Source organism: Patiria miniata, unplaced genomic scaffold, assembly GCF_015706575.1.
Source record: "Patiria miniata isolate m_02_andy unplaced genomic scaffold, ASM1570657v1 HiC_scaffold_16, whole genome shotgun sequence".
Classification (NCBI taxonomy): Eukaryota; Metazoa; Echinodermata; class Asteroidea; order Valvatida; family Asterinidae; genus Patiria; species Patiria miniata.
The window spans coordinates 3141930-3253293 of record NW_024037054.1 but is presented as its reverse complement, the minus strand read 5'-3'; the positions used below and the strand labels follow the sequence as shown (position 1 = coordinate 3253293).

The window sequence follows — 111364 nt, the reverse complement described above, 5'->3', positions numbered from 1 at the left end:
GAGCGCCACCAAATTATTTCATAAATTGTCATCTTTGTACGAGTGCTCCGAGATCCACTAGTCCACGTGTATTTTAGATTTTCGGAAGCGAGTGGTCAATTTTTGGCACGATATTTGTCTTTCACGTCATGATTTTTCAGTCTCCATCAATTGAGATGCTCGTAAAAAAATTTCAAATGCCATTTCCGAGGGTGATTTTCTTAAGAAATCAACGTGCCAAAATTAATTTGTAAAAACTCCGAGTTTTACACGCTCATTTTCCTGTTCCAGGGGTCCGGAAGCGCGCCACCAGGGGTAAACTTTCAAGCTCTATTATCTTGGACAAAGACTGGTATGAGCGCACAACATATCGCTTCATTTCACACACAAGAATCTGATGTAGTCAGCCGATATTTTGGTCGAGAGTTTGCTGATGTAACCACTAAAAAGTGAATGACCTACAACGTGAAAACATGTCCAGCATCCGGTAGACTTTAATGGATTATCTATCTATTTGCCGCTAGACGGATAAGACTGATCTGTCTGTGATGATGCAAATATCAGGTGTTTCTAAATTTTCTTCATGTCCATTTAGTTTACCCTCCCCCCCCCCCCCCCAAAATCTTGGGCTTTGTACGGTTAGTCACCTCTTGGTCAAGCCAACTGCTTGTTCTCATGTTCACGCGTGTCCAAGCAGGCTTGTCTTGGCCAATTGCCTGTGGAAAATGAGTCGGTCGATTTTTTTTCCTTCAAAAGTATATAAATGTATTCATTATACAAGTCATTCAAATATGATTTTAAAACGCCGCCAGTATTTCCCGGGAATAAACAGCAGACATATCACATTGAGGCATATATTGTCAAATTTCAGTCCAAACAAATAACTTTTATAATTTTTTTTTTTTTTTTACTACTGAGCAAGATGTAAAGTTACGCCAGTAAGCTGGAATTGACGCCTGTTTGTGTCCTCAATGGGGCTGGGGTCGTATACAGCACCCGCCTTCGCCTTTAGCGCGAATGAAAATAGGCCAAATAGCGCGGAGGGGTAATTCAAGCCAAAGCCCCCCCCCCCCCGGCCCCCGCCCCCTCCTGCTCTTCGGCTAGCGCTGAAAATGTTCCCCTTATTTCAGTGAACGTCATATTATCCAGAGACTTAATTGGAACGATGCGGCAAGCTGTGAAAAAAACCCTTGAAGTCTTCAAATCTGATCTCTGGATCCGTCCCTAAGTTGTAACTATATAGTTGCAGCTTGCCCAGTAATTTGAGTTGGAAGGTGGCACCCTGATGTCACTCAGTGATTGCCTTTTCAACATCAGATATGCTGGAACCCTGGAGATTTACACCTCTGTGGGCGCTGCATGTACTACGACACCAATTTCTTGATACTAACACGAAAAAAGTTCTGTTTATTTAGACAGTTTAACATCTTCACACGCATATAAACATTTAAGATGGTAAAAACATTAGTGTAGGCCTATATACCTTTAGCAAAATCTTGATAATCAAACCTCTGGGGAACAGGTTCAAAATTTGACTTAAGCAGAGTTAGTTTTGAGGTAAGCAGGGTTGTACAGGCGCGGTTCTACGGGGGGGCTAGGGGGGCTGTAGCCCCCCCAAAATTTTGTCTAGCCCCCCCAAAATAAATTCCGTAAAAAAAAAATTGCATTAGCAAAAAGAAGGATTGTGATGTACATGCGAACGGTCTCCCCCTAAAGAAGAAATAGCCGTGACAAGGGTGCATTAGTTAATATAGTGCAAGGGCGGATCCAGGAGGGGGGGGGGCAAAGGGGGCAATGCCCCCCCCCCCAAAAAAAAAACGAAACCAATTTTTTTTTATGTGACATCGCAATAAAGGCAGGCAATGAGTACACCACCATCTTTTCTTAAAAAACAATTGGTTAAACTGGTCAGAAATTGCCTCAGATCGCACCACAGAGCATCTAGAATCCAAAAATTGTTCGGGGCCCTTAAGCGGGCCCCGAACCCCACGCCGTAATTTTTGGGACCCACTTTTTTGGGGGACCACAATTTGTTTGGCCCCCCCCCCCCCAAAAAATTGTGTTCTGGATCCGCCCTTGCTATAGTGTGAATGATTTTAGGATTTTATTGGCGCTCCCCATTCATATGGCATGAGTCCTCCCCCCCCCCCTCCCCCCCCCCCCCCCCCACCACCTATTGATTTTCGGAGGCCTAAGTGTCTGGAAAAAATAACCGGTCTACATTTCAGCACGCCTCCTTGAAAAAAATTCTGGATCCACCGTGCTAGCCCCCCAAAAATATTGGTTCTAGAACCGCGCCTGGGGTTGTATATCATTGTTATACTACTGAAGGGAATGGATTCTATGTTTGACTTAACAGTTGTTTTGAGTTATCAGAGTTTGACTTCTCGAGACTTCACTGCATATGAACTTATGCCAATTTTTATGCGTGTCTGTTTAGAAAAACAAAACAGCGCCCTCACTCGGGAATAATGCCTATTGGAATTACCGATTGATAATCGAACATTTTTCATCCCACAGTAAACTTTTACACCTGTTAGTTTAAAAGTGATATCGCCCATAGGCCCTAATTGTAAAAGTGTACTTATAAAAAAAGTGCTTCTGATTTTCAATTCATTCAAACAGAGAGCGAATCGCGACAGAAAAGGGTATATATATTAACGAAATGTGGTTTGTAAGACCAGAAGCCTGCATCTAATCCTCCTACAGCTTGTTCTCCATCGTTTTCACCCTCAAATAATGGCAGACGAAAGTATTTGGTTCAAGCTAGCTTCTTTCAACGTCCGACGCAATTCTCAACCTATCAATATTTAATCACTTCCACGGAACACAACAAAGAAAACACCCTAAAATACGTGCGTAAACACTCGTCACCTACGAGACCTTACGCTGACACATTACTGTCCGCAAGCCCCGGCGTCATTTACGCTCGTTCGCGTCCATCATTTTGACAGTTTGCGTCCGGTTTTTGGTCCCGCGTTAAATCTGCCGCGGCGCCGCGCCGCGCAGTGACGTGCCCTGGCCTTACGGCAGGTCTGTTTTTTTCCCTTGGACCGGGACCAGGTGGGCTTCGCGCAGTGCGATTGTTCAAGAATCGGAAGTCAGGCCGGTTTATAAAGGAACAGGAGTTCGTGGCTCTGCCTCATAATACGTTCCTGTGCATCCCTGGTTGTTTGTTTCCGAACTTTACTGAGCAAGCATTTTGTTCTCACCGCCCTCGTGTTTCGGAAGCTGGTCTAGGCGCCATCTGCAAGTGGAGAGTTAAAGTTTTCACAAGGTAAGTGAATTATAATTGCTCTGATCGAAACTCGTTATACTACGACAGAGGTTTTGGACTATAAATATCTGCAAGTATTTATGGCCTTAAAGCGCTCGGTAAGATGTACATAGTGAGTCCCCTAACGTGGCGCACTTCGACGTTTCCCACGACTTTCCTCATGCAGTGTTGCCAAACCTCTTTGATGATAAACTTCAAATTCACTCAGCTAAATACTGGTACTTTTATACCTTAATAATGCTTGCTGGTGAATCTTTGTGAACAGTTTCAGTGTCATGAAATTTAGTCTTTGTGAACAGTTTCAGTGTCATGAAATTTAGTCCGAAATTCAACAAGTGCGAGTGCACACAATAAGCGCTGGCCATGTTGCAAGAAGTCTTGCATGAAAGTCTTGCATGATATGGATCAAAATGATCCCTGCCAGAGCTGAAAAATGCGACACCGAAAAATGAGACGTCGATGGCATATATGGTACACCACACTTTCGATTAATTTCCGGGGACAGACAGACAGACCGACCATCCGACCGACCGACCGACCGGCCACAAGATGACATGTAAAATCACATGCCATAGAGCTAAAAACTTTGTGTCCGGAAATTGGGCACAAATCGGCCGAGACATGTGCCCTGACGTGGCGCACTTGAACAAAATCTCGGGAAAATTCCAAGTTAGCAGTTAATTTTTTTTTAGTGGACAAATTATGATGAACCATTCTTATCTCCACTCAAATATCCAACTACAAGTTTGTCCGAAAAGTATTTTCTTATTTTGGGGCGCATTTTAACTTGAAAGGTTCATTGTGCACTTGAAAACAGAACATTACGCCGAAATTTAATTTCTGCTAACTTTATAATGGGTAGGCCTAGGTGAACTTATAAGATTTGTGAACGGGAATGTTTGGAGATTGATGAAATTTCACTTACTGTGAAAATTCAGGTAAAACTTTTGCTCTAGCAAGGAACTAGAGGCGAAAAAAATCCAAGTGCGCCACGTTAGGGGACATCAACACTTCGGTTACACGAGGGATTCCATGCTGATACCAGAGTGGATTGTCGCGTACACACCACGGCTTCTGAAGCTTAGCCTACCGAATTGTGTTTACCAATATTTGCTCCGTCGATGTGTTCTAGTGCAACATTTGTGGTCTAAGTAGCGTTTGCCCTAAATGAACACGTGCTCGAGAGAAAATCATTCAGTACGTTAAAACCCTCCGAGGTATCGGCCCGAACGTTTCCGAACGTTTCCGAACGTTTCCGAACATTTCTAAACCACTTTTGTGTTTGATGCCTGTCTGCGAAAGCACTTCGATAACAACATTTTCGTCCCATATCAACTGTTGACTCCTTTTCAATCACAAAAAAAATGAATGCGACGTACATGTAATTGCATTTTATCAAGATTTCTTATACGTTAAAAAATAATGGTCATAATTATGAATAGCATACTAATGCCACTCGTTAGATATTTTCTGGATTTTTGATTTTAAATATTAAACCATTTTGACACGAAGGAGACTTTCATAGCATGATAAGTCACATTGGTTATTAACGTGACGAAAAAGGTAAGATAGACTACTGGAACAGAAAGAAATTGAGAAAATCCTCATAATATTAACAAGAATCACGCCATTATCAGAGGCAAATCCCCGTATTTTAGAAATAGTGCGGGTTCAACATTAACATTTTGGATGGCTGTATCTGCATTATGGTGATTGTAAATCAAATTAGTATCATCTGCAAATAAACAGAAAGACATGACATCCGAAGATCTACAAATATCATTGATATAAATAATAAATAGTAATGGACCTAATACACTGCCTTGAGGGACTGCACAAGTGATGGACTGTTCTAAAGAGTGACGAAGATTATAAGAAACATACTGCCTTCTATTTGATACATAACTCCTGAACCAGTCCAAGGCCAACCCTCGGACACCAAAATGCTCTAATTTATTTAAAAGGATGTCATGGTTAATTGATAGTGTCAAAGGCCTTGGACGAGCCCAGGGAAATACCGACAGAAAACTGCTTGTTCTCAAAGTCATCAATGATTTTACTTAACACATCAAGTATAGCCAACTCTGTAGAGCGGTATTTGCTCTAAAGCCGTATCGAGGTTGAGAGAAGAGGCCATACTTATTAATAAATGCAATCATGCGACTGAACACAATTTTTTCAAATAATTTGGAGAAAAAAACCCAGGTAAAATAGTAATAGGTCTGTAATTAATGAAATTATGTCTACTACCGCCTTTGTGTATGGGAATCACTTTACCCATTTTCAATTCGTCAGGAAAGGCTCCCTCAGAAATTGACTGATTAAAAGAGAAGAGCAAGTGGTATAGCGAGAGCACTCCTGGCCTTTTTAACAACAAAGGAACTCAAACTATCCCAGCCTGGGGCTTTACCAAATAGGGAATTTGTTAATCACACTCACGATTTCTGCTTGCGTAACAGGATTCAAAAATAAAGAATGAGAACACCTCTCTCCAAGAGAGGAATGATAAGAACGATCAGACAATGGAAGGTTGCTGGCTGTCCTGTTTCCAGTGTTTACAAAGTAATCGTTAAAATGGTTAGCAATACCATTATGCACAAAATAAGATGAATTAGTATTGGACTTAGATTTATTCAATAAAGAATTAATAAGTTTTCAGTGCCTTTGATATTATTCCTTTCACTATTAAATTTGTGGTGCAAATAATTCTTCTTACTAGCACGAATATCAAACCAGTAAAGAATATTGTTTATACTGGGTGTACACATGCCTACGTCACATTCGATATCCGATTCGGGCGTCGCGTGTTTGATACATGTATGAGCAGGGAGTCGTGGGCTCGAATTCTCTCTCGAGAAAAAGCCCGTTCATGGTCGGCAAGAAAAACGAACGATGACGTCACGGCGAATGTTCAAGCTTTGAAGCCGCAAAAGTTAACGCACACATTTGAACTCCAGCAAACTTCGCTGCCAAGGTTTCGTGACGTCAACTTCACTTTGCATTCGCATTCGCGTGACGCATGAACAAGCTGATGATTCAGTTGTTCCTGACTGACTGACTGACTGACTGACTGACTGTCTCCCCTTGTGACGTAAGACACTCCGGGCAATGCTATCGTATTGGATTACCCCAAACGACATTGAATGGGCCTTATTCACGAGTCGGCCATATTTAATAGAAAGTTAGGTAAAATCTTAATGTTTTGAACTTGTGAAGAGAAATGAAAGCAACTTAATTTATAATAAATTCTAGTCTGCTTCAATGAATAATTTGAAATTTGTAATTAAACATTCCCTTTATGTTAAAAGTCATATTAAAAAAAAACCCAGTAAAATAAGGCTGCATTGTACCTGCATAAATAGTCTGGCGCCATCCCATTCAGCACTTAACAATTAATGAAATACATTCAGGGAACTCGACAAAAATGGCCAACTCGTGAATAAGGCTAAATCCGACTACTTAAATAGGTGTACTTACCAGATTCATGAAAAAGCATTCCAGTGGACACCGGGTAGCAATTTTGAATCAATTCAATGCAATTTCGTGCACTCTGGGACCGGCTTTCTAGGCTCGCATTGTCTTTATTTTTTGGCATGCTCTCGGATTGCAATAAAGGCAAAATCCGCCATTAAAATTCACTTCTCCCCTACGCAAATTTCATCATATGCGAGTCGGGTTTCAACGCATACTGCCGCTGTACTACTGGGCTATACCAGTTTCATTCGTATGAGATGACTTGCACATGCGAAGAAACATTGCTTTTGGTTCGTTCCAAAATTGAAAAAAGAAAATCAGATTAAACTCATTGGCTGTTTGATATGAAGTCAATGTCCGCCATATCATCTCGCCGGTAACAAAGAAATTGTAAAAACGGTTACATAATATTTGTATATAAATTGTTCAGAAAGCACTGCCATACTTTAACGTAGAAGTGCAGGCATCAAGACAGGTGTGTTCTTACTTCAGTGACGTAAACGCGTACTAACTTCGATGACGTAACGCGCGTAACGCATACGCGCGCTTGATTTGAAATAAGGTAAAGATGCTACTTGTATTCTATATTTTGTCATTCTGCTGATGAGTGCCTTATGGTACGAAACAGTCTGTCCAGAAGATAATAATCTTAATCAATATCTGTAAACTCAATATAAAAAAAACCAAAACTTGAAAATGAATCAATCAAATATTATTGTGCTTCATACGATGGGAGTCAGGTAGTGTTCTGGTTCCCACTCCATATTCGAATGGAGAAACCGGGAACCAGCGAAGAACTTCAATAGTTTGTATAGTACGCAATGGTCATCGAGCAATGCATGTTTTCACATGGAGAGCAGTGAAAAAGTTCCCAATTTTTTTTTTTTTTAAGGAAAAATGCATGCGCGTTATCTAACTACATACAAGGTCGTCATAAGCTGCTTTCTCTAGCCAATGACGTACAGAGGTGAATGTTTGCACGGGCTGCGGGTAGAAGCGAAAAAGCCGACACTTCAAACCCAAAGCTATTTTTCCAGCTCACTGCAAAATTCACACGCATGACGAAAATAGGGCGGCAATATCCCTTGGTGTAAAATAGAACAGTTCACACAATTCAAGATGTCTGCCTGATAATTATTCGCGCGCGTAAATTATGAAAAGGTGGAAAGATTATTCGGCCCGTTGCGGCTTCGAGGTTAAAATGAAATTATAAGACCTTGACAACATACACTTTGGAATTTGAAACATTTCTACAAGGAAAACCTAGTAAATTTGGTCCCCACGGCAAAACCATGAGCATCAAATTACAAAATGTGTATGTATTTGTGGTTTTTCTTATGGTGCGCCCCTCCGCTGGTATTGTGCCCCCACCCGAAATTTTGCTATTTTCCCCAAACCACTTTTACGGCAAGAGGAAGGATCCAAAATTAATATTTTATTTAAAAAAATCGGAAATGTGGACCTTCTCTCGGATTCAAACGAGGGATGCCTTCCTTGCCCCCCCCCCCCCCCCAGTTTCGCTGCGTATGCTTCCTTTTCTTTCAATGCAACCGTCAACAAACCGTCTTTTCCCCATTTTGATCGGTGATGTGCCATGCGTACGCTGACAATGCAGCTGGCCGTTTCCGGGAAGTGTCCGCTACCGTGTTTGATCATCCTGAGACCGCCGCTCAACCGGTAACTTGCCTGTGGGGAAAGGAACTCGTACACTGCAAATGCTATCAATCCTGCATATGAAAGCACAAAACAGATGGTGATCAGTGTCACCGATGTTTAATTACATTATTAACGAGGGCGATTTGGCGAAAACAGTGTTTTCGTTGTTTGTAGACCCCGTGCGCAAAGCGCCCTCGCCGAGGATACAGACACCAATTGGTCTTGTAGTTTGTTAATATTGGGAATTCAGTTTTTAAACACCCTGTTAAAGACCGATTGAAGTCTGGATTACCCGAGCCGAAGAAAAGCTATATCATGGTATGTCCATCTCGCGAGTGTCGTAAACAACGTCTTATACGGAGATTGTCGCGCGCGTCGCGCGTACAGCGCGCCGATGATGTGGCGCACAACGCAGCTGTGCCGGTGTATTGTCAATTTAGGTCTATATTCATCTGACTCACTCATTGCGCTTGCATGCCTACGTGAGGATTGTGAACGTTCAACTAATAAAACGGTGAAAGGCACCGGATTTCATAGGAGTCCAAATTTAATGTGACACTGGGAAAGTGTTTAAGACCGGTCAGCCGGTCTTTATCAATAGTTTAAGACCGGCCACGTGACGTGCTCTTAGCCAATATGAATGGGTAAACTGTCTTAAGCCGTGATTAGCGCGTTCGTTCCACTGATCTCCATGTAGAAAATCATGAGCTGTAAAAAAAACCCCAAAAACAAAAACAAAAAACTGAAGCTACGCAATGGTTACCGATCCTTCCATAATTACTGTGGGGAGGGAACCAGCCTCAACCACTCCCACACAACACTATATACAAATTGTTTCTAAACATAAATTGTCTAGGCTTCATATATAAAACCTATTTCTTGTCATTTGAAAAAAAAATTGAAAACAAAAAATAATAATTCGTTGAGCAAAAGTGTTAATTAAATTAGGTATCATTCTTTACAAATCAATTGTTCTCATGGAGTGGTAATAATGGCGGACGGTGACTTTACTTCTAACAGCCAGTGGGCTATATCCAGATTTAAATGATAGAGAAGTGGTTCAACAAACCCCCTTATTTTAATGAAAGGGAACAGCTGATGAAAGAGTTTTAATAGTGCAACCACTCTAGATTTTGTTTCGAAAATGCCATGTTTTCACGGTCGACATTTTGCACCGTTATCCTTCAATTCTTAACCTCTTCTTCATTGTTGAGAAGACAATGAAGTTGTAAGCCTACTGGCCTAGTATATACAGTCTTCGCTAGAGAAAGTTAATGAAATCACATGTGACTAAGTAAAAAAAAACACGGCAAAAAAACAATTTGTATGGGGGTGTCGACCAAATTCTGAAAAACGGCCATTCTACCAATTAACTTGTTTGCCTCAGAGTTGTAATGACTTGAGTCGATGACTCGACTCGAGTCCAACTCGAGTCACATTTTTGGGTGATTCGACTCGACTCCAGTCCAAATGGGTAACAGACACGACCCGACTCGAGTCACTGCGAGCAAATGACTCGACTTGTAGTCCCTCATCAGACGACTCAACTCAACTCGACTAGAAGGCTATTACACTCGGGTCTCCAAACTGTACGAAAATGTTGTGATGACTTGCGGTACATATAGGTATGCTTTCACGTGTACTTCGCGTTACCGTCAAGTTGTGGCCGCTTATCACGTACAAACTCATAATCAGAAACTGTTTCGTATTTGAGTGGTCGGGCACAACCCGACCACTGTCTGGAATTGTTCTCATAAATCTTCTTTGTTTGGGTCTTTGAGTGGTCGGGCACAACCCGACCACTCTCTGTTTTTGTTCTGATAAATCTTTATTTTTTTTCCCAGACAATACTTCTCCGCGGCTTTTCTCCTAAACGGTTCATGATATGAACTTGGAACTTTCAATATATATCGACCCTCATCCCTAGTGGTGCATATTACTCTGACGTCATGATGACGTCATCGGGTGTCAAATTACAAGCGATTTTAGCTGAAAAAATGATCAATTACTTTCACCTAGAACTCTTGAACAAAATAACCAATGATGTTTGTATTCCGTAATCAGATAGACCATGAATTGATAAACATTTTTTGTCGTGTACGTGAACTCGTTTGACCTTTACTTCCGGGTCTACCGGAAGGTCAAAGTTAGGTGAATTTAAAATGAAGACTTTAGCCTGAAATCAAAACAAAGCAGAATTTCTTCCAAACCGTTCACGGTATGACCCAGAAACCTATTGTGAACTTGTACCATGCTATGAAGATGCTATAGATTTTGTTACGTCATCATGACGTCATCAGGGATCAAATTACAAGTGATTTCAGGGACAATTTTGACAAAATAGTGTGCGTTATATCTTTTGAACTAAAAGGAGTATCGTGTTTGTTTTTTCGTGAGGTTGTAGACTATGCTATAAGAAACAATTCTTGTCCCCGGACGCAAAACCGCTTGACCTTTACTTCCGGTGTTACCGGAAGTGCAATAAAATCCGAGCATAACTCAAAAGGGGAAGCATTTTACTACACACATATATATTATGAAAGTGTTTATTGAGGAATGCCAGACACAAAACAGTGTGATGACGTCATCTTTCGAAAGGGCGCCCCCTAGCGGCATATTAAATAGGGTTTGCTTTCTTTCATTTGAAAACCATCCGTTAAAATTTCACAAAATCGACCCTTGATATTCTTTGATTAACCACAGATAATTTGGCAAGGTTTCAAATTTATGTCGTCATGAGACCGGAAGTTACTTCTATGAGAATATGGAAACGATAATATTTTAAATTTAATTCTATCATTTGATTCATGTCGTATATCTTCGTAGCCCAAATAACGATATCCCTTACAATGTTCACCTTTTGCTTCCGAATACTGTGACGTCATCAAACCGGAGTTAGGTGTTATGAATACATACAGTTATATTTTCCATATTTTCATACGTTGTTTAACTTCACAACGAACATTTATCCACTCCGAACTAAATCAGTATTCACTTCCCGTTTTTGAATAATGACGTCATTAAGCGAAAAAATAACTTGTATGTGTACATATAATGATTACTAAAATTTACCACACCGTTAAAGATGCATTTTTTAAACAAAATCATTGATTGTACTGGAAAGGATTTAATTTGTGATCCTTGTTCTTACAAAAACATATTCATAACTCAACTCGGCAGTGTTTAATTAACAAATTGCGTGCCCGACCACACTGCGTTTGTAACAACAAACGCGAACCTTTCTTTCTTCCTTTTTTTTCCCCGGACAATACTTCTCCGCAGGTTTTCTCCTAAACCGTATATGGTATGAACTTGTTACTTTCAATATATATCGACCCTCATCCGAAGTGGTGCATATTACTCTGACGTCATGATGACGTCATCTGGTGTCAAATTACAAGCGATTTTAGGTGAAAAAGGGTCCAATTACTTTCACTTATAACTCTTGAACAGCATAATCAGTGATGTTTATATTTTGTAATCAAATAGACCATGAATTGATAAACATTTCTTTTCGTAAAGGTGAACTCACTTGACCCTTTCTTCCGGGTCAACCGGAAGGTTAAACTTAGGTGAATTCAAAATGAAGACTTTAGCCTAAAATCAAAACAAAGCAAAACTTCTTCCATACGGTTTACGGTATGATCATAAAACCCAGTGTAAACTTGTACCACGTTACGAAGATACTAAATATTTTGTTACGTCATCATTACGTCACCCTTGTGCTATTTGTTAGAACACGCGTAAAAACATGTTTTTAGAACTTGCAAAATTGTAATTTTTACCCTATTTTTGTCCCTTAAAAAGTCAACTTGCCAGGATTCTCAGAATATTTTCCTTCTGGATTTGATCAGAGCCAACATTGGTCTTTCAATATCTGGTGAGAAGAGTTTTTGGGAATCGTCCCTCGCTAGTTTTCCTCTCATACCTTCAATGCAGACAATTACTCTTTCGTGCCATTCTTTCGTTAGCTCGGAGCAGAATTTTATTAGCCGATGCAAAGACAAAGAAAAACATTAAAAATGAATTCATTTATAGATGTTAAGCGTATGTTGCATAAAACTCCAAACTCCATACTGAAGTCTACCGATACGGTTTCTATTTTTGAGCTGCCATATTTTTTTATGTGCAGCTCCAGACATGCGCTTCAAAAACTAGACCATGTCTTCCGTGTTTTATGTAGGCCTATGTCTGCCGAGTCAGCAACAAAGTTCATATAGTCTAAGAGTAAACAGCGATCAAACTTTTTAGCTGTTCCCAATTTCAATTGGGAACAGCTCTTGTTTTCGTTAAAGTTTTTTTTTTTCCTTTTTTTTTTTTTTTTTTTTTTTTTTCTTTTTCCACTTTTCCCATAGGTTTTGTACACGTTTTTATTCTACAAGCCACTTTGGCAATTATTTTAAATCTGATCAACTTTAAACTCAGCATAGTTATTAAGCATCATCTGAAGATGTATGCCGAAACTTTTCGTCATGCTGACGTCATCACGTGATTTATTATAGAATTTTGAATATTTAATTTTTCCCATAGACTTTGTACACAGAATTTTTTTTAAAAATGTCGAATTTCAGAGGGAATTTTCGACTCTTTGCCAGTAATTCATTTACACCAATCTTTGTCCAAGCAAAGACCCTGATTCAAACAACGTTGTGTAATGATGACGTCATGATGTCGTCATCCGGTGTTTATTTATAGGCAATTGAATAGTAACACTTTTAATATTAAAAATGCATAAGAAATCAACCGTACGCGTCCGCAGCATTCTGTTGCCGGCAAGTGGTAGAGTAGGTTCAAGTCTTTATTTCATTCAGTGTGCGTGAAATCACGTGACCCTTGCTTCCGGTCGAAAAAGGCCAAAACCGGAAGTGGCTTATTATTTAAAAGTGGTAATAGATATGAACTTGCTTTCAACGGTGTTAGTCTCTTGGCTGATAGTATTCTTCAAATCATTTACCGATGACGTCATGCAATCTTCGAGCGCCCTCTAGCGACAGGTTGAAAATTTTTAAAAATGTATTTCGAATAGATGTCTGTGGCGAAGTTTGTCGGAATCACCTAAATATTGGTGTGTATGATGACCTTGACCCACTTAAGACTTGTGCGAAGTTTAAGGTGTATGACGTCATCAGACCGGAAGTTATAATGAAAAGACCCTTTTTCCTTAGAAAATTCCTGAAAAATCAACCATGGCAGTTTTTATATTAGTTTTTACTTTAATTGTCGATTGAAGGGTAGGTCTAAAACATTTGAAAGCTCTGAGGCAATAAGCAAACTCGGACATGCCCTGCGCACGCTTAAAACTTCGGATTGACAATACCTCTGCTTTGAAATATGCACAGGACGTCCACAATGTACAGTACATGTACATGTACATGCACGTACGTTGTACATATCGTATGTCAGTCAGCCTGCGCACAGCGCACGTGTCGCTTAGGTCAAATCCTGTCCACAGTGACCGTTTTAGCCGATTTCCGGCTAACTTTGACAGATTTTATGTTCATGCATAGTCAGGGACGTATTATTGATAAAAACAAATCATAATGCGGAAAAGCCCTATCTTCTGTTGCAAACAGACATAGATTTCTACTTTTTGTCTATGGGTCCAACAGATAATCAATATTGGGAACAGCTCTGTGGTTGTTCACAACCACAATTTCTAGTTTTTTATTGCTTTTTATAAGTTGGTTGGCTGTCAAGAGTACAAAGCAGGAAGACAATTCCTTTAAGGCATTTTCAGCAAAGATGTGATAAAGTTTCAGTCTGTCGTCCTGTGTGGAGAATATATATATATGTTATTTAGTTGTATTCAATAGAAAAAGCCAACGAACTGAACCTTTTGTGATATGTGCTCAACAACTCATTCCTCAGACTTCAATTTTTGTTGTTGTTGAGTGATCGGGCCGATCTCGATCCCCTTTTGTTTCTGTAAGATATATTTTTTGTTCATGGTGTAATTGGGTGATCAAGCACAACCCGATCACCGTTTAGTAAACTAAATCACAGCGCTTACATTATTATTACCCCTGATCATTGGGCCTGTTAGGCGCAAGGAAGCTAATTCAAACACAATAACCATCCATGCTCTGACAGGTAGCCATTTACTCCTGGGTGGAGAGAAGCAATGAGTGACAAAGTGCCTTGCCCAAGGGCACACGCACCATAACCCCAGGCGGGACTCGAACCCAGGACCTGCCGAATCACCCGCAGACCACGAATTCAATACTCCAGACCACGAGGACGGCCACGGCATTCAACAGATATCAAACTAACCACCGGTTATGTGTTATTTTGCAGCGTGTTTTTATTACTACAATGTAGTACTATTTGCCCTAAATAACTGTTCTTTTGTTCAGCCTTCGGCCGACATTGCATCTTTTGGACAAAAAACAACAAAGAAAACAGCCCCCAAAACGGCATGCCATTCACATATTGAACTATGAAGAAATTCAGACATGACGACTTTTGCTCGCACGATACCACGATCAGTGGTGTATGGCCCCGCAAAGGAGTTGTCAATCCCCCTCCCCCGTGTGCGTATCGCGGACAGACCATCTACAAGACAAGCTTCAACAGTATTCTCAAACTTAAACTTGTGTCTTAACTGAGCTGTCTAGGAACAATAAAAAAAAAATTAACAGGTAAACGCTTGCTGAACTCCTAACATTCCGTTAACGACGTAAATGGAAAGTTTACAATTTGTTTTCCTGAAAATCGAATCGTAGCGAGGATTGTACAACAATTTGTGATATCAACGACATTTGTTGATCAGACAAAGTATTACAAATTTTCATTCTAGTTCATTTTTTGTTTGTTTTTGGGAATCGTCCCTCAATAGTTATCCTCTCATACCTTCAATGCAGACAATGAATCTTTCGTGCCATTCTTTCGTTAGCTCGGAGCAGAATTTTATTAGCCGATGCAAAGACAAAGAAAAACATGAAAAATAAATTTATTTTTTAGATGTTAAGCGTATGTTGCATAAAACTCCAAACTCCATACTGAAGTCTACCGATACGATTTCTATTTTTGAGCTGCCATATTTTTTTTATGTGCAGCTCCAGACATGCGCTTCAAAAACTAGACCATGTCTTCCGTGTTTTATGTAGGCCTATGTCTGCCGAGTCAGCAACAAAGTTCATATAGTCTAAGAGTAAACAGCGATCAAACTTTTTTTTTATTGCTTTTTATAAGTTGGTTGGCTGTCAAGAGTACAAAGCAGGAAGACAATTCCTTTAAGGCATTTTCAGCAAAGATGTGATAAAGTTTCAGTCTGTCGTCCTGTGTGGAGAATATATATATATGTTATTTAGTTGTATTCAATAGAAAAAGCCAACGAACTGAACCTTTTGTGATATGTGCTCAACAACTCATTCCTCAGACTTCAATTTTTGTTGTTGTTGAGTGATCGGGCCGATCTCGATCCCCTTTTGTTTCTGTAAGATATATTTTTTGTTCATGGTGTAATTGGGTGATCAAGCACAACCCGATCACCGTTTAGTAAACTAAATCACAGCGCTTACATTATTATTACCCCTGATCATTGGGCCTGTTAGGCGCAAGGAAGCTAATTCAAACACAATAACCATCCCTGCTCTGACAGGTAGCCATTTACTCCTGGGTGGAGAGAAGCAATGAGTGACAAAGTGCCTTGCCCAAGGGCACACGCACCATAACCCCAGGCGGGACTCGAACCCACAACCTGCCGAATTACCCGCAGACCACGAATTCAATACTCCAGACCACGAGGACGGCCACGGCATTCAACAGATATCAAACTAACCACCGGTTATGTGTTATTTTGCAGTGTGTTTTTATTACTACAATGTAGTACTATTTGCCCTAAATAAATGTTCTTTTGTTCAGCCTTCGGCCGACATTGCATCTTTTGGACAAAAAAACCCAAAGAAAACAGCCCCCAAAACGGCATGCCATTCACATATTGAACTATGAAGAAATTCAGACATGACGGCTTTTGCTCGCACGATACCACGATCAGTGGTGTATGGCCCCGCAAAGGAGTTGTCAATCCCCCTCCCCCGTGTGCTTATCGCGGACAGACCATCTACAAGACAAGCTTCAACAGTATTCTCAAACTTAAACTTGTGTCTTAACTGAGCTGTCTAGGAACAATAAAAAAAAAATTAACAGGTAAACGCTTGCTGAACTCCTAACATTCCGTTAACGACGTAAATGGAAAGTTTACAATTTGTTTTCCTGAAAATCGAATCGTAGCGAGGATTGTACAACAATTTGTGATATCAACGACATTTGTTGATCAGACAAAGTATTACAAATTTTCATTCTAGTTCATTTTTTGTTTGTTTTTGGGAATCGTCCCTCAATAGTTATCCTCTCATACCTTCAATGCAGACAATGAATCTTTCGTGCCATTCTTTCGTTAGCTCGGAGCAGAATTTTATTAGCCGATGCAAAGACAAAGAAAAACATGAAAAATAAATTTATTTTTTAGATGTTAAGCGTATGTTGCATAAAACTCCAAACTCCATACTGAAGTCTACCGATACGATTTCTATTTTTGAGCTGCCATATTTTTTTTATGTGCAGCTCCAGACATGCGCTTCAAAAACTAGACCATGTCTTCCGTGTTTTATGTAGGCCTATGTCTGCCGAGTCAGCAACAAAGTTCATATAGTCTAAGAGTAAACAGCGATCAAACTTTTTAGCTGTTCCCAATTTCAATTGGGAACAGCTCTTGTTTTCGTTAAAGTTTTTTTTTTTCCTTTTTTTTTTTTTTTTTTTTTTTTTTTTTTTTTTTTTCTTTTTCCACTTTTCCCATAGGTTTTGTACACGTTTTTATTCTACAAGCCACTTTGGCAATTATTTTAAATCTGATCAACTTTAAACTCAGCATAGTTATTAAGCATCATCTGAAGATGTATGCCGAAACTTTTCGTCATGCTGACGTCATCACGTGATTTATTATAGAATTTTGAATATTTAATTTTTCCCATAGACTTTGTACACAGAATTTTTTTTTAAAATGTCGAATTTCAGAGGGAATTTTCGACTCTTTGCCAGTAATTCATTTACACCAATCTTTGTCCAAGCAAAGACCCTGATTCAAACAACGTTGTGTAATGATGACGTCATGATGTCGTCATCCGGTGTTTATTTATAGGCAATTGAATAGTAACACTTTTAATATTAAAAATGCATAAGAAATCAACCGTACGCGTCCGCAGCATTCTGTTGCCGGCAAGTGGTAGAGTAGGTTCAAGTCTTTATTTCATTCAGTGTGCGTGAAATCACGTGACCCTTGCTTCCGGTCGAAAAAGGCCAAAACCGGAAGTGGCTTATTATTTAAAAGTGGTAATAGATATGAACTTGCTTTCAACGGTGTTAGTCTCTTGGCTGATAGTATTCTTCAAATCATTTACCGATGACGTCATGCAATCTTCGAGCGCCCTCTAGCGACAGGTTGAAAATTTTTAAAAATGTATTTCGAATAGATGTCTGTGGCGAAGTTTGTCGGAATCACCTAAATATTGGTGTGTATGATGACCTTGACCCACTTAAGACTTGTGCGAAGTTTAAGGTGTATGACGTCATCAGACCGGAAGTTATAATGAAAAGACCCTTTTTCCTTAGAAAATTCCTGAAAAATCAACCATGGCAGTTTTTATATTAGTTTTTACTTTAATTGTCGATTGAAGGGTAGGTCTAAAACATTTGAAAGCTCTGAGGCAATAAGCAAACTCGGACATGCCCTGCGCACGCTTAAAACTTCGGATTGACAATACCTCTGCTTTGAAATATGCACAGGACGTCCACAATGTACAGTACATGTACATGTACATGCACGTACGTTGTACATATCGTAAGTCAGTCAGCCTGCGCACAGCGCACGTGTCGCTTAGGTCAAATCCTGTCCACAGTGACCGTTTTAGCCGATTTCCGGCTAACTTTGACAGATTTTATGTTCATGCATAGTCAGGGACGTATTATTGATAAAAACAAATCATAATGCGGAAAAGCCCTATCTTCTGTTGCAAACAGACATAGATTTCTACTTTTTGTCTATGGGTCCAACAGATAATCAATATTGGGAACAGCTCTGTGGTTGTTCACAACCACAATTTCTAGTTTTTTATTGCTTTTTATAAGTTGGTTGGCTGTCAAGAGTACAAAGCAGGAAGACAATTCCTTTAAGGCATTTTCAGCAAAGATGTGATAAAGTTTCAGTCTGTCGTCCTGTGTGGAGAATATATATATATGTTATTTAGTTGTATTCAATAGAAAAAGCCAACGAACTGAACCTTTTGTGATATGTGCTCAACAACTCATTCCTCAGACTTCAATTTTTGTTGTTGTTGAGTGATCGGGCCGATCTCGATCCCCTTTTGTTTCTGTAAGATATATTTTTTGTTCATGGTGTAATTGGGTGATCAAGCACAACCCGATCACCGTTTAGTAAACTAAATCACAGCGCTTACATTATTATTACCCCTGATCATTGGGCCTGTTAGGCGCAAGGAAGCTAATTCAAACACAATAACCATCCATGCTCTGACAGGTAGCCATTTACTCCTGGGTGGAGAGAAGCAATGAGTGACAAAGTGCCTTGCCCAAGGGCACACGCACCATAACCCCAGGCGGGACTCGAACCCAGGACCTGCCGAATCACCCGCAGACCACGAATTCAATACTCCAGACCACGAGGACGGCCACGGCATTCAACAGATATCAAACTAACCACCGGTTATGTGTTATTTTGCAGCGTGTTTTTATTACTACAATGTAGTACTATTTGCCCTAAATAACTGTTCTTTTGTTCAGCCTTCGGCCGACATTGCATCTTTTGGACAAAAAACAACAAAGAAAACAGCCCCCAAAACGGCATGCCATTCACATATTGAACTATGAAGAAATTCAGACATGACGACTTTTGCTCGCACGATACCACGATCAGTGGTGTATGGCCCCGCAAAGGAGTTGTCAATCCCCCTCCCCCGTGTGCGTATCGCGGACAGACCATCTACAAGACAAGCTTCAACAGTATTCTCAAACTTAAACTTGTGTCTTAACTGAGCTGTCTAGGAACAATAAAAAAAAAATTAACAGGTAAACGCTTGCTGAACTCCTAACATTCCGTTAACGACGTAAATGGAAAGTTTACAATTTGTTTTCCTGAAAATCGAATCGTAGCGAGGATTGTACAACAATTTGTGATATCAACGACATTTGTTGATCAGACAAAGTATTACAAATTTTCATTCTAGTTCATTTTTTGTTTGTTTTTGGGAATCGTCCCTCAATAGTTATCCTCTCATACCTTCAATGCAGACAATGAATCTTTCGTGCCATTCTTTCGTTAGCTCGGAGCAGAATTTTATTAGCCGATGCAAAGACAAAGAAAAACATGAAAAATAAATTTATTTTTTAGATGTTAAGCGTATGTTGCATAAAACTCCAAACTCCATACTGAAGTCTACCGATACGATTTCTATTTTTGAGCTGCCATATTTTTTTTATGTGCAGCTCCAGACATGCGCTTCAAAAACTAGACCATGTCTTCCGTGTTTTATGTAGGCCTATGTCTGCCGAGTCAGCAACAAAGTTCATATAGTCTAAGAGTAAACAGCGATCAAACTTTTTTTTTATTGCTTTTTATAAGTTGGTTGGCTGTCAAGAGTACAAAGCAGGAAGACAATTCCTTTAAGGCATTTTCAGCAAAGATGTGATAAAGTTTCAGTCTGTCGTCCTGTGTGGAGAATATATATATATGTTATTTAGTTGTATTCAATAGAAAAAGCCAACGAACTGAACCTTTTGTGATATGTGCTCAACAACTCATTCCTCAGACTTCAATTTTTGTTGTTGTTGAGTGATCGGGCCGATCTCGATCCCCTTTTGTTTCTGTAAGATATATTTTTTGTTCATGGTGTAATTGGGTGATCAAGCACAACCCGATCACCGTTTAGTAAACTAAATCACAGCGCTTACATTATTATTACCCCTGATCATTGGGCCTGTTAGGCGCAAGGAAGCTAATTCAAACACAATAACCATCCCTGCTCTGACAGGTAGCCATTTACTCCTGGGTGGAGAGAAGCAATGAGTGACAAAGTGCCTTGCCCAAGGGCACACGCACCATAACCCCAGGCGGGACTCGAACCCACAACCTGCCGAATTACCCGCAGACCACGAATTCAATACTCCAGACCACGAGGACGGCCACGGCATTCAACAGATATCAAACTAACCACCGGTTATGTGTTATTTTGCAGTGTGTTTTTATTACTACAATGTAGTACTATTTGCCCTAAATAAATGTTCTTTTGTTCAGCCTTCGGCCGACATTGCATCTTTTGGACAAAAAAACCCAAAGAAAACAGCCCCCAAAACGGCATGCCATTCACATATTGAACTATGAAGAAATTCAGACATGACGGCTTTTGCTCGCACGATACCACGATCAGTGGTGTATGGCCCCGCAAAGGAGTTGTCAATCCCCCTCCCCCGTGTGCTTATCGCGGACAGACCATCTACAAGACAAGCTTCAACAGTATTCTCAAACTTAAACTTGTGTCTTAACTGAGCTGTCTAGGAACAATAAAAAAAAAATTAACAGGTAAACGCTTGCTGAACTCCTAACATTCCGTTAACGACGTAAATGGAAAGTTTACAATTTGTTTTCCTGAAAATCGAATCGTAGCGAGGATTGTACAACAATTTGTGATATCAACGACATTTGTTGATCAGACAAAGTATTACAAATTTTCATTCTAGTTCATTTTTTGTTTGTTTTTGGGAATCGTCCCTCAATAGTTATCCTCTCATACCTTCAATGCAGACAATGAATCTTTCGTGCCATTCTTTCGTTAGCTCGGAGCAGAATTTTATTAGCCGATGCAAAGACAAAGAAAAACATGAAAAATAAATTTATTTTTTAGATGTTAAGCGTATGTTGCATAAAACTCCAAACTCCATACTGAAGTCTACCGATACGATTTCTATTTTTGAGCTGCCATATTTTTTTTATGTGCAGCTCCAGACATGCGCTTCAAAAACTAGACCATGTCTTCCGTGTTTTATGTAGGCCTATGTCTGCCGAGTCAGCAACAAAGTTCATATAGTCTAAGAGTAAACAGCGATCAAACTTTTTAGCTGTTCCCAATTTCAATTGGGAACAGCTCTTGTTTTCGTTAAAGTTTTTTTTTTTCCTTTTTTTTTTTTTTTTTTTTTTTTTTTTTTTTTTTTTCTTTTTCCACTTTTCCCATAGGTTTTGTACACGTTTTTATTCTACAAGCCACTTTGGCAATTATTTTAAATCTGATCAACTTTAAACTCAGCATAGTTATTAAGCATCATCTGAAGATGTATGCCGAAACTTTTCGTCATGCTGACGTCATCACGTGATTTATTATAGAATTTTGAATATTTAATTTTTCCCATAGACTTTGTACACAGAATTTTTTTTAAAAATGTCGAATTTCAGAGGGAATTTTCGACTCTTTGCCAGTAATTCATTTACACCAATCTTTGTCCAAGCAAAGACCCTGATTCAAACAACGTTGTGTAATGATGACGTCATGATGTCGTCATCCGGTGTTTATTTATAGGCAATTGAATAGTAACACTTTTAATATTAAAAATGCATAAGAAATCAACCGTACGCGTCCGCAGCATTCTGTTGCCGGCAAGTGGTAGAGTAGGTTCAAGTCTTTATTTCATTCAGTGTGCGTGAAATCACGTGACCCTTGCTTCCGGTCGAAAAAGGCCAAAACCGGAAGTGGCTTATTATTTAAAAGTGGTAATAGATATGAACTTGCTTTCAACGGTGTTAGTCTCTTGGCTGATAGTATTCTTCAAATCATTTACCGATGACGTCATGCAATCTTCGAGCGCCCTCTAGCGACAGGTTGAAAATTTTTAAAAATGTATTTCGAATAGATGTCTGTGGCGAAGTTTGTCGGAATCACCTAAATATTGGTGTGTATGATGACCTTGACCCACTTAAGACTTGTGCGAAGTTTAAGGTGTATGACGTCATCAGACCGGAAGTTATAATGAAAAGACCCTTTTTCCTTAGAAAATTCCTGAAAAATCAACCATGGCAGTTTTTATATTAGTTTTTACTTTAATTGTCGATTGAAGGGTAGGTCTAAAACATTTGAAAGCTCTGAGGCAATAAGCAAACTCGGACATGCCCTGCGCACGCTTAAAACTTCGGATTGACAATACCTCTGCTTTGAAATATGCACAGGACGTCCACAATGTACAGTACATGTACATGTACATGCACGTACGTTGTACATATCGTATGTCAGTCAGCCTGCGCACAGCGCACGTGTCGCTTAGGTCAAATCCTGTCCACAGTGACCGTTTTAGCCGATTTCCGGCTAACTTTGACAGATTTTATGTTCATGCATAGTCAGGGACGTATTATTGATAAAAACAAATCATAATGCGGAAAAGCCCTATCTTCTGTTGCAAACAGACATAGATTTCTACTTTTTGTCTATGGGTCCAACAGATAATCAATATTGGGAACAGCTCTGTGGTTGTTCACAACCACAATTTCTAGTTTTTTATTGCTTTTTATAAGTTGGTTGGCTGTCAAGAGTACAAAGCAGGAAGACAATTCCTTTAAGGCATTTTCAGCAAAGATGTGATAAAGTTTCAGTCTGTCGTCCTGTGTGGAGAATATATATATATGTTATTTAGTTGTATTCAATAGAAAAAGCCAACGAACTGAACCTTTTGTGATATGTGCTCAACAACTCATTCCTCAGACTTCAATTTTTGTTGTTGTTGAGTGATCGGGCCGATCTCGATCCCCTTTTGTTTCTGTAAGATATATTTTTTGTTCATGGTGTAATTGGGTGATCAAGCACAACCCGATCACCGTTTAGTAAACTAAATCACAGCGCTTACATTATTATTACCCCTGATCATTGGGCCTGTTAGGCGCAAGGAAGCTAATTCAAACACAATAACCATCCATGCTCTGACAGGTAGCCATTTACTCCTGGGTGGAGAGAAGCAATGAGTGACAAAGTGCCTTGCCCAAGGGCACACGCACCATAACCCCAGGCGGGACTCGAACCCAGGACCTGCCGAATCACCCGCAGACCACGAATTCAATACTCCAGACCACGAGGACGGCCACGGCATTCAACAGATATCAAACTAACCACCGGTTATGTGTTATTTTGCAGCGTGTTTTTATTACTACAATGTAGTACTATTTGCCCTAAATAACTGTTCTTTTGTTCAGCCTTCGGCCGACATTGCATCTTTTGGACAAAAAACAACAAAGAAAACAGCCCCCAAAACGGCATGCCATTCACATATTGAACTATGAAGAAATTCAGACATGACGACTTTTGCTCGCACGATACCACGATCAGTGGTGTATGGCCCCGCAAAGGAGTTGTCAATCCCCCTCCCCCGTGTGCGTATCGCGGACAGACCATCTACAAGACAAGCTTCAATAGTATTCTCAAACTTAAACTTGTGTCTTAACTGAGCTGTCTAGGAACAATAAAAAAAAATTAACAGGTAAACGCTTACTGAACTCCTATACATTCCGTTAACGACGTAAATGGAAAGTTTACAATTTGTTTTCCTGAAAATCGAATCGTAGCGAGGATTGTACAACAATTTGTGATATCAACGACATTTGTTGATCAGACAAAGTATTACAAATTTTCATTCTAGTTCATTTTGTTTTTGTTTTTGGCAATCGTCCCTCAATAGTTATCCTCTCATACCTTAAATGCAGACAATGAATCTTTCGTGCCACTCTTTCGTTAGCTCGGAGCAGAATTTTATTAGCCCATGCAAAGACAAAGAAAAACATTAAAAATATATTTATTTTTAGATGTTAAGCGTATGTTGCATAAAACTCCAAACTCCATATGAAGTCTACCGATACGGTTTCTATTTTTGAGCTGCCATATTTTTTTATGTGCAGCTCCAGACATGCGCTTCAAAAACTAGACCATGTCTTCCGTGTTTTATGTAGGCCTATGTCTGCCGAGTCAGCAACAAAATTCATATAGTCTAAGAGTAAACAGCGATCAAACTCTTTTTTTATTGCTTTTTATAAGTTGGTTGGCTGTCAAGAGTACAAAGCAGGAAGACAATTCCTTTAAGGCATTTTCAACAAAGATGTGTTAAAGTTTCAGTCTGTCGTCCTGTGTGGAGAATATATATATATATATTTCTTTTCTTTTTTTCCGGACAATAATTCTTCGCGGGTTTTCTCCTAGACGGTTTATGGTATGAACTGAATTATGGCAACAAAAACTGAATAAAACTCAAAAGCGGAAGCATTTTACTACAGACACATATATTATGAAAGTGTTTAGTGAGGAATGCCAGACACAAAAACAGTGTGATGACGTCATCATCCGAAAGGGCGCCCCTAGCGGCACATAAAATATTGTTTCTTTTCTTGACTTTTAAAACCATTGATTAATATTTTACCAAATCGACCCTTGATATTCTTTGATTAACCACAGATAACTTGGCAAATTCATGACGTCATCAGACCGGAAGTTACTTCTATGAGAATTTGAAACGATCATGTTTTAAATTTAATTTTATCATTTGATCCATGTCGTATATCTTGGCCCAAATAACGATACCATTAAAATGTTCACCTTTTGCTCCCAAAAACTGTGACGTCATCAAACCGGAAGTTCGGTGTTACGAATACATACATTTATATTTTCCAAATTTTCATACGTTATTTAACTTCACAATGAACATCCACTCCGAACTAAATAAGTATTCACTTTCCGTTTTTGACTAATGACGTTATCAAGCCAGAAATAACTTGTATGTACATTTAATTAATTGTCCTGGAAAGGATTTAATTTCCTGATACTCATTTTTTTTCTTACATGGAAATATTCATAACTTAACTGGACAGTGTTTCATAAAATAGTTGTCTACCCGACCACTCTGCGTTTGTAACAACAAACGCTAATCTCTGGTTGGTTTTGACGTTGCCAGCGTCAAAATTATTCCAGACCCTAAGCCATACCAGAGACAAAATCGAAATTTCACTTCGTGCTAACTGTTACGTAGATTTTGCTTGTAGAAATGTCCAGCAGAAACTGTCTATTGGGTACCATGCAGCATATTTTAAGTCTTTTTATATTCATAATAAACTGGTGCCTTGTGTTCCTTCTGCCATTATGTAATTTATTAATATATAGATGGTGTTCAAATATATTGGTGACTCGAATCGACTCGAGCATAGTTTGACTCGACTCGACCTTTTCACCTAATGACTCGACTCGAGTATGACTCGACTCGACTCGAGTCACAAAATTGAGTGACTCATTAACTTTGTCTTAAGAGCTCCTGAGAACCACTTCGTGGTTGAAATTTTAATATGAAAATGTCTGATATGCACCTTTTCTATTTAGCCACATCATTACATCGCTGCTCCAAACCTTAGAGTTCTCGCTGTCGTAAATTATTCTGACACCTTGACTGTTGTTGCACATATGTCACCATCTTCCACATTGTATAAAGAGGTGACGACTTTTCCATGTCACACTTGGATCGGCAACCTCACTTTTGTTGACGACGCACGTAACCTTGGAATCCAAGAAAGCAATTTCCAGGGATTTCCGCTTCAGCGGCGATCGACTGCCTGCGTCAGTGGGTCTCAGAGCTGCTGCAGACGGTCTGAATTTGGCCCGAGCCACCGGTGGATGGGGGCGCGCGGCGTTCAGAAGTAAATATAGGTCTATTATGGTGGTAATCGGTGCATTTTTTTTAATCAGTCACAACACCTGCAGTTGTACGCTTTAAACCGATGCTGTTTACAATCCTTTCAAGTAACTTGGCTCATTATTTAGAAATTAATGATTTTGACTGTCACCAAAACCTCTTTATGGAGTAGTAACTTTCAATCCAAACTTCAAAGTGTCTGTTGTCCTGACATTGTGTTGTTGGAGCATTGAGTTAAAAAATAAAAGACTGTAATATAATTATGTGAGTCCCAAATCATTGTGTTGGAAAATTGCATATAATTTAAAAAATATTTAAAAGAAAAAAAAATTACACCTTTGGAAAACTGCTTTATTTCGGGTACTTGCTAAATAAGTAGTTTGTATATTCCAGATTATGTGCATCAAGATTTATCGGTTTACAAACCAAAACAAACGTAGCAGATTAATAGGCCTAAGATATAGGCCTACCCCCTATCCGCTCCGTTCACAAGTACCCCCTCACCGGCGAAGAAAGTACAGTTGGGGATGACCGACCGACGCCATCTTGCCTGACTGCAATTTTGCCGCAACGCGCGGCCGTTTCACGTGCGTTTCACGTGCGTCACACACAAGGAACGGTGCGCGTGAACCAGCTAAATGTCCCACCCATAGGACGTCGTTGCTAGGTAAAAGGGCGCCCTCTTTGTTACCGCACGGAGCCCATACACCAGAAACTAAAATCTACTATACTTTTTTATCATCAAAAAGGAGACAGAAATATTGTTCGATGAAGTAAATCATTGTGCAGTCATCTTTACTTCACAACAAGCACTTTATTTTCAATACGTTTATCTTGCCCAATATCAAGCCCAGTTTAATAGCTTGACAACAATTCTCCTATATACAGGCAAAATGACAAGCAACAACCGCCATCTCTTCCAGGCAACTTGCCTAGTTCTCCTCCTTCTACACGCTGCCTTCCACGGTGGAGCCCTCGGTGAGAAGTACTGCGATGACGATTTCCACATGGCGGTGTTCCGGACGTGCGCGGTCAGCAAGCGGAGCCAGCCGGGGATGAGCCTTAGCGACGTGTTGACCATGAACCGCTTTCGAGGTGTGTAATAGGTGCTGATCGTGCTTCAATAGATCGATTGCTTTTCAGAAACCATATTTGAGGGTGTGTTTTGATGGCTACAGTTCAAACGATTGAAGCTAGTCTGGTCCCCCGCCATAAAATATGGGGACCGGTAGCTAGCTCCCATTTAAAGCCATTGATTGGGTCACCTCTCCGCGTGCGCAGTATGATTGATCATTTTTGAAACGACATTCACTGCGGCTTCGTGCATGGATGACACATAGTAAATACGAAAACAACTGACTCTTAGTCTTACCTCAAGCAGTAGTACAAGTACCCTCTCACCGGCAAAGGAAGTAGGCCTACAGTTAGGGGTGACTGACTGACGCCATCTTGCCTGACTGCAATTCAGGCCAAGTTCGGGCAAGGACCATTAGTCGACTAGTGGTTGATTTGTGACGTACCTTACGCCTGCGCACTAATAGCAAAGTGCGAACGTCTCTAGTCGAACGCTGGTCAAAATGTCATTGCAAAACGTCTGGATCCTGGCTCCCTGCTGTACGTTATGAACGCGCGTGGCTATGGTTACCAGCGAAGCAACCAACCCCAGTAGGTTGGTTCCAAATAGTCGACTAGCGTAGTTAACCATCGTCGACTAGACAGAGTTCGGGCAAGCGTTAGTCGACCAATGGTTAACTATAGTCCTTGCGCGAACTTGCCCTATGCCGCGAAGCGCGGCCAGTGCGTGTATATAGTGCAAATCCCCTGGTGTACGTGCGTCACTCACATTGAACGGTGCGCGTCATCCAGCGAAATGTCCCGCCCATGGGACGTCGTTGCTAGGTAAAAGGGCGCCCTCTTTCGTTGGCGCACGGAGCCCATAGGTTTCATATACTGAAAAGTAGTGCCCCTCTCTTTATTGAAAGTTGCGCAAATTAGAGTGCGAGTTCGTTTAGCTCACCCGGGTGGACACGGGTCAGCCCTGTGCCGTTCGATTAGCTCTGACGTCATTCTCGGGGCTCACCCGGGTCAGCCACCACAGACTCTGCTCGTGGAGCAGAGTCACTGGTGGAAGTACGTCATGCATGCGTTGTTCATTACCTAGAAACAGACAAATATGGCGGCCGGACAGCGCGGGAAATCTCAGGTGGACTCAAAAGTTGAATTTATTTGAAGCCTTAAAAGGTAATCATTAATTGAGTTCATTGCGACTTTTGAGGCCATATTTTCTGCCCAACTTTTTTTGAGTTTTAAAATTGACTAACAAGCAGTACTCTCAAACTAAGACTCAATCCGAAACGAGCATTTTGTCAGTGGCTACGGCCACGGCTAAGGGCGTCACGAATGGCTCGCGGTTGAGCGTTCGATTAGCCCGGCTCTCGTGGCTGACCCGTCTGCCTTTACCCGTCGACCCGGGTGAGCTAAACGAACGCACCCTTAGATAGTTTGAATTCAGCGAAGCTCATCACCACAAAAACTGCACAGAGACCAGTCTAATTATAAAGCCCCCTCTGTACAGAGCGCCCCCAAGGACCGTTTCTATAATGAACAGTATTAATGGCCTTCAATTTAAACGTTTGTTTTATTAAGTCTTTTGTATTATTGTTGCTGTATCTTTTGCTATTATTTGAACGCTCATGACATGAAAAAAAACACCTATGGGGCTTGGTATTTTGATAACAAAACGTCAGTCATTTTGAAGATGGGCACTACTTCACAGGTTATATTCGGTGTCATTTAAAGTTCCCTTAATGTGCTTTATACAGGTCACAACATTAAACGAAGCATCGACAGCACACTTGAAGACAACGCCTTTTTCATGAGCGGTTTGGAGAAGAGATCTGAATACACTGGCATCGCCTCGTACTGTTGCCTTCACGGATGCACGCCCAGTGAATTATCCGTCGTCTGCTAAAAACGCGGGTAAAATGCACACCAGCCCCCCCAAAACATCATCATATGAAAATCGTGGAAGGCTGAACTTTCCTGCCACAGTGGAACGACTGGGAAATGAGTTTATAACCGGCTAACGAATTAGAAATTGAACCTTAAGGGTTATCATGGGTTTTTGTTAAATGGATTTTATCTATGAGGCTTAGTTTACCACTTGATATAAACAGACAAAATTCAACCTGACAACGGCTATTTTAGTGTTACACTGTATGGAGTGACGGTGGCGTGTAAGAGCCACATATTTTGCGAGTTTTGTGACGGCCGACGACTGAACTGAATGTAAAACAACCTGTGATTTTTGTTTATGGCTTTGCATAATGAAAAATCGGTTAAGGGTCTGTGTTATCCAAAACGACGCCCTTTAAGCTAACTTATACTGAGGCACTTAGTTCTGAATTCGGATCTAGTACATTAGTGACTTTGTTCAAAACTGGATCTGGAATGTGAGGTCCACCTGCCCTTGATAGCGCCCTCTACCGTCGCGGCAGGGATCGGGACCAGCAGTAAAAGGGGAACAAAGTTCAAATCCTGTCTTGCTATCTTGGCCCAAGTTCTGGCAACAGAAATTGAAGCTTTATTATTGAATTCAACAGTACTGATAGAAAGCTGTTATCAAACAAGCGTCCGCAATGTACAATTATTATTCAAGTTTACTCCATTTATTTGGAATGCGACTCAGTTTCTTCATTTAATGTAAGACCAAATCGAAATGAAAGAATTTTGTGACAGCAATTTCTTGCCAATAGTCTTGCCTTCTTTGACATGAACTAGGCCTACATACTTGCTTCATGAAAACAGTTTTATGAACGGATACGACGTACTTGTTTCATTATTTGAAATAATTGATTTTGTGGGTCCGTCTCCGTACGCAGACTTTGTATCCGTCAAAATGGACGAGTGCAAAATAATGAGAATAGAATTATTTTAATGACGGTAATATTGAGCATATACATGTAATTATGTTAATGACAGTTTGTTCCATTACAGTGTACCGACTTAACTTTATTTCTTAGACGAATGGCAGTACCAACATTCATTTACACAAGTTCTAACTGGTCATGAATTTTGTAATGTTCCTTTTGTGCAATACTTTCTTTGTACATTGTAAGTTAGATGATTATAGTGTAAAACTTAAAGTATCGCTGAAGTCTAGAGGGCGCTATTATGTTTATGTGTATATCAATCAACCTATTCTCTCTGTGACTGTTTCATGTTCGGCCAAATTCTAGTAAGTTCGACCATAAAACAAGGGAAAAGACAATGCCTCGGACATAAGGCAGTACGAAAACCTGACCATGTGCGCGCATGTTTGGTCTGAAATGGAACAAGTGCATGCACACTGTGGTTTGGTCTTTTCTTTATAGGTAACTAACAAATCAACGTGTTCATATCAACGCATGTTTAGTTTGATATTATTGAATGTGTTGTAATTTGTAATAATTTTAAGTAATTTTAAAGGGCCTATGAAATGTAATTTTTTTTATGTAATCCTTGAAAATGCACCTTTGTGTTCCTTTAACCTTATTTTTAATTTTCATTTTGCCATTTTCAAGGGTATTTTGGTGCCTTTTTGGTTTTTATGCTAATGCGAATTTCCATATTCACGAGCAAAAGTCATATCAGGCAGAAACCTCAATGTTGCAATATAGTTTATGCACAAAAAGTTGCCAAAATTTTGGATATTTCACTTTCGTAAACTTTCTTTTCTTTAATGATTCGTTGTTGCATCAGTTCATGGCAGTAAGCCAATGAACAAACTTTTATCACAAATGTTTTCAATGAGCAATTTTTTGGGTTCACTAGTTCAACAGAAAAACACCTAATATGAACAGTGTCCTAAACAATGACATCACGACAACAGCGCCCTCAGTTGTCCGGAAAAGCATGGACAATTTTAAATATTTAAAGAAGTGCACTTTTCAACAAAATTATCCAAAAAGGAATATCAATTAGTTTCCATACACTTAAGAGGGTTAGAAAGTAGCACACAATATGTTCCTAAGAAATATTCACTTCGTATCATGAACCCTTTATAGCAAAACGAGGTAGTATAGTGGATGTATTACAAATGGGGAATTGTTAAGTTCAATAAAAACAGCGAACTGATATGAAGACGAAAAACGAACGTTTGAGTTAGTTTGAATGGCCCTCTATAAACTGGATCTACGCACCTACCTTCTATACATGTACAAATAAAACACGTTCCACCCCAATTTACTGAGTGTGTAGACAGACAATTTAATTCACATTAATTCCCATCAACATTCACTGATTCATTTTATTTATAAATCAAACGTTTTTAAAAGAATTACTTAGAAGTGAAATAACAAAAGTATGAACCAAAAAAAGTCTAGTACCCTGAATCCTGAGCAAAGTAGGCTTAAAACGAGCTTTGTATCGACGTCCGGTTCTACAGAGTTTGTATTTCGATAACAACATGGAGCAAGTTCGGGCAAGTGCTAATAGTCGACTTTGGTTGACTTGTGTTGTAACTTACGCCTGCGCTCTAAAGTCAACGACCGAACGCCTCTCTCAAGTGTCACTTTACGTCATCAGAGAACTTCTCGGTCCTGGCTCCCTGTTGCGTTTCATGATGCTCGCAGGTATTGGTAACCAGCGATCCGGTTCCAAATAATTGGCTAGACTGCTGTCCATCCTTCGTTCGAGCGAAGTTAGTCGAAATACATGTATATATGATTTACTACAGCTCGCGCACAAACTTGCTCATAGTCGTATGGTTTACTCATTTTCAAATGTGACAATGAATGATCAAACCTGTTAGCAAAAACCGAGTGTATTGATATATATATATTACTATTATGGAAGTGTTACCATAATAAAGGATGAAAACTTGTGAAGTTGCAAAACCTAGAACATCACCTGACAGACCAAAACGGTTTAAAAGGCTGTTGAGGATCTTTCAATAACCACACTATCTCAGGTCATCCTTTAAGAAACATATTTGACACACTTGATGTACATACTTGATGTACATACTTGATCTGATATTTGAGCATCTTTACATGTAAACGAATGTCTGGCGGTATCTTTTGCCGTTTGGGATAGAAGTGGCAATGCGGATTTGGTGCAAATTCACGAACTATAAACAAACGTAAACAAAGAAGAAATTGCGACTGTTTCGAAACAACTTCAATATTAAACACCCACAAGACCTTTAACTTAAACTAAAAAGAAAACACTCGGGAATGACATTAATTACGAGGAACGACAGTAACAAAAATATAATATATTACAAAATAACGTAAATGATATTAACTTCATCCTAAAACATCCCAAATTCCCTAAGGACATTAATAATGGCTACCAAGTTACCAGATTTTGACTTAAAATATTGATGCAATAAAGGCAATCTTTACGAAGACTCCAGTAACTAAGTAACTCTGTAAGCAATTTAGTTTTGCTGTGAACAATGAAATAGACTTTATACACGGGTCGGCCATATTGAACTGAAAGCGAGGTAAAATTGTCACTTTTGGAACTTGCGAGTAAAAATGAAAGCAACGAAATAAACTTCATTACAAATTAATACCAGTCTGCTCTGGTGAGTAATTTAAAATTTGTGATTTAACATACCACAAGGTTTCAAGCCACATACATTAAAAACAAAATTGAAAGTGAGGCTTGGAACGCACCCTAATAATAGTCTGGCACCATCCCATTCAACAGTTTAAAATTTATAAAATAGAGTCAGGGAACACGATCGAAAATGGCTTCCTTATGAATAAGATCCACTGCGCTTTACATTGTGGATACACTATCGAATTTTAGAACGGGAATAGCCTTACAGAACAATATTCCTGGGATTTCGGCCGCCATTTTTAAAAGACACTTTACTTAATTTGCACAATGCCACGGACAAAACCCTGTTTTGTTTGTTATGCAAAACATATCCACCAAAAATGTGATGACCGCCGGTTCCTTTCAAACACATGCAAAGATAGTTATAACGACAAGGAAACCTTAACCATAATAACAACGAAACCCACAAATTCAAAATTATATTAAAAAAATACACACGTTAAGTTTATGGCAAACTAAATGACTTTCATCAATCGAGTATACTGAAGTTCAAGTTTATGTATGTACAGAGTCAGCTGATAAGATATTTCCTCTTAAATAACAGAGTAGGATTTTTTTCACAAAAAGTCTAAGGAAATTAAGGCTAGCAATACATTTGTTTTAAATCAGAGAATATCGCAAGGGGTAGCAACTATTTGTTTTCTTGTTTACATCCCAACAGACGATAACCGAATATGTATAGTTGTATCACACTGCTTGGAAATGTAGCCAACAATACAGAAGTGTATAATTTCATGTTTCCGCGCGTTCACTATCATGGCATGTCAATTTGCAACCTGTTTTTTTTGCTCTTTCAAATATCGCTATTATGTGCTATACTGACAAATGTTGTAACTGCTCTGTCCTGGCTCCCCTGCTGTGCATTACTACGCGCGAGGCTATTGGTAACCAACGATGCAAACAACCTCGTTAAGCTGATGTCATAAAATGCAACCAGTAGAGTGCATTCGATGAAGGTGAGTTGAACTTCGATTTAAGCACAACAATAATATCGAAATCTCTCACTTTTTTGGAGCCAGAGAAGGGCACAGCGCATGCGCAAAGTATTTCATGCTTGCATTGGTTAACGAGCGCGTTTAGCATGGAGTGCATGCGTTCGTGCTTGGAAGAGTACCAATAAGGAAACAGTAATATCCCTGATACAAACGTAGTGTGAACAAGTCGTTGATAAAACAACGATGTTTCAATATTTGCTGGCTGCTGAAATTCAAGACTATTAAAAGGAAAACGCCGTCGCTATTTTTAAAGAGAGAGGTTCGACAATGGGTATCAAAATCTGGATACAAACTAGTTGGCGTGCGCGATGACACATCTTACTCATGATGTGTGCTCACCGTATACACTGAATTAGTCTTAGTCATTGAATGCACAAACTCAAAAGTATGGGCAAAACACGGTTCACTGCTTTACAAATATGGGGAAAAAAGCTGATTCACTGCTTTACAGCAGATGTGTACTCAAATGCACGTGTCACTGCTAATTAATGTACCGCTGACTTCAGTTTGACGTCACGGCTAAAAGACGATGAATAAGTTTACCGATGAATGGTGCATGCTATTCTGCGTCCAAAGTTGAGACGCCAGTTGTTCCATCTCTCTCACATTATGAGGGCACTCCACATTATATTCGAACAGTCTTTATGCTAACCAATATTTACAAGTATATAAGATCAACACTTTGCATATTAAAGACAAGTACATGTACGTGCATAAAAACCGACCACAGCTGTTTATATAAACTCACGTTAAAAATATTCATGTTTACAAAACGCTGCACACTCATCGACCACTTATGCATGTGTACTAGGTTTGCATTGCTGTCATTTCAGTCATACACTGTACTATATAAAACACAGAAATGAGTCAAAGCTATACACCAACTTTTGCCAAAGGCGCCTTCTGTTTACCAGGAACTATACACGCATATTTGGCTCGAATTTACACTGCATTTCATGTTGGCCATGAGAAATCATTTGAAACGTTTTACAGAGAGAGTATCCTTTGCTGTCCTGTTGTATATCCTTTTGAAAATTGAATCCCAACCCCAATCTACCAGAAAGAATCGGCAACAGTAGTTTCCGGTAAACAGAAGTTTGCTTTTAGCATCAATTTTATTTTTTTACTTTACGCTTAAAAGTACACTTAAGGCGTAGTGAACTATACTAATCGGTGAGATTTTCGGTAACATCAAAGTCATCTTTTTATTTTTTATTTGTTAAAGCATCTACTCTAGTTTTCCAAACGTACTACGGTACATGTACTTGAAAATTATATTTTTTATAGGACGCAAACAGCATCTTTTACGAAGCAGTGAATGTCAGGCATAGGGTAGTTCATCAAACGGCTATGATATCTTCAGTAGATAGACACACACAATTTCGCTTCATTTCAATTGACTGACTAAGGTACATTTTTGTTATTCACTCTGACCCACAAAAATAACATAAACGTCTATGTTCTTGCCCTGTTACCGAGAAAAAAGTTCGATCTATTGTCAAACCGAATGGGCGGCTTTTAGAATGTAAAAGGAGGTAGAAAATATAACTAAGAATACCATATTGTAAACAAGGTTTTCACTCCGTAATGTTAAGGGCCCGTTTTTGGAAGGGAAGCTTTTGGAATATCTATTTCATGTAAACCTAATTTTGTATGGTTTCGAGACCATTGGGGAACTTTTTTTATTCAATAATTTTTTTTTAATATACAACTAAAATAATTGAAAGTGTTAATATAGTACTGCCTTAAATAAAAGCTTCGTGTAATTATTTGATGGCTTATTAAAACTTGCTATGCTTGTAAAATCAGCAATGGAAGTACAGCTTTTTAAGCTAAAAAGGATACCAGTCACCATTCATATGTGTGCATGCATTTAATAACTTGGATTGCATCGGTTTTTCCTGAGGCTTGACGGCGGTCCGAGGCTGACTGTGTGTTCTCCGACGTCTCGCTTCAGTAGTTGGCATTGTAACAACCCGGGCACCTTGCTATTATTTGCCTTCGTCGTAAAACCCGAACACCAGTAGACTTTATGTGGCATCCAAGTCGTCCCGGGGAAGTGTAAGCTTTCGTTCTTCCATCTCCCAATCTTGATAGGCATTGCAAATAAACACGTTTAAGCCTCTGAGTACTCGCTAAATATTAAGGCATCATCTGAACTGCGTTTCGCGGTAACCAGCAAGAAATCGTGACACCAACGGAGCATCAGTCATATCTAGCTGAAACCGGTTTTCACAGGATGAAACTGCCATAAACTTTGAACAGGAGGGAGAAGGTTTGTATGTACAATATTGCTGGCTCTCACCAGTCTCATAATTACCGGTATAAACCGGATGCCGTTCCAAATGGAGAAACATTCAACTGCTTCCAATTGGAAAAACTCGGCACACACTGGTTAAATCCGGTTGAAACCGGATCGAACCAGAACCAGTTGGAACCGTCTTCCATCAGAGCCGTCTTCTATGGCTTGTAGGTCTCGACGTGCATGTCTACGTTTCGCGCATATCGATACTGGTTTGCGTATTTCCTGACCACCATGTCGTAGAACAGCATCCCCATACCGAAGATGCAGACCATGCCGCCCACGAAGCCGGCCCACAGCGCCGCTCGCTGGTCGGATGTCAATCCACCTGAACAGGAAAGGAAAACGTAATTAAGTACATGTATTAGGCAAATCGACGTGTTCAGTAACTATTGGTTATCATATCTCATTTCGTAGCTAATCATTGATCAACTGTTTCCTTAGACTTGAGGTCGGTGCCCCCAGCTTCAGTCTCCATTTTTCAGTATTAATTTGCAAATTGAGATTTTACATCGGTCTTATCTATACTGTATAAGTTTTAAATCGAAATTTTCCCTCTTAAGGTGTTTTTATGACTTAGACAGATGTATTATTTATTTTTAAAAATCCATAAAACCCAGATCTTAGAAGGCAATATTCTGTTATCTTTTTGACGTCAAGAACTAGCTTCAAGAAAAGTCCGTTGTTTTCTCCATTAAAAAAGCACTGTACAGGGAAAGATCCATATTTATTACCAAAACCTAATTTCCTTCAATTGCCCAGGTAGGTATATTTTCGACGGAACACATCACAACTGCAGACAATATTTTTGTTTTTCAAGCGATATACTCATCACACACGTACCTTCACTCGGCGACTCTGGTGGCGGCGCTGGTGACGTGGCGGGCTCGGCGGTCGTTTGTTGCTCACTTTGGCCGCAGACAAGGGCCACGAAAAGCCCAACCAGCAGGGGTATCCTCATACAAGTGTTCCAAATCATTCTGTGGACGTACAAAAATTGCTTTAAAGAAAAAAATTCAAATGCTGGAAACAACTGTTTGTATAGATATCAATATTTGAACCTGTTCAGTTAAACCGGTGAACTCAACCTCGAGTCCATGGCGTCGAGCAGTACGCTCCCACAGGCTGCTCTCTCTAATGTTGTCTCAAAGTTGAACGTATACCCCTGAGGACGGGGTTGACGATTTGCAAACATCAGAACCATATTTGCAAACATCAGCACACAGAACCATATGCGCGGATGACAGATTTTTTGTTTGCTTTTTTGACACAGTTGAACCTTGCCAAATACCAGATGATTTTCAGCTTAAAATCTGTTCGGAATTGCTGACCTTGTAAAACGCTATGGAAGCCTCGGAGGGGCCTTAAAATCTTTAAAGTCGCACTCATGAATCCACAGGGCCTACATTGGACCAAGTGCTTGGAGTTATGGCAATTATTACTGTTAATTGGGGGAATAATATATTGGTATAAACGAGTGAATCAAAATGTTATTACAGTGGTAATAACAAGGTCTCAAATCGCTTCATAATTAATATCCCTGTTCATCAGGCAATGAGCCCTGTTTTTGCAGCAGCTCGAGATCAGTACATTCGGGTCTCTACCTTCATAGGTACCCATTCAAACTCCTGGGTGGAGAGAGGCAATCGTAGTTAAGTGTCTTGCCAAAGAACACAAGCACCGTTTTCCCTGTCAGGATTCGAACCCACGTACTATGGCACATGAGTCGAACACCGTAACCATTGGGCCACAGCCTAAAGCACGAAAATAATCCACTTGTAAAGTTTACCCCAATTGAAAAAAAAATTCGTATGGGGAAGGATCCAATAGCGAAACCAAAACGTCCTTGGACAACGATTTTGTGGGGTTTTTTTTCAGAGGAAAATGCGCTGCAGGTGTCTCAGAGGGTGTTTTATCATTTTAATTTGTAATAATGAATAAACAAAATGTTAATTCGTGCCTATTCAAACAATACAAACTAAATGTACTGTATTGTCATCTATAACTCCGCCTTAACGAGTAATGTCTATTGCAAAAGCATAATTTACATGCAGAACTGGAATGAAAATGTAAACAGGTTAATATTTATTGTGGTAATTGTGTGTACTCTTGGACCAGCTTTAATAGGCCTGCATTGTTTAGAAACCTTTTTTCAAACAATGAAGTTTAACAAAATTGTGTAGGAATTATCTTTAAATTAATCTAGAAATGTTGGTGTGTGCAATATGTGAGGCGTTCTGGCAAAATGAGACGGAACCGGGCACGGGCCGTAGTGGAGAAACAGGCCCAAAGAACCCCAAAACTAAGGGGCAATTCCCCCCCCCCCGATTTTCGGGTTGATTAATATTTGTAATCTTTGATATGTCTACTAGGCCTAATAGTGCAAAAGTCGTGGAATAAATGTGTTTTTGAGGAAAATTAATTGACATCTTTCATTTTCACGAATACAAACCTGGTAACTTTAAAGGTCTTTTTCTCAGTATTTTACTTTTTTGGACTGGTCGATATAAATGCTAACTTTAAACAGCCATAACTTGTCAAATGTCCAATTTGAAGTGCAATAAATAGTATTGTAAAAGTAATTGTATTCTCTTCCTAATACCCGCAATCCCTCATTTCGACCTCTGCCCAGTTCTTTCTCATTTTGCCACAACACCTCACACATAACATCTGTTGACGGGTGTCACGCTGTATGCCTCTAGAGGAGTGAAGTCAGGTATGGTTGCTTGCCAGCTAGCTTACGAACAAACAACAATCATTCAATCTCAACGTCATGAATCATTTGTCTGCATTCAACAATGATCCCCGCCATAAATTCCTGTCGGCACACTGCCACATACTGCACGCTACTGTGACTACATAGGATCATTGCTCTGTGTGTATGCATATTTTTCGTTTGAAGCAACAAAACTGTTCAAAAATCTTAAGATGGCCGCTCAACATTTTTAACCTACTGAATTTTCATCTCAGTGGATTATTGTACAGGACGAGTCAAAAAGAAAGTGACCTGATTTTGTTTTCTTAGAAAGTTTCAAGAAAACCTGATTTTGTTTTCTTGTGGGCACGTGTGGTCTAGCGGTAGAGCGCAGGATTCATGATCGTGAGGTTGTGGGTTCGAGCCCCGCCGTGGCATGCGTGTTGTGCCCTTGAGTAAGGCGTTTTACCTGAATTACTAGACTCAACCCAGGTGTTAAATGGGTACCGGCATTATTCAATGCTGGGAAGGTAACAGATTCGCTGTGGAGGAGGTGTGGCGACCCCCCCTCCCCCACAGCAGCATGAGTCTGGCCCAATCGCTAAAGAAAGAGAGACGGGCACTCCGTCCCTGTGAACATAGGTTCGTCCTCTTTACCCCCCCCCCCCTTACCTTTAAAAAGCAATTAAAGTTTAACACACGAATGAAGTATGAAGTTCAACCATCGTCGACTAGACAGAGTTCGGGCTAACTTAGTCGAACTATGGTTAACAATACTTCTTCAACTTCTCGTGCGAACTTGGCCCATGACTGTCACTTGTGGTTTAGACTGAGTACCTATCTCACTGACAGACTGTCACTTGTTATTTACACTGGTCTGTTAGCATTAGTTTGGCGCCGGTATTTTCTTGTACCTTTACGATACATTGTGTTGGCAGTAAGTCAAGGCTTCATGCGAATGGGGCAAAAGTGGATTTTTCATCTTCACCACGTTACTGCTACAGCTTTCTACGAAATTGTAGCCATTATGAATCAAGTTTGCGCGATCTGGGACCACCGTCACTAAGCTTGCCAGCTGGCTTGTAATTATATCCAGTTATATTAACTGTCTTTATAGAGCAGTTAGTTCTTGGGCTATAGTCGCTATACCCCCATATTAACTGGAATTTCCCATAAATTCACGTGGCGCGTGAATAAACAATTTAATGGTGCAGATATAACTCAAAAACATGTTAATGGTCGACATTTTATGGAAGGTTCGCACATTACATGTACGCAACAACATATGTATGCTGTTTGCCAAATAACATTATCATTGTTAGGCCTTAAAAAAAGGTCTCCAGTTTCTGGTATGCGCGCGCGTCGCCATAGCCATGCGCGTCGGCAAAAAGATTATTTTTTTTCAATGAAAGATGATGTCTCAAAACCGCCAAACTCACTGGTTTGACTGAAATCCTGCTGCTGCACAATTTTAACGTGTTTTTAGATTGGGTTATGGTCGAGAATAAGCTTTATGTGGCCTCTCTGGACTCCCATATATTTGCACTAAGTTTAGTCGGGCACCATTTGCAGTCATCAGCCGACATTTGAAGCAACAAAATCAGGTAAAAAAAAAAAAAAAAAGCCGCGTCACCGCACCACTTTTTGGGCAAGCTCCATACCAGAAACCGGAGATTTTTTTTTTTGGCCTTATGTAGGTACCAACATGAAATATCTGCTTAACTTCATATTGTTCCTCCATATATCATACTTTCGTGTTATAATACAGCCTCTACAGGGTAGTTAAATCATGGAGGAATTTGTAGAAAATAAAATCCCCTTTTGTGTTGCTACTAGTACAAATAACTGCCGTTCGCCCGCAAGCGAATCTGCATGCATATTTGCACATACATTGCAAATGAGGAATGTGATGAATAACATTCTTGAACGGCTGGCAAAACTACACATTACATTTGTATAAATCAATAAAACAAACACACCTTTTCACAAAATAGAAATACTAGCTGATGAGTCACAAGAACACAGTCGGTAACCGCGACGCCTGCCGATGTAAAACAGTTTAATAATATTGGATTTCTATTGAAAGTATTAAACTGCATTTCACAGATTATCGTTATAATTTTGTGACAAACTTCAACTTCCCGACTTACATGGTCTAAACATTTCCAAAATGTTATGTATCCTCGAAATGACATCATGGAAGGGCAAGATCCAGTCATTGTGCTTTTAAAAATGGATAAAATATAAAACAATACTTACGCAATATTTTACTGAAAATTCTTTCTTGCATGAATTGCGTTCATTAGGTTTTTTTCTGAAAAGCTCCAACAAAACAATATCAGCCTATAGTACATGTACATTAAACACACTCTATTATGGTGTCCATACTAACTGTGCATACTTGTATATGACCTTCCCATTGCATATGATAATGAAGTGCAGTGGAAATTTACCGGCGCGTGATTCCAACTTCTGGCAGATCGACAAGATCAACCAGCAGAATCACATGCAGACAGTATTCATACACAAACGACATGTCCAATCCACTGACTTAAAGCAACTGTATAAAATACAATTTAATGATGTGATGCAATTGCGATTACTATTGCGAAATAAGATTCGACACGTGGCTCAATTATGTAAACTAACTAAATTTGTTAATGCATGCATTTATCATAATTTAGTTATCGACATGTCACACAGACAATCAATTTCAAATCACTGCTAAATTTTGAACCCAATTTAAGGCATCAATTCCATGGATCAGATGAGCATATCAGAGACATGCTAAGCACGAAAAGAAGGTGGTTTGCCTAGAAATACAGGTTACCAGTGCAGCCAAAACGCCATGTGTTGAATATTACGTGTGGTTCCAAGCTGATGGGTTTTGTTAAGCTCATTGCTTAGCACACATAATTATTGAGCTAGCAATAGTTTCTGCTTACAGCTTTAAAAACATTTGGTCATGGTCGACAAATTGTGTCTCTACGAGAACGCACTGCTTATTGTGCAACTTAAGGTGAAAAAAAAAACATGTTTATCGTCAGCGCCCGCTTCATTTTTTTTTCAACCGAACGAATGATACATTTTCAACAGTGACATCATTTTGGCTTCTTTATCCGTTGCATAAAGCTGTTATATCATTTCCTGAGTCCAATGGAGGCCATTTAAAGAAAAAAAATGGCGGCCATCTTGAAAAATAGACGCCTCCCTCGTCCTTTTTTTTTTTCAAAAAGGGAGGACGCTAAACATGTTTTTTTTTTCATTTCGCCTAAACTTAAGCGTTTATGAAGTGAATGTTACAATAAAAAACAGTTTGAGCAAATAATCTCTGGCCTGTATAAAAAATAAAAAAACACCAAATGCTGTGTTGGTATCTCTTCAGAGCCCCTACTTAAGTTAAGAGTTAAATTTGTCCATGCTGGTTCTAAAAAAACTATTCAGGCACTGTTGCTGTGACGTCACTTTAGTTTAGGCTCACATTCTACAGTTTTAGGATGTTAGCATACAACATATTATGAACCCTAAATGTTGCTCATCGAGCATTTTATGGAATGCTTGCTAAATAACTGTCACCAGCTTAATAAACAATGCTATACAATGAAACACCAAAAGCAGGAAAATGCTGGCAACATTTTGATGCAGAAGAAGCTGTATACACTGCAGGCTCTGCCCTGAATGACATCACGGTTTGCTCATGAATATGTAAATTCGTTTCATCCAACAAACCAAAAATGCCCTCCCCCGCAAAAAAAACCCCTTGAAATAGGAAAGACAAACATTTAAAATGGAGTTCAATTGAACACAAGGATGCGTTTCAAGGCTGGGCAAATAACTATATTTTATGGACCCTGTGTGGCTATTCCTTTCCTATACAGGGTGAGTAAAAAAAACGAAACCCAAATGTCGGGACCATTGTTTTGATAAAGTTCTGCATGTAGCACTTTCCAAATCTGGAATATGAAAGCCCAATTCATAAGCTTTCTTTTAGTACAAGAATCATTCAAATCACTCATGTGCTTTTCAATTTACGAAATAATTTAAACACAATCACTGTTGTAAAGGTCTGTGTGGGATGTGTGTGTGTGAATTGTTTTCGTTTTGCTATAAAAAGAATGCACACCTTTTTTTTGTGATCCGTGGACAGAACTTTAAAACGGTGGTTGTTTTAAAAACCTCTTAAAAAGTACATGAGTGATTTGAATGATTCTTGTTCTAAAAGAAAGTTTATGAATTGGGCTTTCATATCCTTGATTTTTGAAAGTGCTACATGCAGAATTTCACTTAAACAATGGTCCCGACATTTGGGTTTCGTTTTTTTTACTCACCCTGTACATGGAAAGTCGTAGTACTGACCATCAAACAAAATGTCAAGCAGTTTGAGTCCACAACTACTGCTATGTGTACAGCAGAAATTTTATAAGAAGAAGTTGTACCTACGATAGCTTTAATGCAAACTTGTTGGACATTATAAGTGCAGCCTTACTTCCCCATGTATTTCATTATAACAATATACTCCTCACGGTAGTTAATGTGGAAGAAATACACTTTCAATCCCTTTCATTTCATGAACTTATACTTAAAGGGAATATACATCATTTGCTTTTGCTGTAATTTTCAGAAATGGATGGAATTGGGGGGTTGGAAATATATAGCAAATATAGTTATAATGACTTTTTTGAGGTTTTAATGCTATAAAAACCAAGAAAAACAATCATTTTCCTGTAGTCTGGTTCCCTGAATCCATATAAGAAGAAACAGAGCAGTTTACATACATTGGGGAATTGTAAGGTCAGGGAACCAGTCTAGCTGGCTTGTACCCGTTCATAGGTTTGTAATCGATTGCAAACAAGTGCGATGGTCAATTGGGGCCAGTATTAGAAAAAAAGCCAGTTTTTTTCCAACGCTGATCGGCCGATCAGCGTTGGAAATTGATACAAAAATACCACTTCTCTTGAAAATGACAGTATACCAGGTGCCATGATTTTACAGGATGCTTTACACTGTCATTCACTAACAGTCCAGCAAGGTATTTCAAAATGATTCGGTAGTTTTATTTTTTGATGTTTGCAAATGTTGTATTTTCCCTTTAAATACAAGAAACGATTAAATGAAAATATACATGTAAAAGTATATTGTGCTCTTTACGGTTCAGATTTTTCAATCAGCGATGGATGAATTGGCGTCGGGACTCGAGTGTTTTATTCAATCAAACGATTATGTCGATATTAACACACCATATTGTGAGCCCGTTAAATATGTAGACATATAAATGCAGCTGTTTCTTTGAATCAAGAAGAAATACCATATATTGATTGTAAGGTTAGTTTAATTGTACGCATTTTATTAGATTTTGTCCACACAAACGGCCAGCGATTCCAATTTCGAAAAGGAAATGGTGGCACACTATTATGTGTACACATGTACATGAACAGAGACAGTAACCGAAAGTACACGTGCATGAGAGAGATGGCAGTCTATTCACATTCAGAGTGGAATTTTCCATTCTGTGGTACGCATTGCTCAACGATTGAACCAGAGCCTGGAGGCTTTACATGGTTCAATCAATAATGGGAGGGGGTCCCCTACAATGATTGTAGTTGGCCCCGTCTGAATTGGGGATAGGGGAGGGGTGGGGATGACCCCGGTGTGGGTACTGGTGGTGTAGCTAGGGTCCAATTTGCAGGGGGGGGGGATTGGGGGTCCTAATTTTTTGGGTAGGGGAAGGGGTCTGAATAATAGTTTGAAACAAAACACAACTTTAGACCCCCACCCCAAATTGTTGGGGGCACGTCTTGAGCAGGCCGGGAAGGGGTTGTGGGCAGGGGTTCCCTTTCAATGTGCTCACGGGTGCAATTACGCTTAGGCACAAGGGTCCGGATATACAATGTGGCCTGCATGGGAATTTTGATTAGAGGCAGTTTTTCAAACTGCGTTTCTGTTCAAGCATTGAAGATGAACTGCAAACGCGTTTCATACGACATTCACTTTTGTTGTCCCTGAACTCAAAAGTTAATTGAGGAATTTTAATTTCCATGTGCGTCCATTTGTCCATGGTACACGGCGATGTCGAGAAGTGCTGAAGAACACGCTTTAAAGGTCACATTACCCCTCACATGACAAAAGTCTGTTAAGTTAGAGTTTAAGTTATCTTTTTAAACAGTTCAACCAGTAAAGCCAACAACGGACTCCAAAATGAAGTTCAGTTTGCTTCTTACAAATCCTCACTTTTGATGGCGGTGCTGCAGCGACAAGTTGAGGATGATTTAAAAAAAAAAAAATCCTGTCACTGTGTCAGCTTTGTAATTATTTTGTCTGCCGTTTGTTCTTTGTCTGACAATTTTTTTCTATTGATAATGGTGATGATTAAAGGTGACGCCGAGGTTCTATAATGAAAAAAGGTGTTTTGCTTGATTGCTGATGAAATAAATTCAATCACGCTTTGTTGTTTTGCATGCGCGATATTTAAAATGTGAAATGTGTTCCTCCAACTCTCCAAAGAGAGTGGCCAATTCTTCACACGGAAATTAACACATGTACAAAACAATCACGAATATAGAGGAGCCTGTTATTTTCTTTAAAAAAAAATATCCCACACCCTGCCTGAACCCTTGCAAATCTCACAAAAAAAATGACAGAATTGGGCTGTAGAGTGACAAGTGGACTTTATTGATAAAAGTTCTACAGAAAAGGTAGGGTTAGGGTACTTTTGTTTGCGAAATTTCTCTTGGAAATATTCCAAAGTTCACCAGGAGAAAAATCTTTGGGGCTTTGGTCGTAAAATGATCATGATTCAAAATAGACCAGCACATCGAACAACTATCGAGCCGGTCCTCCACTATAAAGTTTGTATTAAAAAAACATCTGGTATGCCCGTAGTCCGAGGTCATGACACCAGCCTATATAGACACTGTGATGGTAAATCTTTGAGATTTGTATGGATATCATTTAAGACATACTTTACCAGGGAAGACAAAATGCACACATTTTCCTCCGTCTCCTTCCCACAGCGCTTTGTACTATTGCACAAAATCATTTTAAGGCCTACAAATGTAATATTTTAACATTTGAGTCGAAATCTCAAACATAGTTTTAAAAAATCCTTCCAAGCTTAAACTTAGCTGTTAAAGTACAGTGAAGTGAGAATATTAATATCTTATATATACCCTATGGACATGATGGATATTTATGAAGTTGTAGTAAATATATATATTTGGCTATCGTCTGGGCCTAAGCACTTGGTCTGCTACTCTGCATGCTTCGCACATTGTGCATGCCAGATTTCACCACATTCAAACGTCATCTTTAATCACATCAGCATTTATAGCACTGTCAGTACACAATAACACGTTATTAGAAATGCAAAATATGCAACATGATTTTTTTTTACAGGCTCAATATCTTTGAAGGTGATAAAATTTGATCCGCTTGACACGAGAGAAAGAAACATCCACTGTCGATCACTACATCTTAATTATATTAATAATATACAGGAGGATGATACACCGGGTGTGGTGTGGACAATGACATCTACACAGAACACACGACACGGGATGAGCCGGCCACGTACCGGGCCGTACGGAGGCAGTGAGCCATGCTGCCGCTGCTGCTGACACAAACAAAAATGGCCGTTCAACAACCCACAAACTTACCTTGACAATCTCTGTATATTTATACATAAATACAGTCGTTGTGCTGGCCAGAATGCAGGCAGAAATGGTCCAGTACAAGTGCAAGTTAGGTTGACTCCTCAAATACTGATTAATAATCCACTATCTGATGTTATCTCTTTCGCAAACATGGCTTCGAGGGCAAGGGGAAATACCTTGCGCGCACGCTACTACGTACATGTACTATGTACGTACGTCGAATACTATACATATGCGCAAATGCAATGCGCAGTTTCATTCATGAGGATGTCGCAACTCGCAAAGCGAATAGTGCAAAATCCCACGCCTGAGCGGTTTCATTGAATACATTTTTTGGTTTACAAAACAGTCAAGATACAAATAGGATAAACGGTGGGTCAGACCATAGAGCAAGGAACTTGCTCTGGGGTACCATGGAGCATGCATGAAGCAATATTTTCGTATTCCTCCATGGTCACACCACAGGGGCGTCAATTGCTTCTCAAAAGTGGGGGGGGGGGGGGGGGGGGGGGGGGGGGGGGGGGGGGGGGGGGGGGAGGACAGGGCCCCCTTGATCAGAACTCATGCAAGCGCGAAGAGCGAAGCCCTTACGGCGTGGGGTTCGGGGCCCGCTTAAGGGGCCCGAGACAAATTGGATTCTAGATGTTCTGTGGTGTGATCTGAGGCAATTTCTTACCCGACTTTCCTCCATACTTTAACTAATATTTTCTTGGCAACAGATAATTATTTGAACTTCGTTTTCGAGGTTGGAGTCATTGAATCAGCTACCGGTATTCTGGGCTATAGGCGTGTTGTTCGGAGCCCTGAAACAAAATTCTACATGCTTTGTGGTGCGATCTGAGGCAATTTCTGACCACTTTAACCAATATTTTCTAAGCAAAAAATACATTGTAGTACACATTAATAGGGCCCTGTAATGAGACATGAGTTCAAAAATAGGGGGGGGGGGGACATTTGATATTGTGTCCTCCATCCACCCTTCAAAAGGTGGGGGGGGGGGGGGACATGTCCCCCCAGGATTGACGCCCATGGTCACATATTTTCCTACGATTCACATCATTTGTAGTCTAAACTAACTCGCGGGTTCAAATTGTAAAATCTTGGTTTCCTTACATCCAGTGATCCATGTAATTTACTGAAAATTCTTGTCTGTAGCATTCCTCTTGTTTCAGTCTTTTTTTAGTTGAAACTCAAAGCTCACTTTCTAGAGATGAATGAACTTTCCATTTATAAGGAGAGCAAGCAAGGAATCTATTGGAAAACAATTGGCGAAAACCAAGCCTCCGGCCCATTACAAAATAAAATAATTTTACAAATGTATCATTGCTCCTTATATCGTCGCTTTGCTCACGAAGTGACAATGGCAGAATAAGTAGCCTATGCGATGATGTAGCTCCGCTTAGAAATTTTTACTAGGCAATGGCAAGGGCGGATCCAGAACACAATTTTGGGGGGAGGGGGCCAAAAAAGTGTGTCCAAAAAATTACAGCATGGGGTTCGGGGCCCGCTAAAGGGCCCCAATTTTTTTTGGATTCTAGATGCTCTGTGGTGCGTTCTGATCGAGGCAATTTCTGACCACTTTAACCAATGTTTTTTTTGGAAAAGATGGTGGTTTACTCATTGGCTGCCTTTACTGCGAAGTCATTTTTTTGGGGGGAGGGGTGGCCCCTTTGGCCCCTTGGATTTGCCCTTTGGGCAGTGGATATATATTTTTTTATTTCATACATGTAACAGCCGTTACAGTTTAGTTGGTACACATTCGACCCACTATTGGTAACACATACAAATTGTCGGATACCATCCACACGTGTGCTATACACATAAAATATACACTGTAGAAGCAGTCACGCGCAGCAGCAAGGGAGAGCCAAATGTAAACATCAATGCTACGTAAAATCAAAGTCCACTTTTCTAACAATACTGTGAAAATGGAGATCATGGGGACGGATCCTGAGTTACGAGGCAGACCGAGTAGTTACGATGAATCCCTTGATAGGATCCATCCTGGTCGTAGATCCTCGGAGTCGGACGATGAAGACGCAACACGACCCATCGACTTCACCGGAAGTACTCGGTACAGCATGACAGAGAGTGAACGCGTTGACGTTTGTGGTAAGCGCAGCATACGTACAGTAACAACATTCACTTGATCCCGGCCATCATCATCAGCCCCCCCCCCCCACCCCCCCCCCCCCCCCACCGGCCGAATTTTCCATTGCCTGTCTGATTTTTTTATGGAAAAGAATGTATTGTTACATCCCGACGCCACTGTTTTCATTATATACTATCTCAATGAAGGTCAGTCATTGAAAAAATGTTGAAAAGACTTGAATCTGGTAGGCCTACTGAGAAACATTTCAAATTAAAAAACAAATGCTTAAATACTTTTAAATGCACTCAACTCTCCATAGACTTTGTACACAACCAACGAAGTGGCGTCTGGATACTCAGGGTTGGACCTTAACTTTTGTTCACTGGCCAGCTGGGCTATGCTTAAACAGACTCTTAAACAGACTCTTGAAATTTATGCCCACGCCGGCCACGGGCATAAATTTCACTAGCCCGCATGTTTTTCTTTCAAAAGAGTGTATCATAAACAACAATGTGCATTTACATGTAAAACGTGTATCCTGAGGCAATCTTGTCAGTGTTTTTAATAACAGATCTAATAATTTAACCCTAAACAGTTAATAAAATTGGACAAAATTGATACAGGTTTGCTTTCTGAATTTAATGACCTGTCCTTTCATCTTTGCTGTAACCCAATAATTTTTGAATTGCCAGCCGGGCTACTTCAGGAATAGTTTGACTAGCCTGCCCCTGTTTTGACTAGCATTTGGCCAGCTGGCTTGTGATGATTCAGGAAATAGGCCTTTGCTTTAGTCCTTTCTTGTGTACTTCCTTTCGAAAAGTGCAAACAGGCAGAATGTTGCATCCTGGGGCCACTTTTTTCATTATTATCTCAATGAAGGTCAATCATTGCAAAACTGTTGAAAAGACATGAGCTCAAACAGAGCTACTGGTTAGCAGGAAACCTCAAAGAATGTTCGATCAAATAATCAATGCTGGCCGTTAAAGAACACGAAGAAATTCTGCTTTGAGACTCAGTTCTTGGTTTGTCTTGTGATTTGGTCTTTGTTTCTTTCGTCTCTTTTCTTTGGATCTTTCTTTTCTGTCTTTCTGTCTTTATGCTGCAAGAATACAATACCATTGTACATGCATTAACAATTAAGAAGTAATTAACAACAACATGAATCATTAAATGTGATCATAAACAATTGGGTATGGGTATGGTATGTGAAGAGAGATACGTTCATTGCCCGTGTTACACAAATAATCCCACGGAAAATCCCAGAAATTTCCCCTAAATGTCAACACAGATCACTTATACTTTATCACAAAAGAATCTAAATACATTATCATCTAAATTTATGTTGATCTAATTTACCCAGTCAATGATTAAAGAAAGGGATTAGATCGGATGTAATCTTGGAACATTTATGGTAAAATTGGCACAAGCAGCCATGATAGTACGGATGAACAGCGCCACCAAGTGGCGAGAGAACTTTCTGAAACAACACCATAAACATTGAAGGGTGCCCTCTCTATCTGAAAGAGTCAAATTCAACAGTTATACTCATAGATAGGTCGTGGCCAGAGTTGTAATGACTCGAGTCGATGACTCGACTCGAGTCCGACTCGAGTCACATTTTTTGGCGACTCGACTCGACTCGAGTCCCGACGGGTAAATGACTCGACTCGACTCGAGTCACTGCGAGCAAATGACTCGACTCGACTCGAGTCCCTCATCAGAATGACTCGACTCGACTCGAGGAAGGCTAATAAGACTCGAGTCCCAAAATAAAAGCAAAACTTACTTGCGAAAAATATTTGCACTGACTTACGCTGCGCCGTTCGCGTTGCCAGTTTTTGTTCACGTCACGTTAATGTTCGCGAATAATGTACGTTTATATACAGCGGCAGTCTGTTTCCTTCCTCCATAATGAAACAACAAACATACACTGTGTCGCGGACTCCCACCTTGTGGTTCTATAGCATGTAATGCTAAACCCGGAACCAGACTCAAAACGCATTTCTCAATCCGTGGTTTCATCATTGGTTTCGGGCGATTTTGAAGTTCTTGGTGGAACGCTGGCTAAATTCATGTCCCGATTTCACACACAAAAATGGATACGGACGGGCCCACCTTTAAATAATCAGAAACAGTTTTGTATAATGCAATTAGGTATTAACGTTGTCAGCGATCAGCGAACAACAAAATCTAGACCCGAAGCCAAACCAGTTATAAGACTGAAGTTTCACATCTTATCTGTGACGTGAGCTAGCAATGGAAACTGTTGGTTGGGTACCATACAGCATACTTTATGTCTTTGGATTTCCGTAATAGACTGGTGCCTTGTATTCTTTCTCTCTTGTGTTTGTTGCTTTTTATTGTAATTAAGTGTTCAAATATTTGTGACTCGAATTGACTCGAGCTAAATACTTGACTCGACTCGACTCGACTCGACCACACTCTGTGACTCGACTCGACTCGACTCGACCTTGTTGACCTAATGACTCGACTCGACTCGAGTCACTTCTTTAAAATGACTCGACTCGACTCGAGTCACAAAAATCAGTGACTCGTTACAACTCTGGTCGTGGCTGGTCAGCATTAGTTGGGTGTCGCATCACTGACATGATCGCCTCTTCCTGAAGCCATGCTGTCCATCAGATAAGATGTTATGATGGGTGAGATGGCGAATAACAGCGCAATGAAGGATATGCTCACTCACATAACTTACACATGATTGCAGGCAGCAATATTGGATGGTAGTTTGAGGCCAGTGACCAGCTGCCTTTCTTGAACAAGGCTACAACAAAATGGAACTACTCCCTGATCTATGGTAGCTTGGAACAGAAGTGTAATGGCCGGTGCAATTTCTGCAGCTGTTTTCTTCAGTAAGCATGCAGGAACTCCATCGGGACCAGCGGCTTTGTGTGGTTTTAGGTTCTTCAAAAGCTTGGTTACTCCCAGGGTGACCGTTTTAGCCAATTTTTGGCTAACTTTGACAGATTTTTTGTTGAAATCGAGTTTGACAGAAAATTTAACAGAATGGATTTTTGGGGCAGATTTCTGGTAGAATTCTGTAAAATTGGATATTTGACAGAAAAACATCGCAAATTAAAAAAAAAAAAAAATGGTACTTTTGTTTTTTGGTGCTGAGGTTCACTGGGCCTGGGAACCCGACTTTGTCGTGACGCAACCGCGTTTGGACTGAAATTTACGCAATTTCATAACATCTTTATGCGACTATAGATTGTTATTATTTATTTTGAACCTTAATTAAGGCAATACTTCAACATCTGCATATGTTTTTAATTGTTAATAATGTATTTTGAGTAATTCTGGGGAATTGGCAGATTATTGACGAATCTGACAGATTTTTGAATTGCATTTAGTAGAATTTGGCCATGACCTTACAGTCACCCTGGTTATCCCCAGAGCAGCTGACTTCAATATATTGTCCATAGAAGGGTGAGGGCTGGAGCCCAAGTCTGGCTAGCCTTGGTCAAGGTGCTAAATGTTATTCATCCCGGCCGCGTTGCGCAAACGATATCCTCGCTAGAGCCATGCATTATGCAGTGCATTAAAAATACAGCGCGAACAGCGACCTCATGCGGCCACCATTTCTATGCAAATTAGTTGGACCCAATATCGCACCTTGGTTCAATCGTCGGCAAAAGCTTATGTTTTTCTTTATTTTGCGCTGGATTTCTAGCGCACGACCTCGTATGCGAATACAGATAAGTGTAGGCGGGGCTAATATGTGGAGTGTCCAATCACACCTTGGTAAATCGGGACGTCATCAAATTGTTTGCAGCTAGCTATTCGCCTTTTGCGGACGTGACAGGAACCACAGTTTTTGTGCATTGGTGCCGTGTGCAGAGACACATAACGTGTACGTGTACATGTATGGATTATGTACGATGCCACGTTTTACTAAGCAAGTTTCCCCGCAACGATCGACCAATAAGAAAACGACATTTAAGGTCAGCTAAGGCTATTAACATAATGAGCACCACACCCAAAACCTCACATGGACGATTGAACCAAGGCGCTATATTGGGTCCAACTGATTTGCATAAAATAGTCGCCGTGTGAGGTCGCTGTTTGCGCTGTATTTTTAATGCACTGTACTGCATGCATAGCGCATAGACATTATGACTGCATGCATTACCCCGCTACGGCTGGATAAAAATAAACTAGCGCCTTGACCAAGGCTAAAGTCTGGCAGGTCTGCAGAACCTTCACAGGTGAACACTGAGCAGAATCGCTTGTTCACCAAGCTTCTGGTTACCACCGGGCTCAGAACAAATGATATTTGTGATGTATCGGTTGTAGGCTTTACGACATGTCTGCTGTGACTCCTTCTTTAGGCATCTGAAGCAAAGCCAATCACACTCTTTATTAGTACGCCTGGCTTTCTTGGAAGCATGTGACTCCCTGCTTGACACTCTCTTTGTTGACACTCACTTCTCTTTGCCCCCTCTGCACCCCCTGGATCCACCACTGCACAACGCTTCTAAAGGGACTTCTGCATTTCCTTGAGGACGAGCAAAAATTAACTCTATCAAACATGAACATTAATTAAAACAACTTTGTTAACCCTAACATTCCCATATCCTCCAAAATCCTCTTTGCAAAATGGAGGATTTTGCAGGATTAAGGTTTTATGGCAAAAATGTGTGGCTGATTTTGCAGGATGCACTGTGTCAAGGTCTTGGGCTGGACTTTGTGTTGTTTATGCTCAGCTGGGCATAAAGTTAGGCATAGCCCTACTATGGTAGATTATACTTGAAATCTTGTGCGCTGTTCCAGTATGTCACTGGCTCTGCTGCAACATATTATTGACAGTGATTGCTAGAGGATTTTGCAGGATTGAGGCAGTGGTCACCCCTCCAAGGACCTCATTCAAGAAATAACGAAGCAGTTTGCAGGATTAAGGCCGTATGCAATTTTTACATGGAGGCAGTTGGAGGATTTTGCAGGATTTAGGTTGCATCCGAGCAAAAATACCAATGGGGCTAGGGTTAACCAAGGCCTATCTCATGTATACACCCCTCCCCCCCCCCAATACTTATGTGTCCATTGACCAAGGTGATAATTTGTTTTCTTCCCCAGACTCTACTGCCCTCCTTCAAGCTGTAGTGTTTGTTGAAGATGCTGTCAAGTATCGAAGTATAAACCACAAGACTGACAGGGTGTCCCTGTGGTACTACAGAGTCTACTATTCCCGACTTGTGCAATGGTAACTTTCCAGTCTTGTATTGCCAAAAAATATTATTTGACTTATTAAATTTGATCTCATAATAGTTCCTGTACCGCGGCTGCCTCAAACCGCCCTGCCTGTTACCCCTTGATACTGCCTCAAACCATCCCAGCACTCCATGGTCTGATGGATTCATCCAGGAGTGGGCCTAATAAATTTAGTGTAGGATAATGAAATACAGGTGTTAATGAATTAAAATTACTATACCTCATACATATTCATGATCGAGATCCGAACTCTCACTGGTCAATTCACCATCACGTGCCAGATGTTATTTTTGCTGTATACCAAGCGCGCGCGAGGATTCACGCACAGGGTAAATACGCATGCGTAGTAGACTGTCGCACGGGCTACCCGTGCGACAGTCTACTACGCATGCGCTTTACAAAGCAATCGTGGAACTGTCGCACAGATGTAGTACGCACGCGCAAACATCGCCCAAACGAGCTACACACGTACGAAGAGATGGTTGCACGGCGCATTATTTTCCCGAGCTCAATGATGCCGAACTAGAGAATATTTATGGACAAAAGAGATGCCTCCTGTACAAAAGAATGTTGTACACAAACTACTGTATAAATTTACAGCTGCACTGTATTATAAACGAACTGAACTAGTGAATTTGAGCAATACGATTCTAGTGGTGAACTGGACAAGTTTTTCAAAGAACGCCATACTGCAACGAAAAAACCCACAAATCAGCACTGAATATGTATTAGGTATAGTAAAACAAATATAACATGGTTTATTTCGGGTGGACAGCTGATATTAAGTCCCCTTGGTGTTGGAAGTTGACAAACTAGTTCGCCTCCGGAACTAGTTTGTCAATTTCCAACACCTCGGGGAGCTAATATCGGACTGTCCACCCTCAAACCATGTTATATTTGTATAATGACCTCACGTATCAAATAAACTGACATTTTCCGAATAACACTACTGGAAAAAGAGAAAAAATATTAAACCTATATTTTGGCTGTAGGTGGTAGGCTACCGGTACATATCTGTTAACAACAAAACTGTTTTCATTGTTTCCTGAAAAAAAGTGCCATCTTAGTGGGGGGGGGGGGGGGGGGGGGAAGCGCTCGGCTCCTTTATTTTCCAAAAAGGCCAGACGAGAAACTACTAATTTCTTTTTATTCAGCCTAATAGGAAGTGCGGTTTCAGGCACTACAAGGACTATTAAAGGTGAAAAGCTTTTTTTTAAAGTTCACAGGTGGCAAAAATTAGAAACAGTATTATTTTAGATAAAATAAAACTTACACATTTAAAGTTTAATGGGAGAAAAAAAACGTTTGTTCAAGGTAGAGTAAATCATTTGCAGCCATTGAAAAAGTAACTGATGAAATAAAAAGAAAGCCATTTCAAAAGATGCATCAAGTGATGCATTTTTGGACATATCTATTTGTAATTTGTTTGTTATTCTGAATCCGCGAATGGGTGCGCGCAAGCGTTGACGGTTGCTACACACGTTGACGACACACGTGCTCGGTTGCTAAATTTTGTCGGTTCAGTGCGCGACATCGTGTAGCTGCAATCAGCTGAATGAGAACGTGTCTCGGATGCTGATATCGGGCGCAATTCAAAACGTGATTCGGCAACTTTTGAATTGAAATCGAGATCCTAGAATATTGTTTTCTCGGAATATACAATTTCACCAGGTTAGTTGTCATTCTGATTTTGAGCACTTTTGTTGCTTCAAACAGAAAAAAATGAACAAATGACAAATGATCTTCTCTACCTTTAAAGAACACCGAGGGAACAGATTTTCATATCAAGTTATCTCTCCTCAAGTTTGTTCCCTCCAATTTTAAATAATCCATTTTCTTGAATATTTACTCATGTTGCGTCAACCTCTCAATCTAGGATCCTCAATCTTGCCATCGCCACCATCCTCATCGTGGCGTTCTTTGAATACCCGTCCTCGCTGACGACCGGCAACTCCTCCGACCCGCGGTATCGCGGAGAGCACAGGAATCCCCCATGTGGCGTCACAGAGGCCATTGAGTTCACGTGCTTGCTTATCTTCACGGCGGACCTAGTCATGAAGGTAACGTGCCTCTTTTTAATCCTTACTCTCTGATGGTAGTTTACTGCATGTCAGTTGGTTATCCCAATGCCCTCCAGCTGCAGTTAATTGGAGGATAAACTATCTTGACTGTGAAGGCTCCAATTGGCAGGAGTTGGAGGCCCTGGAGGGTGCCTGATACTGACCAGCTGGGGGCACTCACTTTGTTATCAGAGGACTCTCATTGTTCTCTGTGGCATGTATTGGAGTGCCTGTCCAGTTACCCTTGAAATGACATGGCAGATATTGGAGGGCCATGCAAAAAACATAGGAGATTTTCTTGAGGCACATATTGGCATGCGTTGGAGGGTCTAGTAGGGTAAGGGTTAATGGACCTGCTCGAAAAGAGCACCACAAAATGTCCGCCATGGGATAATATAAGTTTTACAAGACCAAGGCGAAAAGATTAGCATTATTTGACTGGATGCCAATAAAATGCCCTTTCCTCTCTGAGCGATCCCTGTTAGCTATTTCCCAGGTTTGCAGCCTTGCTAATGTTGCTAGCATCGTGATTGGGCGTGGTCCCGGGTTTATAGTTTCTGACTAGCGCCCCTTGAACAAAGACTGGGGAACCGCCAACATAAGGCTGGACAGCTTAGTTGGTGGAGCACCGGTACAGCATTCCGGAGGTTGCAGGTTCAAACGTAGTCTGGGTATCACCCGTTGTCCAATGGAACCCTCTCCGTAACCAACGTCTGATATATGTGAGCAATGCAAATGTTATGCGACCCCGCATGCCAGCCAATCGAACTTGACTTCACTTTACATATTGTGACATCATTTTGATCTGAAATGTGGACTTAACTGTCGATTGGTCAATTTGGCTGCCATGTTTTTGTATCATACAACAATGGGTTATGGAAGACCCGATAGAAGGTGCCTGCTAAATGGCCAGAATTTCAAGGTCAAGACGCAGTCTTGTTTTGCATAATTAATCACCGAATCTGCTCGTATATTATACACCCTTGCTGTGCAAGGGGATATTCCATAGACTACAGTAGTTCAAACCCGACTCCTGACAATTTCTTTGTTCAATTTTATAATAACTGAAAAAAAGAAAGGACAACTAAAACAGGCAACATTACAGGACCAAATCTCTTCACTAAAAAGTTGTACATTGTGGGAAAGCATGGCCATCAGCATCACATTGTGGTCAGGTCAGTTTAACCCCAAATTGAACTACTGATTGTAGTTCTTGTTGACTTTGGTGTTATTTGTTTGTTTTCCAAGGTTGTGAACTTTTTTGGCCTATTGAAGGGCAGCTGATAAATGGCTTTGAGATCTATAATATAACATTAACAAAAAGAAAGCAGTTGTCAATAACCAACTCTTGATACACATTGAGTGTAAAAAATGTTTAAAATGTGGTGTCATAAAATGTGTACTTTTGAATTAATTTGATGTAATATTTTAAATTTTAAATTACCTCTTTTAACTTATGAGCTTTCCAATATATTCATCTTTTAAAGTTGAGAATTAAGTTGAAATTATACATTTTACAGTGTTTATCCATTCACATGAGTTTCAAATATGAAATTCACAAAGAGTAGGGTTTCAACTTTGAAACAGTGACTGTTTGGTTTTCCTTTCTTTGTTTTTCTTTCATTCCTGTTTGTTTTTGTTTTTATGAATCACTGTTCAGTAAAACCTGCCCCAAGACAATGGAAGTTGCTGCCACGTTATATCGATTTAAAACTTAACTGCTGATTATGAGCATACAAATACTGTACATGTACAACATACAGGGTGAGTCAAAAAAAGCGGAACCCAAACCCCAAACAATATATTTCATATTTAAAAAAATATGCAGCACCAAAAATAATAATGACTGGAAAGCCAATTTCAAAAGCTACTTTTAAATGAAAAAATTACTGAAATTGCTTAATCCGTTCAAAGAATATCACCATTTAAATGCAACGACCCTAAAACCTGTCTCGTCCAAAAAAAACAATTTATTGTGTGTTTTGACTGTTTGGAACAACAAAGAAAATGACACAGAATACTTGTTTCAACAACTGTCACAAACTGTAGTACACAATATTTTGATTAACAACCTTGGTTAGGCAAACAATATGATGTATAAAATCTACCTTTTGAAAAGACGGGCCTTTAATAGGACTTTGTTGCATATTCTTAACGTTTAAACTAAATTTCATCGCTGGTGATGTTTGAAGACAATTGTGACGACGATTGTTGAAATTGCATTTTTTGGACGAGACAGGTTTTGGGGTCATTGGGTTTAAATGGTGATATTCTTTGAACGGATTGACCAATTTCAGTAATTTTTCCATCTAAAAGTAGCTTATGAAATTGGCTTTCCAGTCATTATTATTTTTTGTGCTGCATATTTGTTTAAATATGAAATATATTGTTTGGGGTTTGGGTTCCGCTTTTTTTGACTCACCCTGTAGTTTGAGGGTTATTAAAGCAGTATAACTACGCGTATACAAGTCCAAAATTGTGGCAACTTTGACTTTCTCCCAATTAAACGCTGATGAAGGCGAGAAAAATCAAATACTTCCTGCAATTGCCTGATTTCAGTCTTGTTTCAAATTTTATTGGCACCAATCATGAGTGTAGTATCTACGAATCCCAGGCACGTGATCACTGCACACTTATGAGGCCCCCTTCAATGGAAAAACCATTGTGAATGCTGTTGTACAAAGCAGCTGCAGGGTGACAAATTATGTTAACATTAGCTAGAACTGTTAGCTTGCCTGGATTTGTCTAAACCATAGAGCTATATTAAATTACTAGAGCGCTAACTCCTCATTCTGCACGCGAAGACGCTTTGAAGCCGCTCTGGGCACAGACATTTTGAATTTATGTGCGTGTTTGTAGAACACAATCAAAATAGATGGATTGAATTTTAAAAGTGTACTCTAAATGCAACGTGCAAGTAGAAGATACGCAAACAATTTAAGCGCGTCATGACGGTTAAAAAAATGGCACGGCGAAAAGCATCTGCAGCGGAGGGACGCGCACACGTTGCGCTGTTTGCGTAGAGCAAAATGAAACTCTCATTTGCTGATCGTGCGTTTCGGTTTTGGGCGTATCGGCTTCGATGACGCACTGGTATGGAATACAAACGCAGATATGCAAATAGCCGTACAAAAGCCGTACAATATTTCGAGTTCTCCATAGGTTTGTGCACAAACATGGATGCGCCCATCAGGCATTACTTTGTACATCGAGTTAGCGCTCTAGTAATTTAATATAGCTCTATGGTCTAAAACATACATTTCAGACCAAAATGTCAAGAGTCCACGTACATCCCTGCAAAGTCTTGCACTACTTTCCTGAAAGAAACCATGTTGTATTTGGTTTACGTTTTGTATAGGCCTACTTATTTGCCTGAAACTTCAATTATGCAATCAGAAGGTTATAAGACCTCACTGGCTTTTATATAGCCCTTTTTACACTTTCGATTGCAATTTTGACAGGTGTATCTGAAAGGCACCAAGCAGTTCATCCGGTCTCCCTGGCTCATAGCTTACGTGCTTGTTATCGTGACGTCACTGGCAGACTGGATTGTCACTGTCAATGGTTCCTGTGGCACGGTGAGATTTGTTGATAATGGTGGGAAAACTAGGCAATGGTGTCCAGATCTGGTGCAAAATTGGGAAAATTGGAGGCATTCTGGGAAAACGAGACAAAATTGGGCACTGGTATTTTTGTATCAATTTCCAATGCTGGTCAGCCGACCAGTGTTTGGGAAAACTTGCTTTTCTTTAACCCTTACCCTACTAGACCCTCCAACGCATGCCAATATGTGCCTCAAGAAAATCTCCTATGTTTTTTGCATGGCCCTCCAATATCTGCCATGTCATTTCAAGGGTAACTGGACAGGCACTCCAATACATGCCACAGAGAACAATGAGAGTCCTCTGATAACAAAGTGAGTGCCCCCAGCTGGTCAGTATCAGGCACCCTCCAGGGCCTCCAACTCCTGCCAATTGGAGCCTTCACTGTTAAGACAAACTATCTGCCAATAAACTGCAGCTGGAGGGCATTGGCATAACCAACTGACATGCAGTAAACTACCCTCAGAGAGTAAGGGTTAAAACAATTCCTAATTTGTCATATTAGTTATTCCGCATTTTGTTTGCAATTGATTACACACCTGTGACGGGGTAAACGCCAGCTAGACTGATTCTCTGACCTTACAATTCCCCCATGTCTATAAATTGCTCTGTTTCATATTGAGTGGGGTCAGGGAACCAGACTACAAGAACAGGATTGATTTTCTTTCTTTTTCCAGCATCTACAAACCCAAAACGTGAAACAAGTCAGTGTAACAATATTTGCCATAACATACTATTTCTCCAAATCCATTTATTTTTGAAAATTACAGCAAAAGCAAATGTTGTACATTCCCTTCAAGGAAAAACAAGTGGCATCTTTCATTTTCACGAAGACAAAACTGGAAACTTTTAAGGCATTTTTCTCAGTGTTCTCAACAAAGAGACATACCATTGTGTATAAAAATGTGCAGTCATGGCCGTGTAGATGTTGTACATGTGTTAATAAAGGAAACATGTAGTGGAAATTCAGCTCATCTTGTTTTCATGCACATTACTATGTGTTGCAACAATACATAGGCCTACAAGATCTTAATACTAGTTTTCATGGGAGGTGACAAGAAAGTGGTAATTTTTCAATTATTAGCAAATACTTTCATCAGTACATGTAAGAGGGCGCTCTTTTGCTTTTGTCACACAAGGCACTCCTGGCCAAAAGTGCGTATGAACAGTACAAAAATTAGTCCTTCAAAATTACCCACAAAAAAAAGTTGTGAAGTAATATTGGCCACTACCATTGTCCAAACAAGCTGTTTAACATGATGAACAAGTAAAATGTGGAAATTATTCCAAGAAAATGAAGAAATGTTTGATACATATTTGTACCCAAAGGTATAGCTCCGTCCTGCCTTGAATGACATCACTCTTTGGCTCATGAATATGGAAATTTTTATTAGCATAAAAATTAAAATGTTGAAATTTCTTTCTTTTACTGCTACAGAGGTGGTGGGAAAGTCATAGTAAATTGGCAAGAAAGCTATTTTAAATGTATTTAAGTCATAAAAATCCTATTACATGTTTCATTTAAGGCAGAAATTTCTGAAAACTAACGCAGTGCTCTTTTTTGGGATCCACGTTTGTATCCGACAGATGGTTCGGTTTCGTCGCCTGCTGCGTCCGTTCTTCCTTCTCCAGAACTCCACCCTCATGAAGAAAACTGTCAGGAGTATCTTCCGCACTCTCCCCAAGGTTGCTAGGTAAAAAGTCTCACAATCTGAAACCAAAAGCGAAATCCTAAGCATTTATTGTTTCGGTCTCATTTTTTTCACAGCTAATTGGAAGCCTTATTAAAACTGAAAGTGATACTAAGTTTAGCAAAGCAAATAGTTACACTGTTTATTTCAGGGACAACGCTTGCAAGAGTACGGCTCTGCCAATATAAATACCGCAAAAAAAAGAAGAAAAAAAGTCCACACTCATTGGAGGGGTTATAGTTTTGAATCATTTATATAAAGCTTTGTGTAATGTTGTTAGGTACATTTTGATACTCCGTTTGCTACCGAAGACTGTAAATCGGCCAAGATTGACAACGGTTTATGAAAAATGATGCAGTTTGAAAAGTTGCAAACTTAACGATAATGCAAGGAGAAATTGCTAAGTGCAAACACACAGGCCTGTAATTTGTCCCTATCGACTGCACAGTGCCGGAACAAAGCGCTTGTAATTCAATTTTGCGTACTCCCATGTATACAAGCACTGTGCGATCAATATTCCCTGCCGTTTGTTTTGGGCAGTGTAACATTGTCGCGCAGCAATTTCCACTTAAAAAACTTCAGCTCAAAAATTTTAGAGGAAAAAGGCCAGGAATTGCCTCAGATTGCACCAAAGAGCATATAGAATCCAAAATTTTCCGGGGCCCTTAAGCGGGCCCCAGAACCTAAGCCGTTTTTGAATACAAGCCACAATTTTAATACTGTGTGTGTGTTCAAAATTCCATAAATGGAAAAGTACACGCATACTGAAATTTGTATCCTTGTGGAGACATTTCTTTGTTCTCGTGTACTAAAGTTTTTGAGTTTGAAAGTACAGTTTCAAAATTCTCTTATTTTAACCAGAATTAATTTCCATGGCTGATATTCGGACTTAATATCCCTTTTCTAAAACTCTATCATTTGCAACTGATCAACAAACCTTAGAAATTCCTAGTTTTTGAGTAAAATCCATATATCTATTTCGTGAAAACCTTGTGGAGACGTATTCATCTATAGAAATTGCCCTGTGGAGACGTATACAATCTTTTGTTCCCTATTGCATGTCTCCAGAGGGCAGGGTGTATCAGATCATGAGTGATTAGAATGATTCTTTCACTAAAAGAAGGCTAATAAATTGGGCTTTCGCATCCTAGATCTGGAAAGTGCTACATGCAGAACTTCCTTGAAAAATAGGGGGCGCAATTTGGGTTTCCTTTTTTTTTGGACTCACCCTGAAACTAACAACTTCTTTTTCTTCTACAGCGTGCTTTTGCTACTGATGATCCACTTGTATTTCTTCACCATGGTGGGTATGCTGATCTTCCCTCAACCACAGGTAAGTATTTTTACATAGGTAAATCCAGAGGCCTATTTCATGGTACTGCTTAACAGGTTAGCAGAATTTTTTGCTTGAAAACCATATGGGCCCATGCAATGTAATTTTTTTAATGCAATCCTTGAAAACGCACCTGTGTGTCCCATTTAGCCCAACCTCGTCCCCAGGGTGTCGAGCAATACGCGCCCATCACTACCTGCTCTCTCACCCAAGACAACATGCAGTATTTCATATTAATATGAACAAATTGGAAAGGAAATGATTATTTTCGAGAAGGCGTGGACGAATGATCGCGAAAACACGTACTGCACGTTGTGAATAACAACACCAACTACACGATAAAAATCCATCACTAGCCAATTGCGGTATCGAATCAGGATACAGGAAGAAAGTTTCCTATCCAGGGCTTACTATTGGAAACGAGGTTGAAAATAAAGTAAGCACTGGGGACGAGGTTGCATTTAGCCACATTTTCAATTTAAGGTTTTGCTGTTTTCAAGGCTATTGTGATGCTTTTTGGTATTTATGCAAATGCAAATTTCCATATTCATGAGCAAATATGTGATGTCATTTTCAGGCAGAAACCTCAATGTTACAGCTATTTCAGTCCCAAAAGTTGCCTGAAATTTGGATATTTTGCTGTTGTAATTTTCTTTTTTGGGAGGGGGGGTGATTCGTTGTTGTTGTTGTACATGGCAGTAAGCCAGTGAACACATTTTTCTCAATTTTTTTTTTCAATGAACAGTTTTTTGGGTTCACAATTTGAACAGAAAACCCCTGAGCTGAACAGTGTCTTCCTGAAATGACATCACAAAAAGAAAAAAAATCATTAATTCAGGTCATTTTCTTTTTGTATGGTCTCTTATATTATTGGGCTATACCATATACCGTATGTTGTGTCAACTTTTATGACACAGATGAAGGAGCAACACTTATATTTTGATATTGAAATACCAGTGTCCGTATTATTGAAATGTTGATTGATTAAGAACAAAATTAGAATATTTTGTCTTGTGGTTTTTAGTTAACCCCCTAAAATTCCCCAAATACATCCTGGTTTTTGTCACCTCAGTGTACCCTCATTTTATCATTTATTTACTTGTAGTTGTACGTTTTATCTATCATCTGGAACAAAACCTGCTCATTGGCCAATAAAAGTCTTTTTTCAAACAGTCACAAACAAAAGAAACAAATTTTCAAAGACATATGAAGGGAGAAGACCAGTATGTTGAGTGTTTCATTTCATGCTGGGCAAACAATGTACATGTGTGCATTTATATTGATGTCTTTCGTTTATATAAAAAATGATAATTTGTCATTCTTTCCCCTGTATCATAAACTCGGCCAAGAAACAACATAGGGTACCAAGCATAGCCCAATATGCAAGAGCCCATACAGGTTGAGTCTGGATTAATGTTTTTTTTTTCCCTTCCACTCATTTGAAAAAATAAGGAATTACCAAAATGTATCCATGCTGTGAGAAGTTTTGCGTATTTTACTTAAACAATCCAGCTTTACAGCTGTCTATGAAATGCCATTTCATAAATACCTAAGACAGTTTACGCATTCCTATTGGTTGAGAGCCTGTCACGTGGCCGGTCTTAAACAGATGATAAAGACATGGCTAGCTGGTCTTAAACACTTTTCCAGTGTCACAATAAAATGTGGACTCCCATGAAATCCGGTGCCTTTTAACGTTTCATTGGTTGAACGGTCACATTCCTCACGTATGCATGCGCAATTAACTACCAGTGAATCAGTATTTCATGGTCCGAAATTCACACTACACCAGCCCAGCTGCGTTTTGCGCGACATCGCGCAGTACGTGCAACGCACATATGCCAATGTCCTTATAAGGTAACGAGTTGTGGAGGGGCATTCTATATTATAGTCAGAGGGGCGTTACGTAAAACACGAAGTAAAATTGTCGAACAAAATGGTTGGCAACGTCTAGTTTTCGACTTGTTTTGATTTTTGGACTGAAAAGATTTGTTTTTTGACCGAAAAGGTATTTATGAATGGGAATAAATATGTGTTCGGTCGGTATTAAACACTCTGTTTAAGACCGGTGGGAGTCTGGATGGGTGATAATTACCCATCCAGACTCCCAGCTGTCTTAAACAGAGTGTTATAATACCTCCCGAACACACATTTATTCCCTTAATTAAATTTAACACACCAATAAAGCATGTTTAAACGGGCATGTTCTTCCACTCATTTGAAAAAAGGAATGACCAAAATGTATCCATGCTATGAGAAGTTTTGCATATTTTACTTAAACAATCCAGCTTTACAGTTGTCCATGGAATGCCATTTGAAGCTATTGAGTTGAATGAGAACTAGAGATTACACACACATGCATTCAGATACAAATGAGACAAAACTTATAAGAATAAGTTTTGTCAAGACAAACATTTTTACTGTTAGATTTTGTGTTTTTAAATATGAAGAATTTTTTTCTCTGAAATTTGAGGTGATTTGTTCGGTATTCCTGTGCAAATTTTCATTCATTCATGTAGGCAGGAAAATGCCTTGTTTCATTGTATTTGAACGATAAATGATCATTGGTGGACAGCTGAATTTTGTGATGTCCGTATTAAAATCATAGAGCTATATTAAATTACTAGAGCGCTAACTCGTCATTCTGCGCGCAGAGACACTTTGAAGCCGTCCTGGGCGCAGACATTTTGAATTCATGTGTGTGTTTGTAGAACATACCGGGGGGGGGGGGGGGTAATAAAATTAGATGGATTGAATTTTGGAAGTGTACCGTACTCTACATGCAACCTGCAAGTAGAACATACCAAACAACTTCAGTGCGTCATTGACGGTTCAAAAAAACGTGAAGGCAAAAAGCATCTGCAGCGAATATGCTCACACGTTGCGATGCGCTGTTTGCGTAGAGCAAAATGACACGCTCATTTGCTGATCGTGCATTTCGGTTTTGGGCGTATCGGCTTCGATAACGCACCGGTATGGAATACAAACGCAAATAGCCGTACAAAAGCTACAAAATTTCAAGGTCTCCATAGGTTTGTGCACAAACATAGATGCGCCCAGCAGGTACTTTGTACACGAAGTTAGCGCTCTAGTAATTTAATATAGCTCTATGACTAGATAGACATAAATTGTGAACATACATGTAGTATGCAAATTACGTGAGATTTTCACAGTTTGTAGTCAATAGTATGTACTTTATCCCTATATTATTTTTATTAAATAAAGCGAGCCACATGTAAAAATAAAATGATTACATGTAGATCACATTCTTTTAGACTCGCCATGTAGAGACCAACCTGGGCCAAGTTCAGGCAAGGACCATTAGTCGACTAGTGGTTGATTTGTGACGTACCTTACGCCTGCGCACTGATAGCAACGTGCGAACGTCTCTAGTCAAACGCTGGTCAAAATGTCATCGCAAAACTTCTGGATCCTGGCTCTCTGCTAGCGTTATGAATGCGTGCGGCTATTGGTTACCAGCGAAGCAACCAACCCCAGTAGGCTGGTTCCAAATAGTCGACTAGCGTAGTCAACCACCGTTGACTAGACAGAGTTCGGGCAAACGTTAGTTAACCATTGGTCAACTATAGTCCTTGCGCGAACTTGGCCCTGTCTTAAACTTTTAATTTTTTTGATTTGAAATGTTAGTTTTGATTTTCATGTTCACCATTTATTTTGTGCACGTTCATGTAGAATTCCATTTGTAACCTGCTTTTTTTGCAGCATCACGTGCGGCCCAATGATGCAGCAGCCACAGTTTCATCAACAACAGGCAGGGTATTGAAAACATTATAAAAAACTATTCATAAACCAAAAAAAAAAAAAATAGTCAGTCTCTGGTCAGACCGAAGTTCCGGAATTGATGCGGCGACGCAGTTTTTTTTTTTTTTTTTTTGGTGGCTTTTTTTTTTTTCAAGCTTGTATTGTACAGACAAGGTGGGTACTATTTTGCTTTTTTGTGTCCTCATTATACATTGGTGTCCTCCATAATTTGCCTTGGTGCCCTTTTATTATCATTTGCCTTGGTGCAATTTCCCCATTCCTTGGTGCTCCTTGGTACAAAAATTTGAGGAGGCTCGGAGGCCCGGCTGTTGTAGCTTCCGTGTTAATTTGAAAAAAAAAGAAAGGTTGACGCGCATGATTAAAATCGACGCGCGCGCTGACCAGAGACCAAGTATTTTTTTTTTTTGGCTTAAGATGGAATTAGCGTCGGGTTGATGTAAATTCAATATTAGGTTTTGCCCTTCACCGACGTAATTTATAAACACTGTATACTATTAGTTATCCCACTTTCGCTCATGGAATATTGTAGTGCGTCTGTCTCCCACTTGCCACTCGGCCTCGTGGTATGCGGGACACAGAGGCACTACATTTTCCGTGTTCCATGAGCGCGAGTTGGACAACGAATGTATCTTCAAGCAAACTTGACGCACAGTAAAGATACAACACGCATGCTGTACACAAACTTTTCAACGGTTATGGCGCAGGCATCTTTATACAGACTTTTCCTCGGATCCGCTGATTTCCTCGTTTTTTACTTCTCAGGAATGCCATTACAAATTGAAAAACACTGTACAAAATCTTGTGTGCTTTGACTCTTCCTTGTTTTTTCTAAATTTCCCAGTTGCATGCCTCATCTTAAAATGGCGCATACGCGGAGTGCGGTATGGACCGGGAAACTTGACGCACAGTTTGAAGATAGAACGAGCACATAACAAACGTGTATCTAAACGCTGGTGACGATCCACATCGGATGCAAACACGCCACTTTTGAAGTCACAATTGATATTTTGCAGCACCGAAACCAAATTGCGTCGCGTAAGCTTAGAGTAGCGCAATATGTGGAGTGTGGTATGGACCGTGGCCGTGCTACATTGTTATATGTAGCACGGTTTGTTGCCATGAATCGACCAATCAGGATGGAGGATTCAAGTTTACTTGAGGATAAAGTGTTGTATACTCAAAAATTATAAAGTATTAAAAATGGTGAAGTGAAACAATTTTTGCAGTTTCCTGGAAAACGTGTATCTGAAAGGCAGCTAGACATTTACAAATTACAATACGAAATACACTCAACCAAAAAAGAAAGTCCCCCCTTCCAATACTTTTTTGTCTAACTCAAAAACTACTGAGCACCTCTCGCTCAAATAATGACTAATCAGTACAGAAATTCCTTAGCAATTCAGCCATACTCTTTTTCTTGCCCAAAACAGTGATAATGTGTACGAACTGATGCAATTTATGAAAATGATACCGAAAACAGTTGTACTTTTGTATACATGCAAGTTGTGGTTCACACTCACCTTGCACGTATACAAAAGTGCAAGTTTTTTTAGGTACCGGTAGCATTTGTCATAACTTGCATAATTTTGTACACATTATCACTGTTTTGGGCCAAACAAAGAGTATGGCTGGATTGTTAAGGAATTTCTGTACTGATCAGTCGTTATTTGAGCAAGTTGTGTCCAGTAGTTTTTGAGTTAGACAAAAAAGTATTGGAAGGGGGGAGGGACTTTCTTTTTTGGTTGAGTGTACATAGATTGTAACCGTTTGTAAATTCTCGCACATTGTGCTGTTCTGAATGAAGATCTGGCTCTGAAATTATTTACCCCTCCCTCTCTAACTGGCAAATTCAACAAAGCCGTCCCAGTAGTCAAAATCAATCAAGTGACTGATTTTAATATAGGTTTTCCCGGCCAATTTCGTGAAATGTTCATTCACTTCTGAAAATCGATCTTTCGTTTTCGTGTGAATTTGGATGCACGTCTTGAATCCCATTTCAATTCAACGAAAGTTCAATCGTTTTCATTGTCCGTGCATTCGGTTTTGAGAAACAGACTGCCAATTACGTTACCTGTGCATTCATTTACGCAAGCGTACCTTTTCTAAATTGATTTCAGGTACCGCTAATTTGAATGACGGTCAATGAAAAAGAAACCACTAATTGTATCTGGTGCCGATGGCATTAAACTAAAAGTGAAATAGAATGGTGAATGTTTGAAATCGCCCTCTAAAAGCGGAAGTCTTTTAAACGAATCTGAATGGACAAATGAAAGGTGCTGCTCAATCACTTAATTGATTGAACTGAAATGGAACCGAATGCTCTGGTAGCGAAAGTGAAACGCGTATTCAGAGCGATTCTCAATTCAGACAAAAATGAATGACCAATTATCAGAAGTGAATGAACATTTTAGGAAATTGGCTGGGAAAACCTATGGTTGAGTGCTCCCTGCTTAAAAAAGTAGGATTGAGTGGCTGTGACTGTTTTTGTAACTTGATACAGCTTTGCCGTGATTGTAAGGGATTGATAAGCCAGCTGCACTCAGTTACTTGCTTTTGTCGGTTGATTGAATTTGACTAGTCACGGTGCCAACAAGAAATATGTGCAGCGTTCTAGCAAAGTGAAACACAACTAGGCAGAGGTTGAAATGAGGGTTTGCAGGTATTAGGAAAGAGAATACAATTCTCCTTACAATACTGTTTGTTGTACTTCAATGGGATACTCAGTTGACAAGTTATGGCTGTTTAAAGTTTGCACTTATCAACATGTCTAAAAGTAAAAACTGAGAAAACGGCCTTGAAAGTTTCAAGTTTTGTAGTCATGCAAATGAAAGATGCCAGTTGGGTTTCCTTAAAAACACTTTCATTCCACAAGTTTTATACTATTTCTTTAAAATATGTGTAGTAGACAGTTCAAAGGTTGTAAATATCAGTAAATCTGAAAATCAGAAATATATCACCCCCATTTAGTTTTTTGCATTTTTGTCCACTTTGGCCTGTGCCCAGTTCCGTCTCATTTTGCCAAAACGCCTCACATAATGACGTTTAAAGGTATAGTCCATCATTTGTAATTTGTGCATTTTGTTCGTTTGAAGCAACAAACTTGCTCAAAATCTAAAGAAGGGTACTGAACAACTAGCCTGATGAAGTTTCAGCTCAGCTTCAGCTGTGTATTTTGAGAAAAACAACATTCTAGGATCTTGATTTCAAATCAAAAGTTGCTGAATCATGTTTTGAAAGGGACTTGAATTCAGCTTCCGAGACACGTTCTCTCTGAGCCGATTGCAGCGACGCGATGTTGTGCACTGATCCGACGAATTATGGCAACCGCGCGCATGTGCGTTGTGCCAACACTTGCGCGCGCTTCGCCGAATAAAAAAAACGAACTACTATTTTGGAAAGGCTTTCTTTTGTTGATTTCTTCAAAATGACAGCTTGCCAGAAAGTATCATTTCACAGGGAGTTTAGTCCCCTTACTATCTTTCAACCAAGTATGTTTTTCAACAATAATTACTTCACTTACTTTTCGGATAGCTGCAAATGATGGACTGTAGCTTTAACTGTTTGTGACTAGCCTGTGTTTAAGTTATGGAAGGGGAAGTGGATTGAATTTCTGACTGTCTGTGACTGATCAAACAGTTTGAGCACCAGTCAAAGTTATATTGTAACACTTACATCTTCCGAAGAACTTTTGTTATACATGTGAATTTATTCCTCTATCTGCAGAAAAAACACACAAATCCGATGTCAACAACTCCATCTCCAACAACGCCGGTAAGAAAAATACTGCATTTGAATGGCATATACCTTGTGCATAATTGGATTATAACTTTGTGATGAAGGGTTTATGAGGTCACAAGATTTTCAAGGATTTTCCAGCATTTAAAGGTTGGAATCTTGATCTGTAGTGATTCAAGGACCAATGTTTTTACAATTCAACTGATTCAATTAGAAAATTGAGAAAACTTAGAAAATGTAGAAAATGGAACCCTTTTTTGTTTTTAACCCACCTGGCAAATAAGTTTCTGATGGATAGTCAATAATACCTCCCCTCGATATTAGAATTTACTAGACTAGTTCCCTCGGCTTCGCCTCGGGGAGCTAATATCGACTATCAACCCTCAAACCATGTTTTATTTGTATATTGCCTTTCATGAGAGCAATGCGTGTGGGACACTGCATTCGAGTACCTCCTACTTGTCTTTGTGCACGTAACTGACAGTTCATTTGAAATATATACAACAAAAAAACCTCTGTGAAACTAGTTTAGAAACACCAATCGAATTGTCTAATTTCACATCTATTCAGGATGGGGTTACACATGCCTATGGCCCTGATCCATACTCAGAGGCAGCCATGTACTTCAAGGACATTCTGACTGGGTTTATGAGTCTGCTTGTCCTGCTGACCACAGCCAACAACCCCGATGGTAAGTGGGAATTAAAGTATTTCAGTTATCACCCTAAACCCCATGGGTTTTGGTTTGTCATTCTGCTAGAACCCCCGCCCCTCGCAGGCAACATACTAAAAAGTCTTGTCTGTTTTATTTACACTTTTAATTACTCCAACATTTGTTGAACAAAATATTTCATATTTACACAAGCTCCTCATTAAAGCATAGACAAATAAAGCGCTGAGAGTCCCTTTAACTAGAGTTGAGCTTTTGACCCTGAAAATCGTGCAACGTTTTATAAATCTAAGCATCTTGGACGAGGATAATAACAGCATTTAGGACGGCTGTTTTGGTATGATTTTGTTCGTTCACGAAACCGCCCGCCATTTTGTAAATATTTTTGTCAGACTTTCTTCGGAATTGTGCGGCAACTCTAAAATCTCGTTCACAAGTAGAATAGCAATTCTTTGACTTCAAACACAAAGCTGTGAGTGTCTTGTATCAACCTGGATAAGTTGCACAATAACAGGCTCCACGACAATCACGATTAGCTTGTAAAATAGGTCATTTTCAGTCGCTGCACCACATCTTACTCCACCTAAAGTTATTGTGCAAGTTACGTCATATTTGTTTTGCAAGTGGCGGACTTACGCACTATGAAACTTTCGTGAAATTGTCACAACTGAAATGTTGCGAAGTGTGAAATGTTTGGCAGCTTGTGTAATAAATTGTGGCGCTAGTGGACTTATGCCATTGCATAAAGTTTTGTGAAACTAGCTGTAGCAAATAACCTTTTGTCACATCAGTATGTACCAATTTACCCATATATGATCGGTTTCAATTTTTAGGAACGTCGAAAGTGTAACTCAGCGTGGTTTTTTTTCCCTATTTTTTTTTCCAGTGACGATGCCAGCGTACATGTTCAACAGGTTTTACTGCTTGTACTTCATTCTCTTCCTAGTCATTGGTAAGTTGATATTTGGAATTCCGTGGCCAAATAGTCTGGTGCATCAGATTGAACGTTTTTGTTGACAGTGGGATTGGATCTAGGCAGGCCCTCGTCAGGGGGGGCCTGGTGGGGCCCGGCCCCCCTTGTCGAGCAATTCCCCTCCCCCCAACGGCAAAAGCCATATATGTGTATTTTTTTTTAATTTTTAAGGTAGTGGGCCCCCCTAGTTGGTACTTCGGTGATCCATGGAGCATTCTATTTTCCCTCGGCTTCGCCTCGGGAAAAATACAATGCTTCATGGATCACCTCGCGGGGGCTAGTTTTACTACACCACCTTGAAGCAGTCAATATTTGTATACTATCATCCCTTGAACCATTTTATATTTGTATATTGCTTTCTCCTTTCAGGACTGTACTTTTTCTTCAACATGCTAACGGCTGTGATCTACAATGAATTCCGAGGCTATCTCCTGGTATGTTGTTAGCAAGAAATTCACTAATTTGGATTTTTTGGCAAATTGGAATTTTTGGATTGTGCTGTTAATTACATTCGTAAAATTCTTTTCATAAATATCTAAGACAGTTTACCCATTCCTATTGGTGGAGAGCCCGTCACATGGCTAGTTTTAAGCGGTTGATAAAGACGGACTGGCTAGTCTTAAAAGCTTCTCCAGTGTCACATGAAATTTGGACTCCTATGAAATACTACACAATACTACCAATGAGTCAGTATTTCAGAGTCCTCAATTCAAAATAAACCAACACAGCTGCGTTCTGCGCCACATCGCACAGTATATAATTAATCTCGGTCACTATCTTTTTGACGCACCCTGTAGAAGTGAAGCCCCTGTAGAAGGACAAGCATCAATAAAATGTGTGTAATTTCTTTTTTTTTAAATGACAATGGAATGATATTGAGGGATTTTTTCCTCTTCCTTGCTGTCCGTAGCGTTCCATGCAGAGCAGTCTGATGCGTCGCCGGCTAGGCTTCCAGGCCGCCTTTGAGATGCTGAGGAGGCAGGGCCGACTGACCCTGAACACGGCGGGAGTCAGTATGGTCACCTCGCTGAGCGTCAGCGTGGTCAAGGCAGTCATACTACAGACCAATATCAAGAAGAGTGCCAAGAAAGCTATTGTCACTGTGAGTCAACAATACCCCCCCCCAACTCCCCCCACTTCCCCCACTCGCCCCCCCATTCCCTCCCCATTCCTCCCTCCCCCTCTAAAACAAAAGATATGTTATTAAGACCAGTTCATACTCCATTTGACTGCAAATGCGAAGCAACTTTGTCATTAAACAATTGCTGTGAAAATCGCCGGAGTTGAAATGTGTTCACTAATTTTCATAAATTTGTATTCGCTTTCGCACTGAGTATGAACTGGCATTTGGGAGGGCCATCATAGTTAGACCCCCCGCCCCCCAAAAATAGCTGACAACTTAACAAGAAGCTTTAACTTTGTGATTCTAATTAGTGGTGGCAGTAGTGGTGTGCATTTGTGGGTAGTAAGAGAACCAGGTACCCTGTTGTGATAAAACACGGGAACCCGGGTACCCATAAAAGAAACCCAACCCCAAAATTCAAACCCATAAGTGAGAGAAATGTTTTCAACAACTGGTTATCGTATTTTTTCCAAACCTAGAAACGGTTATCTGATTTCACGAGAAGTTCCCATCCAGCTCACAGTCATGCCTAAAAAATGCGATTCGGTGTAGTTTGCAGGATTTAGTGACCACTGGGTCTTTACACAAACACTTCAGAGCTGTAATGTTGGAAAAATGGATGAGAACTCTCTTGATACGTCAAATGAGCAGGCTATTCATAAACAGAAGACCACTAGCAAGTGACTGCAGTTACAATCAGAGACCATGGAGCAAATTGGGGGATGTTCCAGTTGTTTTCTTTTGCCTGTGTCACAAAAAAATGGAAGGCTTAATTTTATTTAAGGATGGGTTCGAATATCCAGTTTCCAAAATTGAAAACGAATAGTGAAATTCAAATCAAAATTAAAAAAAAATCTTATTTAAATCCCACCACTTTTCTAAATCCTGACTGAAATGTTGGTCTTAAGAGACTGATAACCCAAATTATGTTTCATGTGATCAAATTTGAAAGGTCTGTCATATGCTATTAAAATCACTATCTTTTGCTCAAGGAATTGGATGAAAACATGGGAGGGTCGCTGACATCCTCCGACTTCCAGCAGCTGTTTGATGTCCTTGATAGAGACACCAGTCGACGCAGGGTAAGTCCAATGAACCAATCAAAGCCACAAATGAACAGTGTGGAGTCTTTGTCCAAGTCCCAAGTTGGGTCCATTTCTAAGTTCATATTGGACCCATGCATGAACAGCAGAGGGCGCTTTGTCACAACACATGTCAGCCCCAGTGGCCGGACACGCAGTACCAATAGTGATAATACAAAGCATTTGTAAGGCGAAGCGTATCTTATAATAAATAAGGCCGTGACAGGTACGCGTAGCCTGACCGCTGATTACGGGTACCCGATTCCAAATATCAATTGTATTACCCAAAACTGTCTTTGTAAATTACGACATAACATTTCAGAAAAGCAAGCGCCCTCTTCTATTGATTACTTGCCGATAACTTGTTAGACAAAAATCTGAGTGAAACATCTTCCGGATGTCTAGATTTGCGGATGAATCAACGAAAAGAACCAATCACAATGCACGTACCAAGTGCTACTCGACAGGCAACTTGCGTGGAGCATGCATGCGCTGAATGACAAAGCATCAAAGGACGGCACCATTTGCACGTGCAACTTACCGTAGGCCGGCCTGCGAGGGCTGAGCTAGCTATGCTTGCTCAGTGATGGCGCAGCCAGCCACTATACACAGTTGCTGGCCGTGATTCTTTTAATAAGTAAGGCCTGATTTATGTCCAAACAATGCACATTGGTCTCTTTCCATTCATCACAAATGTTGCTGTATAAATGCTTTGGTCTTTCAACAAAACCATAATTTTGTTTTTCTTGAGGCTTTTTTAACAACCAACCCCCTCATCTCTGTTCCCGTTTCCAGAAGCCACCGATTGTGCCCAAGAACAACCACATCCTCAGAAAGATCCAGTTCTGCATAACGCATCAGTTCTTCAACTACTTTGGGGCCCTGGTAGCCATGTGCAATGTGATTGTCATCTCGGTGAGTCATGGGCCATTTTCCAAATCTTGACTTTACCCTTGGCTTCGTACCACAAGTCGTATCACAATCTTCAGCACTGAGATACCGTTACTGTGCGATGTTTCAAATGAGAAATTTACTTGAAAATTGGGTTTTTTTGACAAATGGAATCCTAGGGAGAGAGATGTGGAGGGAGTGATTCCCTGTTTGCAGGGGACGTATTAAGCCGTGAACCCTAAACCCTAAATGGCTACCCGCAAGTACCTGCTTCAACTCGCGCCAGGACGAGTACTCGAGTAGATGAAAACCACGAGTACAACGAGTAGCATAAACTACTCACGAGTACTCGCGTAATCGAGTTACTCACCTAGTGGTATCTGACACCATGGTGTTTCAAGCCGACTTCTACTGCAGTAAAAAAAAGTTGAATGAATAAGTTCTATTCTAAATCATTATAGTATAAACCAACTGATACGTTTTAATCAAAGTTAGAGGCCACTTGATGATTATAACTTTTATTATGCACATTGTTAAATTGTCCAAAATGTACATCCTGTGGAACCTCTCTGCTGCAAATATGGCCTCTGTATAATGAAGTCTTTGTTGCGCACCGCATTGTGAATCTCTCTCACAATGGGCTCCGTGCGCCGACGAAAGAGGGCGCCCTTTTACCTAGCAACGACGTCCCATGGGCAGGACATTTCGCTGGTTGACGCGCATCATTCCTTGTGTGTGACGCACGTACACCAGGGGATTTGTACTATGTACACGCATTGGCCGTGCTTCGCGGCAAACGAATTGCAGTCAGGCAAGATGGCATCGGTCGGTCACCCCCAGCTGTACCTTCTTTGCCGGTGAGGGGGTACTTGTGAACGGAGCGGATAGTGTACAAGTACCAGCATTCGTAAATGAGTATTAAGTATATTTGCATGTATATAGCGCACGTATCCAGGTGCTCAAGCCAGGTGCTCCATCATTATTACCCTGCTCATTGGGCCAATGAAACATTCCAAATGCCATCTCAGCTCCCTGGGGAGTATACAGCTCGATGCTGCCATTTCGGTGCAAAGCAGCTAAAATCAACCACAATACCCATCTCTTCCCTCACAGGTACCCATTTACTCCTGGGTAGGGAGAAGCAATGAGTGACAAAGTGCCTTGCCCAAGGGCACACGCACCACAACCCCAGGCTGGACTCGAACCCACAACCTCCAGAATTACCCACAGACCACAAATTCAATGTTCCAGACCGCGAGGCCATGACACTCCACTTCTACATGATGTTTTTTATAATTTCAAGTTTTCTCTCTTACAGTTGGAAGTTCAGTATCAATATGATTCCAGCTTTTATGCAAGGGACAACGTCCTGGCTCATGTCAACTTCAGCTTCATCTTGTTCTACCTTGTTGAGCAGGTGAGATATTTGCTAATTTCCCCTTCAAGGTAACATACAACTTTTGCAAACATTCAAAAACAAAACTACTAAATTATTACAAAATACCTTAACCCTAATGATCCCCAACCAGCCGAACTCCAACACCAGGGTTTGCTTCCTAGAATTTTTTTTTTTTGGGGGGGGGGGGAGGGGATATAAACAGCATTCACAGAGCTAAAACTTCATCAAGTTTAATAGTTGTTAAAGGGAATGTACATCATTGGTTTTTGCTGTAATTCTCAGAAATGAACTATTTGAGGGGTTACTATGATAGATCAAATATTGTTCCACTGATATGTTTGAAGTTTTGTGTTCGAAAATGCTGGAAAACCAAGAAAAACACAAATGGTGGAGTAGACTGGTTCCCTGACTCCACTTAAGATAAAATGGATCAATTTATAGATGCCGGAAATTTGTAAGGTATGGGAACCAGTCTAGCTGGCCTGCACCCGTTCATGAACATGTAACCAATAGCAAACAAAATTTGGACTGAAAAAAAATGGTGAAGTTATGGCAGTAGTTGAAAAATAGTTAGGTTTTTCCAACGGTGGTCGGCCGACCACTGTTGGAAATTTATACAAAAATACAATTTTCTTGAAAATGACTTCACACCAGGTGCCATAATTTTACAGGATGCTTTAGACTGTCATTTACCAACATCCTAGTAAGATATTTCATAAAATCTTGGTAATATTATTTTTCGATGTTTGCAAATGTTGTATATTCCCTTTAAGCACCCGTCTTTAGATTTTGAGCACGTTGGTTGCTTGAAACAAAAAAATTGTAAAACTTGTAACTCTACCCTAACTTTAAGTTTGATATGTCATCCGTCTGCAGATTCTGAAGGTCTGGGCTTATGGATGCCGGCGATACTTAGCCTCCAAACTCAACATATTCGATGGCCTGCTGACCATCATTCTTCTTGTAAGCACTCCCCTTGTTTTAACATTACAAAGAAGACTTTTTTATGCTAATGTGAATTTTTTATATTCAGGAGGAAATTTAAGTGGTTTTAATACTGAGATTGCTTTCCTTTGTCTGTCAGTTTGTGGAAATTCTGTACGCAATCGTCAACGGAGATTTGTTCAACCCGCAAGGGTAAGAGAATTGTTGTTTTCTTTTTTATTTTGCATAGAAAGAACAGTGTTGATCAGCATTCATTGCTATTGCGATTTCAAACTGAACGTTTTTTTCCTTAAGTTCAGGAATGCGAAACAGAGTATTTCCCACTTTATTCAGTCTGCATACACTGTTCTATATTGGTATGTAACATTAAAGCTTAAAACCTTGGACAGCTAAATAAAACAATGTACTGAATCTGAATCGAGTAAGTTTGTCATTATACCCAACATTAGTATACTTAAAGCCAGAGTCCATCATTTGCAGCTATCCAAAAAGTAACTGGCATAATGATTGTTGAAAAACATACTTGGTTGAAAGATAGTAAGGGGACTAAACTCCCGGTGAAATTATTATTTCTGGCAAGCTGTCATTTTGAAGAAATCAACGAAAGAAGGCCTTTTCAACGGTGCTTCTTAAGAAGCACCGTAGGAAATTCAAATTAGTAGTTAATTTTGTTATTCGGCGAAGCGCCCGCAAGCATTGGCACGACGCACACGCACGCGCAGTTGCTATAATTCGTCGGATCAGTGCGCGACATCGCGTAGCTGCAATCGGCTCAGTGAGAACGTGTCTCGGACGCTGAATTCAGGCCCCATTCAAAACATGATTCAGCAACTTTTGATCTAAAATCGAGATCATAGAATGTTGTTTTTCTCGAAATATACAGCTGAAGCTGAGCTGAAACTTCATCAGGTTAGTTGTTCAGCACCCTTCTTTAGATCTTGAGCACTTTTGTTGCTTCAAACGAACAAAATGCACAAATTACAAATGATGGACTATACCTTTAAATCCAAATATGCAACGTCGGGCTCAGTTTTGCATTACGTCAAATTCATTTGTTACAATTTCAGTTTTCCCTATTACCCTGGTACTTTGTAATTTGCCATTCAAGTATCATTAAGAATGACTTTGAATGATTTTTTGTATATGTTGGGTAAGTAGTTTGCTCTTCATAATTACTCTTGGAGGATGACTTCATTAATCCTCCTATGCAAACATACATGTACGTTCTGTGCCAAGTTGTCCTTGCAGTTTAAATCAATCAAGTGACTGTTTTCAACAGTTAAGAGCTCCCAGCCTACGTCAAGCAGGATTGACTGGCTGTGACTGTTTATGTAACTTGACACAGCTTTGCTTTGACTGTAGGTGATTGATAAGCCAGCTGTGCCTACCACTTGCCTGCTTTTTTCCGTTGACTGAATTTGACTTGTCAAAGTGCTTGTAGAAATATGATCTGACTGTTGGTGACTAGCCTGTGTAAAAAGCATGGCAGGAAAGAGGATTGATTTTTTTGACTGTCTGTGACTATTCAGACAGCAGGAGGGTGAAGGAGTGTATCAGAATTATATAATCATAGATGTCAGATGTAACAGGGACAGGAAATAAGTGGACCCCAAATTTATAGACTGACCCAATTATTATGACCCTGTTTGCTCACAAGTCAAAATAGCAAGTCAATGTCGCAAGTCAAATCGGAAGTGAAATAAACGATTACAAAAGTTAAACAGGATGAACAATAACAAAGGAATGCCCTGTCAAAAAGTTCATTTGAAAAGCTTTTGACTTGACTTAAGACTGGATGAATAAGCCATTTGCGAATTAAATTCGAGTAACACCTGCTACCCTGACTTGCTTGAATGCTTGGCTGATTTTAACTTTGCATTCTCCAGACCAAAGAGACTGTTGCTATATCACGTGATTCGGGGCAAGCCTTACGCTAGCAACCCCCAGCTCTGGAATGGTCTGGCGTGTTCATGCCATTCTCATCCATTGTGAGCAATGTATTGATGCTGAGCGTCTCTTGTGTAACTATGCAAGAGCTTGCCCCAATCATGTGATATAGCAGCTGTGTCTTTGGTCTGGAGAATTCAAAGTTAAAACTTGCCAAGCAGTATGAGTAAGTCAGTGTACCAGATGTTTTTCAAATTTAATTCGCAAAGGGTCTAGGTTATTCGCAGATGGCTTATTGTAAATGACGTGTGATTGACTTTTGATGACTTGTTTGCAACACCAGTGTTGGAGCAAAGGCTTTGACCCTCAAGGCCAAGGCCAAGGCCAAGGCTTTGACCCTCAAGGCCAAGGCCAAGGCCAAGGCTTTGACCCTCAAGCCTCGAGGCCAAGGCCAAGGCTTAACCCTCAAGGCCAAGGCCAAGGCCAAGGCCCTGTTTTATGAAATAAACACTGATATAGAACTAATTATAGTCACATGAGTGACACATCATCACGCAAGGGCGGATCCAGAACACAATTTGGGGGGGGGGGGCAAAGAAATTTTGGTCCCCCCCCAAAAAGTGGGTCCAAAAATTACGGCTTGGGCTTCGGGGCCCGCTTAAGGGCCTCGAAAAAAATTTGGATTCGAGATGCTCTGTGGTGCGATTTGAGGCAATTTCTGACCATTTTAACCAATGTTTTTTGAGGAAAAGATGGTGGTGTACTCATTGCCTGCCTTTATTACGACGTCACATAAAAAAAATGGTTTCGTTTTTTTTTGGGGGGGGGGGGGGCATGGCCCCTTTTGGCCCCCCTGGACCGCCCTTATCATCACGAATTGCTCATTACGAAGAACAACATTTCTTTAATTGCAATCAACATGCTCGCATAGGCCTACACCGTTTTATGACTGCACTGTACCTATTAAAGTATAAGTTCAGGTCTTCAATATGGTTTAACTAAACAAAATAATGATTTACTTCTATATTGACACACAATTCTCCCAAGTGTAACAAAAGGGGGATCCAAGAAACTGATTTGGGAAATTTTTATTTGCTGGCCCAACATGGTCAGAAATATCAGCATTATCTAAAACAGATACATGCAAATCTTTAGCACTTATCATGGAGACATATACAACCAATCAGATCTATTCCATAGTTATATACAATTAAAGTGATCATCTCATTAGCCCCACAAGTGTACGGAATATTTTTGCAGCAAATCTACTACAATGGTAACAAAATGTGATGCTACAAAAGTGGAAGTGTGCCCAACACACAAATCTATAGGGTGCTTCCCTCCTCCATGGTAATACGATTAAAATGGTAACAGCAAAATTTCGAACAGATTTATCTGGAAAATGCAAAAATCTATGGGCCTTGAAGAGCCTTGACTCAAAATTGCAAGGCCCTGAACCCTCAAGGCCAAGGCCAAGGCCAAGGCTTTTGCCCTCGAGCCTCGAGGCCAAGGCCAAGGCCCTAAAATCCAGCCTTAAGGCAGCCTTAAGGCCAAGGCCCAGCATCAAGGCACTACATCACTGTGCAACACTGTGGCTTAAAAAAATTTGAGATGTTCTGGGTTTGATTTTAGGAACAAGAGCGCCCTCGCTGAGGAGATCCCGCTGTACGACCTGGTGCGCATCATCAACATTCTCATCATCTTCCGTCTGTTCAGGCTTATCACGCACTTTAAGGTACGGGGTGAACAACAAAATGGAAAATACTGTACGCTAAAGTACGTTGTCCCATAAATACCTGCAAAATACCTGCAATTTTTTGTGTGAGGCTCTGGTGTCAGCGCAGAAACACGTGCTACCATTATTTTTTATACCTTTTTAAAGCTTGGTATCTGAACTTTATCCCTGGCGAGTATTGGTTTGATACTTAAAAGAGTTTTAAAATTATTGGTGTTCAAATAAAGGCATGTTGGAAAGAATCTCAACCGATTTCAAGGAAAATTGATGATGCGGTACATCAGATGCAAACTCGAGTCAAACTTTGAATAGGTACATCTTTGCACATGAATTTCAAAATTGAACTCGAAACGAAGAACAATATTGTGAATTCATTGAAGGTGTAGTCTACGTGGATTGAAAAGAATAGGAAACACAGAAAGTAAAAGGCAACGAGATCGTCACATCATGAACATGATGAACCATTTCCACATTAGAAAATATGTGCATGATTGATTTTCCTTGAAATCGGTCGAGTTTGTTTTTGACATGCTTTTATTTGAACATGAATCATTTCAAAACCTTTTTGAAAATCAAACTAATACGTACCATGAATAAAGTTAAGATTCCAAGCTTTAAAATGATATAAAAATAATGGCGGTACGTGTTTCCACGGCGACGCTAGAGCCTCGCAAAAAAAAACGTTGCGGGTATTTTGGACGTGCTGCACAGTGTGCTGAACTGGGTCATTGGTGTGATAGTGGTGATCTGAACTTGATATAATCATAGTGTCCTGTGATTTTGACAGTTACAAAATTTGATAATGATATGTTAATAACGATTGCTGAACACAGTATAACAAGAAATTTTGTTTCTTAATCGGCATAATGTGCTCTTATTTTACAGACAATGTCGGTCATTGCTGCAACGTTGTTTGGCCTAATACGAAACCTACGGGCATTGATTGGTATCCTAGTGGTAAGTTTTTGTTGAATTTTCTTTCTATCAATCCAGCGCACCTTGCCAGAGCGTCATAAACGTGAAATATGTTTTGTTTTCCCATGTAGCCTGGTTTTCATTTTGAAAATTTCCCACAAATGACATTCACAACCTTTCTTTTTCATTGTCTGAGAAGTTACTAAGTAATTTGTAAACTTGGTTACGGGTACTCGATCCCATAATCTGGAACCGGTTCCTGACATCAGTGGTCGGGTAATCGGGTGCCCGGCACCGATGCACAGCCCTATTTTGAAGGCTCCTACTCAAAAGAGCATTTTTAAGGGTTTTGGCTTTGTGGGCATGTGTGGTCTAGCGGTAGAGCACAGGATTCATGATCGTGAGGTTGTGGGTTCGAGCCCCGCCGTGGCCATGCGTGTCGTGCCCTTGAGTAAGGCGCTTTACCTCAATTACTCCTCTCAACCCAGGTGTTAAATGGGTACCGGCATTATTCAATGCTGGGAAGGTAACAGACTCGCTGTGGAGGAGGTGTGGCGATCCCCCCACAGTAGCATATGAGTCTGGCCCAATCGCTAAAGAAAGAGAGATGGGCACTCCGTTCCTGTGAACACAGGTTCGTCCCCCCCCCCCCTTGAGTAAATGCTACAGTGTGTATGCAAAATGGGATTTTTTCACCGCTTCTTACACATTTCTTCGTTGCAGGTCATCTATTATGTCTTTGCTGTGTTAGGCATGGAACTGTTCAGAGGGACAATACGCATAGAGTCCACTAACAGTGTTAACAGGTGGGTGTCCAATTTCATTTCAGTTGATTAAAAATTCCCACTTTTTTTTCATTGTAGCTGATCTTATTGCCGCGTATATTCCCTTCAAAAGCAATTTCTATTCTACAGGGAAACCCGAACGGCGCCCCTATTCTTTAAAGAATTTCTGCATGTAGCGTGTTTAAGGTCTAGGATATTAAAGCCCAATTCATAAATACCTCAGACAGTTTAGCTATTCCTATTGGTCGAGAGCCCGTCATGTGGCCGGTCTTAAACGGATGATAAAGACATGGCTAGCTGGTCTTAAACACTTTTCCAGTGTCACAATAAAATGTGGACTCCTAAAAATCCAGTGCCTCTTACCGTTTCATTGGTTGAACGTTCACAATCTTCACGTAGGCATGCGCAACACTACCAGTGAGTCATAATTTTATAGTTCAAAATTCCAAACGCAATGCCCCAGGTGCGTTCTGCACGACATCGCGCAGAACATGCCATGCGCGCGTCAATCACTCCATTATTTTGCCAGAGGGATGTTTCAAAAAGCATGAAGTGAACTTGTTGAACAAAATCGGGATTTTTTGAACGAATTATTTGATATTTTTTAACCGAAAAGGTATTTATGAATGGGAATAAATATGTGCTCGGTCGGTATTTATCACTCCGTTTAAGACCGCTTAGAGTCTGGGTGCTGATAATTACCCTCGCCTCCGGCTCGGGTAATTATCAGCACCCAGACTCTAAGCGGTCTTAAACGGAGTGATAAAAACCTCTGGAGCACACATTTATTCCCTTATTAATAAGCTTTCTTTTAGTTAAAGAATCATTCAAATCACTCACGTACTATTGCAGTTATGGAATTTCAAACACAAACACAGTTTTCTAACCTTGTCCACAGATCACAATAAAGGTAATTGATATTTCAGTGAAACAAAAACTACTCACATATCGAAACACACGTCAGAACACTCTCCTAACCATGATAACTGGCACTTATCATAACATTTATTTAAAAACCTGCTGCTTCCAATGTTAAATAACATGCTTTATAATGTCAAGAGTTTATAGTCTTGCCCTGCTTTCTACTTGGCTACCCCGGAGACTTATGCGATTATTCTGACATCATTTTCAGGATAGGACATGGTTTCATTTTTACTGAAATATCACGTACCTTAATTAATTAATGTAATCCGTGGACAAGGTGAAAAATGGTGTTTGTGTTCAATATTCCATAACTGGAAAAGTACATGAGCGATTTGAATGACTTTCACTAAAAGAAAGCTTGAAAAAAAGTAAAACTGCTGCAAACTGCTTACTGACTGGATGGACCTGAAATATATAAATCTTAAAATTAATGTGGCCTGACGTTGCGAACTTAGCAAGTTCTTCTTCAGAGGCTAAAAGAAAGCTTGTTAGTTGGGCTTCCATATCCTAGATCTGGAAAGCGCTACATGCAGAACTTTAAAAAAAATAGGGGGTACCATTTGGGTTTCTTCTTTTTTTTTACTCGCTACAGAAATTCTCTGAGAGAACATTTAAAGTGGTTTAGATGTTGAGAAGGGAATTCAATATTTTTTTTTTAAACGTCAATTTCAGAAAAATATCAATGTACTATTTGAATTTATTTTATACCTTAGACACGTTTCAAAGCAGTAGTGTTTTAAACAGTAGAATGGGAACTCAATATAGAGTGTTGGTTCACGGGCTGAATCACGCGCTAATGAATTTTACACACTTTTTGTGCGCGTGATGTATTCACTTCGGTACTCTATAAAATGCAATCAAAAAGAGGAAGGTAAAGGTAGAGTAGATCATTTGCAGCTATCCAAAAAGTTACCGACAAAATTATTGTTGAAAACTTATTAGGTTTAAAGATAGTAATGGCACTAAACTCCCTGTGAAATTATTTTTTCTGGCATGTGGTCATTTTGAAGAAAACAATAAAATAAGGTAATTTCCAAAGATGCGTCTAAAGACGTTTTTTTATTTGGAAATTTCCATTAGTAGTTCGTTTGTATTCGGCTAAGCCGTGAATGGGTGCGAGCAAGCGTTGACACGACGCAGGGGCGTGCTGTTGCTATAATTCGTCGGTTCAGTGCGTGACATCACATAACTGCACTCGGCTGAAAGAGATCACGTCCCAGACGCTGATTTCGGATGCAATTCAAAAACATGACTCGGCAACTTTTGAAATGAATTTGAGATCCTAGAATATTGTTTTCTTGGAATATACAGCATTCACTGAGCTGAAACTTCATCAGGTTAGTTGTTAAGCACCTTTCTTTAGGATTTGAACACTTTTGTTACTTCAAACGAAAAAAATGCACAAATGACAAATGATGTACTCAACCTTTAAACCAAATGCTGTGCAATAAGAACTTTTTGCTGGTTTTCTGAGAAAGATGAAATCGTTTTTCTATTTTTCTTTCCTTGTAATTGTTTTCCCAACTCATTTATCAATTTTCACACCACAGAACCAAAGCAGAGTGTGGTAGCTACAGCCAACTGGAGTACTGGGCCAACAACTTTGACGACTTTGCAGTGAGTTTTTTTTTTTTTTTTTAATGACTCGCAGCTTTTTTAGAGTTGCTGCAAACCAAAATGCATTAGGAGTAACTCAAATTAACAGAAATAGAATTTGGTTTCTGGCAGGGTTGTTTGATTTAAAATCACTTGATTTAAAATCATTGATTTAAAATCATTGATTTTAAATCCTGCAAAATCCTGCGGCAACTTTTGAATTGGTACGGAGGATTTCAAGCATAATCCAGGCCTATATTTATGCATGGCTGAGCAAAAACAACACAAGGTCCAGCCCAAGACCTTGACAAAGTGCATCCTATGAAATCAGTAACGCGCTTTTGCCATGTAACCTCAATCCTTCAAATTTCTCCACTTTGGCAAAGAGGATTTTGAAGGATTCAGGGCGGTTAGGGTTAATTTATGGAAAACTTTGATGTTGTTTTTCAGTTATGCAGATTTGCCTTTGTGGTGACAGAGACAATCACATTTTCCTTTTATCAATTTGTTTCCCCCAGGCAGCTTTAGTGGTTCTCTTTGATGTGATGGTCGTTAATAACTGGCATGTGTTTCTGAAAGCGTATGCTGATGCGACAAGCAAGTAAGTCTCCCGTATCAGAAACCAGAGTTTCTTCAATTCAATCATAAATATGTTTTGTCAAAACCTGATGCTTTGGGGTAGAACTAACAATAAACAGTGTTGGGTGATTTTTCAAGATTTTTTGGGGGGAAGTAATCGAACGCATGGTAATTAGTCAATTCAACTTGAGGTTAATTTATTAATGCATGGATTTTTTTTTCTTTTCTTCTAGGTGGTCCTATTTGTTTTTCATAGCCTGGTACTTTGTGTCTGTTCTGGTCTGCTTAAACGTGTTCACTGCCCTTATCCTGGAGGTGAGTTCCCAGGCTATCTTTGAAACAATATTCTCACGGAAGTCAAATTCATGTTTTTGGTTTTATAACCCTATAAAAAAGGGCCAATGTTTTTGCCCCCTTCTGTTCTCGCAAAAGTAATAATCAAAATTTGGTAGGCTAGAAGAGAATCCCATGAAATTATGCAAAGTTTTCAATCAAGTGGACAAAGTATTTTGTAGTTATCACTTGTATTCTAAACCTCCATCCATGAATGAACACGGTCAATGAAAAAAACAACCAAAATATTTTACCCTGTGTTGATTATGTAACATTTTGCACAAGCACTATGCCTGAGTTCTTGAATCGGTGTCAAAATGCCTGCAAGGTATAAGTGTACAAACTCATAAAGGCTTTGGACAAAGCAACATTTTCAGGTGATGATATCAGAAAAACATGCCGGGGTTGGATTCCCACCAGGTAAATTCAGTAGAATGTAGAAAAAACGTTGGAATGATTTTATTTGTTTTTTAAAGGTAGAGTACATCATTCGCATTTGTGATTTTTTTTTCGTTTGAAGCAACAAAAGTATTCAAAATCTAAAGAAGGGTTTTTATTCAACTAACCTGATGAAGTTTTAGCTCGGTGAATGCTGTATGTTCCGAGAAAACAATATTCTAGGATCTCGATTCCAATTCTAAATTTGCCGAGTCATGTTTTGAATGTTCTCATTCAGCCTATTACAGCTACGCGATGTCAAGCGCTGAACCGACGAATTATAGCAACTGCACGCATGTGTGCGTTGTGTCAACGCTTGCGTGCACCCATTTATGGCATCGCCGAAAAAATGTGTCTTTAGACGCATCTTTGGAAATGACCTTCTTTTACTGTTTTCTTCAAAATGACAGCATGCCAGAAAGAATAATTTCACAGGGAGTTTAGTGTAATTACTATCTTTCAACCAAGTAAGCTTTTCAACAATAATTTTGTCAGTTACTTTTTGGATAGCTGCAAATGATATACTCTACCGTTAATATTCTTTAAATAAAATGCTTCCTTTCCCGCCAGAATTTCATCACCAAGTGGGATCGAGAGCAACAGCTGGAGGCTTCAGAGGATCCCAACAACCAGCCCAGCTACCAGATGTCAGTTCACACCATGTTCAGGTGAGAATTGAAACAGGATTCCGGCAGTGATGGAAGTGCCCGGACTATACATACACAGTTCACATGTCACAATGGAAAACTGGGAAAATCATGGAGTTTTCTTCCAGCGTCAGTTCGTGCCTGGGCTTTCTTTGCCAAGGTTGTTGTTGAACAATCTTAACATTTATTCCTTATCTGTGTACATCAGATTAACTTCTTAAAATGATATTTTGGACTATTAAAGGATCCGTGCGATGAACTTTTCTTAGAAACACATTTTGTGCAACTGTCTACTCCTCTTAACTATATAAAAACTATTTGACTTCCCTTTCTGTTAATTTTCATGAAAAGTGCACTTCTTTAAACATTAAAACATTTTTCATGCTTTTCCGGACAACTTTGGGCGCTGTTGCTGTGATGTCATTTCAGGAAGACACTGTTCAGTTTAGGGGTTTGGTAAAAATGTAACATACAAGTAGAAAATTTGCCTGGAGAAAAAAAATGAATTCATTGAACAGCACACCAGTACATTTTGAAATAATAAGTAGAAAATAAATAAGTAGAAAAAATAAGTAGAAAAAATTATGAGATTAGAAAATGTTTATCTAAAATTTTAATTTCCACAATTAAAACACAAAACCCAAAAATTCATTCATTATTCATTGTTGTGTGTCCTGTTACAGAGATGCACTCATCGAGCCTACTGAGGACGAACTGATGCTGGCATTACGGAGCCAGCCTCACATGAGACATCTACGCCTCTGATCTTAGGGGTCGTGACCTTCACGCCGAGACCGAACAGCCAATGCATTGTGGGAAACTGTGCATCAGAAGAATCACGGAACGAACGTGCAATTTGTGTAGCAATCTGCAAGCAACACATAGGAATGGGTGACTGCTGCACTGCATCATGGGAGTTTCAGCAATGCATGATGGGGTTTTCAGCAATGCATGATGGGATTCTCAGCAATGCATGATGGGTTTGCGAGGTCAAAGGTCGGCAGCCATACTACAATCAAAAACACCAGGTGGGCCCTTTCCAATTTTTCTGTTTGTCCTTCCTTTAGGAAAGGACCCTACAGAAGTTTCTTCATACTCGATAAAGCATTGACGAAATGCTGATAGGACTGGAAAAAGAAACTGGAACAGCCAAGAAATTTCTGTAGAATCCTTTCTTAATGGCTGTAGTTATAACAAATATGGATGAGGATCCTGATACATCATGGCAAGTCGCAGCAGCAGTGCATTATGGGAAGATGGCGGCTTCTTCTCCTTAGCAACACCATTTACATCAGATGCAGAGAAGAATCTTGTCTTGTTTGAATGACACTCACAAACCAAAGTCTTCAGAACTGAATTTGCTATAAGGAAATTTTTGAATCATCCCTTGTCGGAACGGTGATAAATCAACTATCTGAACAGTTACATGTATTGAATTTTACCCTTTTTTTGCGTCACGGAGCTGTACGTTTGTGTACTTAGTATGTGGGGTAGAGTTTAACTATAAGAACAAAAGAAACACAAAGCCTTGTCCTTGAATGTAATGGTAAAGTACGACTGTTTTGTGTGATTGAAACGCCGATGGAAACAAGCCAACTTTGTAATAACTTGCTACAGATGCCGTTTTGTCAGAATACGCCGTCTATAATGGAACAAATTTGTCTGAAATCGTGTGTGGTGTATTGTATGTTCGCCAAGCATAAGTTGTGTACTTCAGCAAAGAAGACCCAATATAAAATATTACCGTAAAGCTATCTTTCCGTAAGCATCCATGTTACGTATTTGCAACTGTATTCACTATAGGCCTACTACGCAACAGTTGCAACACGGACTGAATTGGACTAATAGACGTAATAATAAAAATACCAGTGCTTATATAGCACAATTCCAAACTAATGATTATTGTGCTTTACAAAAAAAATTATATGAAACATGATTGAAAACGTAAAAGTAAAATGTAACAGTTATAAGATTAACTTTTCAAATGATTAATCTTGCATTTTCTAGTTACAATTTGGATTAATCAAAGAGATAATTTTATTTTTCACGTCAGTCGGTGGATATATATGATGCTCACACGGGACATTTAATGAACCATTAATTTACACACTTGTTCAGAATACTATTCTTGAAAGGATTTGCATCAAGTATACATGCACCATTAGTGTAAATCCGACTTATCGAAAGAGTTTCGTGTGTGGATTTGTTAAGGATATTGGCAAGAGAAACGGTTTAGTGCACGCTCCTCAGCCCCTAAAAGGAGCCTTCATTTTCACAACGTTGTTTTTCAATTAATCAAACCAAAAAATATAACTTAATAACCGTCATTTACATCGACGAATCAAGAAACCAAATATTTTTGCATACATAAAATTATATGTAATTAAGTACATTCTGCAAAGTTGAGCTGCTAAAATCGTGACAACAATTGTGAGATTTTTAAATACATGTACTGCATATTTCTGCAGTTGAACTTGGAAATTGTGGATGCACTGGACCATTTGAATGAGATATTTCGATTGGGAATACGATAATCACTTTAAAGAATAGAGGCTTGTTACTTTTGCAATGTTGTTTATTTATCTAAAAGTTTACGTGGTCTCCTTTTTGAGAAAGAGTATGATGTAAATGTAGATATTCTCTGGCAAAAGAATTAATTTATATATCGATTTTTCAAGGTTTTTGTTTTATAGACGTTGCAAAGTATTTAAATTTTACTTTAACCTTGCTAAAATGTAGCTCTTTGCTTTTGTTGCGACATATTTTATTTTATTTTATTTTTAATTTTTTCCCTTTTTTGGGGGTGGGGTTATGGGGGTGGGGGGTAATGATGAAAGTTAGACTCGGGATCAGTACTTACATTGTACATTTAAAGATAGTGTTATTCACCTATAAAATAATCATATTTATTTGAAATATTAAAATAATACGCAATTGTATAAAAAAACTGTTAAAAATAAACAATTAAACAATTATCATAATTGAATAAATTTAATAAGCAGGATTTACAAATATAAAGTAGACATCGTTATGAAAAATTTTGCGTCATGCGTACAGTGTGCCTGGTATACGTGGACGCGTTCACAAGACCAACTTGCTATCGTTGCGTAATAGGATGAAATCCGTTGGCAGTGGTGCTGTGCTTCGTAAGTTTGCTGGAATTGTGTCTTGTAAGAGTACTTGTGCGGGTAGATATATGCATGAAGAATATCAAGTATGTGCCAATATGTTACCATGCTTAACTTATTATACATGTAAAGATATGCCTTGCTACCAAAAAAAATCTGCCTAAAAGGCCGTTTTGTACTTAACGCAAAAGCAGAAACGAAGTAAATTTCACGACGTCAACAATGGAAGTTCCATTGTGACATTTGCTGTTAACTTAATGAATTCATTTCGCACGGACGTTCGCATGAAGTATGGAATCGGCCTTAATTTTGCTACTTGACTAGTTACAAACGTGCCAATATGCTTCCATTATTAAAACTAAACGCATTATATGTCTTGACACCAAAAACCTGTGTAACGTGGCCATAATACATAGGTCCAGTTGTTTATATGTACTTGAATAACATTATTCCTGCTTGGCAAGAAATTGTCTCAATAAAACACTAAACTATGTGCAAATATTCATTTACACGAATATCATTATTTCAGTGGTTATTTCAGTGATATGCTGTGTGGAAAACTATTTAACTTGTCTTTTTTCTGTTCAAAAGTTGCTGACCAGAATTTTCAAAGTTTTGGATCATTTAGTTTCAGGATCTATTAGGTGTGTGCGAGAAGTTGTTCGTACTATGTGTAAAAAAGGCCTACTTTTGTCCTAAATACATGTAACTTTGTTGTTTGTCAATGGAATTTATCCAAAATTTCAGATCATGTAAACAAGGCATGACAGGTTTTATGGAGCGAGTTTCATCAGCTTTGTGCAAGATGGTGAGATTTAAATGCCATATGAAAAAAATTCCCCGCTTTCAGAATGTTGGTACAGTGCTGAAGACGGTGGCGGAAAGAGCATGCTGTGGCTGAAAGCTTCTGCAGGAATGCAGGATCACCCCTGAACCTTGTGTTGCGCCAAATGATCGAGGAGGTGTGCAATGACATCAGGGGTGATCCTGCATTCCTTCAGAAGCTTACAGCCGCAGCATGCACCTTCTGCCACCGTCTCCAGTGCTGTATCGACACCAGAGGACTCCAAGTCGAAAGTGGCAGATTCTGAAAGTGAGAATTTTTTTCGTATGGAGTTTAAATCTCACCCTCTTGCACAAAACTGATGAAATCCGCTCAACAATATTTGTCATGCCTTGTTTACCTGATCTGAAATTTTGGTTTTAATTCCATTGGTAAACAACAGAGTTATTTGTAATTAGGATCAAAAGTAGGACATGTTTTTTTACACGTAGTAGTGCATTTTTAGTATATTTTTTGACCTTGGTGATATGTATGTGGCCTATTTTCGAGTAGTATAACAGGGGTGTAAGTGGTACAATTGGGGTGTAAGTGGTGCCACCAACGTCAAAATATAGTCCCCCCCCAAAAAAAAAAACCCCAATTTTTAAAAAAAATAAAATTGTGAGCCCCCCCCCCCAACCAAATCCTGGGTGTGCCACTGCCAGGCACTTTTCTGACTACTCCAAAATCCAACACTTTTCAACACTTTAACCCAATTTTTGGAGGAAAAGATGGTGGTGTGTGCAGTGCCTGCCTTTATATTGCGACGTCACTTGGAACCCCCCCCCCCCCTGGATTTGCCCTTGCAACCTACCCCCACCCCAAAAACAAAAATTGAGGAATGCCAATCCCATATCATCTATCATCCAACCCTGTACTCATCACCTGATTCTTGTTCTTGCTGTTCTTCAAAAAAATAAATAACAAGACGGCATCCCCTTTAAAGAACTGAAAAGTTGAGGAAAAAAGGTTTAGAAAAAAAACAGAGTAGAAAAAAGTGTCAGCAAGGGAACGTTTACCAACCGGAGTGTCAAAAGACAGCTCTGGTCCTAAATTAGCCTGGTACAGTCAGGTATGCTTTGTTTCCTGTTGTTTGGTTGTTTGGAAACAGTCGGCAGAGAACAACCTACCCAGAGAGTTGACAGTAGTTGTCACAACCACCAGAGTGCTTGGCCCGATTACCTTGAACTTTGTCACTCCTTTCTGGGTTGAGAAACCAGACATTACGTTCTACGCCTCATGCATATTTATGAACCAAATGCAAACCTGTCATTGGCCGATGTTCCAACGTGTGAGGGAAGTAACAGTACTCCGCATTCACACTTGCGCAAGGAATGTACTAGCGCCGACTGGTCGGTAGTTATAGGGAAGTAATTCCCCAAGATAAGCTCCTAGACTTCCATTGATGCAACAGCTGAGGTCACAATTGATGTTGATGGTGGTACCATACTAAATCCATTACAACAGACAAACAATTATATGGATGTTTTGCAGAAATTTTTTTCATCATTTCGAGAATTAACATGTATGAGGTATAATAAAACAACTTTTTTTTTTTCAGGAAAGAAGTGCAACATTACTGGTCCCTTGGTGTTGGCTGGTTTTGACTGATATCAACTGAACAACATTCTCCATTCGTTTTTTTTTTAAAAGACAAAAATGTGTTCGTAAAAAACCCTGAATCCTTGGTTTCATTTCAGTTGAAGCCTGCAGCATATTTTAATGGACGCTTTCAGCAAATTCAGCTGAGAATTAATTCAATTTTAATTTTGTAACTTGTTTTTTTCTCAAAGTTTTTGAAGTCTCACCATGAAAGGAGAATGGCCGAAATGTTTGTTCAGAATTTCTGAAATGTAAATCACTCTTACTTTTCAAACATTTCAAGTATCTGAAACGAAAATCTATTAAAATCATTTGCTAATGCTTGTTACAGTTTTCAGGACAAAGTCACTGTTCAACAGTGCCACCTTGATTGTGTGGGTTTCGCTGTCAGAATACTGACCGTCCCCTAAAATACTTCAGCACTTTTCCCTTTCTTTCCTTGACTTATTTGTTGATGATGCAACACCCTTTATTTTTATTTACCACTTTCCTTGAAAGATGAAACGATCCTTATTAAAAACAAACAAATTGGTCCTCTATACCTGAAGTTGTCTTGTTGCATCCAATGTAGAAAATTGAGAGTCTGTGATTGGTTGAAGCATTTTTGTATGTTTAGCTAATCACAGGCTCATGATAGATTTGTTTGGTTGCCATGCAGGATGTTTTTGGCTATGCAAACAAACATGACCTCTGATTGGTCCAGTGTATTGTTATAGTGTTGACATCATTTCTTGACATGTACCAATGCTCTCCATGTATTTTAATGAAACCTAACGTTTTTTTCCCATTTTTTTCCTGATTTCTGTTCATTCCCTAGTTTCAATCTGTAGACTCCCAGTTTTCTTCTTTTGTGTCCTTTCCTCACCATTTTTCTTGATGTTGTCTCTGGTCTCCCAACTTTTTGTTTGCCTTCTGGATCCAAGTCGGGATTATTCATGCAATCATAATCATCAGTTCCCTTCCTCAAAACATGGTCTTCCTATTTTTCTCCTGAGTTTATCTTTGAAGCCTAGTTGTTGCTGTTGGTGGTTTGTTATTCGTAACCATCAATGTGATGTTGGGCCATCATAATTTATGTGGATTACTTTCTGGAAATATCAGTATAAGTTGACATGATTATTTATAGCATTTGTCTGTAACTATTATTTATTTTTCCATGTTTTACAGAGTCATTTTGAGTCATTGTGTTTCAATCCACAGGTTTTTCCCCCATTTTATTCGCAACCAGTTTGATGAATGTTGTTACCCTAAGGTATGCAAATTAATCCACATCTTCAACACCATTTACATCTAAATTCACAGCATGTAGTTTCTTATAGTGTTCAAAATCTCAGGTTTCATAGTCTCTTTGTAATGCTCTGTATCTTACTTTAATTGAAAAGTACATGTGCATGCATGTGCATATAAGTACATGTATGTATGGACATGTACAAATGGTGATCATAAAGTGGAAATAGCGCCCTCATTTGATATTTTTGTAGCTGTGATCTCATAGTACAGAAGAAGATGGAATTATGATTTAACATTTGTACACATGCTTCTACCTTTAATACTTTACGTGAAATAACATTATAAATGCAAAAGGACAGCTGTTTAATTTGAAGATTGTGTAAATAAAGATTCAATAGAGTTCTTGATCCAAATTTTGCCTGCAAACAGTGGGTGCGTTCGTTTAGCTCATTGGGTCGACACGGGTAAAGGCAGATGGGTCAGCCACGACACCCAGGCTAATCGAACGCACAACCGCAGGCCATCAGGATCCTCACGTGACGCTCTTAGCCGTGGCCGTAGCCACTGACAAAACACCCGTTTCGGATTGGGTCTTAGGTTGAGATTTACTGCTTTTTAGTCAATAGCAAAACTCAAAAAAGTTGGGCTGATATTATAGCCTCAAAAGTCGCAATGAACTCAAAAAATGATTACCTTTAGACTTCAAATAAAGTCAACTTTTAGGTCCACTTGAGATTTCCGCTGTCCGGCTGCCATATTTGTCTGTTTCTAGGGAATGAACAACGCATGTGTGACATACTTCCACCAGTGACTCTGTTCGGCGAGCAGGGTCCGTGGTGGCTGACTCGGGTGAGTTCTGAGAATGATGTCAGAGCTATTCGAACGGCACGGGGCTGACCCGTGTCGACCCGGGTGAGCTAAACGAACGCACCCATTAAGGACAAAGGGCAATAAGCCAGTTCATATCTCGATAATGTAGTCTTGGCGTCAACGTCTTGTAACTGCTATGTTACGCGAACGCCCAATCTGCTCGTAATTAACGCACGAGCATCGTGCGACTTTCCCCTTGTGCTTTCATGCGCCTTCAATGAGTGTGCGATTATCCTGAATGACCTATGACCCATATCATTGCGCGCATACGCATTTGAAATACCAAACTGGCTTAGTTGTTAGCATATATCTGTTGTCTCTTTGAAGTAGACATTTCTTTCTCAATTTCTTCTCTTTTTTTTCTGACAACTTACTTTTTCTGACAACTTGCTCAGAATTTTTATCATTCAAAGTAGACAAGGCTTGCTTATTACTGGTTCAAAATCTGAATTCTCATTTGTTCTTCATTATTTCCAAAGCCATACTCTTTCTGTTTGTGTGACACTGTACACAGTTGTGCATGATAAACCAGGCATATCTACAAAGTCTCGCCGTTAAAAGGAACCCTTTAAAAGGAACTTTTGTGAGTGCCAAAAATGAAAAATTGTTAGTATTTTGCCTTTTTGTGTGTGTATATGCTCACTGTACCAAACTTAAGCCTTCCTTTGTATCAGAGGAATTTCTAACACCATAAAAAAGGTTTTTCACACTCCAAAAACTTACCAAAATTTGCCAGGTTTGGAAATACAATTCTTCTTTAAAACACACCATTCATCCATTCGGTATCTTTTCTGTTCTTGTTACAACTGAACAATCTTGTCTTTATATCTCTGCATTTTTAAGAGGTCGGGTACACTTTTTGAAGAGAAAGACTGGTGGTGGGCAGGGAATTTCCCCCATTCCTTGGCTAACCTTGGCCCAATTCCATGGGACTGCTTGCTGTAGGCAAAGAATCTTTGCTAACTAAAGCAAAAATGCTGTGTTAATAGCAGGGCATCGTAGATTTAAAAATCTTACAGGGGGCATGCCTTCGGCACGCCTTCACTTTCACCCCCCCCCCCCCCTCATATGGAAAAGCTAGATCCGCCCCTGACATATGGCAGTCTTCCAGTTTGCATTCCAGTTTATCATACTTTCTCTGTGTGCATGCCCCTGTTTCTCATTCCATGCACCAATGTGATGCCTTTGTAGTGCTCAATCGTCTTGCATCAAACTGGATGAAAGGGAGTGGTGTCCCCAGTCTCCAGAGAGCAATGGGCTCCTAAGATGCCAAAACAGCACAGGAATTGGTTGTGGAAAGCCCTAACTTTGTCTAGGAAAAGTCATGGAATGTCATTTCAACATTACTATGGGAAGCTTGTAATAGTTAGCTAATTTCAAGGGAAAGAAAGGAATTCTGATTCTATAACTAAAGATTGTGTTCTTTCTATAAACTAAGGATTATATACTTGCAACCAAGGAGTCTGTCCTTACAGTTGAATGTTTCAACATTACTATGGGAAGCCTGTAATAGTTAGCTTATTTCAAGGGAAAGAAAGTAATTCTGATTCTATAACTAAAGATTGTGTGCTTTCTATAAACTAAGGATTATAAACTTGCAACCAAGGAGTCTGTCCTTACAGTTGAATGTTTCAACATTACTATGGGCAGCCTGTAATAGTTAGCTTATTTCAAGGGAAAGAAAAGAATTCTGATTCTATAACTAAAGATTGTGTTCTTTCTATAAACTAAGGATTATATACTTGCAACTAAGGAGTCTGTCCTTACAGTTGAATGTTTCAACATTACTATGGGAAGCCTGTAATAGTTAGCTTATTTCAAGGGAAAGAAAGTAATTCTGATTCTATAACTAAAGATTGTGTGCTTTCTATAAACTAAGGATTATAAACTTGCAACCAAGGAGTCTGTCCTTACAGTTGAATGTTTCAACATTACTATGGGAAGCCTGTAATAGTTACCTTATTTCAAGGGAAAGAAAGGAATTCTGATTCTATAACTAAAGATTATGTCCTTTCTATAAACTAAGGATACTTGCAACTAAGGATTATGTCCTTACAGATTTTGTAAAAGATTTCTTGGCTAGTGCTGTAAGCACAGAATGGTGATGGTAAGCAAATTTCTGCGGTAAGCAGAGTCAACCACTGCCCAATGTCATGGCTCTGCTAACCACAAAATTCCATGCTTACGATCGCCATTTTGTGCTAACAGCGCTAGCACAAAACATCTGCGCTAACCCTGTAAGCTCAAAAGTAATGGGATGTACGCATGCGCATAAGCCAAAATTACTCGCTAACCAGTGAAATACGCTTACCATAAGCAGGGATTTTTTACTAAACGGTAAGCAGAGCCATGAAATTGGGCTCTGGTTTCTTTAAGCATGGAATCATCTAACTGTTGAAAGGAAAATTGAGGTTGAGCCCTGTACAAATTTTGCTGGACTTTAAAGGCGAGCCTATTGTCCGCTGACTGACTGGCCAACTCCCCGATTGACTGAGTCACTGAGTCTAAATAATCACGTCAACTGATACTTTCGGGTTCAGCTGGACTATAGACAAGCCTACTCCTTGTATCCCTTTCTGAAGTGTCCCATAATTTTTAATGGATTTACTTCCTTTAATTTTAATCCTGGTTTATGATTCTTTCTCGGACATTACATTCCTTGCTATTTAGCTAAGTTATGTTAATTGTATTCCGGTACTTTGAACTGTTAAGACGATAACATAAAAATGGGCAATTCCAGTTAATGTCTGTTGTTTGGGTAACTGACTCTTTTGTAGGCAAGCTGTTGTGTGGATACTGCTAGGTTAACATGGCATAATTCACAAGTCAACCTCGCCATTAACCTTAAAAAAAGGGTCTTGGATACGACCCCCATCTTGACCTCATGAAAGAGAGTCGTAAATGCCACAAAAACTGGACAAACTCCGTCCGGGCAACCACCGGAGTGTTTTCCCGAGCCAGTGCACATAACTGCTCACATAAAAAAAATTATTGAGATAAGAGGTGGGTTAGTACATTTACCCCAATATTTCAAAGTGGTCCGTGAGAGTTGACTGCCTTTATCCAAAGTCCTGTGGGTGGTTTTTATGAGAGGTCTGTACCAGTGTGACTCCGTTGAAAATCCAAAAAATGTTGATAAAAGTTTGAAGATGAACCCAGTGAAAATTATATCGTTGTATAATTCGAGTCAACTGCTTGTTGCTTGTTGATGTCATTAACTCTTTGAATGTTATAACCTGTACTTCTAATTATCCACGTAGTATATGCACCCAGTGTTTCCCCTGCCCATTCAAACGTGAGGCGGCCCACCTCGCTACTTTCAGTGACCACCTCGCTCAATTTTTGCCAATATCACCACCTCACTGTGAAGATTTGCAATAAAGGAAATACTAATCGAAAAATGTACATTTTGTGTAATTTATGAACTTTTTCCTGGATCTCTATGTATCAAGAACTCACAATTTGGATGTGTAGATGGAATCATTGCGCATTTTTGTGAGCGCTGCATTTTTTTCAGTTTGCAGACTGCATACCTTTTGTTTCAATCATCAATTTGAAGTTTTACCACCTCGCTCAGTTCATTAGCCAGGGCAAACACTGTATGCACCAAAGGGTTACCAGATTAGCAGGCATGTAAATTTCCTTGGATCGGTTGACTTCGCTTGGAACTTCCTAGCTGCGCACCTGGAGCACGTTTTGGCGGCCCTTGAACTGGAACATGTTTCTGACGTCACAGCCGTCACCTGAAACATGTTTCCTGTGCACCGCGAAAACGACTGACCGGAAAATTGTTCATGACGTTCATGACGTTCAGTGACCACCTCGCTCAATTTTTCCCAATATCACCACCTCGCTGTGAAGATTTGCAATAAAGGAAACACTAATCGAAAAATTTACATTTTGAGCTTTTTCCTGGATCTCTATGTATCAAGAACTCACAATTTGGATGTGTAAATGGAATCATTGCGCATTTTTGTGAGCGCTGCATTTTTTTCAGTTTGCAGACTGCATACAATTTGTTTCAATCATCAATTTGAAGTTTTACCACCTCGCTCAATTCATTAGCCAAGGCAAACACTGTATGCACCAAAGGGTTACCAGATTAGCAGGCATGTAAATTTCCTTGGATCGGTTGACTTCGCTTGGAACTTCCTAGCTGCGCACCTGGAGCACGTTTTGGCGGCCCTTGAACTGGAACATGTTTCTGACGTCACAGCCGTCACCTGAAACATGTTTCCTGTGCACCGCGAAAACGACTGACCGGAAAATTGTTCATGACGTCATGTTACTGCCTACGTGACTGCACACAACTCAAAAAAATTCACGCGGCGACCGGACATGATTAACAATAACATTCAAAGCAAAAGTGGGCGTTTCCCTAAAGTTCTAAAAAGAGTAGGCCTGATATTCTGTATCAACTTTCGTACCAATTGAAGATAAAAACCCACTATTTAAACCCCATTTATGGTAAAAAGTAATGTCGTCTGCTAAGCTTGTTTACCTTTCCGCCATCTTGAAACATAAGTGAACCGACCGGAAACCTCGGTTCAACTTTGGTCGAAACAATGACGTCATTTCAGTGTAACCGAAGCGCCAAAACGGCCGCGAACCAGAAACATGTTTATGGTCACAGCGCCAAAACGTGCTCCTGGATAAGGCAATCTAGCACCAACAGGCAAAAGAGAAGAAGTCGAAAAGGAATATTGGAAGCCTACATGAAACACAAAAATGGATTTTTTGACACAATATTTCAAGTGCTATTGCTGTCATCAGAAGCACATTTGTCTGACAAACCCATTTATTTTAATGTGAATAAGTGAAAAGTTATGACAGATCTTTACAATAAGTCAACCAAAAAAGTGTTGACTGCTATCAATCAACAGGGGGCGCTGTTCATACAGGGGGAAAAATGGTCTACAGGCAAGCCCTGGAATTCTCTTGGAATGGAAATGACATGTGTGACATGTCACTCTTGTCTGCGGTTGGTCAGACCACTTTCAACATGATCCTAAAAAGAAATATTTGGGCCAACGGAAGGGGAAAAAATGACAGACAAAAAAAGAACCTGGTAAAGTTTAAAATTCCTAGCTGAGGACCAGTTGTTCCCAATTTATCAGCCTTTGGGGAAGCACAAAGCAGACTTGTAATTTTCTTCCAAGGTCCTAAAGGGCATCTTCCTAATCTGAAAAGAAGTGGATCATAAATTTGCCCAGTTTTTATATGCTTGCTTGGGATGTGACATTTCAGGAATTTGTTTGTGTTTCTTTCTTCAAGTTGTTCCTTACTTTGAGATTGGAGGTTTTCTGGTAGGCCTGCTCTATGTTTTAAGCCTGTACTAATTTGATTTTCAGGTTTAGTGGTTATCATATGCAGTGACAGTGAAGTACAGGTTTTGCCACGGTTATAACAATGGTAGGAGTAAGTAAATGTCCAAAAGACCAGAACCAGTCTCATCAGTTCCAAACGGAAGTAAGTTTGAGTTCTGCATTCAAGTCTAATGAGTCCGGGTCTTGACCTGGTCTTGAAGGTTGGTCTTGGTTTAACTGTTGATCGTGATCTTTGTATACATGTAGCTTAAGTCAAATGCTCAATTTTATAATCTTGCCAAATTTCTAGGCCCAAGACATACTTCTACGTTGCTCAAAAAGGTTACCAGCTAAATTGTTATTGCATTGTATTTGACTGGTTCGCAACTGAGTTTTGTTATTAAGAACATAATATTCTGCTTAGTAGTAACACAATATATTCTGCCCTGTGCATCTTGTTTTTATAAAGTGCATGTATCCATCAGTTTTGGTGCTCAAGGCGCTACATCATCATTATTACCCTGCTCAGTGGGCAAATGAAACATTCCAAATACCATCTCAGCTAGCTGGGGAGTATACAGCTCGATGCTGCCATTTCGGCGCAAAGCAGCTAAAATCAGTCACAATAACCATCTCTGCACTCACAGGTACCCAATTTACTCCTTGGTGGGGAGAAGCAATGAGTGACAAAGTGCCTTCACTCACCATAGCCGCAGGCTGGACTCGAACCCACAACCCGCAGAATTACCACAGACCAATCCAATGCCCCCAGACCATGAAGCCACTGCACTCCATTTGAACAGATTCTTTTACAACTTCTTCAAATGTACTTTGTCCTTGCTAATTCTGAAAACAAAACAAAAAGAACAGGAGAAACAAAGATATTGAAATTCATTGCCACGTTCCCTTTAAAAGAGTGCAACATGTTTCATATACACAAAGCCCCAAATTGCAGACATAACAAGAGTGACCCAAAACACATAGAGCACTTGGCACTCCCTCGCCTACGGTGGCCAAGAAGGGACATTATAATGATGGGTAGAGCAAAGCTTGAACTTCTTACTCTTTGAATGGCTTTTATGAGGAGTTTATCGTTAACAGGTGGCTTATTCTGGAGTGGGGAGGGGAATTTCAGGTTGCTAAGGTCAGACGAGTTAATTTGATCAGGAACCATTTTTGGTCTAAGAGAGGGTTTGGATTTTGTTCCCCTAATGTGGCCAGTCACTGTCAAGAGTGGTCAAGCCAACGTGACGATAGAGGGCGCTATTAACAAGAAGAATCAAATGTAGTCTGGGGATCTGTGGGACTTGGACCTGAGACATTCCGAGCATACCCCACGTGTTCTATATTCAAGCTCACACCTGCGTGAGAGGTATGTTTGGAATTTCTCGGGTCCCAGTGCCAACATTCCCAAGACTGGATTTGATTCATATTGTTGATGGCAGCCTTCTACTGCTACTAGAACTTAACCACACTTGCCAGGGATCAGACTGACTGCATCAGCAGGAAAAAATATCCGAATGCAGTCTCAGACCAGGAAAACTCGGCAATGAGAATCTGATGTTATGCTTTAAACCATTCAAAGACCCATTTGTTGCCCTAGGCTAAGAACAGACGTTATGCTCCAACTGGCACTGCAGTGGTTAGGTAATTAGATTCTGTAGTGGTCGCCATTTGTTCGAATGGTCAAATTGGCCCAAACTAGCGATTCAATCTCAGACGCTGTCATCAATTTGCACAATTTTGTATTGATTGTTTCCTCCCAAGTGTCAGAAATAGCAGTCTCTGATTCTCCGCAAAAAGAGTTCAAAACAAAAGTGGCCTAATTTGATTTGATGATTTGATGAGATGATGAAGGCGGGTAATAAGGCACCACCACTGTGTCCCCTCAAGGATGGCATAGCTGCCCGGAACACCCCTGGGAAACCCGGAAAGGTACAGCCCACCCATTGGCAAACTCCATAGGGTGTTTGCGTTCCCAGACCGCAGGAATGCCAGGCATGGGTAAGGTCACCCAAAGGGCTAGTTCAGAGGGGTGAGATGGGTGCATGGGTGCATGACCTTGGGTAGGTCAGCCTTTCCTTTCTTGGGATGGGGAGTGATGTCTGGGGCATGTAGGCTCCATTCTGGGGAGGGGTTCATGAGTAGGTGAGCTGAGGGGGGGGGGGGGGGGGAGTTTGCATTTTCTTGATCGGAACTTTTTTTGATGGGGGTTTCAATTGAATTGAATGTAGCTTTTTTTAGGCAGACTTTGGAAATGGATTAGAGTGGAGTATGATTTTCGGTCGGTCGTTGGTCTGTTTTCTTTCCTCCATGTTGTGACCTTGGGATTAAGTTTCTGTAGGGAAACTATCCAACCTCAAACATCACTGTGCATGTCCATAATAAGTGCATACATGAAAATGTACCTTTTTTGATAAGCTCTTCATGCACGCCTATGTACTGTATACTGGTTGGAAGTTGAATGTTTATGAAGAACATGAAAAGGTGCAAGTTTCCAAGTCATTTTCTCAGTCTCCCTAAGTCAAAATCGTGTCAAATATGGGAGCTGTTTTTTTATGGGAGTTTTATTGAGAGTAACAAATATGGCCAAAATATGCCTCTCTGCCTCAACCCCCCCCCCCAAAACCCCAAGTTTTCAACACGATTCTGTCTTCATAAACCTCACAGATTTATGAAACTCTTTAAGGTTAAATTTATGAAACTCTTTAAAGCTAAATACTGCCCCTGGTCATGGGATATAGATATCAATCTATAAATAGAACATTAAATTACATTTTCATATCAATCTATAAACAGAACCAGGGGTGTGAAATCTCAGCTTTTTAGCTGATTTCAGCTCTTTTTGTTTTGGATTTCAGCTTTTTCCCCTCACTTGCTGTGTACAAAAGTATAAGAGATTTCCAAAATTCAGCTTTTTTACACCTTTTTCAGCTGTTTTCAGCTATTTTTATCAGTGGTCACTCACACCCCTGAGAACATTAAATTACATTTTCAATAAAATTCTTGTCCCTACTTTAATTTTATAATATTTATACTATCAACATTCAGATATGGTGTCTCCTAAATGGAGTCTTGTTGGAGAATAATGTTTTAACTTTTATTGTTGACATTTGGTTGACGCCACACAACTTCATGTACATGTACAACTGAGGATTTCAGTAGATATTTCCAAATTTGAGGGAAACATGTTTTCAAATGTTGACCTATAATTGTGTAACATTTTCTTTCTTAACCCTTCCCCAATTCACTTATTTGAATTAGGCGCGTCAGATTTTTTCCCCGTGCAAATCAGTGCTGATATGTAAACAGGTATTATTCCCAGGACAATTGGTCTCCGTAAAATAAAATAGTGGGGGGGGGGGGGGGGGGCTGGTACCATCTGTCAATGGGGGCGCTGTTCAAATCTGATGATCGTACACAATGTCAGACAATAGTGTGAAAAAAAAACACCTTAATCCCCCCCACTAAGCCTCTGTGTCCAATTGTTGTGGACATATCGGTAGTTATTATAAATATAATTGTCATATTTTTTTGTGTGGGAGGAGGGGGGGGGGATAGGGCTGGGGGGGGGGGGGTCCCCCAGGATCCGTGTCTGGTTGATTTGAAGTATGCTATTCAACGTGATTGTAATCTTTCTTCACAAAATGTATCAGAATTCCCACACATGCACACAGGTTTTTTGTTTATTATTAAGACTAGGCGAAATGTTTGTCAAAAGAAATGTTCTGTCCCACTCGATTTTCAACCTTCATGACAGTGATAGAGAACTGGATACAAATAATCAAAAGAGAAAAATGGTTTTAGCTCACACCTCTGATTGTGGGAAGCATTCTGTGGGTGATTCCCAGCAAAGTTCATCAACTTTCGATGAAAAGCATCGATATGTTTTGGTCTGTGTTGACTGCTCAGTACGGGCCCACGTCATGGGAAAAAAAGGTGCAGTGACTTTTTTTCTTGGAGTGTATTGATGCGACTGTTTTGTATTATTCTTGATGTGCGTGTTCCCATGAGGACATAAAAATGAACTGCACAAAAAAAGAAGGTAGAGTCTTTGAACAATATTGTATGCTGGATGACAAATCATAAATAACCTGATGTGGCGTGACCTTGAGTTCTAAAGAAGTCTGCCCACACTTTTTGAAAACTTTTAAATGAGAACTGGGCTGTGCTGCTGTAAATGTTCCTTTTTCTACTTATGATCATGAAACTTGTTGATAAGGATATAATAAGAATTGAATCTCTGTAATGTACACATTGTTGTTTTTGTACTCATTATTCAATAAGGGAATACATGTGTGCGTGGGAGGTGTTAAAGGGAATATACAACATTTGCAAACATCGAAAAATAAAACTACCAAGTTTTTACAAAATACCTTGCTAGGATGTTGGTAAATGACAATCTAAAGCATCCTGTAAAATTATGGCACCTGGTGTGAAGTCATTTTCAAGAAAATTGTATTTTTGTATACATTTCCAACAGTGGTCGGCCGACCACCGTTGGAAAAACCTAACTATTTAGCAACTCCTGCTCAAAATTTACCATTTCTTCAGTCCAGATTTTGTTTGCTTATTGGTTACATGTTTATGAACGGGTGCAGGTCAGCTAAACTGGTTCCCTTACCTTACTATTTTCCGGCATCTATAAATGGATCCATTTTATCTTTAGTGGAGTCAGGGAACCAGACTACTTGAACTTTTTAGTTTTTCTTGGTTTTCAAGCATTTTCGAACACAAAACATGTCAGTGTAACAATATTTTATCTATTATACTACCCCCTCAAATAGTTCATTTCTGAAAATTACAGCAAAAGCCAATAATGTACATTCCCTTTAAACACTATGTTTAAGACTGGTTGGAGCCTGGATGCTGATAATTACTCGATCGAGCCGAAGGCGAGGGTACTTATCAGCATCCAGACTCCAACCAGTCTTAAACATAGTGTTTAAAACTGACCAAGCACATATTTATTCCCATCCATAAATACCTTTTCGGTCAAAAAATCTAAACTTTTCGGTCCAAAACAAGTCAAATATTATAAATTTTCAATGATTTTGATCAACAAAACACCCCTCTGGCTATACAATTGTGAGGCCCTCTGGTAAACAACTCCTTATATTGAGATTGATGTGTGCGTCGCGCGTACTGCGTGATGTGGCACACAACGCAGATGTACCGGTGTAGTGTGAATTTAAGGCTATGAAATACTGACTCACTGGTAGTATTGCGCATGCCTACGTGAGGATTGTGAACGTTCAACCAATAAAACGGTGCTGGCACCGCATTTCACAGGAGTCAACATTTAACAGGAGCCAGCCATGTCTTTATCAACCGTTTAAAACCGGCCATGTGACGGGCTCTCGACCAATAGGAATGGATAAACTGTATAAGGTTTCATGAATTGATGTTAACATTTTGCACCATGTTCCCATGCTCCAAGATCAGACTTCTATTTATGAAATCTTATCTGCGTGGTTTTGTCAACAATTGTCCACCGAAAGAATAACTTCCCATGTAGTTTAAAGGGAAAATACAACATTTGCAAACATCAAAAAACGAAATGATCAAATTATCACGAAATACCTTACTGGATTGTTAGGAATGACAGTCCTAAGCATCCTTTAAAATCGTGGCTCCTGGTGTGCTGACATTTTCAAGAAAAACTGCATTTTTCCAACGCTGGTCGGCCGACCAGCGTTGGAAAAAACTGGCTTTTTTTTCTCAAAAACTGTTTTTCATATTTTAGTTTTCTGAATTTTCTTTGCAATTGATTACACACCTCTGAAGAGGTACAAGCCTGCTAGACTGATTCTCTGACCTTACAATTCCCTAAAGTGTATGGTGCTCCGTTTCATCTTATTGGGGTCAGGGAACCAGACTACAAGAACATGATAGGTTTTCTTGGTTTTTCCAGCATCTACAAGCCCAAAACGTGAAACATGTCAGTTCCACAATATTTTCTACAACATACTAATCCTCCAAATCCATTTATTTCTGAAAATTGAAGCAAAAACAAATGTTGTACATTCCCTTTAAAACAATAACGAAGAAGTACTGTATGTTGCAACAAAATATTCAGTCACAGTAGTGTATTCATGACTGTCTAATAATAAATTTTAATGTCTCACAACATGTTTTTCCATGGGGATATACCGGTACACTCTCTGAAATGAATATAAATTTCAACAATTTCTCACAGGCTTGTTATTTGTATTCAAAAGTAAGAGATGACAATAAAGGAAAAAAGAGTAAAAAAGCAAGTCACATTTTATGACTCAGCTTTATGTATTAAAGCACACCAGTAACTGGTCCGTGAATTTTCATTGGAAAGTCATAATAGTTGAAACCAATTTTTATAGGTAGGGCAAGGGCATTCCAACACGTAAAGAACAATATAACAAATGAAAAAAAGAAAAAGAAACAATGCCCAACCTTTGAACCGCGGAAAACCACATCAATCCGGTTGTAAAAAAAAAAGAATAGTGCACGAATGTTTTCCCAGCCGCAATAGAAATTGTTCAAAAGTACTGTTCTTTGGAGTTATTTTTTTCTTCCGATTCTTTTGGCACATACGCCTACACTGAGCATTCGTAGACAAAAAGTGCAATCACAAAAGTGCAAGTATGTCTGCCTGACGGATTCAATAAATCAGAATTCTTCACTATTTGAACAGCCCACCATGACTGGAACTTTAAAGAGCTCATGCAATAGACATTTCAATTGATTCCTTGAAATGCACTTGATTTGTGTCCTTCCGTTTTATTAGTTTTTACATTCCTTTGGAAGAGAATTTCAGGATGTGTTTCATATGATGCAAATGTTTAATATGAAAAGATGACATCACTGTTTTGCTCATGAATAGTCATGAGCCAAAAATGCACATTCATGAGCAAAATGGTGATGTCATCTTTTCATGACTTCTTTTAGGCCGTCTGGCTCCTAAGCTCCCCCCATGCAGCCACCACAATCTTAAAAGGAGGGATCCTTGCTAAATGCCCAGACTTATTTCACCATTGTCAGGATAATCTCCTCCCCCCCCCCCGAAAAAAGGGCAAAGCAACGGAGCATGAGCCACACATGCTCTTGAAATATTCTAAATTTAAACCCAGTCTCCAAGCAGAAGTAACCTCACACGGACACGTAAGCTTAGAACGAAACGAAAGTATGATTACAACCAACAAGCATAATAAAAGGTTAGATTCCCCCCAGTGGCCTTCCCACGGTTCTGTCTCGTCATTTTAGAACACTTTCTTTCTTTTCTCCTATTTTTTCTTTCTTTTGGTCCCGTCCCTTTTTGGTACCGTGTAAATGTACAGGTATACACCACTGAAGTGTGGAATGGAATGCATGCATGCCTACCCAACAATTCTTTCCATTTTTCTTGCCGGAAGTTTTTATTGTCACCTCTTTGTAGGTATACTTCAGTGTGGTACTTCACCCAACCGTTTCAGCTAGCTGTAGGCTTGTGAAGATTGCACGTACTTCAATTTTAGGGACACCCTGTGCCAGCAAACTTTTTATCAATCTATAATGAAACTGGGTCATTCCATGCCATTTTAAGGGGGCCATGGCACCATATGTTCAAACTTGGTGGAAAGGTTCTATTAGTTGTGCTGTAGATGAGGTTGAAAGCAAAAATTCAAATTGCTTTCCGTTGTGGTGTTACGGTAGCACAAAGTTCAATGAACTTTGCCAAAACAGGGGAATCTGACTAACCCATAGAATACATCGCTGACTTTAAAGGTACAGTCCATCATTTGTAATTTGTGCACTATGTTCGTTTGAAACAACGAAAGTGCTGAGAATCTAAAGAAGGGTGCTTTTAAACAACTAACCCGATGAATTTTTAGCTCAGTGAATGCTGTTCATATTCCGAGAAAACAATATTCTAGGATCTTGATTTTAAATCAAAAGTTGCTGAGTCAGTGAGCCATGCTTTGAATTGGGTCCGAATTCAGCGTTCGGGACACGTTCTCATTCAGCCAATTGCAGCTAAGTGATGTCGCGCACTGAGCCAACGAATTATAGCAACCATGCGCTTGTGTGCGTCATGTCAACGCTTGCACACGCTTCACCGAATTAAAAACTAAAAATGGAAATTTCCAACGATGCGTCTATAAACGCTTCACTGGAAAGGCCTTCTTTCATTGTTTTTTTTTCAAAATGACAGCTTGCCAGAAAAAGAATTTCACAGGGAGCTTAGTCCCATTATTATCTATAAACCAAGGTATGCTTTTCAACAATAATTACGTCAGTTACTTTTTGGAGAGCTACGAATGATGGACTGTAGCTTTTAGGACCCATATCTTGAGATTGAAATTAATTTGGGAGCTGAATTTTGGTACATGGGTACAACTACTATAGTATAGAGAAGGAATATAAAAAAAATAATACCCATGATGCCTCACACCTTTATTTTAGGGTGGGGGTTAAAAAATGAATACCTGAATTCAAAACACACATTTGGTTAAACTTTATTTCTTTAAACCTCTTGCGGAAAATATATACAAATTGCGGAAGTACATACCAAAGTTGTAAACCTATTTGTCACTGATCTGCGATTTGTGTCTCGGAGGCTTTTTTAAAGCATTCCTTTCGTCTTTTCAATCAGAATTTCAATCAAAATAAAGAGAGAAAAAGGAGATCAAGTCACGCTCTCTCCAGTCGGAAGGCTTTGATCATAATGGGCAGGGAAATTAATCTTGTTTCACTTTGCTTGGCCCTAAACTTCCCCGGCCCTTAAAAAATCCTGTCCGTCTGAAAATTGATATATTCCACATGTAGTTGTGCAATTTGTTACCTATCTGGTGGGTTGAGTGCTTAGTCATATTTGGATCCGGATTTAGTATACAGAGTGTAACAGAATTGTTAACCTCAATGCTTTTTGCCTTTTTTTTATAACCTCCTTTTTTCCCCTGCTGGATTTGTCTGTTTCAATGTTTCATTTGCTTTTTTTAACTCTCTGTTTGAACTGTTTGCTTGTTTTTAGGCATTCACACAGCTTTTGATAAGACACTGAAATGATGCTGTAGAACACACCCAACCCCCAAAAAGAAGAAGACAATGACAGCAAGAAGAGTATTTATCACAGTCTGAACCTGTTTGACAATCAGTGATATTTCCCTCCCATTTTGAAGTAGGACCCTTTCAAACTTTGATCTTTGTATGTATTTTAATCAACTGTGGTATGTTATGTTTCTTTTATTCAGTTGAGCACACATCAACTATAACTTATGAATAATGTTGGCAAAAATCCAACCCTTTATAACTTGTCAAGACCTCATAAACATACAGTATCCAAGTACATGTACATGTATGTACTGAGAACCGTGGAACATGAAAGACTACTTTATGGAGAAATATTTTGGACATTTATGACGTCACTGCATTCATTTATGTGACGTAAGATGTGGAAATTGGTGAAACTTAACTTTCCCCAATGTTCATGCAGTGTCATTTTAATTTTATAACTTGGAATTTTCTGGTTACTAACTTGTCTAATTGGTACTTCTTTCAATGCCATGCAGTGCTACCAGTTTTTGTATCTACCGCCCTCTGTTGACACATTTGGAGCAGAGTGAAGGCAGTTTGTGTGCAACCATCCTTCCAATGTGGAACTAATGATTTGCATGCATTCCAGGTCTTTTGTGTGCAATCACATTCAAAGGGCCTATGTTACAAATGACTCCGCTTTTCGCATGACAAAATCACTGCACCTCCATTGTGGAAGTGTAAAAATGTACGATTGTCACATGCATGCTGTTGGTTTGTTGATCTGCTTGAAGTCATGAGAAAAGCTTTTGGATGAAGAAAGATAGTGTTGGCTCACATTGGCCTTTTTTCTCTGACCAAATCTTTAAAATGACTTTCCTCTTGATTTCTCTTCATCATAAACCAGTGCAAGTCCAGTTTTGATCGTCTACGATGCGATTCTATGTTTTAATTTACCAAAGTTAACTCTTTTTTGTAATGAGCCTCGTTTTCTGTAAATTAATTTAATTTTATTTTAATGTCATGTCTTATTTCAAAAAAATAATATATCTTCCAAGAGGCTGTCCACGTATTAAATATTGCTACCCAGTGTTCCTATGGGCTCTGTGCGCCAACGAAAGAGGGCATCCATGGGCGGGACATTTAGCTGGTTGACGTGCACTGTTCCTTGTGTGTGACACACGTACCCCAGGGAATTTGTACTATGTACACGCAGTGGTACGGCGGCGCGTTGCGGCAAAATTGCAGTCAGGCAAGATGGCGTCGGTCGGTCACTCCCAACTGTACTTTCTTTGCCGGTGAGGGGGTACTTGTGAAGGGAGCGGATAGCAGCTTAGCAGCTTAGGGTTCTGTGGATTAATATATTTCTATTATAAAAAGTCCTGAAACAGAAAACCTAAAAAGGGCACTTATAAAAAAAAATAGCTCAAAATCGGTGTTGTGCCCTCTCGTTAGAAATCCCGACCCTTTCCACAAAACAATCTTCTTTGATTACTCTTCATGTTTTGTTATCTCTTTCTCTTATTTTTGTGTGTGTGTGGAATCCCTCGTCTCTGTTCTGTGGTTTGTTGTCCCTTCAACAGCTGGTGAATTCTGGCCCTTTCACCAATTCACTAGAGCCTAGAAAGCCAGCCTCTTCCTCATTCCATTCCAAAAACGCTGGCACTCATGCCCAGAGATGGCTGGATTGTGTTACAAGACTTCCCGGAACTGCGAATGACAAAAGAGAAAAGAGACACAGAAGGAGAAGGGAGAGAGAATAAAAAAAAATATGGCTGGTTGGTTGTACTGTTTAAAGGGGCACTAGGTCCTGAAATCCCCGAACATTTCATGTTTTGCATTGTTTACTTAGCCTATTTCAAACATCTGATTGAAAGGAAACCAACCTAATGTGTTACCGTTCCCAAGAAAAGAGGAACAATCCTCGGTTGTTTACATCGGACAAGACGGAGTACGAATACGCTTTTCGTGTCATTCTCAGTGTACAATATACACATTGTGTGTCTCGGGAAAAGCGGTGACCAATCACCAGTGCACAAAAATGTGGTTTCTTCAACGTCCGCAAAAGGCGAACACTTTACGAATGAAATCACAACTAACATCTAAACCGCTCAAATTTATGGGGTCGCAAAAGTGGACCCTGAAATTCGTTCTCTCACACATAATACAGGAATAACACAAAAACGCCCAGTTTTGACAGGATAGTTGTGTGGATGGTTTTGTCCTAGTTTTAAATGTTCTTTCCGATTAACATCATCTCATTCAAAGCGTGTTTTGTAGCCCAATTGGGCTGTTCCAGGACCTAGTGTCCCTTTAAAATCACCAGAAAGGCATGTCATCAAAAGTTGTGTGAGATTCTCTTGTGTGTGTCTCTGCATCTAAGAGGGGTTTAAGATGCTTTGTGCATCTACTCAAACGCTTGTTTTGTATTACTGCTTATGAGGACTGGACAGATTTCCAGAACCTGGAGCCTGGGCGACTACGATTAGCTGGTCAGGTGATGCAGGCTTTCAATAAAATCAAAGCAGTGAAGTAAACACCTGTCGGTGCGTCACTGCTGGAAATAAGGACCCAATTACTTTTCATAAGAAAGGTGGATTACTTTGCACGGGAAAC

At 39.7% G+C, this 111364-nt stretch overlaps 2 protein-coding genes across 2 annotated transcripts; both read left to right on the top strand.

The window, feature by feature from the left end:
- Positions 1–3047: 3047 nt before the first annotated feature.
- On the top strand, positions 3048–33823 carry LOC119722680 (gonad-stimulating substance). Its single transcript, XM_038192926.1, has 3 exons — positions 3048–3256; positions 26990–27196; positions 28924–33823. Exons 2-3 carry the CDS (start codon positions 26995–26997, stop codon positions 29070–29072), a joined length of 351 nt encoding a protein of 116 aa, XP_038048854.1. The 5' UTR covers positions 3048–3256; positions 26990–26994; the 3' UTR covers positions 29073–33823.
- A 14353-nt stretch (positions 33824–48176) lies between these two features.
- On the top strand, positions 48177–90427 carry LOC119722679 (two pore calcium channel protein 2-like). Its single transcript, XM_038192925.1, has 25 exons — positions 48177–48463; positions 53538–53664; positions 55549–55732; positions 59194–59310; positions 60922–61028; positions 62286–62358; positions 66082–66135; positions 69865–69912; positions 70447–70567; positions 71433–71498; positions 71889–71953; positions 72430–72621; positions 73635–73724; positions 74520–74639; positions 75934–76032; positions 76891–76977; positions 77099–77151; positions 80479–80581; positions 81467–81538; positions 82220–82302; positions 84756–84822; positions 85320–85402; positions 85614–85695; positions 86722–86819; positions 87482–90427. The coding sequence occupies exons 1-25, from the start codon at positions 48235–48237 to the stop codon at positions 87561–87563; spliced, it is 2502 nt and encodes an 833-aa protein (XP_038048853.1). The 5' UTR covers positions 48177–48234; the 3' UTR covers positions 87564–90427.
- Positions 90428–111364: the final 20937 nt, after the last annotated feature.

Excerpts from the sequence above, each read along its gene's own strand:
- LOC119722680 (XM_038192926.1), top strand. The coding sequence starts at position 26,995 with ATGACAAGCAACAACCGCCATCTCTTCCAGGCAACTTGCCTAGTTCTC. Across the intron at positions 27,197-28,923 it reads GACCATGAACCGCTTTCGAG|GTCACAACATTAAACGAAGC; the intron begins GTGTGTAATAGG and ends TGCTTTATACAG.
- LOC119722679 (XM_038192925.1), top strand. The coding sequence starts at position 48,235 with ATGCTACGTAAAATCAAAGTCCACTTTTCTAACAATACTGTGAAAATG. Across the intron at positions 62,359-66,081 it reads TGATCTTCCCTCAACCACAG|CATCACGTGCGGCCCAATGA; the intron begins GTAAGTATTTTT and ends CTTTTTTTGCAG. Across the intron at positions 77,152-80,478 it reads GATTTGTTCAACCCGCAAGG|GAACAAGAGCGCCCTCGCTG; the intron begins GTAAGAGAATTG and ends GTTTGATTTTAG.